This window comes from Hoplias malabaricus, chromosome 7 (assembly GCF_029633855.1).
Source record: "Hoplias malabaricus isolate fHopMal1 chromosome 7, fHopMal1.hap1, whole genome shotgun sequence".
Taxonomy (NCBI): Eukaryota; Metazoa; Chordata; class Actinopteri; order Characiformes; family Erythrinidae; genus Hoplias; species Hoplias malabaricus.
In genome coordinates, this window is record NC_089806.1 from 16,064,141 (window position 1) to 16,208,319 (window position 144,179).

A 144,179-nucleotide genomic window follows, 5' to 3' on the forward strand; every position below is an offset into this window, starting at 1 on the left:
AAGGCACAAAAGACTTGAGATCTGCGTATGTCTTGTCTGTCTACATTTTATGTCCAAAAATATCTAGACACCTAATTTGGGAATTTACAATGCAAACACAGTTCATAATATGGACACTGAAGAAGCATTATCAAAAGGATGGGCCACATATGAGCCTAAGGATATCTTGCCTAATGCCGAAGATTTGCTAGAGCCCCACAGCACTGGGCCATGAAGTGGCGGAGAGGTTTCCTGGAGTGATGAAGCATGCATCAACATCTTTGGGAAAAGATGAAGTGGCTTTTGTGATCCAGAGTTAATAATTCAACGTCCAGTACTTGGCCTTACTAATATTTTTGTTTTTGAAGTCAATCAAATCTGCACAGCACTGTTCCAAAATGTAGAGACGAATTCCACATTAAACCCATTAAAACAAAAAATATTGGATTAATATACTTTTGGATACTAAAGATCATAACTTACACAAATGCGTATAATATGTTTAAAGGAAAAATCCTGTTGTTGACACAAGTCCATGCTAAACTCTGGCCTTGATAACAGGATAATCCTCAGTGGGCCTTGATGGTGGTTGCTAGGTAACAGCAAGCTTAGGAGAGTGCTTGGGAAAGGTGAGCTGTTTGGGAGGTTTTTTTTTTTTACTGTAAGAGCTTCAGAAGCAGAGACAGTAGGCAGAGAGCAACACAACTGAACAGTGATGAGGAGAAGCCGAGCTGAAGAAAGAAAATCCTGGAGGAATGTGTTGTGACTCCATCAGCTGCTGTAGGGAGCTGCTCAGTGCTGGGAGGCTAAGGCTAACTGTTGCCGGAGCTGGATTACTGCCACTCTGCTCAGCTCGCTGCAGGCACTGACTGTTTTTCCCACTCTCAGCTGTCCTTGTGTGACCTGAGAGTCTGTGCCAAACTCTTAGCAGGGTTTACAGGAGGTAACAGGGTTAGAAGTCAGCAGCACATTTCAGCTACTTGTGAAAGGATGGCACAGTAAAAAACAAACAAATATACATAAATAAATAGGCAGATTACCCCCCCTCTCTCCCCCACCCCCTCCATCACCACCAGTAACAACCAGTTAACAAACTGTTACATTGTGGTGTGAAACTGTCACTATTAAGGTCACAGAGAACAGGGCATACAAATAGGGAGCTCTCTGAATAAACAAGTAGAGCACGACCAAACCCGTGACACATATGGATAATAGCAACCCATACCATTTTAAATATGCAGACAAAGCATATGAATAGAGAGAAATTTAAACTCACTTTCATAGCATTCATATGTATTTGGGCATGAACATGTGCAATTTTACGTGCTCATTTATTAGAACTAATGTAATTTTTCTATTACCATACTTTTTAAATACCATTGATACCTTCTCACACTGTTGCTACAACTCTACCACTGTATACTACACTCTTTCAAAAGTGGAGTCCACACACTGCAGCGGAAACCACAATTCATTCATTAGTTCATTTACTCATTCGTCTCCTGTTATTGCGTCATCCTGATCTGCGTTGTGCTGGGTCTAGATTCCATACTATTTATGGGGTGCTGGTCCATCACCATGCATCGTACACTCACAAACACGGGCAATTTCATATTCCACCTACCAACATGTCTTTTTGGATTGTAGGGCTAAACATGAGCACTTGAAGGAAACATATGCAGAGACAGGAAGAACACACAAACTCCTCACATTGACCAAAAGCTAGGATGAAACCAAGGACCCCAAGAGCTTTGAGCTGTGTGGCAGCAATGCTAGAGTCACTATGCCATCTAATATCAACTAAATATATAAAATATCAAATTTATGTGATGATTTTAACAGGTGCCAGGCCATCGCAGTAAAATCTGTATTTCTACATGGTGCCCACTAAAGAGAACCGGGGAGAAATCAAGTTAATTATAAAACATAGCAGTTTTAGAGAGGGGCTACCACACAAGAAGAACTGGAACCCACTGCTGCTCACTGAAGGATGTTGTTTAAAAATTCTGATCAAAGGTTTTTTCTTAAAATAAACCAGTGTACTGTTTTTTAAACAGAAAAAAAATCTTCCTTCACGGTCAAATTAGGACAAATAAGACAAATGCGATTAATTGTGATTAACTACAACAGGTTAATGCGGTTAATCATGACTAATCATTTTAATCACACAGCAGCCTTAATTTACATTTATTTGAACCCTTTAAACCTTAAGGGCTTCAATTCCTCACTCTCAGAACTATATACCTCATACAGTTCGGGCCGGTTTCCCAGATAGGGATTAAACCTAGTTCTGGACTTCCCAGGATTTGGAATAGATTAGTCCATGACTATGCTTAATCTGTCTGGAAAACAGGCTCTATATGTCCAAAAGTCCCCAGGCAGCCCATTAATTAGCAAATGCACATACTGTAAGGTGCTCCTGTCACTGTCACACATTTGATTGCACAGAAACAGTTTGTATCATCTCCACAGAAAAGCATTGCCCAAAGAACACATGCTTAAATTCTCCAGACACAGCACTGAACATTGTCTAAAGGGGTATAAAAACCCATTAGCCATGATATTAAAGACAGCTACTTGTTGCTTCCCCCATCCATTTTATCAGCTCCAGCTCTGACCAAGCAAGAACAATTACTGACTGTAGTACATCTGTTGCTCTGCATACATTGTTTGGCTTCATTACATTCTTCAATGGTCAGGACTCCAAAGGATCACCACAGAGCAGATGTGATTTGGGTGGTAAATTATTTTCAGCGCTGCAGTTACACTGACACATTGTTGGTGTGTTTGGCTGTGTTGTACTGGTACGAGTCGGTCAGACACAGCAGTGCTTCTGTGGTGTTTAAAACCCTCAGTGTTACTGTTAGACTGAGAATAGTCCACAAACCAAAATTATCCAGTCGACAGCCGAGTCCTGTGTTCACTGATGAAGGACTAGAGGATGACCAACACTGGGCACTGGGTAAAAAGGGGCTAGCAAAGTACGCATAGTAACAGTTGGAGTACAATTTGCAATTGCAGAACTGCAAAGTTCGCACTCATGAAATGGACAATGAAGAAGTAGGCTTAGAGGTGGCAGATCTGTGTTTGTGTTTGGCCTATTATAGGGGGAAAGGCACTGTCCTCCCTGCAGTAGATTGGTTATTCCTGGCATGGGCAAACTCCTAAACATTCATTTACAGCTGTAACATTTAAATTGTAAGCCACTTGACTAAAAGGTGTCTGCCAAATGCCGTAAATGTAAATATATAAAGGCCCCTAAGCCCTGGGCTGCGAAACTGTGAATAAACTGTGTTACATAAATGCAATACTTGCCAAAAAAGAGATAACCGAATTGTGTTGACAGAACACATTTTATTTATGCGAAAAAATGTTTGGATCATGAATCATGATGATGAAGCACAAGGTATAATAATGTAATGTATATCAATAGCTTCAAAGGGGGGGGGGGGTGGTAGAGCTTACAGAAATCCTGCTTGTGTATTATAGCTTAACTGTCTAGGCATCCATAACTTTACAGTCCATTTATCTTTAACATGTTTTAAACATGTTAAAATGTACACTACTCAAGACAGGTTCCAGCGATATTTGTCAATGTAAGCACATTTTCCTACCATTTGATGCACTGCTGTCCGTTGTTTTGGTCATAAATGGAAATCCAGTGCAAAGGGCAAGAACAGATTACACTGAGTTGTAAACTCAGGGTTGGTTTTTGAATGACTACATGTAAAGAAGTGTAACGCTGGTACGTTTTCCTCTTGTCAATTGTTTATTTTCACCAGGCAAAACATTTGTGTTTTCCATTCCCATTATTAACTGAATTTATATAAACTGTGTTTCAGAAAGATACTATTCTGTCATAATAAATAATAATTATGAGATACTAAATCACTATGGTGATAGTAAGTACTTATAAAGGTTATAATTCAAATTGTAGCCAATTTTTTTCACAGCAGGGCTTCTGGGAAAACTTATCTGCCCCTAACTACACTCATTAATTTTTTTTTTTCCCAAGGGTCACTAGTGCTCATTATTCAGTGGATCTAAGGCAGTTTTTTAAAAAGGGATTTGGCGGATTTGAAAGTGCAGTTCAGCTTGTGTAAGAGTAAGGTTTTGTATTGTATTTATTACTCTGTGTTCTGTACTATTCTGATGAGGTTGTAGATTTTTAACCTACTGCCTCTAGCCTTCCACGAATGTACTGGACAAAGGACTCTGAGAACGGACTAATCATGAGGAGAACTCCTGTGATACTCTCTTCTCATTGCATCACCAGCTCTTAAGAGAATTTTCCAAGTGTGATTTTTAAAACTCAACATGTCCAAATGAGAGAGACACAGTGAACAGAGACAAACAGAAAAGAAGGGACAGACAGGGAAAAAGAGGGTCAATGAAGAGAGGTGAGTGAGAGAGAGAAAAACAGAGCGAGAGAGAGAGAGAGAGAGAGAGAGAGAGAGAGAGAGAGAGATGTAGAGAACAAGGACATAGAAGGAAAGTAAGAAAGAAAGTGATAGAGTAGAAAGAATAGACTGAAAACGGTAATACATAAATAAAGACAAAGAAGTGAAGCAGGGGGAGGTGGGAAGATAGAGATGGAAGGACAGAGAGAGGGCAAATGAACAGCGAGAAAGAGAGACAGCGGGAGAAGCCCGTAATTCAGTGAGTGTGAGCGCCCCCTTGTGTGACGACCGGGCTCACTCCTCTCCTGAAGGAACAAGGCTGAAACGGTGAGAGGAATGAATCACTGCTCAGTGTTAAAGCGGCGCTCCGCGCGCTCTCGGCTCCGTGTTTCTCTACGATGACTGAATGAGCTCATTCCACTCAGAGAGCCGCTCTCGCGCTCTCACTCAGCAGGCGCGCGCTGACACCGGTCTACACCGGCATCGAACATCAGCTCGCGGAGGAGGCACGCGCTGAGGAGCCGGTGAGCAGCTTCCCGCGCTTTTACTCTATATGATTTTAAGAGGGTGATACATTAATGAAAACAGCTCTCTCTCTATTCCTTTTCTTTATTTCTCTCTCTCTCTCTCTCTCTCTCTCTCTGCGTGTCTCTCACTCTCTCTCAATTTCTCCTCCGTCTTCTTCCCTTTTCTCTTTCTCTCCCTCTATCTCTATTCCTTCTCTCTCTTTACACCCCCCCCCCCCCCCCCCACACACACACACACTCTAACAGGAGGTAATCCCCTTCATGTGAGGAGGCGGCGTTGTTCTCTCTCTCTCTCTCTCTCTCTCGCTCTCTCTCTCTTTCTCTCTCTCTCTCTCTCTCTCCCCACCTCATTCAAATCCTTTACTAGTTCCCTATATAAAGCGAGACTCCAAGAGCAGGAGGAAGAAGAGAAGAGGAGAGGAGCGAGGAGAGGAGGCTGCGCAGCCTTCAGAGAATTAAAAGCCCCCTGGAGATGGAGAGAGCGGGCGAGCGAGGCGCGTGCACGGAGAGCGTGTGTACGTCCTCGAGCGGCCGCAGGATGCCCACGGCTGCCGCCGCCACTGTGGCGGTACAGCAGGAGGTGGCGCGCGCGCATGCGGTGAAGGCGCGGCTGCGGAGCGCGGCGGTGTGCGTGCTGCTACTCCCGCGCTTCCTGCTCGCCGCGCTGCTGCTGTGGCTGCTCGACTTCCTGTGCATCAGACGCAAGGTGCTCGCGAGGATGCAGGAGCGCGCAAGCGGCGACGTGGACGCGGACGGTGACGGTGACGAGGACGCGGACGTGCGCGTGTCCGACTCCAACCGAATGTTCACGCTGGCGTCTTTGCGCGCCGTGTGGTACGGCCACAAACTCGACTTGTTGAAGACGGCGCGCTTGGGCGCCGCAGCCCCCAACAGCGAGGTGGTGCCGCTCGCCGAGCACAAGAGGGCGCGCATCCTGGACTACGCGCGCGGGCGCCGGCCGCTCATCCTCAACTTCGGCAGCTGCTCGTGACCCCCGTTCATGCGGCGCCTGGCCGCCTTCCGCCGCCTGGCCGACCAGTACGCGGACATCGCCGACTCGCTGCTGGTATACATCGAAGAGGCGCACCCGTCCGACGGCTGGGCGAGCTCGGACGCGCCTTTCCAGATCCCGCGCCACCGCTGCCTGGAGGACCGCCTGCGCGCGGCGCAGCTCATGGACGCCACCGCACCCGGCGGCGCCGTCGTGGTGGACACCATGGAAAACGCGGCCAACGCGGCCTACGGCGCCTACTTCGAGCGCCTCTACATCGTGCAGGACCACATGGTGGTGTATCAGGGCGGTCGCGGGCCCGAAGGTTACCGCATCTCCGAGCTCAGGAGCTGGCTCGAGCGCTACCGCAGCCAACTGCAGGACTCGCGCGGCGTTGTGGTGCACGTGTAGGAGAAGCGCGCGCAGAGCGGAACGGACGGAACCAATGTTCTACTACTTGTTCCTCCTTCCACTTGTTGTTGACGTCAGTGGCGTAACTATGAGCTCGTGGGTCAAAACAAAACAGCACGTCAACAATGTTCGGCCCCCACCAACACATTCATTTAAAAACATAACTGTTTTTTATTATTATTGCTTTTAATGGGTTTTTCTTAAACAGGTGGATATTCTCGAGGCAGGTCAGAGAGAGAGAGAGAGGAGATATAGAAGGTAGAGAGCAAGAGAGAAGGGACACAATGAAAGGGAGATAGTGATAAAGGAAGAGAAAGGAAAGGAAAATGTGCAGAGATTAAGGCTCTAGAGGGACATAAATGTAACTGGTAAAAAGTGAGGGAGAACGAGAAAAGACAGAAAAAGAGAACAAGAAAAGCTGAGAGGAGTGAGAGAGACCAGGTTGCTGCTCTCGATGCCAGCCACAGATCCCAGTGAAAATGATATCCATGGCTGATAGTTTAGAATAAGACAGACACTAAATTGGATCTTTCTGTGAGTCATGGGTGTACAATTATGTCAAGGGCCCAGTAATAGATGGGGCCTGGTTATATCATGGCTCCAAGTGTGTCTCCCTGCCCCCCCTCCCCCCTCCACACACACACACACACACACACACACACAGAGGCCCACTCCCGTAGTTATGCCACTGATTGTTATTGTTGTCATCAGCGCAAGATGGCCCTCATCCTCAGAGACTGGCGTCTTATCTGAGCTCAGACTCTAGAAAACACGAATGGTATCCACTCTAATGTTTTTGTTCATGTTGATTATCTCCAGGGTTATTTTTCTATGGTGTCTGTATTGTTTGTATGTATGTGAGGGCAGAGTCTGTGTGTGTGTGTGTGTGTTTGTGTGTGTGTGTGTGTGTGTGTGTGTTTGGCCATAAGGCTGTTTCCTTGTACTCTGATGTTGCTGTGAAGTTCGGTTTTTAAAAGGATTTGAGCCAGAAAACCGCTACTGATGTATTTTAACACTAGAGTACTTGCCAGACAGAAAAATGGCCTTTAAATACTAAATTGCCAAACATTGTTTCTTAAAATTGTGTATATTTTATTGAGCAAATATTTTTTAAATAAATAATAATAGAACACCCACAAAGGTTTTATATTATGACTGCTAATATTTTATTGTTGTGGTTATTATGATCATTATTATTTACCTTAATGCATGTGTGAAGGTGTTTATGCTTTTATATTACGTTAAAGGCTTAGCAGTGGGGACTTTTAAATCATTTAATTTTTTGTTTCCCCTGTGGTCTGCATTTAATATTTGTGTGGTTTCATGAAGAAAAACTGTTACAATTCATTGTTTAATTCACTCATAAAACCGTTTTGTAACCGCTTTGATAATGAAACAGGCTGAGGCTTTAAGAACTGTTAAAAAAGCAGGCCAGGCGGAACCTCCCTATAACTAACATAACTTCTGTATAAGTGGATGGGCTTAAAGTGCTGTAGGCTTAATAACTGGATATATTTTGTGACATCACAAAAATGAAGACATTAAAATGGGCTGTAGATTAGTTTCTATATTTGGATTTTGTAGACTGGGCACTGGACAGTACGCTGTTGACAATGTTTACATAGAAGGTCATACTCTTATTTCACTAGTTCTAGTCCATCTTGTGAGCACTTAGCAATGCTAAAGAGGCATTCATTCAGTTCATACAACAGTTTAGATTGTGCTAAAGTTATGAGAAATTTAGCACAGATTTCTACCATCTTTCTGCCAAAGTGATGTAAACAAGCATTAGTGTGCATTTTTAGGCTCCACAGGTTCAGGGGAAGTTTTAAAAGCCCTCAATTAACCAGTCTGCATTATGTGGATTTCTGTGGTAGTTGGGGTAAATTTTTTTGCTGAAAGATTGTATGAGAATCAGTGAATCACGATGCGCGTGTGCTCCATCCTCATGACTGTTACTGTCTGCCTCCCCCCTCCCTTTTTTTTTTTCGTGGCCTATGAAATTCAGACTCCAAACTTGCGTCATCATCAAGGTTTCTATGCTGATTACTTTTAAGGGATTTGTACAACCAGCATTACAAGAGTGAATCACTTCAGTTTATAAATACTGAGATACTGAGTTGCAGGCAGGGGGCTTGTGTGTGGAAAGTGCAGAGGACTGTCCCTTGTCTGAGAGCTGTGCTTTTCCAGGGCACTGTTTGGGCATTTGGAAAGGTTTGATGTGGGGTACGTTTCATTTTGCTTTACTTTAAATGCTGATTTGGTAGCTCAGGTCCTCCTAATCCTGCTCTTCAACTGTATAAACACGACAGCACAGCAGATCCCTCACTGCCTGGGATATTGTTGTGGTATTACTTTCAAATTGAATATGACTCGTCCAGTATCTGGGTAGATGTAAGTGTGAATTAATGTTCTGGACAAGGGCTATTCACATCAGTGGAGTGATTTTTAAGGGGTGACTTGTTATTATCAGGCCTTGGATAGAAAGTAGTGCCCTTTGAATGAGGAGCCAAGCATACACACACACACACACATGAACCCACACTCACATCCTCTCTCCCTCTCTCTCTATCTCCCCTGCTCTCTCTCTCTCTGAGCATTGAGCAGCAGGCAATGTGATTGGGTCCCACGTGGCAGCCGTCCACGCTGCTTGATTTAATGTATTCAGGCCTGGTTGAGTAGCCCTTTAATCTGTGCGCAGTGTTAGCAGTGTGTGTTCTCCTCAGCTTCTCCCAGAGAGCAGTGTGATCAGCCCGTCTGTTTCACCGTGAAGATGCTGCAGCGTTCGACCTTAAACACTCACCCGAACACACAGCTGAACACAGGGAGAAGCTGGTCACTCCCCTGTTAGCCCTGACACTGTCCACATCCTTAATACACCTCTTCCCAATTCACCAAACAGAACAGCGTGATTGATTTACCAAGCGCATGCAGTGACAGGACCATTCAGAGCAGCACATTTTCTTTAAAGATTCTGTGAATCTGATGGCAGGCTATTCGAGCTGCTCAAGCTCCCATGGCTCTCTGAGTTTTCTGGGAAGTCATCTCTGCGTTATTCAAGGATGCTGCAGTGAATCGCACAGACTCAAGAGGGCTTGTGAAATGCTGAAGTGAATTCCAATGATACAAATACACAGCCCCCCTCCGCTCAATATTAGACTTTTCAGAGTCAAGCTGGTCTGGCCTTCAAATGTACTGTCTACAGAAGCATGATGAAATAAAAGGGAAAAATATGAATACACCCACAAACTGATTCATGCCTTCATTGTGTGGATGTAGGTAATGATTAGGGTTTTCAAATGTTTAGCTTTGATTGACCACATTATTTTGTGTAATCAATCAGAGCCAGTCATATTTTTTCCTCAGTATGATTCCTTAAATTTTAACTCTAAAATTTGATCCCCAGTGATGCCATTTCCATCCGAGGATGGGAGTCCAAAAATGTAGAACTGTCCCGCTCTGTCTAAGTGGGCTGAATTGCCCTCCATCTCTCACATCATTCATCATGAGGCTAGCCATGGCAGGCACCTGTTAGCTGCAACAAAACCGAATTCATGACCTCACCAGCTTATGTTTTCCTCCTTGTTTGTTGAGCAGTGTCCATTGATGTTGGCAGAAAGTCCCTATACCATACAGTAAAACATGTCTACAGTCCGAGTGTGAGTGAATGTTGCAGTGTGATGGGTTACATGTTTTTAACTGGACAGCAACAATAAACAGAATACTCTCATATATTCTCATTGCTTTGAAACTTGCCATAATAAGCAAGTAAATAGAAATGTTATTAAAAAGAGCATCTACAGGAACTATGTAAGAGAATCTACTGTATGGAATATTGTGGAAAAGATTCAGGAAACCCAGAGAAATATCAGTCAGTGTTGGGCAAGGCCCAAAACCCCTGTTGAATGAGTACACAGCAATTTCTCCAGTATTAAATCTACATAAATAGTGTTAAATTAACACTGATGAATTTACAGTGTATGATCTTATTAATTAGAGTAATTAGACTCAATGTTACTTTTCAGTATAGCTCATGGGCTTGGGAATACTTCAGGAAACTATATTGACACATATGAAATTCCAGGTGAAAGACGTATCAATGTTATCAAAATTCTGATGACTTCTCTGGGCACAAGCAGCTCTCAGACGGTCTGAAAGAAGTGGAAACGCTTGCTGTCAGTTGGGTCCATATTTCTGTTTGTTTTCAAGAATATGTCAAAGACAAAAGGGACTGTACTGTTATCTCCATCCCTGCAACCAAATGGTACAAAATTCAGAATCTGTCCTGGAATGGGGGTCAGGTTCAAGAGAATTAACAAATCACATAATCTTTTAGGAAATGAATTTGAAAACAAAAATGACTGTATTCATCTATGAACACAAACAATATGTGTCAACTGATATAGGTGCATCAATGGCAATAAGGTGGCTTTATACATGTAAAGAGTAACAAGGTCTTTTAAGGTCTTTAACCCAGTTTATGTGTCTTAATCAGTCTACCATCAGCAGTGTCTTAACTCATGATCTTCCTTCAGTTCGGCAATAGGGAACAAAAGGCCCAGAGGGGTAGGAGACTTAAACATGGACTGAATTAGACACCAATAAGAATAAAGTGTTATTTCAGCACTGAGTAAGAGAAGATCAGGACTGATGTCTGTCCAAAACTATTGAGGCCATCCCATTCATAATACATATGAGAGACCCAAGATACATGGAGATATCAACCTGCAGCAATCAGGGAAATGCTTCTCTTAGTGCTTTACTTACTAGCGTTTGAAAGCAAATGTTATTTCTGAAGGCACACAAAATTTGATATTTATAGCAATAAAACAAATATTGTGTGCTTTTAGGTGTACTTGATTTGTAAATGTAATTAAGTAAATTTATAACTTGGCTTGGAAGATGATGTAACAGGATTTATTTCTTAGTTCTTTTGGGGCATTTCTGTTTATCATGAAACTTAAAACTTGTATTTTTACAGTTTTCAAAAAATGAAAAATGATATAAAAATAGATACAAGGTTTTGTGCTGATGGCAATGTAATATTTGCAATTACAATCTGGTACCTTCACAGACCTACTTATAATTTACTGTGTCAAGAGCAAGAGAATAATCTAAATTTAGTGTGCTCTCATTAAGTAATGGGAATATAAAGTCAGAAGGAATTTTCTGACATTGTAGTCAAAAGAAGATATGCCAAAACATGAACATCATGTAAGAGAACAGACTACTGTTTTTTATTTGTTTAAGGTCAGTTAGTGTTATAACACTTTGTTCCAGATCATTTTGGACTGTTTCTATTTACTGCGCTTAAAAAAAAGATGGGATGCTGCACAAAATATAAATAAAAGCAAAATTCAACGACATGCAATTAATATAAACCCCATATATGATTTTGCAAATAGAACAAATTGTTTTGAATGTTGAAATTGAGAATGTTTAGTGTTTTTTTAATTTGTAATTTCATGCCAGCAACACATTCCAAAAACAGGTTGCGACAGGGGCACATTTAGCACTGTGCTGCATCCCCTATTCTCATAACAACACTCTGTAAACTTGAGGAGACCTAGTTTTGAAAGTGAACTGCTTTCCCATTTTTGCTTGTTATAGAATTTCTCAGGGTCTCTTTTATGGTGTTTTTCTTTTCTAATGCGCCAAATGTTTTCAGTTTGTGACAGGTCTGGACTAGTTTACTACCCGGACTCTTTTACTAAGGAGTCATGCTGTTGTAATCCATGCAGAATGGGGATAGGCTTTGTGTTACTGAAATAAACAAGGCCTTCCACGAAAAAGACATTGTCTGGATGGCAGCATGCTGCTCTAAACCTGTAAATATTGTTCAGAATTAACCATATCTTCACAGATATGCAAATCATCCATGTCATGTGCACTAATGCACCCTCATACCATTACGGATACTGGGCTTTGGACCGTGTGCTTAGAACGTCCTCGTGGTCTCTCTCCTTGTTAGCCTAGAGGATGCGGACTGCATAATTTCCAGAAAGAATATATAATTTTCATTTGCTGGAACACCCGACACTTTTCCACTCTGCCTCAATTCATCCTAAATGAGCATGGGCCCACAGAAGGCAGTCGCATTTCTGCATCTTGTTTATGGTTTAACTTGCATTTGTGGATGCAGCAACAAACAGTGGGTTTTGGAAGTGTTTCTGAGCCCATGCAGTGATTTCTACTTGAAAATCTATCAATTTTTAATGCAATGTCACCTTCAGGCCTTAAGATCACAGCAAGCCAATATTGGTTTTGAGCTTTGTCCCTTGTATATAGCTATTTTTTCTGAATTTTTGACATATATTTTATGGTATTATGTACTGCCCAAGTGCTTTAATATTTTAAGTTGAGTAACATTACTGTTGCACTATTTGCAGTCTTTCATAGAGTGATGAACTCCTCCCCATCTTTACTTCTGAAAGACATAGACACTTATTACACTTAACACAATTTATGTTTTCGTAGCATTTGCATCACAAATTTACCAGTCTTTTGTTGAACTGTCTCAATTTTTTTGGGCCTTTGTCCCATTTTCAAATAAATACAGGTTTTAAATGATTTACAAATCATTGCATTCTGTTTTTATTTATAGTTTATTTGTAAATTGGGTTTTCAGATAATAAATTAATTAATAAAAATTGTTTAATATTATCTGTGGAAAAATCTTATTATGCTCACATTAAATAAAGAATGCTTTTGCCTTCTTGTGTAATGATATGTTAATTTCATAGATTATTTTAGCTTAAGTGAGTATATTTAATAAGCTGCATAATAACCTTTTTTCTGAAACAAACCCTGCCTAAATAAATAAATAAAACCCTCTTAAGTGCCATTAGTTACAGGTTACTACTTTTTTTAGGAGATTTTTACAATGTATAATAAAAACTGAAAAAGAATATGGGACAATAAATGTGCAAATCCATCACCTTCCCATCTTTGAGAGAGTCATTAATTGATTCATTCATTCATTTATCCCAGGGCACCATTAAGTCACACACTGACACCTATTAACACTTTTGCACAGCCAATTCACCTACTAATGGAGGAAACCAACACAGGCACAGGGAGAACACACCAAACTCCTCACAGACAGTAAACCAACAACTCACAACCCCCTGAACCCTGGCGTTTTGTGACAGCAACACTACCTGCCACCATGTCTCCCCTTTGAAAGACTATCAGGAACAAAAATTTCAGAATCTGAAAAAATTGATTTACAAAACACCATTTGCTTAACAAATATCATGCAAATTATTAATTCTCTTGCACTGCCTTTTTGAAGGTTTAATTTTTGCACAATCTTGCTTAATACAAGACTAAAGCTGCTAAACACTCTTAGGATGTTTTGACTGAGTATCTTTTTTATGGAAACAGATCTAGACTCAGACAGGACAGTCAAGCACAAGCAATCTGTGTCTAAGAAGCCACATTTTTGTAGCACATGCAAAATGAGAGTTGGCACTGTCAGGCTGAAATAAGCACCTCCTGGGGGAAAAAACATCTCCTCAATAGCAGGTAATGTCTGTCGATATACACCATTTCATCAGTGGCACATTCATACATATGCAAATCACCCATGCTGTGGCCAGTGATAAGTCCCCACACCCTGACAGATATTGTCTCTGGCATTTTTAGTTATAATTTTAGTTTATTTATGACAGTCTGAATGTTCCCTTTTGTCTTGTACTTTTGTCAACAAATCACATATTCTAGTTTTTATTGAAATTTATCCAGCAGTTGTTTCTGAAATTGAAAACGTATTGACTGGCTAAAGTTTGCATAATACTCAACTTTGCCAAATGTAACTGTGTTCACTGCCAATATTAATGCATTTATACATGATTTTCTCACATGCCTATGACTATTTTCACAGTACTGTACCATTTAAAAATACCAAATGACCCTTTTCAAATGTAGGGAATCCTCCTTTGAGAAGCATTAACCACATCTGACTAATGGAATATTCTCAAAATGTGCAAGCATGTGATCATGTGGCTTCTGTGGAGCACAGAGAATTAAGACGAGGTGAAGCTGGCAAATCTGGGACACTTCGGGACAAGAGCGCATCACAGCTCTTGCAGTGGGTGCACACGCACACAGACTCTCCTCTCTCTCTCTCTCTCACACACACACACACACTCACATCGGAAAAAACAAGCACGTCATCTGGCCCTGTTTGCTCCACTTAATTTGTTTAGCTCATTTTGACCAATCTGGAGTTATCTAAGGAGGGCATATTTTCTGTCATAAAGAATTTGCTCTAGTTTTATACAAACTGGGTGTTTAAAGTTTTCCAGGCTTTCTGACTCCTAAAGAGGAGGAGGAGCAGTAGATGTCACTTCGTAATTTTATGGTGTGAAATAAAATTCTTAGAAATCTGAATCTGGGTCACTAACTGTTTAAGAAATGTGGAACTTAGAGATTGCTTTTATAAAAGTTATAGTGCTGATTTCTACAGGTTCATGACATACAAGCATCGTACACTATTAAAAATAAAGGTGCTCCAAAAGGCTCTTTAAGTGATGCCATAGAAAAACACGTTTTGTTTCATAACATTATGACCACCTGCTTGTTTCAAGGGGCGACACAGTGGCGCAGCAGGTAGTGTCGCAGTCACATAGTTCCAGGGACCTGGAGGTTGTGGGTTCAAGTTCCGCGCCGGGTGACTGTGACTCCGGGTGTGTTCTCCCTGTGTGCGCATGGGTTTCCTCCGGATTCCTCAGACTGTCTAAAAACACATGTTGCTAGGTGGATTGGTGACTCAGAAGTGTCCGTAGATGTGAATTTGTGTGTGTGTCAACCTGTGAAGGACTGGTGCCCCAACCTGTGTGTGCTCTTGCCTTGCGCCCAATGATTCCATGTAGGCCTCAGACACACCATGACCCTGAATTGGACAAGCGGTTACAGACAATGAATGAATGTTTGTTTCTACTCACTGTCCATTCTCTCAGCTGCACTGAACACAGGAACATTTTGTCATTCTGCAATTACAAACTGTAGTTCTTGCTCTGCAAACGTTGTTTGCCCCCTGTTCTTCAACAGTCAGGAGACACACAAGACCAAAGGAGATAAGTTTGGGGAACATACATATTTGGGTAGAATCATTGAACAAATGGATCAGACACAGCATGCTGCTGAAGTTCTTAAACCTTCTTCTTACAACCATTTAGTGTCACTGCTGGACTGAGAAGAATCCACCTACCCAAAATATCCAGCAAATAGTGTCCTATTTTCAGTGTCCAGTGAGGTAGGTGAGGTAGGTGTTTCTAACAGAGTGAAGATTCATTCATTCATTCATTCATTATCTGTAACCACTTATCCAGTTCAGGGTCGCGGGGGTTCCAAAGCCTACCTGGAATCATTGGGCGCAAGGCGGGAATACACCCTGGAGGGGGCACAGAGTGAACAGTGAGTGGATTTTGTGTTTTAAATTCCAGTAGCACTTCTGTGTCTGATCCACTCATATCACTGCAACACACAATACGCCACCACTGTAGCACTGAGAATGGTCCACTGCCCAAATCATACCTGTTCTGTGGTGGGTCCTAACCCTTAAGGAACAGGGTGAAAGGGGCAAAAAACAAAGTATGTAGAACAAGAGATGGACTACAGTCAGTAACTATAGAATTACAAAAAGCTCCTGTCTGGTCAGTGGGGCAGAGAGAATGGGCAATGAGTGTAGAAACAAGGGGGTGGTCATAATGTTACCTCTGATCGTGTATATTAAATATAAGGATAAATGAGAATATTGTTCTCTTACTGTGGTGTGAAAAAGGCCTAAAATAAAAAAAAACATGATGATAAAGAAATAAACAATATAAACAAATGTTACTAAAGAGTTCATCTGATATGTCCATTTACTGTGCACACCATACACATAAATAAAGTGATAAAGCGATGACACACATATACACACAGTCAAATGGCAAAACCCTCTGCAGAATTGGAAATGGACTTAAAGAGTAGCAGAGTTCTGAGCAATGACATTTCATTTTAATCTGATGACCTTTTATCATAATATTCATATTATCTCCGTGCACAGTGAACAATCTCCTTCACAGAAACTCACATAGTTGATTACATGATATGAAGGGAACAAAGACGCTTTATATCTTAAGCTCACTTCTGGAATGGTTTACTTACCAACTTCCTAGTTCCTATACACTGAAGAACTGCAAGCTAAAATCTTATTATATTTTGCCACATTGATATTTGGTAATAGTTAGCAGTCAGGAACCACATCAGAATATGTTGTAAGTTTATAAATGCAGTGGTGAGAAATTACTATTATAGTTAGGCTTCCAGTCTGATTCATAAACATTAAAACATTGGTCATGTAATATGAGATACATTAGAGCTTAGCTAAAAACAATTAATACTTGGCTGTTATAATAAAATTTTTGGCTGTTACATTTTGTAATATGCAATATATATATATATAGGGTGAGCGGATCTGAGATGGTGAAAAAGAGCTTTGCCTGACGTAAACAAGGACTACTGACGTGTAGACTGACCAATTAAATGTTTACAGAAAAGGTTATTGACCAATAACTGTAGCTCTACAGCCAGACCGTCCAATCCGAAGATTTTAGGCTACTTCACCACGCCCCCTTCTCACTCAAGCGAACCAATCGGAGTAGGAGAGGGCGGGACTAGTTTGTGAACGAAAAGAAAAACAAAATCCCGGACGTTTGTAAAATTCCGCCCAGAAAGCTTTTTTTTCTTTTGACAGACATGGCCACAAAGACAATATTTCCAATGTTTTCACTGAATAACCTGATCGTATTTTGTAAATATAAAACAATTTAAAATGAAAACCTTTTAATAACACTGCTTAATCATTTGGGAACTAAGAATTCTAATTGTTAATGTTTTGCAAGTGGAATGTTCTGGCTTAATACAAGACATAAGCTACTCAATAATTTGTGGTTGCCGTTCCCTGATTCTCTTCTTTTTAACACGCCACAGGAAACAGATCTGGATTGCAGAAACGAGGTCTGTGTCTATGAAGCCATGTTGTTGTAGCCAGGGTCGCCACATGGGGGGTGGGGAGTGGTGGGGTGAGGGTCTTTAAATATATTTAAACATATTTATCCATTATTAAATAATTAAACTGTCACCATCTATTTAATCATTTATTTAAAGCATGAAAACATTTAACTTTAATTTTCTCCTTTGACAAATTTTAACATCCAAAGCATCGGATGATTCCCCCCTCTGATTGCATAAAATGGTTCGGTCCACCCTCTCATCGGGTGTGAACTGGGCAGGTGCGTGCAGTGCTCGCTGCTGCGAGTTGGAAGTAAAGCTTGTTACTGTTTAAAGAACATATGATTTTACCAAAAATAAAATGAAAGCAAGCAAAGACAGGAGAGAGAAAGTAAAGTTTTTAGGAAGAAATCGGTGGTTGTAGTGGAAATTAGCTTTGTTTAGCCCAGAGTCTAACGTTAGTTTTTTCATATCTTCACAATACCTCAGTGTCTACATTTCATTCTTCGTTTAGCCAACGTTTAATCAATGCAGGCAACGTTTTTAGCAGCTGTTCAGACTAAATGAGCTGGTCCCTGCTTCTGCCCTTTACCTGGACAAACTGAAGCCGCCATACTAAAGAGACTAATCTCCCTCTAAATACTTGTCAAATTCGCAAATGTTAATCCACAAATTAAACCTAGCGGTAACTTGTCCTCCGGGCAACATTTGTGGAACGAGGAAATGAACAAATATAGCTACGTCACGGAAAACAGGCGAGTGACTTGATCCACAAACGCAGGTTCAACTCTTTTATAAATTGAAACATTTATTTTTGCATAAAATAATGATATATCTATAAAAACCAAACGTGTTTTTAAACTAAACGGTATTTGTACAAATTGTAGACAGTGAGACACAGATTGGGATATATATTTGGGAAAAGTTAAACATATATGTGACCTGTGTTTAATTGATGGATTAACATTTACGCATTTGTCAAGTATTTTGAGATTAATCTCAATACCTTTCCTCCTCATCCCAATGTACTACTCCCAGCTGAAGGAGTTGAGCAGCACAGTGTTCAATCACGTGTCAGTTGTCATGATTGCAGGGGCTCAGTGGGAATTTCTTTTATTAATATTAAAATATCTTTATACTGTATTTACTTTTCCACATGCTGCTGCTACAAACAAAAGTGCAAATAATCATGCCTGCTGGTGTAGGTTGGTTTTTACTGGTTTAGCTGGTCATCAACAGGATGCCAGTGCTGTTTGTCCAGCATAACAGTCTCCAGAACATAAACATAGCATGCGCTGATTTTGCTAATGACAGGCCACTCTGGTCTGTGCTGTTATTGATTAAATATTGAAGTTCTATTTATTGTATAAAGTTTAAGTTAAAATTGTTTTTAGTTATTATTGATTACTGTTAAGTATACATTCAATAACTGTACCATTAAAATTACATTTAAACTGTAAAATGTGGTCTTTAATCAAATGCTATATTTTTACAATGCCGGTATATTTAGGTGGTGAGTCCCAGAGTGATATCTCTTCTATGGGGCCTTAATCCTTCCGGGCACCCCTGATTTTAGCACATTTAAACCTGTCATTGCCTTGCTGAAATAACCATAGACTTCACAGTATTAAGGGCAGCATTTGTCTGTCTAAAAGCACAGCGTTTGCCTCCTCATCAAAGGAAACCTTTCACATATTCAAGTCACTCATGCTGTGGTCCTTGATGCACTGCTTCAGACCATGAGAGATCACCATCTGGATGTTTTTTCATTAGTGTGGAAAACACAATATTCACTATTAAAGATAACAAGCAGAAATATTTCATTTGTGAATATACATAATAGAGAACTGAGAAGAAAAAAAAATCAGATTTGAAGCAGGTGATTTCCAGATGTGATTATAGTCATGACTTGGTATAAAAGCAGCATCCAGGAAAAGCCTAATCCTTTAGGAGCACAAATATGTTGAGGATCAGCACCTCACCCGATTCACCACAAACAGTTAATTCGTTCATTGTCTCTAATTGCTTATGCAGTTCAGGGTCACGGTGGGTCCCGAATCTACCCAGAATCACTGGGTGCAAGGAACACACACTGGAAGGAGTTCCAGTCCTTTAGGCCGACACACACACACACATTCGCTCATACCTATGGACACTTTTGAGGAGCCAGTCCACCTACTACAGTTGCTGGTCATCAAATTAGAATATCATGAAACATTTATTTATTTCAGTAATTTCATTCAAAAAGTGAAACTTGTATATTATACTCATTCATTACACACAGACTGATATATGTCAAGTGTTTGTTTCTTTTTTCTCAGATTAGAAAAATAGAATATTGTGAAAAGGTTAAATATTGAAGACATCTGGTGCCACACACATCAGTTAATTAACTTAAAACACCAGCAAATGCCTTTAAATGGTCTCTCAGTCTAGTTCTGTATGCTACACATTAATGGGGAAGACTGCTGACTTGACAGTAGTCCAAAAGATGACCATTGACACCTTAAACGAGCAGAGCAAGACACAAAAGTTCATTGCTAAAGAAGCTGGCTGTTCACAGAGCTCTGTGTCCAAGCACATTAATAGAGAGGCAAAGGGAAGGAAAAGGTGTGGTAGAAAAAAGTGTACAAGCAATAGGGATATATGTGAAACAAAACCCATTCAAAAGTGTGGGGGAGATTCACAAAGACTGGACTGCAGCTGGAGTCAATTCTTCAAGAACCACCGCACACAGACATATGCAAGACATGGGTTTCAGCTGTCGCATTCTTTGTGTCTAGCCACTCTTGAACAAGAGACAGTGTCAGAAGTGTCTCGCTTGGGCTAAAGACAAAAGGGAGTGTCCTGCTGACCAACTTTATGGAGATGCAGATTTGATTTTCCAACAGGACTTGGCACCTGCACACAATGCCAAAGCTACCAGTACCTGCTTTAAGGACCATGGTATCCCTGTTCTTAATTGTCCAGCAAACTTGCCTGACCTCAACCCCATAGAAAATCTATGGGATATTGTGAAGAGGAAGATGCAATTCGCTAGACCCAACAATGTAGAAGAACTGAAGGCCACTATCAGTGCAACCTGGGCTCTCATAACACCCGAGCAGTGCCACAGACTGATTGACTCCATGCCATGCTGCATTGCTGCAATAATTCAGGCAAAAGAAGACCCAACTAAGTATTGAGTGCTGTACATGCTCATACTTTTCATGTTCATAATTTTCAGTTGGCCAGCATTTTGCTCACCCTCTCAGTATGGCTGTGCCTCAGGAACTATCATTCATCTGTAATCAATATAAGCACATGTGTTCGCCATGACTCTGTTAAACCTTTTTGAAGCACTAAAATACCTGTTTACATCCAAAATCACCAGTTAAAGCGTAATAAACTCAAAAGCGAGGCTTATGTTATGTATATTCAGAAGCACGATTGACATCTCTATGCTCAAAGGCATCTAGGATGGATAATTACACAGAGGAAACGTGTAATGTGGTCAGAAGCATCATTAGTTGAAATTTTTCTTCTTCTGTTTGGAAATAAGTGACACCATGTTTTCCTGGCCAAGAATGAGGACCATCCAGACTATCACTAACAGCAAGTCCAAAAGCCAGGATCTGTCATGGTATTGTGAAAGGTAACTTGGAATGCTTCATCACTGGGTGTCTTCAGTACATAAATGTGTTTAAGTAGCAAATATGTTGCAAGCATCAACATTTAATTGATTATGAATTTGGAAAACAACTTTGTTCAAAACATCTTAATCCAAATCAAGCCCAGTAATTAAGACCTAAAAGGAAAACCTGCACAGTAAGAGAAGACGCAATGGTGCATGAGATGGTTAATTTGTTAATGCTATTAATGCGGTCCAAGCAACAGGCTTTTTTTCATTCAACATAATCCAGAATATATGAAACAAAATAGAATACTATAATACTCTTGTGTCTTGTGCTGTATCATGATAATGATTTTATCAAGAAAATACTTGGTCATTCGCATGTAAACAATTTAAACATAATTTAAATGTAAACAAAATTGAGGTCAGCAAAAATATTGATGAAATGTCCATATATTGTTTGATAAATCAACAGTATAATTATTCTGACAGGCCTACATATGTACACCATAGAGCTGACCAGGTAGGGGCTGTACAGATTTAATTGCAATATACTTGCTATGTAGCAATTAAAACACTCTTGTTTACTAGACATTACCTGAAGGGCAAGGAGCATTGCATATGCTAATGCTCAATTTTTTTTACAAACACTGTAATGTCCCCGCCCCAAACATAGAGCACATAATGTTATGAAAACAATCTCCGGAATATGATGCAGTAAAAAACACAAAGATGCTGTGTGTGTATGTAAATAAATAAATAAATGAATACACACACAAACAAAATGTAAATAGAAAAAAATGCAGTTATGTGTAAATCAGTTAAACCCTATATTTAATTCAAAATAAAACAAAGGGCAAAAAAACACTTCCCAAAACCACATTGCTAAATTCACAAATGCAGTTAAAACTCATAATTGCCAAGAATACACTATATAAAGAGGATCTGGAAATGCTGCTGCTTTTTCTGGGCTCAAGCTCATTTAAAATACACTGAGAAGGAGTGGAAAAGTGTCCTGTGACCTGACAAATCCAAACTTCAAATTCTTTTTTTTTTTTTTCTTAGAAATCGTGGATGCTGTGTCTGGAAGCTAAGGAGGAGAGGGACCATCCACCCACAGTCCAATTCCAGTATCCATGATTGTTTGAGGGGGCATTAGACCATATGACATGGGTGACCTGCACATCTGTGAAGGCATTGTTAATGTTTGAATGATGTATACAGCTTTGGAGCAACATGCTGCCATCTAAAATTTTTGTCTTTTTTGGGGAAGCCTTGTTTATTTCAGTAAAACATGGCCAATTCACATTCTGCAAGGATTACAACAACCTGACGCCTTAGTAAAAAAGTCAGGATGCTAAACTATCCCAGATCTGTTTAACCAATTAGAAACAATTGGTGCATTATGAAACAAAAACACGATAATGGAGACCTGGGCTGTTGAGCAGCTGAAATCCTATAATAAGCAACAATCCAAAAACTATTCACTTTCAAAACTCCAGCGACTGATCCCTCAGTTGTTTAAAGGTGAGGTGATGCAACACAGTGTTAAAAATAACCCTTTCTCAAATGATTTGGTGTTGCTAGCATCTAATTCAAATTGGGCAAATATTTTTCAAAAAACAACCAACTTTCTCAATTTCAGCATATAAAATATTGATTTTTGTACCAATTTATATTTAATATAAATTAATATCAAATTGATTTATTAATGAATATAAAATAATGTCAGAAAAAATCTTCATGCTAATGTCAGTTTTACACATTGTCTAAATTATTCCATTTGTATAGTTACTCAGTTATACTCTAACAATCAATCCCATTAGTTAGTCAAAATAGAAAACTTGAGCTTGTGCAGAGATAAAATTTGCAGTTATTCATGGCCTCAGATTTGGAGGTGCTCAGCTGTATGCAGACCATTGCCAACCGCTCAAGTGCACGCTTGAGCTCTCCATACAAACAAGCCAGAAGGACATCATCTGCAAACAGCAGAGATAGTACTTCCAGACCCCCCCCCCCCCCCCCCTATTGGAAGCCTCTCTGTACTAGGCTACAACTTGCCACCATGTCCATGAATATCAGCAACAGGAATGGCAGAGTCCAGTTTCAATGCTGAACAACTGCAGAGAATGCAAACACGGCTCACACCCTGAGAATACAAGGACCACATAGTTCACATCAGCAACACTGGGACCCCATACTCCCAGAGCAAACCTAACAGTATATCTCAGAAACATGGTGGTATGCTTTCTCCAGATCCAAAAAGCAGATGTAGAGTGGAGTGTCAAACCCCCATACCCCCTCAATTACATGTTAGAGATAAAGAACTGATCCCCCGTTCCACAGCCAGGACAAAATCCACATTGTTCCTCCAGAATCTAAGGTTTCACTACAGGACAGATTCTCCTTTCCAGTACCATGACCCTCGATAATTGGCACACATTCCCTGGTTCCCTTTTAAAAACATGTTTAAATCATTTTAAAACTTGCACCAGCACCACTGGCCCAGTCAGTTGTCCATCACTGGTCAGCTAGATTAAAGATAGACTGAAGCCATGGATTTGTTTTATTGAGAGTCACATTGCAGTGCACAAGATTAACAGAATGAATACACAGTACTGTGTGAGCCACCCAAGGTCAATCTCTTTGACACTTCCAGGAAGCCCTGTACAGTTGCTAGTCAAAAAATTTGAATATCATGAATAAGTTGATTTATTTCAATAATTCCATTCAAAAAGTGAAACTTTTATATTATACTCATTCATTACACACAGATTGATATATTTCAAGTGTTTCTTTCTTTTAATTTGATGATTATAACTGACAACTAATGAAAACCCCAAATCCAGTATCTCAGAAAATTAGAATATTGTGAAAAGGTACAATATTGAAGACACCTGGTGCCACACTCTAATCAGCTAATGAACTCAAAACACCTGCAAAGGCCTTTAAATGGAGGCTACACACTCATGAGGAAGACTGCTGACTTGACAGTTGTCCAAAAGACAACCATTGACACCTTACACAAGCAGGGCAAGACACAAAAGGTCATTGCTAAAGAGGCTGGCTGTGGTGATAAGTGGTGAATACACCACAACCCTAAACTAGCCCTGAGAGAAACTGGATAACATTATGCTTCCACAGAAAATACTGTTCTCTGCATGATATCCAAATTAAAAATTCATTCAAAATCATGAATGTGTAACCAGTCTGTAAAATAAAATATTTACAAGGTGCCTTGTTACCAGACTATAAGGAATTAATGAACGTGCCACTTAATCAGTTTACAGTTAGAAAGTGAATGCCTATAGTTAAAATGTAAGATGAAAGTAGTTTTTCCCAATAACATCAAATCATATGACTATTCATTTGGCTGCTAGATTTTGCTTCATGCTTATTTTTCCAAATGCTTCATGCTAAATGCTTCCATATTGACTTGACATATTAAAAATTTACTATGTGGCAACTGCACCTTTAATCTAGCAACACATTCATTTCTCTCAACAAGTGAGGCCTAACTATGAGATTTCAAACTCTCACAAATAAAGGAATAGTCCATGAATCAATCAAAGTTGCGCTTTGAATTCTCTCTAAGAAACAATGGCCAGTTGTACTCTGTCACCCAGGGAGCACATGGACCAACTAATTAAGGTTTCCATCCAAACCCTGCTTTAAAATATTACATGTCAGTAATGAGACCGGTCTTAAATGCATCAGACTAATTACAATGTGCACTAGCGTAAGCCCCTTGTTGAAATGATATGGTTGTTGAATTTCTATGTGAAAATATGGAAACACATTCACTACAGGGAACAAACATCTGCCCATTTTAAAGCACTTTCTGAGCGGGTTTCCTCTGTGTTCTGGTTTCCCCACACAGTCCAAAAACACATGTTGGTAGGGAAATGTATGTGGAATTGTGTCCTTAGGTGTGAGGGTGTAAGTGACTGGGTGAGTGTGTGATGTCCTGTGATGGACTGGGACCCCATACAGGGATGTATTCCTGCTTTGTGCTCAATGATTTTTACTAGGCTCTGGACCTACTGTGACCCTAAATAGAATAAAACAGTTTAAGAAAATGAATGAATAAAGAAAATAGCATAAATTATAATAAAACCTAGTGCACATTTTGCGATATTTAAAATCAACAAACATGAAAAAAATGGTTCTTTATCATGTGTTAACTGACAGACAAAATCAGCATCAGTGTGTGGAGCCTTATTGTTCTTGATTTTAGCTCTCCCATTCAGGGGACTGTTTTATCAATAAATTGGGGGAAAATATGTATTTAAACAAAATAACCCTTTTTTATCAGAGTGATATAAACTCCAAACATTTCATCATTCATTCTGCCTGTAATGTTCATGTGTACACAAGGTATTAGAGGACCCCTGATTTTCAGTTTTGGAAGAGAAAGAGAGAGACTGCCCGGCAGACATCTAATCCCTCCTGGACCACTCTGGTCTGACATCTGCATCCCATGTTGCCATGGGGACCATGTTGCTATGAGATCAATCTATTTGTGCCACCATGGATGGCACTGAGTGCCTTTGTGAAAAAACCAGTAGGTCTTTTTGCAGTGGTACTTGCTTTTGTTCAAACTCATAACAGATGTAGCCTAGTTTTTATTCCTTATGGTGCTTTATCAGACTTACATTAAAATATTAAAGTATTGTAAGACTTGATTATAAGACATGTTTGGATATACTTAACATTATATCATTTTACTGTTAGTACTTTCAGTCTATAGCCTTCAGTACATAGTAATTAAAATAGTCAGGTCATGGCCAACTGAAAGAAAAATCATGTGTAGCGTGAGAAAGCCCAGTAATGGCAATCTCAGTAGGACATGCTAAAGGTACAAGTAATGTTTTTCATAGTTTAATACCCATATGGGCAAGTCGTTGAGGGTAGAATGCAGCAAAAAAAAGGCATAACTTTCCCAATGTATACAACGAGTCTGAAACACAGATGACATGCACAGCTGCACACAGGCACGTGTCACCAAGATTTGAAGAGATCTGGCATTGGAACAATTTATAGCTGCCCATAATTAGTAAGAAGTCACCTCTCCAGAATACAAACGTCTTCATTAGCAAACTGCCCTTAGGGAGTTAGCAGAGGTATCATCGTGTCCACTGAAGAAAGCCAATAAGACTTCACAAGATTCTATTAGACTTATCTCAGCATGATTTGTAAAGACAGAGATTGTAATAAAGTTTCCTGGGATGATGGCTGATTGGCAAATACCTCTTGTTAAATTAGACAGAAAAGTAAATATTGTGTTCTGGTGATTACCCGTTTGATCCAGGGAAGAGAGTGATGGACAAAAGCCATGCTGCGTAATACTACTTGAAAACAATAGGTTAGTCTAATGACTTCTTGAACAGTTAAGTCGTCAATCCTCTTAGCTGGGAAGACTTCCAAACATCTTGAAGGAAGGAATCTTCAAGGCTGAAGAAATGTATTAAATAAAATATTTTCAAGAGGCACATATAAATGAAGAGTGGCATTTTTATACAGCTAATAAATAATGATCACAAGGAAAATGTAAATGGCAATACTGATGACATCAAACTGCTATATCATCATGGCTGGTTGCAACAATTGACAAAGGGCATAAAGGAAAGTAGCTATAACTGGATTTGGTGTGTAAGGATTGGTTGGGGCTAGCCCTGCCTGTTAAATACTGCTTGTTTCTTCTACAGTGTTTATAGGTCCTGAAATCCGCTTATCGGGGCACATTGAACCTTCACAAGATTCAGATTGAGCAGTCTGAGTAAGGAGGTGCAATCAACAGTGATAAAAATCTGTACTACACAGTTAAAAATGCCTCCTCCAGGAAGGTTTGCTACAATAACTATGTTAAAATTATATATACACTTTGCGTGATTAAAGTTTGTGATTTGATGTTCACAGGGGTGTGCGAACCAGCTGTGGTCAGTGGTAAAGAGTGCTGTATGGGAATCAATTGAATTGAATTGAATTGAAGTAGAATAAATGTGTTTCAAATGAATTGGCACCCTGCAATGTGGCAGGTGCAGGAAAGGTTACTGACCAAAGGCTCCACATCATTCTATCTTTCGTCATCAACTAAATACACCAGAGTTACCCAGTGATTATACTTTAAACATGGTTCCAAGAGATGTTAAATTATTAAAATAATTTCTAGTCACTTTTATGTACGGATAGTTTTGGTGTGGGAAAATGATGTACAGAAATTTAAGTTAATCTTTAGGGGTGGTGCGACATGTAGTGTTGCTGTCACACAGCTCTAGGGTCCTTGGGTTGTGTGTTCACTCTGTCCTCTCTGTGTCTAAGTGGGTTTCTTCTGGGTGCTCCGGGTTCCTCCAATGGTCCAAAAACACATTGGAGGATTGACTTCTCTAAAGTGTACCTAAAGTGTACATTGGTGCGAGTGTGTCGTCCTGCGAATGACTGGCGCCACCTTCAGGGTGTGTTCCTGCCTTGTGCCCAGTGATTCTGGATAGGCACCAGACCCACCTTGACCCTGAACTAGTTAAGCGGTTACAGACAATGAATGAATGAATTTCATCTTTATGGCCACTGACATCTAAAATTCATGTAGCTGAAAACAAGGGTCAACCTCTACTCTTATTTTTAAAATGTAATTAAATTAATTAATTTATTTATTTAGAGAGACATAATTCCTTTTGGATGGAGCAATCATGGAACAGTCACTATCTTTATATTTTGGTTAATTTGCTCAGATTATGCTACACTGTCAGAAAAAGTGTCACTGCGGTGGTACCCTGAAGTGTACATAATCTGCACCTTTAGTTAGGGAACATATGTGTACCTTATTCTATTATATCTGTAGATTTTAAAATCATCATTATTAATAATTTCATCTCCAGGACTTGTATAATGTTTTATAATATTACAGTTCTATAATGTAAGGTTACAAATACTCACCTCCACGTCTGGAGAAGAGAATGTAATGTACCTTTAAAGATACATTTACACTGTTTGTACCGTTAGTGACCAATAATGTACCTCTACCGTCCTTTTTTTCTGATAGTGTACGTAACTGTAGTAGACTACAGCAGTCTAGAAGTAGCTCAAACTGACTACCATGCAAGAAGTTTATAAAGGTTTGTGATCTACTGCCAGGCTTTGTCCACAGACAGAAATTATAAACATTGCAATGTCTTAAAAGTTCAACTTCTACTTCTGACGTGAGCAGCAACAATGATTTTTGAAGATTATTTATGAGGAGTATATTTTACAAAGCAGAGGCGAGTTATTGGCCTCTGCTCCAGCTACAGACAACCAATTTGGAAGTGACTAAATAAATGTGGGTGGCACAAGCAGAATTATAACCTCATGAGCACTGAAATGTCAATGTCTTGTCCTGGCTCTTAACAGTGACTTGTGTAAGCAGGATAAAGGCTGAGGTCTTCTGCTTCATGGAAAAACAATAGGAAGATGCCAAATTGTGGGTCTGGAGCCGGGTCAGGTATGACATTGGCATGAAAATGAGCTGGAAACAACTCTAAAGGAGTTGCAAATGCTTGGAAGCACTTCAGGCACTGTGAAAGCAAGTGTTCTGGCTTTGGGGGCTTGAGGAAGCCTGTAACTGACCTATGGCCAACAACTGAGGCTGAATGCATGCAGCAACTGTGTTTCCATTACAGCTGTTGGAAGACCCAGATGACTCTTTGTCATCTACAGTGGAATGGGGGTAGGTCAACATACATGAACAAGACCTTCTACATTTGTTATTGGTGAGCGCTTTCCACAGTTGGTTCACTGAAATTAAACTTACAGTAAAAATATCTCTGTGGATATAAATTATTATACTACACTCTTAAAAATGTTCATCACTTTTGGATTCCGTAAAAACCATGTTTGTTTAAGAGATGTATGCGTGTGAAGAACCTATTAAAGGTTTAAGGTTCATTATTTATTGAAACATATTAGCAAGAATAATTTAAATAATAACAAAAACTATAGGATTTCAAGCAGTGCCTGTTGATATTATTATTAGAAGCAGAAAAAGTAATTAAGAGCAGAAGAAGGATTTATTTTAATTCAATTAAAAATACCCTCAAATCCAAATACAATCAAATACCCTCATACTCTGTCTCAGCGATTAAGCAAGTTCCTCAGAATTCATTAGGCACCTGAAAGGAACTGTGTGCATACCATAACGTTTCTGTAAAATATCTCAGTGTGTGGCTAAACGCTGAAGGTGCTGTTGAGACTATAGTTTAGGGCCCCTTGCTGGCAATGAGCCGACTTGTTCTGGAGTACTGCCAAATATAGCACCCCTCCACTGTACCCCATTATTCCAAGTTGCTATAAGAAGGTAAAGAAGAAAATGCCTTTCTTTTTTTGAGCAGGGTTAACATTTAAACTAGTGTATTTTTCTCCCAAGACACAGTGTCAATGCACAGAATGAAAAGCAATTTAAGCCCAAAGCAAAAAAAAAAAAAAAACAGCAATAAATGTGGAGTCCACTGTAGACATGTGATTTCAATGAAACTTTAAGCCAACATAAGACTTTTATCAGAAATATTAAAAAAAAAATCATTCTGTAGGGCGACAGAAGTACAATTTTTCACATTGAGTAAATGTGAGATGTGTTTTGTACTCGCTGCTGCCGAATCATGTGGAAGAGGATTTCCTTGAAAAGCGTGTGTTGCGGCATTTGCCAGTGAGCTGTCAGTAATGCCATTCATGAACAAAATGAGCTTACCTCTGTGCCATGACCTGGATGTACCATGTGTCTTTGGTGACTCCATCTGCAACTGTTTCCCCTTTTTTCAGACATATATGCTTAGGATAATCCACTCCTCAGGAATCAGGATTCATCCAAAAGACAAAACAAAAAACAAAAAAACAAACCAAAGTGTTACACAATGCTGTGTGATTGGAATATAGCATCTGCTCTCAGTGTCATCATTCTGTGTGTGACTGAAACCGCTGAAAGAATCCGACACAACTGTGGCATACTATACAGCCAATAAGAAAGGAAAATGATTTCTGTCAAAAATTGTTCACAGGGTTAGAACTAAACATGCAAAGAGATTACATTGCTGTGAGATTTTGATGGCATTCAACCACAAGGGTATTAGAGAGGTCAAGTGATGATTTTGGAGGATTAGTTCTGGATCACATAAGCCACCCCAACTCCTCCCAAAGATATTTAATGGTGTTCTAACCAGAAAATGGTACATCCCTCAAGCCAAGTGTTGGCACTGAGCATGGTGACTTTAGGTTCATGTGCAGCCGCTCCAAAGAGTTCCATTGCATGTTTTTCTATATATTTTTCACAACATGCTAAACTTAGCAAATGAAAACCAAATTTGAACTCAGCTGTATTAGCTTGTCTGAGGAGGGAAGGATTGTTCTAACTATGTCCCTGGTGCATCTTTCAGTCTAATTGTACCTTCCATCATAAGCTTCGCCTTTACACTTCCTGAGCTTAAAAAAAAACTCTCTTTTTAAATGAGTATAATTGTAGCCTCCCAAACCAATTAGATCCTTTAGGTTTTCTTTGGCCATTAGGCGGCTGTTGCAGGCCGCTGCTGTTGACCTGCTGTTGTCGGGCAGAGTTGAGTGAACAGACTGTGTGTGTGTTGTGTCCTCAGGCCTCCTCCTCCTCCTCCTCCTCCCTGCCTCTCAGACAGACGCTCTGGTGATTGGATTAGGGAAGGAGACACTGCAAGAGCTTTAACGTTCTCCTCTCGCTTCACGTCACCTACGGCTCACCTTCCCTCACCTCAGGTGACCTCACGAGGCTGACTGCACCAGCCCTTCTGACCTGTTTGCCATACGTCCTCCTTCCCTTTGCCTTCTTTCTGCCCTCCCTCTTTCTTCCGCAGTTCTGTCACAGGAACACTCTTGAGAATAAAGGTGCCAAAATGGATTTTGTGGAGCTCTGACAGTTCTCCGATCTCTCCTCAGGGTCTGCCAGACGCTCCACATGTTTGCTCTGTCACTGTGTGTTGAGGAGTTGGAATGGAGCAAAAATGTGGACCATCCAGGCAGCATTAATGACCACTTTGAAAACCAATGTTTTTCCAAAGTAGCCCAAATCAAAAATCCACTGAGCTCACATCTCACTGAGGAGCAGCATGTTACAACTATGCCAACCTTGTACGGCTGTTTTATTCATAATTTGAAAATGGCAGGGGCCTTTTACTTTTGTGTGAAAACATCACGATTAACAAACTGATTAATAGAAACGCAGTTTTACTGAATCAAATAAATCAATGCCTTTTTTCTTTAACCACAGAGGAATTTGGTGGTAAAATAACTAAGTCATTTGTCTATTGTATATAACTAAATCAGATACTATTCTGGTGCTGCTAAACAGTTTTTGAACACAAAGCATTGAGCTACATAGGAACGGCCTTGAGGTTGTTTACTGAAATTCAGTTTTCCGCTGAGCATGTATACAGAACAGACTCAATGTCATGCATTAACTGCGTGAACAGACTAATATTTTGAAGAAAATGTTATTTAATTGTGTGTTTAATGTTTAATATCAATGTTGTTAGTGTTTTTTTTTAATTCTCAGAGCTGTAGCCATTGGCTACAGTGTATTATTATTATTCGGCATAACTGAATCCTAGAGTTATCCTGATTTGAGGGCCTTACATGATGAGACAGAAGTTCCAGTCTGGTGGCTGTTATGTTTTTGTGTCCTGAGGGTTCTCTGGTTAAGAATAACTTACACAGCCCTTCACTGTGTCTATTCTGAGCTTGGGCAGGATTCACATGAACACATCAGTACTTCTTTGCCCCTCTTTCTGTCTGTGTTGAATTCTTAACCTATCATTATCTCCTTATTCTTCTATGTGGTCCAAACTATGATACTAATTTGGATTTTTACCAGAACAGTGAACAGATGTACACTGTATACCAAAATGGTTTGTTGATAATTGCGCAGAAGCCCCCTTTGCTGGCATATACGTCTCTACGTTTTTGGGGGAGGCTTTACCTAAGAATATTGCTGTGAGATCTATTGCTTGATTGCATTCTGCCACATAAACAAAAATGCTGTCAGATATGGATCATACATTGGTTAAGTTTGGTTTGCGAACACCGGTCCATCACGGTGCATGGGACAAATGCGGAGGCAAAATTTCATTGCACTGTGACATTAACATGTTTGTTCTAGTGCTCCACGGCCCAATTCTGGGTGACGTTTTACACCTCTGAACCTTGTTATGGTGAATAGTGTGAGCACTGGGAACTTGAGACACAAGACAGTACAGCCAATCAAAACAGAGCTTATTTACAGCTACCAGTCTGGTTTGATACAGGTGATAAATTGGGCATGTACAAGAAAAACCTCCGTACACACTGGAGCAAGACTGTACTAAGAATTGTCTAGAGGGGTACAAAACCCTCAGCACTGTTTTGGAGCAGTGGAACTACATTCTCTTAAGTAATGGAGTGCCATCCATTACCTTTGCGATGACTTGCATTGAGATTTGTGGTTCAGAACCATTCATCCAGTGTCAGGATCAGACTTCACTAATGCTCTTTTGGCAGTCAAATCCTAATAGCACATGTAGTGCCTTCCCAAAACAGAGGCTGTTGTTTCATGAAAGTTATAACAAACTCCCTATCAGTCCCCTTTATTTAAGAATAAATGTGTATTTATTTGCTGCAGAAATGTCTAGCTGAGTGCCGCCGTTTCTAACTGAATCTTTTTTTTTGTAACATTTTGAGTCACTGATGATGAGAGGAGTGTGCCAGCAGCATGTTGGCTTGCACTTTAAGAAAAGTCACTGGCTTTGTTCTTTGTTTTCCTGCTCTGTGCTCCCTTTTCCTTTACCCTCCCTCCTCTGCCTTCACCTCAGAAGAACCGCGTCAGTGTCGGGCCCAAATAACCATATCTAGGAGCCTTATCACATAAGCAACAAACAGAAAGTAGGTCAGCACAATCTGAACTGGCTGTGTGGCACAGGGCTTGGTAGAAAGGAGCCAAGCACTGTTTTTTTTTTCACCTAGCAGCTGGTGGTGGCTATTACAGGGATAGGTCACATAGACCTGTGGGTGAGAAAGAGAGAGAGAGAGAGAGAGAGAGAGAGAGGGAGGGAGAGAGAGGGAGAGAGAGTGGAAAAAATGGAGAAAAAAAAGAACAAGGCAGCAGATATGATGGCTTAACCTAACCTGAACTGAACTAGCACTCTTCACTCAAACCCCTGGGGGCCACTGTGACTCAGGGGCCTTCTCCTTCTGCCATTTCCTTTTTTTTCCTACCTCTGCCCCCTGCTCTCCTCAATGTAGTATCATCCACCCACCCACCCACCCAAAGCCACCCCACTCATTTCTGTTTCATCCTGTTACAGATTGTGAGGAGCTGAGTCACAGAAAGTTGGGGGTATGAGACGAGAGAGAGAGAGAGAGAGAGAGAGAGAGAGAGAGAGAGAGAGAGAGAGAGAGAGAGAGAGAGTACGCATGATAGAATGGAGAATTGAGGAAAGAAAATAGTGAGAAAATGTCAAGAACAGACAAAGGAAGAGTAGAAGGAGAGTGCCAGAAAATGAGAGATAAAGAGGAAGAGAGGTAAAGAGAAAAAATAAAGGAGACAGAGGGAGAAAGATGAAAAGGGGAGAGAGAGAGAGAGAGAGAGAGAGAGAGAGAGAGAGAGAGAGAGAGAGGACCACACAGCTGATATGTGTTGGTGGAATTTGCTTCAATACGATTGGACACATTCATAATGAGGTTGATGCTTAAAAGTTCTGATGCTTGTTACCATGGCAATAAGAGCTGACACCATCCCGTCGTGATGTTTTTAGGATACGGAGGCCCTGGGTTCTGGGGATGAAATTTTTTTAACTGCAGTGACACAGAAAGGGGGTGGATGGAGCAGCGGAGGCTATGGAATGAATGATGTGATAAAAAAAAAAAAAGAATCACAGAAGAAGCAGCAGCAGAAGCAAGGCGTTTTGGCTGTCAGTGCATGTATTCAATGAACTCATGGACCCAGCTGAAGACTGAGTCAGAAAAGGAAACTAGAGGGGATTGGTTAGAGAGAGAGCAGGGGGAGGTTGAAAGAGTGCAGTCTAAAAGCGATGCTGACAAACACACAACCTTCCTCACTCTCTCTTTCTCAGTGACATCCGGTTTTCGTCAAAGGGACCCTGCATCTTCATCCACATAATAGGGCAATGATGGCCTTTGTTGAGGGCAACATACTTAAAATGAGTGAGGGGAGGCGACTGATCTGTTTACATAAAGAAGCTTTATTTGCCCTGCCCTAAAAAAAAACCAAGCATACTTCTCTTGTTTGCCTGGAATGCCCTTCTTCATAGCCATAGATTATTGCCCACACATGTGGACTAACCACCTCAGAAATAGTGTGAACACTGTCTCCATTGTGGTTATCTATGCTGGAGAGACTCGTGCAGGATTTGTCCTGCATTGACCCTGATTAGTGGCTGGATGCTTGCTCTGAGGAGGCGGGAGACTGAGGTGCTTCAGAAAAGCAGCAGACAGAGCAACAGACAAACAAACAACGAAAAAAAATTTCATTCTAATGAGTGACGCAGAAGTTGAGCTTTCCTGGATTCAGAGGCATTAAAGATTGATCGCGAGCAGTGGAATACAAGTGAAGTGAACTCAGTGAACTCACAGCAGAGGCCTTGAGTGGGCTGCTCATGTGTTCGAAGAGCTTATTATAAATGTGCACTGACATTATTACGAAGCAGTGTGAACTTGCGTTGTGAGATCAGCTCAAATGTTTCTTTCCTTTTTTCACTAAGTGATTGCATGCCGTGTTCTCATCTCAGACAAGTGTATCCCCCACAGTCCACACCTCAATCTAACGGCTTTAATGTAGATCTGAGTGAAGCGGATATGGGTGGGGTTTGATACTGTTCTGATTTGGTAGTGATTGGTGTTACATAGTTAGTATCATTGTTTCATTCATCAGTTAAATTTTATTTATATATCGCTTTTTGCAACTGATTTGTCACAAAGAAGCTTTACAGAATTGCTATCAGAACAGATAATGTGGAACAGAAGCCCCATGCAAGCAACCTCTTATCCAGATCAGGGTCGTGGTGGGTCCGGAGCCTACCCGGAATCGCTGGGTGCAAGGCAGGAACACACCCTGGAGGGGGCGCCAGTCCTACACAGGGTGACACACACACTCACACATTCACTCACACTTATGGACACTTTTGAGTCACCAGTCCATCTACCAACTTGTGGTTTTTTGGACCGTGTGGGGAATCCGGAGCACCCGGAGGAAACCCAGATGGACACAGGGAGAACACACCAAACTCCTCACAGACAGTCACCCGGAGCGGGACTTGAACCCACGACCTCCAGGTCCCTGGAGCTGTGATAGTGACACTACTGACATGACCTCACTGTGCTGCCCTCCATAATATCAGTATCCTGCAAATAACTGTCTAGTGTTTAATTTACATATTGGGCAGGAATATCAAACTGTACTAATAAGAGACCTTGGGAAGATTCCTGATGTCTCAATTTATAATTACAGCCTGCAATTAAAGAAAAAAAACTGAATTGTCTCATTGATGCCATTGATAGCCAGTTAGTATCTATTCATTTTTCACATTGCCAAACCTAAATTAACATATGGATTATTAAAGTCACACAGCTCCAGGGACCTGGAGGTTGTGGGTTTGAGTCCCTCTCCGGGTAACGGTCCAAAAACACACGTTGGTAGGGTGTATTCCTGCCTTGCGCCCAATGATTCCAGGTAGGCTCTGGACCCACCGCGACCCTGAACTGGATAAGCGCTTACAGATAATGAATGAATGAATAATACTAATGCTGTTTAATTTTAAAATGTATTCTTCTTCCTTAAACTGGGAATAATGAGGTTCTTCAGATTTTTAATTCCACATTGAAGCTATAATTTTAACGGAAAACAATTCTACTTAGTGTTCTTTAAAACCTACAGACCTCATATAGACACTGAATATAAATGTAGTACTGTCATAATTTAAAAAACTGAAATTGTTCATCTTTTCTAACATCCACAGTCTAGCTGCCCACAGTCGAGGCATTCACACAGTGAGTGTTCCCTTCACAGTTATGTAGCTGTAATGTCTTTATTTAAATATATTTCAATTATTTTATTTTTTATTTGATTTTATTACATGGTTTACAGGATCATAATAAATCACTCAAGGAAATCTAACAATTTAAAATGAAAAATAAGTATAAAAAAATGTAAGTGCTGTTTAACATCTCTACATGCCAAGATTATATTGTGCAAACCAATAAACTACTGAGTGTCTTTACATTTTGTAAGTGAAGCACACAAACACTGGCAGGAACTTTTCCAAAACAGATTTCTGCTATGTTCTAGTGAGTGTATAAAAACGTTAATGGCCACTGGATGGCAGCATAGGGCAAACATGGGACGTATTCTTGATCTAATCAAATACACATGCTAATTTATTAATTCATTCATTGTCTGTAACTGCTTATCCAGTTCAGGGTTGCGGTGGGTCCAGAACCTATCCAGAATCGCTGGGCGCAATGTAGGAACACACCCTGGAGGGATTGCCAGTCCACCGTAGGGAGACACACACTCACACATTCAAACACTTTTGAGTGGCCAATCCAGCTCCCAGTGTGTGTTTGGACCGTGGGACAAAGCCATCCTCAAATAAGATTTTTATAATGATCTACATATTTTCAGTCAGGCCTCACCCAATAATGTACTGTTAGACCTCTGTTCAGAATTCCACTTACCACTTAGGTTCTTACATAGAGCAGAGGCTTGCAATAATGGGAGTGACAACAGCTCTTAGAACATGCTGAAAAATTGATGGATAAAGGCAAAGTGCTCATAGGTGCTTGACATTTTTAAAAAGTACATTTGCCAGCCATAGTGACAGCCAATGCAGAGTACAATAAAGTAAATGCTGGGTAAACATTAGATCACTTATAGAAAACCAACACTAGATAATAGCATAAAAATGATTATAAACTGTATAAACACAGATGATTTTTGAATCTGTACATATTTATTTAGCTACTCATTTGCATTGTATTCACAAAATCTATTCTGAGATTTTAATTATTTTTATTCTAAATGAAATGAAATGTTTATATATCAATGTTTCTTCATCATGTAAACTGATACATTCAGTGATTCTTCTTCTAATCGAAGTTATACTTTATAAACACATGAAAATAATGATTAACAAAATATTTTAACTAATTTTGTGGCAGAAATTGCTAGTGCGTCTTTAAATTCCACATATTCTCTGAGGGAAACACATATATGAACATTTTAATTCATACAAGCTGTTCATTTGCTGAATATCAATGAAAAAAAAAATGTAAACCCTAAAATTTGGCCTTGTAAAAAAATGCAATATTTATTTTTCTTAAAGAGAACTTTTTTCATTCAAAAAATACAATTTGACCAGATGTGCTTGGAATGTTATGATTCAGTGAAGAGACAGACTAAACAGACATAGTCCATTTTCATTCAGTTTGAACAATTTGTAAAAATGTAATAAAAACAAAAATCTGGTTTTATAATTCTATTGAAACTATATTTAACAGACAAGAGCACAAAGAATATATTTCCAGTTATTACACTAAAGTCAATTTATTCTGTAAATATATACGAATATAGAATCTGACACTGAAATATGGACTCATCAGAATACAACACATTTTTTCGCTACTTTCAGGTCATCTGAGATGAGCATGGGCCCAGAAAACTTGGCAGCATTTCTGCATAGAATAGAGCTTCAAGCTGCATTTCTTGATGCAGTGGTGGTCTGTGTTAAGTGACAACAATTTTCCAAAGTTCTCAAGAGCCTCATTTGGCTATATTTCTTACTGTAGCATGAAAGTTTCTCATGCAGTGCTGTCTGTGGGCTCAAATTCATGCAGTTTCAGCAGTTTTTGCAGTCTTGCCCTACATGGACAGGGATTTCTCCTGATTCCCTGATGTTTTTCACAATATTATACACGGTAGACTGTTAAAGAGAATTAACATGTCATAGTCTCGTTTTTACTGCATTTTACAAAAACAAACAAACAAAACAAGTGAGTTTGTACATTATCAATAAACTTTCTTAGTTGTTTGTTTGGTTTGCACTTGTTATTTTTATTTCTAGGAAACACCTCATCTGAAACATATCAGGTGGAGGTTTGTTGAAATGTCTTATCACGTGTGAATTTGAAAGGTAGTTGTTTTAAAAATATCATCCACTTAGAAGTTCTTAGGAAACAAAAGTGGTTCAGCTCAGGCATCATGGAAAGATGTAAGTGCATAAATGTATGCAGTTCTATTTATAAATTTTTAATAATCTATACTTGACTGAATAGTTAATGTTGGTTTACCACTCTGTGGTGCAAAGCACAGGAGTATTACTTGGGAAAAATAATGATTCAAGTGTGAGCAGCAAAAAAAAAAAAATGAATTTACAAAATTGCAACCGAAAACATGTAGTATCATGTATCTCAGAGCTGCAGCAGAAAATGTTAATAATAGAGTAGCATAAAACTTAAGACTAATTGGATCGGTTACATTTGTTTCAAGTTTATTGTTTCAATTTCAAAGACAACCAAGAAAGTCATCATTTGGTGTTGTTAGTTACTGTTAGCTCAGATACCGTCAGCACAGATACAGTTAGAAGTGTAAAGATGAATCACAAAAATGAATAAGGAATTAAATGTCATTGAGTAAAAATGATTCATCACTATTACACTTGAGTAGAAGTAAAGAAATTATACTCCTACAGTGTTGGGAGAATTATTCTTAAACATTTTCCACTACAGAATACAAAGTCCATAAAATTTTATTTCTAACATATTTCTTTAGATATCTTAAGGTGTGTAACGTATTCTGAAACTTTGTAATACTTCAATATTTTCTTACATTTTAAAACAGTGTGAATGTGGTAACCAACCAAACTATGTTCAGAAGAATATTCTTGTGTTTTCCTACTGTAGCAACTAGCTAAATGTTTTAGTTTTCCTGAATGTACGCAACATTTTCCGTAAAAGAGTAAAGACTATAAGATTATGTAAAGACAAATGATCAATTCATTGATTTGTCTAGAAAGAAAAAAAAATATTCCCTTGATTATTTCCTGAAGGTCAGAATGAGGAAAATAAATGTTGATTGGATGTTCCTGACACATAGCAGCACTCCCCCTACACCCACCACCTGTTCTACCCAGAATTGTTCCCCCTGTTCATCTCCTGGAGCCTGGAGGGTTAAAAGAAAACAAATATGGTATAAAACTAACAGTGTTAGCCATGACCAAAAATTAATCTGTTACCCTTCTGGCTCACATCACTAGTAGAAAAAAAAAGAGGAAATATTTTTTCAACTGTTTTTAAATATATAACAAACATGTCGTGGAATTTAGTCTCCGTTGTGTAATTTCCACAGCTGTTGAGAGTGAAACATATTAGACAAACATGAAATATTCTGGTTTTGTATAAAATCTTCTGTTACTGCTACAAACATTATCAGCACTTTGTGAATTCTGTGTTCCAAAAGAACTAAGACTACTATTTTCCTTTACACTTTACTTCAAATTGAGGCATGTTTATTTCACATATGTGGAAAAGGCTAAGAAATTCTTCAACATTTAAAATGGAGTGGGGGTGAGTTTAGAACTCTGGCTAAAATCGTTTGTTTTCTGAATGAGACATCTTGCTTGTCACTAAAAATGACATGAAATGACTAAACCACTGCTTTTACGGACCCCGTGTCTAGTAACTGCACTAAACGGTGTGTGTTTACCAGAGCTTACTTTCTGACTTTAGCCAAAACACACACACACACACACACAGACACACATACATATTCTCCTCACTGTCACAGAACACATGTAGACCAGGTTGGTGGCACGTGAAAAACATCATAGTACAGTAACTTCCTTCAAGACTTCTGTGGAAGAGGAGCCTTTGGATGCTGAAAAAGTAGTGGAGGTTGCACGTCACAAACTTGCTCTCACTCATGGACATTTACCTTAAGGATGTTTAGTCCTGCCACTCTTGCCTTGTGGTGGTATAGTTATGATCATTCCCATTACTAGGTCCACAGTAAATGCACTTTTTACTGCAGATAGAATGGGACGCGCTGGAGCATCATGAAGTGAATAGATTTAATGGCATATAATTTCCAGATCAAGCAAAGTAAAACGGTCACCTTGTAATTTACATTTTTAAAACAAATACTGGAAAAAGTCATGCTAATTAGTCTGTAGTTACAATGTAGTGCTTACAGATCTGTTGACTTGTTGGACTTGTCTAACTGAATGAACACATGACCCCAACAAGAGAGTAGTTATTTAAAGCAATTTTAAAGATTACTGAATTTCAAATAGGAAATCCAACATGGATTGTTTTTATTTGTAAATCCATGTCTCAAAATATATTTTTCCCTCAACATTGTGCACTCTCAGAAAAATAAATAATACTGTAGAGGTACATAATTGGTCACTAAATATAGAAAGATTGTAAATGTCCCTTTAAAGGCACACTGTGGTCTGTGTATAAAATAGTACACTGGTGTGAATAAGTATGAAATATGCTGTGATGTGCCCAAATAAACTGAACATCTGAGGTATGCTTCATGAAGACAGGTTCCCTTTTTAAACACCACGTTATCCTAGCAGAACACTGTCTAGAGCCTCACATTGCCTCCAGTGGCTTGATTTCTTCCCATAGTACATCCTGGTGCATCCAGTGACACTGATGTTGTGGTGGTGTCTTAGCGTGTGTTGTGCTGAGACGATCAGGATCAGGCACAGCAGGGCTGCCCGAGTTTTTAAACCCCTCAGTTTCAACAGACAAGCTACTGTCTGACTTTATATCTACTAGGTGGACTAACGAGGTCGGTGTGTCTAATAGAGCAGACAGTGTTTCAAATCTCCGGTGTCACTGTTGTATCTGATCAACTTGTATCCACATAAAGCACATACCACGGCCATGTCAGTGTCAATGCAGCACTGAGAATGAGCCACCACTCAAATCCCTGTTGTGGACCTGTTGTGGAAATTAAGTATGCAGAGCAATAGATGGATTACAGTCTGTAATTGTAGAACTATAAAGTGTTCCTGTTTGGTCAGTGAAGCTAAAAGAAAAGACAGTGAGTGTATAAACAAGATGGTGGACATGTTATTGTTGATGGCTGACACTTTTTTCATTCGTTAGGGTTTTTTTTTTTTAGTGCAGAACTGTTAAATCAGTCTCAAAGCAGATGCCCCATGTGTTCACCCCAATATCACTCAAAATTCAATAGTTTTTGTAATGTATGTCAACACTGTTGAAGTTCCAAAGTATATCACGCACACCATTAACTCCTCAGTGAATACACCTATTGAAAAATGGTGCCAAAATAACTTGCTTTACTGAGGACTGTTTCAGTGATGTCATGGGAAACTGCATCTAAACATAGAGGCTAAATCTTGGCCAGTTGTTCTTAAGATATTCTTTATATTTATTTATAGTCACTGTTATACATATATCTAAAAACAAACAAACAAACAAAAAAAAAAACAGTAACTACAGAAGTTAAAAACCTTCTTAACATTTAATGGGAGTAAAATCATCTTCTACAATTACAGACTGGAGTCCATCTGTTGCTCTGTATACTTTTTTTTTTTTGCCATTTTCACCCTCATATTTAATGGTCAGGACCCTGACAGAGGTGTGCATCGTTCTCAGCGCTGCATTGCCACTGACATGCTGGTTTGAGTGGATCAGACACAACAATGTTGCTGAAGTTTGTAAAGCCCTCGGTGTCAATTCTGGTCTGAAAATAGTCCACCAACTAAAATACTCCAGCTGACAAAAGTCCAGTGTCCACTGATGGACAAGAGGACGACCAACACAAATTGTGCAGCAACAAATGAGCTGTCTCTGACTACATCTACAAGGTGGACCAATGAGGTAGGTGTGTCTAACAGAGTGGACAGTGAGAGGACAGCATTTAAAAGCTCCAGCAGAACTACTGTGTCTAATCCATTAGTGTAAGAACACATTCGTATGATCCATCACCCTAGTCTTACCTGCTCTGTTGTAATCCTGACCATTGAAAACAGGGTGAAAGTGGGAAAATAAATTATGCAAAACAACAAATGGACTATAGTTGGTGATAATAAAATTACAACGAATGGCAAAAAAAATCCATTAGTAGTAAAATACCCGTTAGAAAATGAGGCTTCCACAGGTTGATGTTTAGCCACCTCTTTCCTATGCAACAACATTGAGATATGAGCTTTAAAAACCTACCTTTCTCAAGTAATGTCGCATTACACCACCTACTGTTTCCGAGCATCAAGACATCTGGCATTGGCTATAAGAATACAATGTCTGCTTAAAGGTCTGAGAGCTGCACTCAAGGATAAGCCATTGTATTTCCTCTCTGAATGAAAATATAAAACTCACAAGTTGTCTTTATTTACTATATATAGATATACACCAAGTGAGAAATGGTTAAAAGCGCACACACAAATGCTAACATATGACAGATCTCATCACAAAAGACAGAGTGCTGAAATAAAAAGTTCAGAATTACAAATTGATTAAAAAACAAAACAAACAAACAAAAATAAACTGATGAGCCATCTGCAGTTGCTAATAACCTTTTTAACTGTACATGAGACTTTGTACAAAGATCTACCATTTATTAATAGATAGAACATAAAAGTACATAATATGTACAATATTACATGGAGCCATTTATTAGGGGGAAGGGCCATACACTAAAGGACACTTGCAGTATTTGCTTTATTCAAAGTAAAAATAAAATAAAGCCTCCATAATGCAGTAGAACCATCACCAATCTAGCTGCAGTGTGCAGGGGAAGGGATCAAATTTACTTTAGTAGTGCATTCACACACTATGTCTTGCAAAGCACTAGTGTAAGCAAGGAAGCCAATTAAGTGTGCTACCCTTTAAACAACAGCCAAAGGAAGGAACAAATTGTTGGTGATTTTTAATCTTTTTCAGATTAATAAAGAAAATGTGATCATGGTAGTCGTATTTACAATTTGCACATTCAAATTGAATATTAACAGGCTAATGCAGGCAAAAAAAAATTGCAAGCATTTTGAGCACTTCACAGAGACCACCAAAATGTCATGAGCTTCTCAGCCCGTCATGTAACAGAGAATGGAAGTTCAAACAATGGTTCTGATTGAAGACTACCAAAGGCCAAACACAAACAAGGAAATAAAAACTACAGCAGACCAAACTCTTCTGTTTTAGAACACGAGATGGATCACACAGGGTAAGCTAAACCTGATGTGCTCTGAGTTTTATTTTCTTTTGGTTTTCTTCAAGTTTTATCAGGAAGTGCTTTTTCTGTTGTTTCAGGGTTACCCCTACCATCAACAGTCACATTTTGACCCTTTCAGTCACTGTAACGGACCAGCCAAGCCTCACCATATATTTCATGGTCATACTTTGCAAAGATCTGCCCCAACTACTCTGGGTGCAAAGGAAAATTGATCCTAAATCAAATACTTTTGGCACTGAGATGAAAGAGTTGCGTTCATCATGGCGAAACAGTATTATTCTAGTCTTCCACTATCAAAAAAAGGCACTCTATGCAAATAAAGGCTTTATTTTCCATTTGGATGCAAACTGGTCTTTCAAAAATCCATAAAGCATAAGTCTAGGGAATTTTAATGCTTACAAACTGAACAACTCAAAGTGCATACAACTGACTCCAAGGAACATCCACAGGAATATGGTCTGAATGTAGGTTACATACTCATGCTTGTAACGAGACTTTGAAATGCCTTGGTAATCCAAAGATAAAAATAATATTAATTTTAAAAAATCTAAATGTATTGCAAAATCAATTCCAAGTTTAATCCTTAGCACTCTTCAGGTTCCATAGAGTTACTCCATCAAAACTGAGCACAATATATAGTGATGAAACAAAAGGAGAAGCAACAAACCATTTGCCATTGTTTGAACAACCACACTCACTCTAGGTGAACTTATTGCCAGCTGTGTTGTGCAGCATCTAAAATCTTAAAAAAAATAAAAAATAAAAACAAATATTAATAATAATAATAATAATAATAATTGGCACAGAACCTAATTCCTACAGAGGAATCCTCTCTTCTAAGAGATTTCACCATAGACAGAAGCCTCCAAAAAAACAGGCAAGGTCATATGAAAAGAAATTTTATGCCATAAAGTTTCTGTTGCCAGTGACAACTTGCCTAACAGTCCACACTGCTGGACAAGGTAACACTCAAAACAAACATCACACATAAAATTGACATAAACCACCAGTCTGAGGCACAAAGCTGGAGGCAATAGCAGCTGTGTCCTAGCACTGAGGAAACCCAAGGTTAGAGATGTACACATCACAAATACTGCTCTCCTGTCTTAGAACAAGTAGAGTCTTTCCCTCAATTAAACAAAATGGTCAGCAGTTTTACTGCAAGTGCTCCTGTGTCACAAACAACCTGTTCATGTATTTCACCCTAGCACCTGCATTTTAATAATGATCAACTATAACTAATGGTGGGGGCAGTGCAGGCACATGACTAGGGGGGCAGAACAGCATGAAAGAGGAGAGAGAGAAAAAAATAATAAGTACACCTGAGAAGAAGAAGGAGAGAGAGAGAGAGAGAGAGAGAGAGAGAGAGAGAGAGAGAGAGAGAGAGAGAGAGAAAGAAATTACCAGCATAGGTGTCTGGGTGAGAGAGAGAGAGAAAAAGATGACCAGCATAGGTGTCTGGGTGAGAGAAAGTCACTCTGGCTGTTTGTGGGAGCAGAGCTGGGTGTTTTGTAGGCCACACCAGGCTGTTCTGTGCTGCTGCTGTTGTTGCTGCCATCAGTGCTATGCTGAGATGCTTTGCACTGGGTGTGCTGTGACCATACACAGGAGGCTGGGTTGAGTCTTGTTTTCTCTGATCCTTTAGTGGCCATCGTGGGTAGTTATCATCTCCTCAGCACGCCGGTGCGTTTCTAGGGCCTTTACAGTAGATATGTCCTGAGGCAGCTCTGATTTACGCCGCATTAAGGGGCGCTCTTTCCTCTGGTCCCTCTGAATCTGTTGCCCAAAGATAATAATTTTGGTTAATCTGCCATTGTATATTTTAACAATGGCTTTAATGAAATATGCAGGTGAAAAGCCTACAAACAATAATCACAGGATACTTTACAATTACTACAAAACATTTCAGCAATTACCCATCCAAAGTACCAGTTTACACTTTAAAATGTTGGCCTTAAATATTCATTTTTATAATCATCTACATATGACAATAGAAAATTAGTCATTAAAACATTTTTAAACTGTTAAATTGATTTAAAAAGCATAGCTTTCAAAAAGTGCAATGGAAGGAAAAAGGTCTCTAAAAATATTAAAACAATGCTTCACTCTTCTCAAATAATTTTTAGGTCACTGAGTATTTACCTGAGTAGCTTCTTCTTCTACAGTCTTTCTAAGCATCATGACATCATCCATTACAATGCCATCAGCTTCAATCTCCATTGGGCTGCTCAAGCTGCTGGAGTCAATATACATGAGGAACTATAACACACAAACACAACAAGTTAGTAAATCAACGTCTGAACACAATCCTGGTTTTGTAATAAAACATGACATACACAAAGCATTTTCAAATCAGTTTATATGGGTAGTTTAAACCTAATCCAAATCCACAAAATCAGCTCTTTTAACTTTGGATTTGGCTATACAAACAGTGCATGATTCACATACACTTATCAGCCATAACATGACCGACTCTGTGTACACTCACTGCCCATTCTTTCAGCTCCAAGGACCATATGGGAGTGTTTTTTTTCTTACTTCAATTACAGACTCTAGCCCATCTTTTGCTGAGCCTGCACTGTTTCATCCTGTATTTCAAAATGGTCAGGACCTCCACTGGCCCACCAAAGAGCTGGTATGATCTGGGAGGTGGATCTTTCTCAGTGCTGATGTGGCATTGGTATGATAGTTTGTGGTGTTCTGGTGTGTTGTGACAACAATCTAACACCCAAATCATACCGGTCCTGACAGCAACAAATGGTCTACAGTCTGTAGTTGCAGAACTAAAGTGCTCAGTGGAGCTAAAAAGATGACTGGTGAGTGTAGAATCAAGGGTGGTGATTATGTTATGGCTGATTTATTTATGTGTGTGTGTGTGTGTGTGTATATATAAAATATAGATAAGTTTTAAAGCTTTTTATTGGTAAAACAATTAAAATCAACAATTAAAAACTGAAACATTCCTCCCTACATATAATTTCATAGTAACTACTATGTAGCATTACAAATGACAACTGTCATTTTATTTAACAAAAATGACCTAAAAATTGAGTAGTTAAAAATTGAGAAAAATGTATTGGTCACTCCCTATGAGTTCCCTTAAAGAAAAAAAAGTCTACAAAATCATGTGGGATAATGTTGTATCCAGAAGTACTTGTGAGTTTTGGTTTCGACAATATAAACATAGTGAATTTGATGTGAAAGTGAGTGTATACTTAATATTCAAATAATATACTGGTGTTTAAATACATGTCACCAGTTTTTTTTTTGTCTTGAAGAAAAACACAAACGAAAAACAATTATGACATTTTATCTTTACCTGATGCATTGTATATTTAAATATATGGCTAGTGCAAACAGTTTCTTCAGAATCATATTTAACATCTAAAATGGCCCAGTAAGTGTTGCCCCTAGCTGTTGATAAATGTCTTTGTGAAGTACATTTCAATATCTTCTGAAGGTAATGACCAGAAGAGAGCAGTCCTTAGACACACTTTTCTGTGATCAATTGTGTAAAGATGTGTTTGATGCTGCATAGCAAGTAACATTTTCCTCTTCCACTTTTACAGACTCACCTCGCTCTCAAACATACAGCATTATCATTACTGAAATTAACATTAGACAACAAACGCTGCACACTCTGCTGTACCTTTTACATCACAATCTGGAGGACCTTTTATTTTCTTTTTAAAAACATGAATAAGGGCAATCCAATATTTTGGACATCTGACATTTCAGGAGATTTTGGAAGATAACTGGATGTCTATTAGTCCTTTTAGACAAAATGAACTGCAGTTCATGAACTATTTAATGTCCAGGACTCGTAGAACCTTGGTGATATCCAGTGAACAGGCCTGCTTCACCAGTTTTGATGATAACCAAGGGGCATAAGCAGTGGACAGTAGGATTGCTCAGTTCCAGCATTGGTACAACAGTGACAGAGCTATAGATAAATGGAGTCACCGTTTATCCACTGTGAAATATCATCTCTTAAATCTCATATGTCTCTTAAAAGTTGAGAATTTCAGAGTATGGTTTCAGAGTAGTCCTGCTTACCCTGTGAACAGTGGGGAGAAAATGTATCCAATGTTCCTAGAGTTGCGCTGACCACAGCCCAGAAAACACAGACATTTTCCTGTTTTTATATCCTTCTCTTTTTAAATCAGAAATCGGATAATGGGCAAGTTCCTGTTTTCCATTCTAAAATTTAAAACTGGAAAGGTTCAGAGACTCATATGGTGGGCTTTTGCTCATCACATTGTGGACAATATAATGACCCCATACAGCTCCACCATGTGATTTGCTTTATTTGAGGCACTGTGTTCTTGGGGCTACAATTCAGGGCAAACTGTGAACAAATATTTCTGCTTCTGGGACCTATTTATGATGGTGGAACATGCTGAAACGTTCCAAATTAGGTTTACAACCAGGAACTTTACCAGTTCCACATAGGAAGAAAAGGCTGCATCTCTCTAACCCAGAGTCCAAAACGTAAATGGAATGTGGATAAATCTTATTTGGGGCAGCACGGTGGTGCAGCAAGTAGTGTTGCAGTCACACAGACTGACTGTGTGGAGTTTGGTGTGTTCTCCCCGTGTGGGTTTCCTCCGGGTGCTCTGGTTTCCTGCCATGGTCAAAAAACACGTTTGTAGGATTGGGTGATTGGTGACTCAAAAGTGTCCATAAGTGCGAATGTGGGAGTAAATGTGTGTGTGTGTCGCCCTGTGAAGGACTGATGCCCCCTCCAGGGTGTGTTCCTGCCTTGCGCCCAATGATTCCGGGTAGGGTCCGGACCCTGAACTTGATAAGCGGTTACAAACAATGAATAAATGAATAAATTCCTTTAAAAAAAAAAAGGTCTGCCAGATCTGTAAAGCAAACCCTGAATATTTTATGATCATTTTTACTTTCACTTGACCCAAACAAGATTGAACACATACTGAGGATGATGTGGAAGACTTCATATACCAAATAAATTTTTTGGACCAATAATCTAATAATAGCCCACTTTTAGAGTCATTGTATAGTTTCTAGACAAAGCCATGTTCTAGTACTTTGTTGAATCTGAAAAATTAAAGATGATTTTGAAGGCTTTACCATTTCTTTTTGTAACTTTCCTCACCAATTACAATAATAAAAGAAAACAAATTATTTCACTAAATGAAATACATGTTGAAATTGTCTGTCTACAAATAGTGCTAAGCACATCTATCTTGAAATATAAAAATCACACCAACCTGTGGGTTTGACTTGGCAAGATTCTCTATCTTTATCCATGCTTCCTCGCGCTCTTTCCATTTTAGTTTCTCTCTGAAAACATGAAACAATAAGACAAACGTTTGAATTTCAAAACAAGATTTGAGTTCAAAAGCGGGAAAAAACTTACTTATTCTTCTCTGCTCTGAACTGCTGAGTGCAGTCGTCAAAGAGTTTCTGATTCATCTCCATGAAGAGCTTTAAAGCATTGTAAATCAGACCATGGATTGTCCTGAAGGAAAAGATAACAGAGAAAAACTTAAAATGATGACTTAAATTTAGTCATTCGTAAAATGTGACTTAAAAATTCAATTACAAATGTAATTACATAGACATCTCATACTGTGTGTTTTTTTTTTTTTAATCTGTATAGTGTATGCTTTAAAACAAAACTTTCCTCCTCTCAAGTCTTCTTTGTAACAACTGAAAAACCCAACAAAAGTTTTTCTGGTAAAGAAACTCTGGCCTATTCAAGAGGATCTGACTCACTTGTTCCAGTGGGTTTTGGAGTTCCGGTAAAGAGAGGGGAACATGATGGGCAGGATCCTGGCTGCATTGTCACTGATCAGGCTCATGATATACTCATTGTTCCAGTAGTACAAGGCCCTTTCTGCAACCTGTGGTAATACAGTAAAACCAAAAACATGGCTACTGGATAAAACTGTAATGACAACATATCAATCAAAATGTAAAAAATTATCCAACTTAAATAAATGATATAATATAATAATGATAACAACAACAATAATAATCATACTACTGGAACTACTTTACCCCATATACCTGAGACTTGTAATTCATTTATTCAGCTAGGTCAACATTGGTGTGTTGACAATGCCAGACGTAATCACCAGCTAAAACGTCCATTATCAATAACAGTGACAAGCCATTTTCAACTTCAGATTATAAATTGTTGGCATCCTGTAGTATATTCAACTGTATTTTTAAAAATGTTTTGTGTCTTTTTTAATAACCTTTCTAAACAACAAAATGAGGGCAGATATTCAATAAAAATGCAGAAAGTGAAACTATGTAAATCAGTGTAGGCTAACCTGAAAATGTGGACTGGAGACACATTTGGCTAACTGCCTGAAGAGTGGCTCCATTACTTTGACAAACTCAGAAGGTTCTATGACATCCAGGATTTCCTCCAGCTCATTGAGAAACATCACCTCCTTTGGACTGTGGGTCTTTGGCCAGTACTTCAAAAGAGCCATGACCACCTGTAGAGGGGGGAAGAGAGTTCAGGTAATTTGATTTAAAATTAAATAGAAATAGTGTAAGCGTATTAAATGATGTGTTTTAACATGGCACCTACTACATAGCTATAAATGGTTTGGGTTTACAGAAAATAAGTGACTGAAAAACAAACAGAATATGCAAACTTATACATGTCTACCTATATATAGCATATGAGAGTAGCTCTATTACCATGGCCACTTTCTGTTTACATCTATGCTTTAATGTTTATTAAATAAAGTGACAAACATTTAGTGAGTAAATTTGTGAACAACCAGGCACAATATACCGGCTCAGTGAGGGTGCTGTCCTTCTCTAAAAACTGGACCACACAATATGCCAGCTACACAGCACAATAAAAAGAGAAATAAAAAGACACTGTTAGTTACAGGGCAATTCTATGTTCAAAACATGCACAACATTTTAACTACATTTAAAATACTATAACTTCCTTACTTTGATCATTGTATCTAAAATCTATGACCATAAGATTGAGTATGAACAGTGGCTATCATTGCATTTTTTGTGAAATGTTACCAGTGCTATATAATACAACCAGTTAAATTTATTTCTCCAATTTATTAAAGTTATTTAGCCAGCTTCAAGCTTAGAGTATGTATTTAAAACTTCCATACTGGAGTTAGTAAACATTTGAAAGTGACATGTAAGACAAATAATAAATTAGCATTTTTAGTCACATTAAGCCTTCTTGCAATGTACGTTTTCAAATCTGCTCAGAATTTCAAAAATATGCCCCGGTGCTCTCCCACACAGTGTGGGTTGTGGGGATGTTTTGTTCATTTTATGTTTATTTCTCTATAATTCCATTAGGTTTACAGCTCAACTGGAACAGACTCTTAAAGACAAATAAAAATGCAGATGACACAATTCACCTGGGGGTGGTAAACACTGAGAGACTTGACTTTATGCAATGGCAGCAAAACTTTCAATAGGAAAATCTTGTGCTCTTCCTTCAGTGGTAAGGCAAACCCGTTGATTATGCTGAAAAAGATATTACAAATAAGTAATTTTAATGCTGTTGTATGGACTACCTAAACAGATCACCAAAATCTACATTTTTTTTTTTTTTGGTTAATACTTACCTTCCTAATATTTCCAGTAACTCTGCTATTCCATTATGATGCTCAGTTTCATAAATGAACCTGAAAATATACAATCCATTTTAGATACTGTTCCATCTGTCAATGTTGACCAGATAGTGTTTTATTCTGTATCATTGTCTGAAGCTTCTTACCTATAGAATATGTTATTAATCTGTTTCCTGATATACGCTCTAAGGCCTAGAAATTTGCCATAAATTCGATGTAAAGTTGTCTTCAGAAAGTCTCTTTCCCGAGGGTCTTCACTGTCAAAGAGTTCTAAAAGCTGAAAACAACCACAGTTAATACTGAGATTTATTTTTAGAAGTCATGAACACACAGTAAAATACAAATTCACTGCAAAAACATACCTGCATGACAAATCTCTGGTCAATGTACTTTTTGGCTATGTTGGGTTGGAAGTCTGGGGACTCTAAAAACCGCAGAAAGAATTCATAGACGAGCTGGAAAAGGAAAGAGACAAGTGAGTAGCATGGATGGGAGTTAATTTCAGTGAAAGCGAGTATGCTTTAGGATTGGGCAATATAACAGTAATACGATATAACGCAGAATAAAGAAAAAAAAAATATGGACGGTATCTCAAATTTGGTTGGTATTTTAAACACAGAAGACTCTCCCCTCAATATTTTGCTATGCTTGTAACTAGAGGCTTCCACTAGATGGCAAAGCAGAGAATGATGCGGGTAATTGCATATTTGGCTCTGACAAAAGCCTTCTTCAAAACCTTCCGCCATTGTGATGCTGTTGATAGCCTGTATTGCCCCCACCATTTATGCGTGTACTGCAACTTTGGCAATGACAAGTTTATTTTCTGTGGAAGTGTACAACCTTTGCACCAGATGGTGCAGCCATGATGTGTACATGAGCATGAGGTTTATATCAAATATGACTCTACCCTTAGCTGGCCAGCTATGTTCCTTAACAATGTAGAGCAGAAGAACAGTGACTTATTTGGCTTATTTTGATATTACGCTCACACAGCCCGACAGTGTACCCACTTCCACCCTGCCCCACAGTAAGAACGTATATCGTGTTAAAAGTTTGGTTAAAAGAGATGGTATGACTGTAAAAAAAATATTTGCTTACTGCCCATTCCTAGTATGCATATATGTATACCTGCAGGTGTGGCCAAGCAGCCTCTAACGTAGGCTCATCTTCCTCTGGGTCAAATTCTGCTCCTGTTGGGTTGGATGAGGGTGGCAATGTCCTAAACATGTTGACTGCAAACTGCAGAAGAAAAATAGAGGGCATCATATGGGGTAATTTCAGGCTTCAGAGATATTAATAAAAGAATGTCCTGCAAGTGTGCAGTTGATGATTTAAGAACAGTCGACTGGCATACCGCCACTGACTTATGATTATACTTATGAATATTTTTTGTGCGTACAGGGGATGTGAAATTTACAGCACTAGTAGATCGGCTTCAAGTCCATATTTGTTTTAAACAGTACTAGATGCTAGTTAATTTAATATCACACAAAATCACAGGAACCATAACGTCTTCCCTAAACAAACCAAACAACAATTTTACAAATACAGTACTTTTGCCGTTTAATCCTTATAAACAACAGGGCATACAGATAAAATTGATTATCCTAAAAGTTTGTGCTGATTTGTTTTGGGTTTTATGACAAGGACACTTTGAAAAGAAACTCTCAAATTTATTTACTTTTGCAAACATTACTTAAGTTAACTCCATGAGAAAGACTACCTTTAAAAAATATCTTAGTAGCCTAAAAATATCTTAGAAACATTTAAACAATTAATTAAGGTCACTTATTTCATACAGTAAGGGATTAATACATTTCTGTTTCCTTTTGTATGATTTTTTTATTGTCCACTTTAGATACATTTTTACATATTTAACTTAAACATGAACCTACTTCACAAATTATGGGTGGACTGTGCAGTTATATTTTCAGTTATTGCTAAATATGTTGTATTTCTCAAGAACACCTAAAAAATTTTTGTGTGTATATTTTAGCACTCCACACTTAATTAATACCAAATTATATACAGCAATTTGTTATTGTCAAAATGGGCATCTAAAAGGAAAGCTATTCGACCACCCTGTATATGAAGAAGAAAAACTCAAAACAGGAAGTAATGTGGACGCCCAGTGCTGGGAACGGATTTTATGGACTGCACTTGGTTTAGAAAGCCTCTTTAACACTTGACCATATGTACTGAAAACTCACTGTAAACAGCCTTGTGTGTGGCAGGAAAAAAAAAGCTCAAGCATGAAAATATACTTTATTGCCATTTTCTCAGTCAAGACAGTGTTCTACATAAATCAGCATGTGGCTATATGCTGTCTCATTACTACATCTGTTATTAAGTGAAACATTTCACAGAATATTCAAGTGGAGATAATATGAATATTTTGTATGTGTTGTGTTTGACTAACGCAGTTAACTTTCTGCAGTATTTTTAAGCCTTTGAGGATGTCCATTAGGTTTGTCAAATGAGCACAGTGTGATTTTAAATTACACAGTCTGGTTTTACACACATTACAATGCCTGATTTATTGGATAAATGTTAGACTTTGCCAGAACTGAATTAAGAAAATTAGCTGTGAAATAGCTATTAGTGCTGGGAAATGTTGATGAAGTTTATTGTTGGAATATTTTTCCTTATACCAAAACAATTTTTTGTGACTTTATTACCAGTATAAATGATGTATCTGACAAAACTAAAGAGATTTGTAGAGTGCCAATTAGCCAAATACCCACTTGATATATACTTACAACTACCAGTGTCCACAACATATTCATATTTTTTGTGGCTTAACTATTAGGCAAATATGTAGAAAAAAAAAGAGATTTTTTTTGTGAAGAAGTCTAACTAATGTGCTAGTAACCTCTCCTCAGTATAGTATACACATGCCTGATTTATGGAGCATACATTTGCATTACCATTTTTTTAAATGCCATATAATAGAAACTGCAGTTTTCTCCAGTCAAATTCACAAAGAATAAAACAGGAACATAATGAGTGGTTCAAACAAGTTCTGTGTTGTTTACAAACTGTACAATACTGCTTGGCCCAACACTGGTTTGTTTATGGCTTCTTGTTAAACAACAAACATTTCTAAGACTATAAATTGGCAATATTTCAATCAGAACTAACAATATTACTTTGAATTATCTTTCTGGAAGTGTGGAAATTCAATTTGCACATATATTTTATGTAATTATTTTTTGGTAAATAATTAGTTCACCTAATTGAAAAAGGTTTTCTAATAAACTGAACAAATGCTTTAGTGCTGTATTTTAGTTTCAATGCACACTCATGCTGAAAATTTCTATCACCACAGCTAAGACTGGAGAAGCATGCAGAGATAAACATTGGAAGTGCCTGATATATGGTTTTTCCATTGGAAGAGCCCAAATATTAACTGAGCAGAGAACCACGCTGAAATGTACAAAACTTTAAAATAAATAAATCAACCAACCAACCAACATTATCATTACAATCAACTAACAAAATAAATGAGTTCTGACAATGAAGTGTGATTGCTGCATATTTTTTGACAACTGGACAAATAAAAAAAGTCACTGAATTTTACCGAACAGCCTATCTTCGTTATTAAACAAAGCCCATTACTTCAGTTCCTAATAAATGGCCTTTATTACTGTCCAATGGACAATGGCAAACAGTATACACACAATGAAAATAAACACAAGATTGTGCTCTTCAGAGTTCAGATTCATCCCCGTACTTTGATGATAAAAGCAGAGAACTTCAAAGTGTCTATGTTCTTAAGGGGGTGGGATGAGGGAACTCTAGGGTAAGGGTACATTATCATGCTGATTTTGCATGGCTTTGCATTTTGTTTTTATTCTCCTGCACTGATCAAATACGAGTGGAATCAGAAGAATGAGTCAATTTGCACTTGGATCAGCAGTGTGCTCCTGCTTACCATGAAGCATAGTCTTTGATAAATATCAAAGGGATGCTATTCAGCAGTGAAATGCTAACATTGGCACCTGAGAGCTTTGGCCAGGCCTACTAAAGCAGTCCTGTTAAACAAAAAGTCATTGGCCAATCAATCAATAAATAAAACCCTACAAAGAAAAACGCAATAGAAGTAATGTGGTCCAACAGATTCCAGCTTTTAATATAATCATAATAGGAATATTACTATTAACTTCTTAAAAGTTTCTGTGTGGATGCTTTACAAAAGTTAATATGGCCCACAGAATGCAAAAATCTGCAAAAAGGTAAATAACAGTGAAAAACAAAAGTAATTTTATATATATATATATATATATATATATATATATATATATATATATATATATATATATTACTCACCATGTGCACAACCTCTGGGTAGATAGGCTCAGTGATGACGTTCCTGTTGTGTGTGATATATTCCACCATCTCGCTCAGTGCCGCCCGCTTCACCTCCTTCCATTTCAGGTCACTCAGCGGATCGGATACAAAGTCAAAAAGCACACAGCACTGGCGCAACTTCTGCACAAACAGTTTTTCCTGCTCTGCTGGGGGCACATCTATAGCAAAAAGAAAAGCATACACAAGACATTTTTTCTCCCCACAAGACAATGTATTGTAGACATGTATTACTCTATATCAAAAAATTAGTCAGACAATAGCTTTTTATTTTAGCTTGATGGCCTCTGAAAAAACACAAAACAAAATGCATAATTTGTGGAAACAATTGTTTGCTATAATTACTATGTCAATAACCTTCCTCAGTGAGCCTTTATAAATGTACACTATGATAATTTAACGCACAGGAAAAGCATGACGCTTGTGGTCTACATTTTGTAAACTCACTTTACTAACAGTAAGACAAACTGAAACACTAGTTTATGTCATACTGCAATTTTTCCACTTAACATTAACCTCCAAAGGTCACGTAGATCTCACTGGTTAATGGGTCTGGCAGTACACTTCTGAAATGAACATGGGAGTGGCTGTAAGCATTCTGTGCTGTGGTTTAAGTGGCAAAATACAATAGAAGTTTCAGCAAAGGTGTCTTAATAAGCACTGGCTTTTGTTTTCACCTCAGCATTGAAGCCCAGGAACTCAAACCTGCAACTTAAGTACTAGGGCTAGATTTCCTGATATCTATCAATTTCGATTGAGTCCTGCTGTCAGTCTCACACACACACACACCTGTAACTTTAGAAACGTTAGCCTTTTGAAGAGAGACACGGAGCCAACATTTAATTTGACATAAAATTAACAAGCTACTAAAAACAAACTGGCTTTAAAATTCTTTACATATTCTATAGACCAGAAGCTTTTGTTCACCAACCCAAAAATGTTACTGTGGAAAACAAATCTAGTCATTCTCCCTCACTTTCATAATGCCTTTTAAGATTAAGCCATTAAGATTAAGATTGGGTTACCAATTACTGCTAATAAAGAAACTTGGTTAATACAAACATTATTTGACCAAATAAAAAAAAAAGAAAGAGTTTCATATTGTTAGTGGTGCAAGTTTTGAAGTCATTGTACAACATTTGTATTGCTGGCATAACAGAAAACGAATAAAAAGACACCTACTGTATACCTTCCCAAATATTGTGTGTGTATATACAATTTGTGCTTTAAAATGCATCTATGTTGCAATATGTGCTATCACCTTGTAATCCAATACTAAATATAAACTGATTTCCACAATATTCAAAAAGCCTGGTTCAAGAAGACCTTAATGAACACTCCTATTTAGGGGTACAATAAATAATTAATCAGCTTTATATTAAATAATAATGTTAACAAATAATATGCTACATCAAAATAAGGCACACCTGGCCCTTTTGCAAAATTATGATACAGCACTTTGGTGTAGACTCAGCATACAAATACAGCACACGAGTGAACTAGCCTGACTCATTTTAGCTTATAAACCTGTAATAGTGAATGGCCAAAATAAAAACAATTAAATTAATATCTGACAATTCCAACACCTACTGTTCTGTGTGCCTGATTTATCCCTGCGCAATTCAAACTATTACAAGACTTAACTCTCAAAATAATAGAACGATTTAGATTTATTTACAAACACATTTTTAAACACATGTTAAAAAAAGGCATTTTAATAAGTGGTTACTTTTGTGCAGGCCAGGGTCACCCACTGCCAATGATGTATTAAAATGATAAAGAGAAAAGGAAGAGCAAAAAATGTTGCCCTTATTACAAACCAGGGAGATAAGCTCCATACTGAACTTTTTGGTTATTATATTTGTCTTAAGCATTTTAAAACAAAGTATAAGGAAGACAAAACAAATCAAATAAAACATCTAAAGGGCCATCCACAGAGAACTGCACTATCAAAAATGCTATAAGGATATTTTTCTGGCTCTGAGAAAATCATGAAAAGAGATGCAATATTTTTCCTTTATGGAAAACAAGAAACAGAGTTCACAGAAAAAAAATTGTATGGCTTAAACAAGTCCTACAGCTTCAGAGGGATAGTCTCTCAATATACATACATACATACATTTCCCTAAGCTGTGATCTCACTTCCTTTGACATCGGCAGTCTCAGTGGGGGATGGGTGGGGGAAGGCAGAAGACAGTAAAACAGCTCCTACCCCCACCACCACCTCCTTTCTCACTTTCAACTATGCTCCAACTGAGGCTACCCCCATTTGTTTATTTGCCACTGACTCTTTTTTTTTCCGCCCCAGACCCTTCTAAAAACAGTACAAGGGGACAGCAAAAACTATTTACTTAAAAGGAAGATGTAATGAAATACATAAGAAAAATAATGTAAAATAATAATAATAAAAATAATAACAATCCTACTTAACACAAGCAGCATAGCAACATTCTTGTCCCTACCCCTCTCCCTCCACGGACAATGAAACAGAACAGCTCACCTCTAAAGTGCATGAGGGCCACAGGCTGAAAAGGGCCGTTTGAACCTGGTGTGTCCAGAACCATCTTGCTCTCTTCCTTAGAGCATGTTAACATCTATCTGTCCAGGAAGGAGGAACGGAGTAGCTTGCTTGGCTAAGGCGAGAACCTAGCCTCCATTTCAGCACCAGCACTCTCAGCAGAAAATGAAGCTCCAGTGCCGCTGGAGGGAATCAGCTAGCTAGTGATGTCATGCACCGAGAGGGCACTGGCAATTGGCTGAGAAGGACCACATGACTTGGCCAAGGGACTACAAACTGAGGAGGCTTGTGATTGGATGTTGATTTCAAAATAGGGCGGGACATTAGCAAAAACTGGAGCAAGAAATGCACTCAGCAGGTGTGTGGATTTTAAGGGGAGATCACCCAACTTTCTGCTAACCTTTTACACAGTTATTCACACACTGTGACCCTAAATTGGATAAGCGGTTACAGATAATGGATGGATGGATGGATGCAAAACCAGCAGCGCTTGCCATTAAATCATCCTCATATGCAGTATTACACAAAGGTACACACAGACTTCTATGAAAGATGGCAGTAAGTGGCTCATTCATGTTTCATGCTGCAGTTCAGATTAAACTCAGTTACCAGTCGCTGCCATAAGAAATTAATTGATAAGGCATTTTCACATGTGTTGTCTGTTCTTCAGACAGATTTACCACAGACACTCTTACTGCTGACTGTGGAGGGGAGGAAAAAAAAAAAGAAGACAGCCCATTATCTGCTGTGGCACTGTGACATAATTTCTCATATTCATGATAAACAAGCGACCACACTAAAGCATTGAAATGCTGACAGGAAACCACATATCATCAGCTTGCTCTCAGCAGCAGGGGTGCAGCTGCCATGTTTCGCCTCATCTGAGCTGAAGCACAGATGATGCAGTGCAAGAGGAAGACACCCACTCCCTATCACTGAGTGATAATTTAGGCTACATCACAGCCTGAATTTTTTATTTCTGATAAATCTATTTTCACTATAAGCCCAAGAGACTGAAAAGATCTATCTTCAAAGTGGACAATTGTTTCAGATAGTTATTCTTGAAGTAGCATGCATGTCAACACCAAAACAAATTATTTTAAAGCAATATAGTTGCCTCTATAAAAGCAATGTAGTGTCCTTAGGACTTGTCTGCCAAACAGCAGAAGAAATATACTAGAGTTTTACTCATTGAAAAAACCCAATCCCTAGCCACTATCAATAAATGCTGGCATAGGTACAATAACAAAGGGATTGGTGCTTTAAAGTGTTCAACAAGTTGGCACCGCAGGCTGTTCTACTCTGTCTGAAGTCAACACTGTGGGAAGCAAACTAAAAACAGCACTGAGAAAGAGGCATTGATCTGCATCAAAGCATATGACCCGAACATGTTTTAGAGAGAGGACACTGCAATTCAGGGTCATATTATAGGACTCATGTCTGCAGGGCCCCCTCATAAAAGGCTTATCTGTGCTGTGGTTCATTTAAAAGAGCTCCTGTTGTTCTTATACCTCGCTACAGTCATGAACTGCTCCTGTGACAAGGTTTGACTTTATTTCCAGCCACACACTTTGTTGTTAGTTGCTGCTGATAGTGAATTACTTCCAATATTTTACCAATCCCAAACAATAAGGCAAACAACACAGGGAAAAATAAACAACTGACATTTTACTGAATATCGTTTTTGTCTTCTTAAACTTAACACAAATTCACTACAATTGTGAGGCAACTGCATAGCAATAAAAATAATAACATGAACATGACAAAAATTGTACTTTGTTCAAAAACAAAACCACTAAATATTTTTAGGTGTTGACACTATAGACATTTTCTATCGGGACTACGCTTATTTTCACCACTAGAGGGAAGTAGTATTAAAAAATAGAAATGTGTGGTTAAGCAGGTCTGAAATACTGGTAAATATCTCAAACTATTTAAAAACAATGCCAATGTTTTTTCTTTTGTCTATATTCAAAGTAGAGATGTGGCCAGGAATAAATTACTTTTTCCAAATGTGTATTATTTCACTGGTTACATGGATATTCCTACATGTGTCTCTGGGCAATGCAAACATTTAAGACAAAACAAAAATCAAAATTGCAGTGAAAGCTGGATGTAAAGTTATCATCTGTCTATGTGCATGTTGCTAGAGTTTGTTTTTGTATAAAATATATATGCCTTCAACATTTATTTTTTTTAATTTGTCGCATTTGTATATACAGTCATGGCCGAAAGTGTTGTTATCCCTGAAAGGATTATGGATCGCAATATAAGGCCCAGTGTCAGAAAGCTGGGTTTGCTGGGTCTTCCAGCAAGACAATGACCACAAACATACTTTAAAAAGCACCCAGAAATGGATGGCAATAAATTTGTTTGCTCATTTTTGGTGTTTTGCATGAAATTATATCTGTTTTTTTGTGTTGTTACAATACACACAAAGAAAAAATAGAGGTACAACAAAAAGTTATTGCAATCATTTTCTGAAAGAAATACTTCAACAGTTTTGGACATGACACTAATGTGTGCTGATTTTTCCACAATTTTGACTTTTCACTGTACAGCAGTTTGTTATGAAGGACACACAGGCTGATTGACCCCCCCCCCAGCTTTATCCTGGACATAATTGTGATTTTGTTATTGATAGCTGTGCATTCACTAGCTTGCTAACCTTTAAATAATAGGCTAAGCAAACTCCAAACATATTATTCCATTGCTGCCAACCACACCAGTTATCTACTCTTTTCACGAGTCAGTGTGCAGCACTACGTGTTCTCCAGTATTCAATCAAATACCATACGTATGCTAACTTTTTATTACTTGTTGGCTTGCTATCACTTCTAACAGATGAGTCTACATTTACAGTACAATTAATGGCTATAATTTATTTCCAATGCCATAGAAAATCAGTACCAACATTTTTTCATGATTTGAGTGTCAACATGGAACCAAAGTCAGTGTCCTATCAAAATGTCCAACTGCAAACAAAAAGAAAGATTACAGTCAAATTATTTGTACTGCTTACAGTCAAATAATATCCATGAAAGTTGATATTTTTATGTGCTATTCTATTACTGGATTTTTATTTTATGACTTAATTTATTTTAGTCTTCTCTTTAAATCTCCAGCTTTTCAAGAACCTAAGCAACACTGATGTATGGCCTGCAGGCCAAATAGGTCACATGCGGACAACCACATTAGTTGTTCAAGATCAGATAACACATACACAGTCTCAGTTTGGAACAGTTTGTCCACAGAGCTAGAGTCATGCTCACATCAATATCCTAGGGACTTTACAGGTAAGAAAAATATACTGTAATGGTGCTTTTCCACTGCATGGAACCGACTCAGCTCAGATCTTTTGCTTTTCCACTGGCCAAATCTGGTATCTCGTCCTTGGAACCAGGTACTTTTAGTCCTTGCTCACACCTGGTTCCAACCGACCCAAGTAGGTACTAAACTGTGACATGTAAACTGTGACATGAGTGCTGATTGGCCAGAGTTTCCTGTTAATCACAACAAAATGCTGAACTTCAGTACAAACTCACTGCTTGTAAAATATCTGAAGTAACAAGAGCTTTCACAGTTTTTCCTTTTTATCCGACTCTCAGCAGCAGCTCGGAACATTACCCTGAGGTGTTTTGAAGTGTTCAAACGCTCCTTCGGTCGTTAGCCGAAGAAAATCTCCAACGAAAGCCAAAGGTGCAATAAGGAAAACTGATCTATAAGAACTGGTGATCAGTCCAAAAATAAAAGCAACACACGATCACATGTGTAAACAGCATTTACCTTTACCATTGCTGTGGTTTTCTAAGCTTGTGGTTCTGATTAGAGACAAGGCAAAGTGATGTCACTACCTCAATTACGCAGGGGAGATCTTGGAAAAGCACGTAGCTAAAAGTGAGCCAATCCCATCCAATCCCAAGCAGTGGAAAAGCACCATAAGTCTACACCGCGATAACAAAGCTCAGAAATAAAAAATTATACTGCAGAACTGTCCTTCAACGAAGCTGCAGAAATAGCATCTCTAAGATCTGATGAAACAATTCTCTAAAAATGGACAATTCTCAAATAAGAGTTCCATCTTCAGCTGTGAGTTATATTATCAATCTATAGAGTCTTAATTGGAGGCAAGTGAAGTAAGTGGATTGGATTTACCTCTTTGCCTTATAGACTTGTACATGTAAAATGCAAAACAATATGTTGGGTTTTACCTTTAAAAGCAGGCAGTTTTTGGAGCTCCCTGTTATTGCTGAGGCTAAAGCGAGAGGAACTTTGCCTTTTTTCCTTTTTGACAGGGGCTTGGGATCCAGACTGCTTCCCCTTCAGCAGCTGTGTGGTGGGTGGCACACTATTGCTGCCTTTCCTGTTTGATCCCTGAAGGGAAAGAGGATGAGCAGGGAGAAGAAAAAAAACACACTTCACCTGTCAGTATCACACAAGGTGAAACCTCATGACGTCAATACACACTCATACTCAGTTTAATTTAAGCTCCACACAGACAAAAATAAATGTTCAGTCTGGCCCTGCACAGAACAACAAAAATCTGTATAACCATGGACAAAAATGATCAGGTTCACAAACAGTGATTCAGTCTTGCAAGGTACAGACTGAAAAGTTTAAATTCTCTTTATTAAAATGGCTACAATGCACAACATTAGCTAATCTTAGCAGTCTGCTCGTTTATCTGAATCATATGTGCTGAGACATAAAATTTAGAAAAAAAGATTAGCTTAGTGAGCAAAACAAATACAGACTTAAACTGCAAAGTGCATTTAAATTTAACACATATGTCCACATTCAGAAAGCAAACCTTGTATATTCACTGTATCTAAAGTGTGTAAATGTTTATGTTTATAATTACTCCAGGAACTGCAACTTACTGAACTCTCATCCCTTGAACAGTGTTTCGATTATTAAAGCAGACATTTTTTTTTTATTCTGGTCAGTGACACTGCTGTGGCTTGTCCTGTTTCTCACGTGAGTTAATATGAGTGTGTAAAACATGCGTGGAACAACAAAATTTAAAGTCATTATCCCTACACTCCCACTCCTGCAGTCTGATCAGGTTTCTTTTCAGTCTAGTTAGTGACAAACAACAAAATAGCTAGTTGAGCCCTTGAAACAAAGAACTATACGTGTGAATTCATTTTTTGTAAACACTTATCTATCATGAAATGACAGCGTTTGATGCCCTCTATTTAAAATTAACCAGTCACAAAAGAACTTCTTCTGTTCATTTGGCTCTATTTTGCAACTGAAATACATGCTTAACATGAAAAACTATTTCATACAATGGCTAGGACTGGACAAACAAGCATTGTTATTAAAAACATGAAATGGCTTATATATAATTGATGTTAACTGTGCAAAATATATGGGCAAATATGTATTATACTAGATTTACAAAATGCTTGCATTAATGATCCACCATTCCAGAATGATTCAGTTAAGTATCTCAAAAATACAACATTTTATTTTCTATTTGTAGGGGTAAGTCATATGGGTTAACATCTATGCTTATCAAGTTACACAACTTGATGCTAATGGACAATATAACGTGTGTGTACATAAAGTCTCATAGCAACATCTCCTGTGGATTCAAACAGCATGAACTCATTAAATGTTCAGCGAAATCTGCTCACCGCAGAATTAACATCATTTAGATGTCTTCCATAACACCATATTTAAAGTTAAATAGTCCATAATTTATAAGGTATGTCCAAAAAAATAACAAATTCATCTAGTATAAGGTGCACCAACTCTAGACATATATTTTTCAATGTAAAGACAAGTTGGAAAATCTTCACAGAAATATGCTAAATAAAACTAGACACACTGGAGCAGGAGAACATGAGATTAACATCACCATGCCCAATGCCAAGTGTCAGTTCAAAGTGTATAAAGCCCTTCCAACACAGGGCTGGGGAGCAGTGAAAGTGTGTTCACTGTAATAACGGAGCACTACTGAGTACTTCTGGGATGAACAGGAGTGGCTGATGTGATCCAGAACTTGTCATCAATATCAGTCCCTGACCTTACTAACATTCTCATGACAGGGTGCCAAGAAATACAGCTACATTCCAATAGGTAGTTTAAAGCCTCAACAGAAGTATAAAAGCTTTTAATGCAGCAAAGTTGTACAAATTCAGCTGAAATGTTGATGAGTAAGTGTAGATAAAGCTTCTACTTTAGACTGTTGCTAGGCTTAGTGTTACCTGGTTTGCAAATTTCATGTTAAACATATTAAAGCAATTCCAAATCTCTTGGTAGATATAAGTAAGACGTGTGATTTTCTAAAATGTAGTTAAAATATACATATTTTCAGTCTCTAAGATGTAAAAGGCAAAAAAATACAGTTCAAGACTATGAACTTGCAGTCAGATTCAAGTGAGCACCGAGTTAAGCCCTGGCTCCTCATACGAAAGAAGGACATGAAAACCTATAGACAAACCATAGTTTGACGTCACTATTGTTTAACTAACGTATATAAGTATTTCAGTAACCGCGACCGGAAATTGGATTAAGCGGAAAGGATGATGATGATGATGATGATAAAATATTTCAACGGTATCTATTATATTTCTTAAAGTTTAATTGTAGCTAGGTAACGTTAAGATGCATTATTTTAATTTACCTCATGATCCGAATTTTCTTGTCCTGCAGTTTTACCAACTTTCCCAGACTTTGACGACTCCTAAGAAAGAAAACAAAGCAGTAACTGTGTTTATCTAGCCATTCGTGGATACAATACACAACCACACATTTGTAGAATGACTGAAAGACAGAAAAGGGACAACTGAGAGCAGTAAATGAGTAAATGCAGGCCAGCTATCGCTAACTTGGTCAAAAATACAGTTACAATCACATTTCTACTGGCTAGTACAACGTTAGCTGTGCAAGTAACAGCCCTGTCTGATAGTGTGAAATATCACTTTACGTGAAGCAGTTAAACTCTTAAACTGCAAGCTTAAGCATGACAAATCCTAAGAAAATATTAAAAGCGTCTAATGTCAGCTGTAGGCTAAAACTGCAGAGAACTGTAGCGTTAGCTAGCGTTAACAGACAACCCACCCACAATCACAGGCTTAAAATATCGGGGGAAATATGCGGGTTTTCACAGAATATCTTTCTCAGTGCGAGACCAGGTATTAAGTAAAATCACATAATGCACCAGAGCTATCGTAAGTGCGGTTATCCAGGTAAACAATGGGCAAACACTTATTGTCAACCGGTGTTGCAACGTTAAGACTAGCGTTAGCATTCCGCCCTATGGAGCCGGGCTGAGGAGCCGACTGTAAGCTGAACTAGTGTTCACGTCAGAGTTTAAAGCTTTTCTTTGACTAGAGGCACTTTCCTTTTTAATACGTGCACTGTGGCTGGATGGCCGACATTCACATCAAGCGAAACAATCAGGGAAAGGAGAACGTACCTTGTCTTTCTTCGTTTTGTTCGGCATCGCGCTCATGTGTCCGACCGTGCCCTAAACACTCAGCTTCGACGGCGGCGCTCAGTCACTCGCCTCCCCGCTCATCTCTGATAGGCTGCTCGCAGACACGATACACTTTCTCACACTACACTTCACCCTCCTGCTTGCCAGGACAGGTCCGCACTTCACTATACACGGAAAGCAACCGGCTGCATTCAAATATCTTATTACAGGCTAACAGCGTTGTGACGTGAATTATGTTTGTGTAAAACAGTCTAGTAGCTAAGGAATATATGATTCAACTACCGCGTTAAAATTAATTAATTTTAATTATAAATTTTGTGTTTATTCATCTATGGCTTGGTGTATGAGGCAAGCGTACTGTACTTACATTCACTATTTATTCTGGGGATATTTAACGAGAAAACGTGTCTAAAAAACACAAATGTCTGCATGTCAGCTATCACTATCTAACGAATCGACTCTCCAATTCCACAAATTTGGGAGTGGGGAGTCGAATCCCGAGCATCATAGTTGATTCCACATTGACGGTCAAGCAAATGTTAGATATGATTCCTTTAATGTACAATGGAATTGATCAAATCACTCATTTATTGTTCGAACCGATACTAAGTATTTCCTCTTATAGCCATGCAAACACACTAAAAGTGTTCTTATGACAGTCAAAAATGTATTATTATTGAATTCTACTGTAAATATATAGTACACGTAGACATTATAGATTTGTCAAGGACTTCATAGTGAATAATAAACTGACAAAAATGGATATTAACTCAAAATGTCCTGCCACTAGAGCATTGTGTGCGTTTTTTTACCTTTACAAAATATATCCTCCCACTGATTCAATCATTCATCCCTGAGACTGGAACGGTGTACAAATATGTAACAGAAACACACGGCTTATATATATTTACATTTTACTTTTTTTTAAATTACATTTTACATTACATTTTATTTTTGCTATTTTTCAGCTGGATTATTGTACGGAGAGGGGGCACAATGTAAAAATAGTTCCCGAAGGACAGCTAAAATAATCTAATGTTCCTTAATGTTGCCTGCTTTGCCAAGCTCAAATATGCAAAACAGATCAACTGAAATCTCATGTCCTGAAAATCTAAGGTGAACATTTTGAACAAGAAGCATCTTTGTCAACAGCCATCGTCACGTATTTCAACACAAAATACTTTTTACTGAAACGGACGCCTTCAGAACAGAGCGACTTTCACCAACAGAAATTAGGATCTGGTGCCACCTGCTGGTCAATCGTCCTTCATTTTCTAATTAAGTTGTATAATTTTTTTTATTAAAATGGCTGCTCTATCCTGTTAGGCAGAATGTATGTACAGTGCAATTAATGATTTAAGTAAATGACTCGTTTTTCATTCATCAAATGTCATAAAAGCATTGCAGTATATTTCTATGTATGCTTTTGTTTCAGCATTTGTTCATGTGAACATGAATGGCTTGGAACTAGTCAAACGTAATGAATTTCCTTAGGTAAATGGAATTATAAAAAAAGTATCCAACTAATGACTCAACCACAAATAATTTGATATGGCAAAGTTTATTTTAGGATCTTGACATTTACTTACAGAATCAGATTCAATATGACTGGTATTTATTACATAAAAAATTAATAAAGAAAGTGTGCAGAACAGGAATAAATTAAAATACATAACTCCGTACAAAACAGAAAAATAAAGGAAAAATGGCAAAGAAATCTGGTGCTCTAAAACCAACACCACATCTCTGGGAATGGATTGAACAGCCATAAAGACCGAGCTTAAAGAACATCAACAGGATCAGGATCATTAACACAGAGTGGGCTCAATTTGCACCCAGGCACCAAGCCAGGTGTGGGTGCACAGTGCATTGACCACTAAGGCCCGTCCACACGGATCCAGATATTTTTTTAAAACCAGATTTTCCTCTCTCTCCGTTTTTGAAAATGTCATCATCCAGATGAATAAGAAAGCATTTGTATTATAATGCCAGTCTCGTAGGGAGACATAGTACCCCTTTAAGACACACAAATGTCACATAGCATGAGAAAAAGGTTAAATCCCAAAACACTTCACATTTCTTAGGAAGTGCCCTATTCAAGTCAAAGTGACTGAATTTGGATCTTAACAGTGCATTATATTTGTAATACAACATAATTTATATATGTGGGATATCGGAAACCTAGTGCTATCTGCATGTAAACGTTGTAGTTTGAGTTTCAGCCAGAGGCAAATACCCTGTGTAACGTCAGCCTTTCTGAAATTCCATTTCCCTCATCTGAGAACATATCCACCTCCGTTTTAATTGACCTAAAAGGCCATTTCCATGTGGCTGGGAGGCAAAAACGCAGACAAAAAAAAAAAAAATAAATAAACTAAACTAAATATCCATATCCATGTGGACGGGGTCTGAGACTTTTCTGAGATTTCTCTCCATCTTTATGCATGTTGCAGACAGCCATTTCTGGCCTTTTCATTATATTTTCCCTCAGTGTCAAGTAATTCAGTAAACATAAGTCATGTCTGTATACCTGTTACTTTGGACACAGTGTTGCCATTAAATACATGCATCATTCCAAACATGGAAAATTCATGCGATTGTTTTGTTACCCTCAATTACCCTACCTGCAGCAACCCAGGTGTAAGTCAAGCCCACCCATTAATCCCTGTACATTTGAACTGAACTGACACTAACAGGTAAACTTGTTATTTTAGTCAACCTCCTCCATGCGAGATGTGTCGTCATCCCCTTCCAATGGGGGCATATCTTCAATGGGAGCAGAAGATGGCTCCTCAGTAGACAGGTCATCTTCATCAATACCTGAAATGAAAATTATTAGATGAGTACAGAAATATTGATATGGTAAGCATCATCAAAATAGCCCCCACCTCACCAACTAAATAAAATGAACTATGCCCTTACCCAGACCAAGCTTGATCATCCTGTAGATGCGGTTAGAGTGAGTCTGAGGATCATCAAGTGTGAACCCAGAAGAAAGCAGCGCAGTCTCGAACAGCAAGATGACAAGATCCTTCACAGATTTGTCATTTTTGTCAGCCTCTGCTTTCTGCCTAAGTGTTTCAATGATAGGATGATCAGGGTTAATCTCTAGGTGCTTCTTGGCAGCCATGTAGCCCATGGTGGAGTTGTCCCTCAGAGCCTGGGCCTTCATAATCCTTTCCATGTTGGCTGTCCAGCCATATGTGCTGGTGACAATACAGCAGGGGGAGGAAACTAGACGGTTTGAGACAGTAACCTAAAGAGCAAAATCAAAACATTAATTTAATGCCAACCCAGATGTCGTTAATATTTATAGAATACAAGGTTTCAGAATTTCTGCTTACCTTCTCAACCTTCTTCTCAAGAATGTCTTTCATGATTTTGCATAAGTTCTCAAATTGTGCCTTCTTCTCCTCCTGCTTCTTCTTTTCCTCCTCATCTTCAGGGAGCTCCAGACCTTCCTTGGTCACAGACACCAAATTTTTGCCTTCAAACTCCTTCAACTGCTGAACACAGTACTCATCGATGGGTTCGATCATGTAGATCACCTCAAGACCAGCTTTGCGCAAGCGTTCCACAAAGGCAGAGTTTGCCACCTGATCTTTGGTCTCACCTGCAGCAAAATTGTACCAATGTTAAAAATATCAAAATTCAAGCATGTGCACTAAACACTATGTTAAGAACCCTAAAAGAACAAAGCTCTGCAAAATCCTTACCTGTAATGTAGTAGATGTGCTTCTGAGTGTCTTTCATGCGAGTGACATAATCTTTAAGTGATACCATCTCATCCCCAGAGGCAGAGGTGTAGTAACGCAGCAGCTCAGACAATTTTTTTCTGTTCTGAGAGTCTTCATGAATTCCAAGCTATGGAGGGAAGAAAGAGTCTTCATAACTATTTTCAGAAATTCAAACACGCAACATATTCTCCTTTTAAATATCCACAGTGTACTTTAATGACAAGTTAATCAGCTTAGTATGTGTTTACTGGAGCAACATGAAGGACAAACAGGTGGCAAGCAGATGACATGTGTTTAGAGGGGATAATACAAAGTCCCAAATGATCAAAGAAATCCATGCTTTCAGGTCTGCTATACCTAATACAAGTCTTTAATTAAATGCAAACTTGGAGTTTACTGATGCAATGTATAACAATGTACTATAAACAACGTAATTTAAAATGCATTTTAATACTAACTTTAAATTTGGGAATTAATTTTAAGTTATAACATTAAAAAGACGTTTGCAGAGTGAAATTACAGCAAAGCATAATTCTAACTTCTCCACAGTTAATATGAAAATCATAACCCACCTTGATATTCTTGGAGAACTGCTCGTAGAACTTCTTGTAGTTGTCTTTGTCCTCAGCCAGTTCAGTGAACAGCTCAAGGCACTTCTTAACCAGGTTCTTTCTGATGACTTTGAGAATCTTACTCTGTTGTAGCATCTCTCTGGAGATGTTCAGGGGCAGATCCTCAGAGTCCACCACACCCCTAATGAAGTCTGAAAGAACAAGTATAAGATTAAGTGACATTCCTAAGCAATGGATGTACACAACACTATTTGTCACAGGCTTATAAAGTTTGTAATTATAATATCACTGGTACACTTACTAAGGTACTCTGGAATAAGTTCATCACAGTTGTCCATGATAAAGACTCTGCGCACATACAGCTTAATGTTGTTCTTCTTTTTCTTGTTCTCAAAGAGATCAAAAGGAGCTCTGCGGGGTACAAAGAGCAGTGCCCGGAACTCCAGCTGTCCTTCCACTGAAAAGTGCTGTAAAACAGTCAAATAATTTGTTATTTGCATGTAATTAACATAGAAACATACAGGTTTAATTTCTTATTTTAAATGAAAACCTTTGTTGTCTCACCTTGACTGCAAGGTGGTCCTCCCAATCGTTTGTAAGACTCTTGTAGAACTCGCCATATTCCTCATTGGTGATGTCATCTGGGTTGCGGGTCCACAGAGGCTTGGTTTTATTGAGCTCTTCCTGGTCAATGTACTTCTCCTTGATTTTCTTCTTCTTCTTTTTCTTGTCTGAGTCCTTGTCATGATCTTCATCATCAGAGCCAACATCCTCAATCTCTGGCTTGTCTTCGTCTTTCTCTCCTTCTTCCTCTTTTTCCTTTTCTTTTTCTTCTTCAGCCTCATCATCACTCACCTCCTTGTCACGCTCCTTCTCCACCTTTTCAAGAAAATTTGTAAGTGTAAGTTACATGTAAAATAAATGAGCTATTTAAACATTAGATACATTTTAACACTGAATACACATTCATTATGTAGATAACAGGAATGTTATTCCAGGTCAGTGTTATCTATAAAGATGATTTATTGAATCTAATGTGCAGAAGTTACTTACATATAAAGTGATGGGATAGCCAATAAACTGAGAGTGCTTCTTCACAATCTCCTTAATTCGTCGCTCCTCAATGTATTCTGTTTGATCCTCCTTCAAATGGAGAACTACTTTTGTGCCACGCTTAATTGGTTCAGCTAAAAAAAAATATTTAATTAATAATAAATAAAAATAGTTAATTGAGCTGACGTTGAACACTAATTTGCCTTAATTTTTATTTAAATCCATGTGTTAAATACTTACAGTTGTCCACCTTCACTGTGAAGGAACCTCCAGCAGATGACTCCCAAGCATACTGCTCATCATCATTGTGTTTGGTGATCACTGTGACTTTCTCTGCTACCAGGTAAGCGGAATAGAAACCCACTCCAAACTGCCCAATCATGGAGATGTCAGCTCCAGCCTGCAGAGCCTCCATGAAGGCCTTGGTTCCAGACTTGGCAATGGTGCCCAGGTTGTTGATGAGATCAGCCTTGGTCATGCCAATACCAGTGTCAATAATGGTCAGGGTGCGATCCGCCTTGTTGGGAATGATTTCAATTTTTAGATCTTTTCCAGAATCCAACTTGCTTGGGTCAGTCAGACTTTCATATCGGATTTTGTCCAAAGCCTGTGCATAAAGGAGGGAAAAAATTGTTAGCTTTCTACAAAATTCAAATTTAACAATCAATTATGTTGTACAGTTTAATTAATTACAAAATATTGTAACACTTAATAGCAGTTATTACTTACATCTGAGGAATTCGAGATCAGCTCCCTGAGAAAGATCTCTTTATTGGAGTAGAATGTGTTGATGATCAGAGACATCAGTTGGGCAATTTCTGCCTGGAAGGCAAAGGTCTCTGCCTCCTCCTCCATCGGTTGGTCATGTGCTTCGGGCATCTGCGTGAGACAAGGTCAGTGTGAGGACAAACACCTCAAGTTCAACTTGGCTTAATATAATTAAGTATTAAAGTGTCATCCATTTAAACCTAAGAAAGGCAGACTGTTTTACCATACTGTGTTACTGCTTCATCTGACACTTAAATGCTAACATTTTAATGGCAAAAGAACCAAAGCACTAATTATAACGATTTCTATTCATCGATTATTACTTCTTTATGTTTCATTTTAAAGAAGGTAGAGGCATTTTCACGTGGTTTAGGTTAGCATGACTCCCTCTTAGAATATGCTTCAAGTTGTATTACATAATATTTTACATAATATTTTAAACTCATTTGTACTCCTAAATGTGTAACATACAAAAAATAAAGTGGCAAATTATGAACCAAGTTATTAAACACTGACACGACTTCCTTGTGTATTAATTTTTCTGGAAAAGTCTATGGCCTAATATCAAATGGCTCCTTACTACGTAAAGAGTGCACTGCGAGTTATGAATTTTTGCCACTTCCACTCCAACACTGCATCAAGTGAACTATATACAACTCTGAGTCCCAGGATGCTCTTTACTAAGACATAACAGGCAGTGCTGGGATGCAAGAGCCAACGACGGTTTCATGACCTACGTAGGGTGTAGGGAGCCATTTGAGATTCGGCCTTTAACCACATGGTTTTGCACTCTGCTTCCTAAATGGCGCCCCCTGCAGGTCGAAGAAATTAACAGCAACCTTCTAGAAACTACCAGGCTCAGCACTGAACATAGGTAACAATTCAGAGTGAATACTAGCAGCCATCATGACGTTCATATTCTCAGCCGTATCTTTACACAACATTAACGTTGTATTGTAAGACACTGCATATCCAAAATGATACACTTTAGAGCTCACTGTAAGTTCAATGTATCCTTTCAGAACAACAATCAAAGCTCTTTATCTTTCAGTGACACGCACGTTCAACACGACCGTTAACGGACAAAATAACGTTGGCTGCTTTATGACAACATTCCGCAGCACTGTCATTCTCCACTTTTTCGAGTTAGAGCTTCAGAATTTGCAGTTCCACCTTAAATGCCGCAGTTGTTATTGCTCCAATTTAAGGTGGGACGGATAATTAGAATAAGAAGTGGCGAATAAAGTCTCAAGCCCCACGATAAATAATTAAGATTCAATGAATTACTTATCACAAAACTGAGCAGAACGTGCTTATGAAGTTAACACAAATCAAGCCAACGTTGTGTAACAGCCAGACTCCATCCAACTAAAGCCCAAAAGAGCGAGATTAAAGGAGACACAAGCTCAGGGGATAACCAAGACTCTGAATTAAAGCTGATAACGTTAGTCCCATGAGTACACGAGCGCTTACTGTTTTCTTGTGTAAAACTGTGTAAAATAATTTTAGTTCGGGTTCACCGGTCATTCATAAGACCAGCTTCATCAACTTGACTAGAGTCAAATGAATGGACAAAAGACATTAAAGCGGACAGGACATTTCGGCTCATTTATTGACGTTCCAAAGTGGCATCCATCCCTTACCTTCACAGATCCTCGGGGGTCTTAGGAATGTTCTGTAACGCGTAAAGTGTTCTGAAGGAAATGTTCCTCTCGGTTTGTACGTACGCATATATCTCTCTCACTCCGGTTTGAACGTGCGGCTGCTCGGAGCGCTCCTCTTTTAAAGCCCTCCTCCGAGCGTTCGAGAACTCTGGTGTTCCAGAACCCTCTCGAATCTTCCCTCAGCGCTTTGTTGCTGGAGAGAGGCGGGTCTTTATCTGTCAATCACGGGGCTGAGGAGGGCGGGAGTGATTCATACATCCTTGCAGTACGTTCTAGATCACAAAAGATGTGATCTAGAACGTACTGCAAGGCAAAAGACATGACAGAAGAGCTAGCTTCAAACTCATAAGATATCTATTCTCTGCAACTTTCCCCATGTTCTATCCCCATTTGTTTTGTTTCACTTAGACCCATAACAATGCTCCGAAAATGTTTTGGCAATCAAATTTCACTTTCTTCTAATAAACTTTCTGGGTGATTCTTTCTCCTGTAGCCAAGTTACCATTTTGGAGATAAAAAGTCTTTGCATGACAGACTAAAGAAAAATGCTCAGCCTACGTGTGGGCCCTGTTCTTTGAGTGGAAAATAGAACAAGTAAAGTTGTTTACAACTCGAACGGTTTCTTACATAATGTTTTATTAGAAATATTTATGTTCCTTTCTTTTCTTTAAAAAAGGTTTACAATTAAAAAAACATCAGAAAATTCAATCTTCTGATGACTAACACCAACAAGCTCAACATATTAAAATAAGAAAATTCAGTTTTAAAAGAGAATAAATATATCTAGAACATGATTATCCTCTACAGCGTACAGCATTTGCAATCTACAGTGTATTTCAAAAAATTAATGTTAAATACATTATAAGTTTTGCTCCAACATCTTAGTCAACTTCTTCCATTCTTGATGTGTCATCATCTCCCTCTAGAACTGGCATGTCTTCCTCACTAGGCTGAAGAATATCCTCCACAGCTGAGTCATCATCATCAATACCTGGAAAAAAGGACAGGATGTAGGTATTACAAACACTGTATTTGTTGTCTAAAACGTTTTGATAAGTTCAAAATCATTGTGTATTCAAATGTATTGAATGCAACTCACCAAGACCAAGTTTAATCATTCTGTAGATGCGGTTAGCATGTGTCTGTGGGTCCTCGAGGGTGAATCCAGAAGACAACAGGGAAGTCTCGAAGAGTAGAATCACAAGGTCTTTCACAGCTTTATCATTCTTGTCAGCCTCTGCCTTCTCTCTTAGTGTCTCAATAATGGGATGCAGGGGGTTGATCTCCAGGTGTTTCTTGGCTGTCATGTAACCCATGGTGGAGTTGTCCCTCAGGGCCTGAGACTTCATAATTCTCTCCATGTTAGCTGTCCAGCCATATGTGCTTGTGACTATGCAGCAAGGGGAGGCAACCAGACGGTTGGACACCGTAACCTTTATGGAGAAAACATTGCAAAAGTTTTAATGTCAAGTTGAACAAGGTCTAAAGTAGTAAATCACTTAATCACACTGTGTTCTGTGTTTTTACCTTTTCTATTTTTTTGTCCAGAATGTCCTTCATGATCTTGCAAAGGTTTTCATACTTTGCTTTAAGTTCTTCCTGCTTCTTCTTTTCATCTTCATCTTCAGGAAGCTCCAGACCCTCCTTGGTAACTGACACCAGGTTTTTGCCATCATATTCCTTAAGCTGTTGTACACAGTACTCATCAATTGGCTCGATCATGTAGATCACCTCCAGACCAGCTTTGCGAAGGCGTTCTACAAAGGCAGAGTTGGCCACCTGTTCCTTTGTCTCACCTTTTGAAAAAGAGAAACGGATGGTTTAATTAACTGAAATTAAAAAATGAGAAAATAAGGAAAAATATTCGAGATTTTGTTAGTCTACAAACCTGTAATATAGTAAATGTGCTTCTGGTTGTCCTTCATGCGGGACACATAGTCTTTGAGAGACACCATCTCATCTGCAGTGTTGGAGGTGTAGTAGCGCAGAAGCTCAGAAAGCTTCTTGCGATTCTGAGAATCCTCATGGATACCAAGCTAGATTAGAAAAGCAAAGGTGTAATAATAAATTATGTTTTGTTTTTTTGGTTTAAAATGAATTAAAATTGTTGTATTTAATTTGATTATGATTAATGCAATATATACCTTGATGTTTTTGGAGAACTGCTCATAGAACTTCTTGTAGTTGTCCTTGTCTTCAGAAATTTCAGTGAACAGCTCAAGGCACTTCTTAACCAGGTTCTTTCTGATGACTTTGAGAATCTTGCTCTGTTGCAGCATCTCTCTGGAGATGTTCAGAGGCAGATCCTCAGAGTCCACCACACCCTTCATAAAGTCTAATCAGAGAAAAGAACAAAGTAATTAATCAGACAGTGTCACTATAATGAAATACTTTTTTTTATCTGAATAATTGGTACTAGTGACATATTATCACACTTACTCAGATATTCTGGCATTAGTTCATCACAGTTGTCCATGATAAAAACTCTGCGCACATACAGCTTAATGTTGTTTCTCCTCTTCTTGTTCTCAAAGAGATCAAAAGCTGCTCTTCTTGGGACAAAAAGCAAAGCACGGAATTCAAGCTGGCCTTCCACTGAGAAATGCTGTATGAGATAAATATGCATATTGTTAAAAGGAATGTAAGTCATAGGAATGGTCATTGTCTATGAATAGAATAATTACATATCTTTAAAAATGAACAGAAATTATTTTTTTTATTTATTAACCTTGACTGCAAGGTGGTCTTCCCAATCATTAGTAAGGCTTTTGTAGAACTCGCCGTATTCCTCGTTGGTGATGTCATCAGGGTTACGGGTCCAAATAGGCTTGGTCTTGTTCAGCTCCTGAGCATCAATGTACTTTTCCTTGATTTTCTTCTTCCTCTTGTTCTTTCCATCCTTGCTGTCCTCATCCTCGTCAGATCCGACATCCTCAATTTTGGGCTTGTCTTTGTCATCACCAGCTGCTGCCTCCTCCTCTTTCTCTCCTTCTTCAAGATCAACTTCCTTTTCTCTCTGTTTTTCCACCTGTTTAGTGATTGTATAAAAACATTAGGCGTAAAAGGCTTTTAATTTGATCTAGGCAAATATGCTTGAAGGAAATATGGGAACATCAAAACACTTACAAATAGAGTGATGGGATAGCCAATAAACTGAGAGTGCTTCTTAACAACATCCTTGATGCGCTTCTCTTCAGTATATTCAGTCTGATCTTCCTTCAGATGAAGAATCACCTTTGTACCACGACCAAGAGGCTCAACTGCAAATGCAAAACAGCAAAAGTGAATTTCATTTAATCATTTAAAACTGTAGAGTTGTGAAACCCATGTGAAATATTTATTGTAAATTCCTACCATTGTCAGGTTTCACTGTGAACGATCCCCCAGCTGCAGACTCCCAAACATACTGCTCATCATCATTGTGTTTGGTGATCACTGTGACTTTCTCTGCTACCAGGTACGCGGAATAGAAACCCACTCCAAACTGCCCAATCATGGAGATGTCAGCTCCAGCCTGCAGAGCCTCCATGAAGGCCTTGGTTCCAGACTTGGCAATGGTGCCCAGGTTGTTGATGAGATCAGCCTTGGTCATGCCAATACCTGTGTCAATAATGGTCAGGGTACGGTTCTTCTGGTCAGGAATGATTTCAATCTTCAGATCTTTGCAGGACTCTAGTTTGCTTGGATCTGTCAAGCTCTCATATCTGATCTTGTCCAAAGCCTGTGTAAAATGGGCAAAGCACAGTGTAATTTAAGTAAAACAACCATATATCATAACAATGGTTATAAACACCTTGTGCTTTGGTTTTAGATTAACTCACATCTGAAGAGTTAGAGATAAGCTCTCTGAGGAAGATCTCTTTGTTTGAATAGAAAGTGTTGATGATCAGAGACATCAGCTGAGCAATTTCAGCCTGAAATGCAAAGGTCTCCACCTCCTCCTCCATCATGGGCTGGTCAGATTTTTCTGGCATCTGTAAGATGAACAAACAGAAATAGATTAACCTTAACTAGGAAAGCAACTATCACTTTATTGGTAGTAATTACTTTGTAACTGTGTGATTGGTCTTTAAAAGTATAAGTTATCCGATCTTGATGCAAGTATTTCACAAATAACATAACTTACTCCTTTCTATATCTACTTATTATATTATAATAATAGGGGTATTTTCTACAATATTAGCCACCACTATAAAATATTTTGAGAGTGTTGCTTTTAAGATAAAACAAATACACATTTTTATAACAGAGCAACAGTTTCCAAATATTTGCGTTTTTCTTATTGTAAAGAAATTACAGTGGCAAAGCATAGACTAGTGAGACATGCAAAAGACAGCTGCCACCAAATTTGGCAGCTGTTGGACTTGTTGCACCTGTCAGTCTTTGATTGGAGTTGGAATGTCAAAAGGTCCTCAAGCATGTATAAATAATGATAAATTATGACTTGTTAAATGGTTCTTAGTAAATGTTTGAACTCTGTCTAACATAATCTTCCATTGTTTTAATCTTCCACTGTGCACGAACATTTCATCAAGTTTGGCTGCAGCTGCCATGCTGGCCTGATTTGTGCCATGTGCTCTTCATGACCTTTTCTCATAAAACTACTTTTATCTCTTACAGGCCACTGTATATTAAATATATTTTGCAATGCACTGAAAATTATGAATTTTGGTTCAGAAAACTAATGCCATGATAATAATACAATATGTAATGTTCAGAATAAGAAATAGAATATAAATATCAAATATCAAAATTTGAAAAAAGAATATAAAAGTATGTCACTGATTAAACATTTTTAAACTCTCCTGACAGCATGTGGTTAAATAATGACAGATAATGCCTCTTACCTTTGTCTTCTCAAAAGAAACGATATATATGAGTCTTCTGAGGTGTGGAGGTTCACTTCACTTGGTATGAGTCTTCTCGTCTCTTGTGAGTTGAGCTGTGCTTCGTTTAAGTTCTATCTGCTGAGGAGTGGGCCTGCTTCAGTCTTTTTATACATGGTGGATAGGTCTCTCGAAACTCCCATTCAGAAACTTCCAGAAGGAATACCCACTAGAGTAGATCAGGGCAGGGTGTACATTGGGGTGGGGGTTTCGGAGGTGGTCTGTGTACGCACACCAGATGTCCTTTTAGGGTTAAAGGAGTGACATGGGGTGTCTGTCAATCACAGCCAGAACCTTCCAGATGATCAGTGGCACATGGGCTTGTCAGCGTCACAGCTAGGGGCAGGGACATTCATCTGTACGCCACAGCAGTAGCACCTTAATGGCTACAGGACTGTCATCTCTGCAGATTTTCACTGGGAAGCAAATTCACAGTGTTGATAGTCACAGCAAATACAAATGTTAGACACAGACATCATTAAACAGCTGACACAATCAACCAAACAGGATCACTTGCATTTTTCCAATTTTGTTTGAGAGTAAATTACATATTAAAAAGAGGTTTAGTTAGAATCTTTCATTTTTTTTGGGAACACCGCTAACATATTTTTTAATTATGTTAAATTAGATCTTGCATTTTTGCTTATTATTAAGTTTTGTTTGTTCCCCAAATGCATAATCATTTTTTTACAAGTGAACATTTACATGAGAAAGAGCATTAGTAGGAACTTTTACCAAATTCCTACAGCTAGTAACTTTGAACTATAGCCCTATTACCACACATTTCATGTATGCAAAAATAATTTTATATGGCTGTTGAAAAAACATACAATCTATAAACATGGGTATGACTGTTTTTAACTGTGCCTGCATGTTGTGAGGAAATCAGACTGTTTATTTATATTTATTTAAGAATATATTTCATCATCTATCTATTTTTTGAATACTTTCACTCCCCCTATGATATTTTGATTTGTTTTTCCCACTGACATTATAAGGGGTGGCACGTGGTCCGTAGGTGTGAGTGTGTGTGTTGCCCTGTGAAGGACTGGTGCCCCTTCCAGGGTGTATTCCTGCCTTACACCAAATGATTCCCACCGCAACCCTGAATTGGATAAGCGGTTACAGATAATGAATGAATGACATTATAAAGCGACCTTAGGTTTGTGAAGGCATTATATAAGTGTAACACTGTTATTATCATCATCAGTGGCCTATACATTCACTAGTCACTTTATTAGGTAAATTTATTATTTATTTATTAGGTTCACTTATTGTCATTTTTATCTGCTCCACTGATCATAGCGGTGTACTCTGTAAATCTGTAGTTCACCTGTATCTTTTGTCATCCCAATTTCACTGTTCTTTAATGATTATGACCATTATGGGACCACCACAAAGCAGGCATTATTTGGGTGGGGTATCATACTTGTGTAAAAATGGCACAAGTTGTGGTGGTGTTAGCCTGTGTTGCGCTGGTACAACTGGATCAGACATAGCAGTGCTTCTGGATTTTGTAAACCCCTCAGTGTAATTTATTTGTTATTTTCATTTATTTGAAAATACCTTAAATTATTAAAATAACACGTAGGGGGATTTTTGAACATTGGTAAAAGTTCTGTGAGCGTTAAGTGAATATACTTATATTTATAACAGTTTGTTTTTCTGGTAACTGTCTCTTACTGTGGCATTTTAACTCTTATGATAAAGACACATTTCTAGTGGATTAAGATTCTTAATGTGAATTAAAAAAACGGATACTACATTAGTATTAAGACATCTGGGACTGTGATGGAACTGAGGCCTGAAAACGTCCTTAGCCTCGAAGGAAATCATCTGCTTGATTCTTATGGACATTTTCCACAATATGTTATGGTTTCTGATTCTGCTCCCAAGACTAGAACAATCGATGGATTTCCAGAGCTTCTTTCCACAGGACGGGGGCGCGCTCCTCCTGCTCTGCCGTGTTACGCGACCGCACGTTGTCTCCTTGGTGTTCACTTTCTAGAAGCTCTAGCCTACTACATATTTGAAGAACTGCAAAACATTTACTGGAGGTTACCTGAAGCAAATGTACACTTCTTGCATAATTGAATGGCAAAGGTAATGGTTCTCAGGCATCAACGTTACTCTTCCTGTTCCTTCTAGTACAGGACTGGAATGATCTCTTCGAGATGATAATACTATTTTGTATTCAGAATTGCGGTTGCCGATTCGTGACCATTGTGGCTATAGATCTCCGCGAACAAGAGGAATGCGGCATAGCGTGCAGATTTTCTATCATATGTTGTAAACACCGAATAATAAACGTCCAGAGACAAAGCTCACACACGAGAGAGTGAGTGGAAAGAGAAAATAACGACGTTACAGCAGCTCATGTGTAGGCTGAGGGAAAGTATGTTTTACAGAGATTAATCCGGTCAGCATACGCGCTAAGGTAGTCTAGTATTATGGCTTCTCGTATTTTAGAATCAAGAGTCGACTCAAAGCGTTGGATTTGATCCCATTGAGTCGTTTTACCAACATATTAAAGCTGCGGTTATAGAATGGGGTAAATATTGCCTACAATTTTGCTCACAGAATTAGCTACATAAAAGAGTCAATTTTATATACAGTCTCTATCAAAGTTAATAGAGATAGCTGACCAATAATAACGTTTCTGGATAATTTAAATATGACTTGTATTTATTTCTGATTATATTCAATTATTAAATTTAACATGTCATCCCATAGCTTCATTACCATGTTCAACCCCACTATCCCATATGAAATGTCCTCTGAAAATGAATAAAGAACAGCATACTAAAATATTTTGAATCGACTCAAATTAGAGTCAAATAACGCGTTGTGTCCGAATCTGTGCCCTGTTCCCTATATAGTGCACTGCTTTGGGGTTCCGCCATTTTGTAGTAGTGTCCGAAAACATAGTGGACAATATTCAGTGCACTTAAACAATCCCACAATGCACTGCAAAGAGTAACTCACAGATATCAGATTACCCATAATCCACTGCGTTGTTTCGTAAAAACCCACATGATGTAGTGTCCGAAATCATTCACTACCCTCCTGAATTCAGTTCCCTATAATGGTGAACTATATAGTGAATAATATAGGGAATAGTGAATAGGGAGCCATTTCAGACCCAGGGCAGTAGTCTCACAATTTAAATATCCTACTTGTCCATGAATAACACAATAAATGTTTTCATACATCAGATCGAAATATCACTTATATCAAAACATCTGCATCATGCCAATAGTTTTAAATGAACAGCTGCTATGATATGGTTCTAATACTGACTTAAACTACAAACTACAATAATCGAAACAACACACACACACACACACACACACACATACATATATATATATATATATATATATATATATATATATATATATATATATATATATATATGTGTGTGTGTGTGTATATATATATATGTGTGTGTGTGTGTGTGTGTGTGCTGTGTTATATATATGTAAACACAGTACTATGCAAAAGTTTTAGGCGCCAGAGGAGATTTAAAAGGCTATCAGAACAGTGTGTTTATTTGCTAAAAAAGAAACAAACAACAAACAACGCCCAATATTAGAATAAAATTCTAATCGTGGAAGTCCATATTATTTGAGGTCATCATCCAATACCTAGTTTTACCGGTTAATAAATAATGATTTTAAATAATATGTGCTGTTGATTTAACACATTCATGCAAGAATCTCAAATTCAAGGAGAATCTGAACAAAATATTGGTTTTCAAACTCACTCCCACCTACTACTTTTTATAGAATTTTTCTTGTTTGTTTGTTTTATTTGTTTCAGAACATGACACGACTTGAAGCTGCTCTTTTCCTCTTAGTGAGGTTTGGACATAGGTATTATTCCTAATCCACTGTTATCTGTCAGTTTCAGCTTCTGAGAAACAGAAAAATCAATGCTATTAGTGTTAATTCCACAGAGATCTACATGAGGATCCATTTGGCTTTTTATAGGACTGGCAATATTATTATCTCTTTGTGTAGATAACAGGCAATATACACATGGTAATTACACATGCATTTGAAATGTGTAAATTTAATTGACCTAAGGCATTCTTTTAATGTTTGCTATACCATCCAGTTAAGAGAAAGATGTGAGAGTTCAGAACAGACCTAATTCAAAATATGGAAATATTTTGTGATGTTGTTCATTTTACAAGGATGTAAATGGCTATGCAAAGTTGTAGTGAACCATCCAAATTCAAATTTTAGATTTTAACAGTGAGGGAACATCCCAAAATAAATCACTGATAAAACAGTACATAAACAGGCAACACGTTGTAATTATAGAACTACAAAATGCTCCAGTGTGGTCAGTGGAGCTGAGACAGTGGGTGTAGAAACTAAACGGTGGCCATAATGTTATGATTCTTCTGTGTAGACCTAAAATTAAATAATAAAAAACACTGCATGGCAAGTGGCACAACTGGTAGTGTCGCCTTCACCCAGCTGCAGGATCCTGGGGTTGTGTGTTAAATTCCCACCTTGGGTCATTGTCTGTGAAGAATTCAGCACATTTTCTCAACATCTGTGTGAGTTTCCTTCCACAGTCCAAAAAAAGAGTTCACAGGTGTGAGTGTGCAATGCTTTGTGACAGACTGGTACCCCATCCAGTGAGAGAGTTGCCCAGTGATTCCAGGTGGGCATGGGATTAACAAGTTGAAGCGGTTAAAGAAAATGAATGAATAAGAAAAAACACAAACGCATAACCTATTATAATAACAAAGAAAAAACACAATACAGTGTCTGTATTGGCAGTCATCTACATCCACCCAAAACAAACGGCATTCTAGCTGTTGAGACCATACTTGCATTTATTCAAGTCATTGACACACACAGTACGACCTGAGAAGCTGCTTGCTTGTAAGCAAGAGGCCAAGTATCCCATATACTCTCTAGTGTTCCGGCCTTCAGTAACATACTGGAGCCAAGACTACAAATTATATTTTGCTTTACAGGTTGGGAGGACAGCTGTATTTATATTGTCTTAGCCTAATGGGCCAACGTTTGTGTTTGTGTTTTCTGCACTTATTTTTTGCATATCTTAATACATTTTCTGTCAAAATTCAAATCATTGGAACTTTTACAATTGAGGAAAAACTATAACAGCTGATGCCTTAAAGCAAAATTCATCAGCAAAATTCAGGTATTTATATCTGAAAAGGTTTGCTATGTCACACTGCAGTTGCCCTGCAAGTTCATAATGATATGCATACACAGAAAAAAAATGACACAATATATTTGTGATAAAATGTCACTCTGCTGATGTTACAACTTTTTAAAACGTCAAAGCATGTAGATAAATTGCAGGCAACGTTGTTGTTGCACAGCTTGGAAACTGAACTACTTTGGCCTAAAGCTTGAACTGATGCCATCTGGAGCTTTTGAAACCTTGTGAAGAATACATAAATCAATACAACCTCTGCTACAGTGCTGAGACTTGAGTAAAGCACATCCAAAAAAGTGCACATTTTAAGCACTAATTCTCTCAACTGAGAAACAAATCAGCATCAGTGACATACCTCCTTGTAGCTTAGACCGATTCATCTACTAAATGGCATGTAATTGGATGGGTTTTACCTTTTCACACTTGGGTAGAACTATGAAGCTGCAAGGAGCTCTGGTAAGGCTAAAAGATCCCTCATAAAAGTGGGACAAGATGTCTCAGAAGACCTAATTTAATTGGGGGAGGGGGAAAAAGATGAGATTTTAATGCCCTATGGACTCCAATGCACAAGTATATCCTATAATGTATGAAATAAAATGGTGTGCATGACGTTATGCCATAATGTAATCTTCAATAATATATCTGGTAAAGGTAAACTACATCATGCGTTTGTTCAGTTCTCAACATTATTACCCAGAATGTGCTCTTGCTATGATCGTATTCATGCATGCTATAATTTCAACATTTTTGCAGCTTTTTTTAATAAAGTGAGAAATAGCTAGTTCATTAAGTTCACAAGTTATTTTCTGATTTTTATTTGTTTTTAAGAACTTTAAAATTGTTATTCTGCAGTCATAATGTTTAAAGGACCATCATCAAACCCAAACCCCACATACTTTTTTATTTGGAATATTTCAACAAAACAGGCAATATAAAGACATAGTCCGTTAAGAATCTGTAAAGGCTTTCATTAGAGGATGCAAAAAACAAACAAACAAAAAAACAACCAATCAAACAAACAAACAAAAGAGAATAAGGTCACTGTAATCGAAGATAGCTCTTGCAGAGTTCATGGTCCCTGATATCCCCCCAGCCTCCATTTTTAACGTGAGGGGCCACCCCACCAGCCCCTGATGCAGGCAGTCTCTTTGTGATGAGCAGTGTTTTTGGGAACAGCTGGTTGGTGCTGCTCTGAAGAATGTTTTCTATCTTTGTCTTCTGACTGCTGGGCATACAGGCTGACTTCTTATGGTGCATGCCACAATCACCTGCATGGAAGATGCGTGGTGCTTCACACACCATGACCTTCCAGAACGTGGGCAGACAAGCCACAGTGAGGTGCTGTAGGGACCAGTCCCAGTTGTAATCGTCATAAGTGCAGAACACATCCGTGCATTTGAGGAGCTTCTCGTATGTCTCCCTATTCATGGCCATGCCCATGTTGTGCTCTGTGGATTTCCAAGCCTTCACCTCTACTCTGTTGGCTTTGCTGGAATAGCCAATGTGCCCATAGCTCCCTAGTGAAAAAATATCACAGTCAGCACACTGCTCCCTCTTCAGAGATGTCATTTGCTTAAGGATATGGTAGAAATCTGGGGCCATGTAGTGGTCCTCTTCAATAAGCAACACTAGTCCTTTGTGATTTTTCAAAACCCGTACTCTGTCCCACACAAAATGCAACTTCCACCACCAGTGGTGTTTGGTTTGCGAAAACTTGGCCTCCCGGTAGTGGCCAAATGAGTCTGGGTACTCTGCATTTATGCAGCCAAGTTTTAAGGCATCTTTCTTGGAAATGTCTCTGGGGCAGTCTTTGGGGTCATTCCCAGGGAACTCGTAAGGGTAGAGTTGGATGCTGAAGGGAAAGAATATTTGGAGGACAAGGCAGAAGTCAATGGATGAGACAACTTGGTTGATCTCTGGCGACCAGTAATCATGGCTGAATATTAGTAGGACATTCTCAATGCCTTTTGCTTTTCTTAAGCTATCTACAAGCAGCCTCAGGTAGTCTGGCCGGTTGTGAACCTGAACCACTACAACTAGGTCATCTTTCTGCCGCACCGAGCCAAACTTCTCTTCATTTCTCAAGGTCTGGTCAAAGTTGAGCTGGAACACAATGCTCCGGTAAACCAGTGTGGTATTATCTGTCTCAGGCTTGAGGGCCACTTGTTTTTCTGGTGGCGTTTCGTTTATTGGTTTCCGAGTTACTGGTACAGTGACCTGTACCTGGCTGCTAATGCTGCTCCTCTTAACAGTTTCAGCTTCCTTGGGAAAAACAGCACTTCCTTTTTTCTGTTTTCCACTGCTCCAAAAACCAAATCCACAGATTATAACCACCAGAGTCAGTATTACAACTTTTCTTTTGTAGATTCGGAATCTCATGATAAGCCTTCACCCAGTGGGACAGTAAGACAAATAACAGTACAATAGTAGATTTCTTATCAAAAGTTATGTGTTCCAGAATTGCTTTGAAACTTGTAGTAGAAATTTAAACTTTTATACCAGGTCTTCAATAGCCAATTGTAAACATTGAGGGCATGTTGTTTAGAGGCAGGAGAGTTGCATCTTAAGATCTGTAGAAAAGAACAGAAGTGCAGATTTTAATTTCCAATATTTCTGAATTCCTCACCTGCATTAAATGTAATATAATGCAGATATTTTAGCACAGTAGCCAAAAATCACCCTAATTAGCTCTTTCTAATTACAATTCACATCACATCTAGTCATCTGCACAGTGCCAACATACATTTTAAAAATAATTATCAGTGGCTACTGATATAACATCATAATTTTGATTCCCTAAATATTCAAATACAAAACAATTTTTTCATGACAAGAGAAAAGCTGTTAGACGGTGCACATTCTGCATATTCATGGCTCACAAAAAGCATGTTTCACTTGATTAGCCCATATTCAGCATCAAACACAGTAAATGGATGTTATATTTTAAAGTTGAAGCATATGCAATGCTTCCTTCAAGAAAAAGTAAATGTCCTGATTACAACTGTATATAAAGAATAGTGTAATAGGATAACAACTATTTGTAACTATTACAGAAAAAAAATATCCACCACAATACTTTGAGACATTATTTCAATTTGTTTGGGAGGGGAGTGGTTTTGTTGGCATAGCTGAAACCAATTTTGTTTTGACTGTACATCAGACTGATAATACTTTATTTTACAGTATTTACAGTTTTATAAGTATATTGTGAGATAAATTAATTCCTCAAAGTTTAAAAGGCTGTCATTTTTCCAAGTCCTAAAAGACAAAACTTTACTGACCCCAAAGGAAATGGGAGCATCACAGTAGTATTATATACAATTGCACATTTCATGTTGTATTTTCATTATCAACATAGAGTGGTGGAGAGGTAACAAGAGCATTGTTTACAATATCAATCAATAGAGAGCAAATTATACTATGCATGCTGGTAAATCATTAAGTGATAGCTATAGCCAAAATAGTATACAATGTCATATTTATATTATTAGGTGAACATCAAATTAACAAGAGGGGTGACATTTATCAGAAATTTCCAGAGATACAGCATTAAATAATATATAACTATTTAATAATAAGGTAACAGATGTGGACTAAATGAAACAACTTCAAGTTAATAATTGTTAACACTGAGACGGAAAACTGTGATACTACACATGTCATAAAACATTAGGTAATACTTGTAGAACTGTACAATACTGTAGAATTCAAAAGTTTATGTTAAACGGTCAGTCGAGATAATGTTGGGGGTTTGGGAGGGCCTGTGCAAAATCTGTTTTTTAAAAATGTCTATCGACATTTACACACATAGCATACAAAGGAAAAATTTATAGAAATTGCTACTGCATTAAACGATGGCATAAAGTGGTTAGGTAATGTTTTAGACTAAATATAGCCTAACAGATTCAGGTTCGTGTTGAATTGTCGTCCTCTTGATAAGGGCGAGAAGACAGAATCTATATGTTACATTAAAAAGGAGGTTTAAAAAGCCCTTCGTATCTGTAATATGTAAATACACTGATAACAATATAGGCTATTGCATTAGGGCATGACAGGAAAGGGCTTGAAAATGCTTTTATTTTCGTGTAATCGGCATCACTTTGACATGCGCCTTAGATAGTTCTTATTAAATCAACAGGATTGTTTTGTTCGTTAGAACTGAAGCCAGTTTATGTATTAATCGTACAGAAGGCTAAGATCACAGAGAAATGGGGAGAAACAGCCGAGTTGAGTCCAGCTGCTCAAACTAAGACATCGCGAGGCGAGGCTAGCTGCAGACACTGCTAATCAGCTAAACCGTTATATTACTGCAGGGTACACACCATTATAAAACGGACCCTGACAATATGACACCACAAACCTAAGCGTCAGTTTCTCGCTATGTTTTAATCCCGTGGTTTTGGGGGTAAATCTTGTAAACGCTGTTTATTTTGTCATTAGTCGAGGAGCGCTGACGATAGCTTAGCCACTAGCTGCCAGCTCCAGATGTAGCTTATACACAAGAAGTACGACGCTTCGGCTAACGTTAGTTAGAGGGAAAAATACCGAGCCAAGACTCGGGCAGTTTGATTAAACGGGCCACGACGAGCCGAAGAGTAATCGTTCAGGGACAACACGAGTTACGTTTACAGAATATTAACATTAATGTCAACAAGATCGTTACTCACAGCTGTAGAGGTTGAGCACTGCGGCTCTCAGAGCCAAAGTCGTTACAGCAGGTCTGTGAAACTATTATCAGTCCATTTCTGTTCCTCCAGCTGTCGAGAAAGAAAGGAGGAAAAGGCGCCTAGCTGGAGCACACACACACACACACACACACACACACATTCATTCACTCACTCACTCACTCACACACACACTCATTCACACACATACAAAAGCTTTACCACTGAAAAACTAGACCCGCTGACGACCTATTTCTTTCCCATCATGCCTTACACGTCTGGGGGTTTATAGTGTTATGACAGGGCTGATGTCACTGCCAAAGTCTGTAACAGTATATATTTGTGAGACAATATTTTATGCCACACCTTCTGCTTTGTGGAGGAAACAGAAAAAAAAATTGTAAATATATGTAGTGCAAACGTAGACAAATGCAATGTTAGGAGTCTTGCCCAAAGACTCGATAGCATCCCATACCTGTATGGGAAAAGGCTTGACATCAGGCCAGCACCTTGTGAGCGAAGTTTATGTGAAGGCTGTAAGGTTAATAAATTCACTAGGATGTTGCAGTGCCAAATAATTAAGAGATTTAAATGTCAAGAGGGATAATTTATAGTCAGTGCATGTATCTAGTGTAGGGATGGGAGAAACAGGGTAATATGATAATATTTTCTTGCTCTGGTGAGCTCTTTAGCTGCTGCACTCTCAACTAGTTAAAGCTTATTTAATGTTTTTCATGCACTCCCTATAAGAAGAGCATTGCAGTAGTCTGGCCTTAAGGCTGTGAATTCATGGACAAGCTTCTCTGCATCGTTTAGAGAAAGTATGTGTCAAAGTTTGGCAATATTACATAGGTGGAAGAAGAGGGTTTTGATAGTGCTGGATATATGGATGTCAAATATAAAAAATTGGATCCAACCCAACACCTAAGCTTTCAATATTCATATTTGGTAATACTGAGAAATCATCTAGATTATTTGGAGCATTAGCAAGCATAATTTTCTTAATACTGGGACATGATATCTATCTGATTTTAGCAGGAGAACATTGTGTGTCATCCAGATTTAATTCTCGTAGACAATTTGTAAATTTATTTAGACAGACATCATAATTTGGCTTTGATGATATGTAGAGCTGGGTCTTGTCAACATAGGTGTTAGATTGAATATCATGCTTACAGATCACACTAGCCAGCAGGAGCATATAAAGCGTAAACAGTAACCGTCCAAGCACTGACACCTGTGGAACACCATATTTGACTAAATGATGATAGGGAGATTTGTTATTCAAATAAACATATAGGTAGTGTAATGTCAGACAGCTGGTGTTGTACACATTATGAATTATCAGGTGCTTTTTCCCCAGGATATTTATGCAAGCAAACAACAGTAGCCAAAATTTTAGCAATTTCTTATTAAACATAATTGGTTCAGATATGGTCTTATATTTGTGTGCCCTACATCAACAGCAACAGTCAGAGACAGTAATGCTGATGCATGTGGGTTGGGGGTATGTCTGGAATGGTACTGGCATTATCTGTGAGATTGTTTTAGTCATTTTCTGTGTTGTTTTAGTGTAAAAGTTAGGCCCAGTAAATTAACTGTATATGTGTAATATTTCAGAAACAGATATTCACTGACATCAATAAAAAACAGATTTCGTTAATATTTTTTTCTTTTGAGCAGTTTCAGAAGACACATCTTGTATGTTTGTTTGATTATTTACATTTGTAGCAAGAGATAGATCATAGCATTCAACAAATAGGTTGAAGTCCAAAATAGCCTTTATCTCAGACCCTGCCAAAAGAGGGCCAGTGCTGATAGGAAAGAAAACAAAATTGATAATAATTAAAAACAGCAGTGAGCACAATTCCAAACGTTAACTATTCAGTGTTTATACCAGTGTTTCACACATAGAAAGAAGTTAAAGGGTTAAGTACAAAGTGCAATAGAATTGTTTAGAAAAAGATGTGTCTTCCATCAGTATTTTAAGACCATGAGAGCATCTGTTGTATATACATTGATGTCCAGTGGAGTTTATTCCACACACTGAGAGCCACACTTGTCATCAATGCATCTAGAAGGATGGTGGGTCAAGTTGGGGTTGAGACAAAGATCAGCTTTTGTCCATTTCCAGAAAGTAGGCAGGGGCTAGTCCATTCTTGGCTTTGTAGGCAGCATCAAAGTTTTAAAAATGTGGCAGCTACAGGGAGCCAATGAAGGGAGTGCAGCATCAGAGTTACGTGAGTGAACCATGAGTGAGCCTGACTGTTCAGCAGAGACAAGCAAAATTCACAGAAAACAATAGGATTAAGGACAATAATAACCCAACAATAAACAAATAACTAACCAACTAACTAACTAACTAACTAAATGTATATCCTAATTACAAGGGCCCTAGAGCCCCTTGCCAGACCTAAACTGTCACCACACTGGGACCAGCTCTGCAGAGGCAGAAATATGATGAATTAATGACCCTTTAACACATAAATAAATGTCCATCAGCCAATAAATTGACACCTCATTTAGCCATGAAACAACAGGATATTCTACATTAACTGAGAATTAATCATTACATTTATTTACATTAAATCATGATAATTCTTTCCTTGGCCTTGAGCATGATGACCCCTGCATCATGATGAGCATAATAATGCTATTGACAGTAGCCTCCTTTCATCCTATTCTTCAGTCATCACAGACTCAACAGGACCATAGCTTTGCAGGTATATTTGTGGTGGATCATTCTCAGCACTGATCCAGCACTGTGACAGTTGTGTGTGGCATGTGTCTTGTGGAATGTCATCACTTAATTCATACACTCTGGTGGTCCTGTGGAGGTCCTGACCTTTGAAGACCAGGGTGAAGGGGGCTAATAAATTATGAAAAACAACAGATTGTTGGTAATTGGAGCTGAAACGTAGACAGTGAGTGTAGATCACTGAGATAATGTAGTTTTCTAGCTTATCCGTGTATATCCTTTGTCGCTAACTGATGAATGTGAGCGAATAATCTGCCTTGACCGACAGAGGGCGACGGTCGCAGCACCGAGAGCAAAACCACTGACTGAAGCGCAGAAGAAGAGTGGTTTATTCGCGCATGCGTGGGGAAGGCTCTTCCTTTTCGCCATCCCGAGTGAGAAAGAGAAGATGGGCCACCAGCAGCTCTACTGGAGTCACCCGAGAAAGTTCGGCCAGGGATCGCGATCCTGGTCAGTAGCGACACCATACAGTACCTCTGTACCACTGCTCTTCGGGGCTGAGAGCGTTCCGCGGCGTGATTGTACTTCACTCTGTTTAGCGGCGCGAATCTTCTAGACCGCATGGATGTAGTACCTGACTAACATGGCGGACTCGGCTAGGGCTCAGCAGCTTTACACCCAGCGGCTCAACGCCGAATCACAAGAGAAGTGGTTGATATAACGAGGGGCTTTGTGCTTGTACGTTAGGCTTAGAGTTACTGGCAAATTTGTCAATTGTTCGTTTTTCTATTTAAATGGTGCCTGTTTAACTTATACACAGTTTAAGGTGGAAAAGAAAATTCGAACGAGAGGCCAACATCAGTTAAGGCGTTTTCAGTTGTTTCATTTGGGATGCGTGTTTAAGACTTAATCGAAAATTTAAATTAATATTCCAGAACAAAGACAAATGGCTTCAGGTTTGTTACCCGGGAAGCTGGCTAAAACAAAGTGTTGTACTTTAGCTGTTTGGCGACTGGGTTTAAACATAGCTAAATATGAACGTCTAGGAAACGAACAAAAAACTTTTAAAATACCCCTTTACTAAGTTTCAGCATTTCACTGCTACATATTTTAGGTTTACTTGGCTTTAACCAGTGAAAGACTTGGACAATGTAAACAACTCAAACTGTACAATGCCATACATTAAATCTCAATTAACTTTAAGTATTACCGGTAATTTAGGTCCGTGCCAAATAATGGCCGTTGGTTGGTAACGTTAAGACAGTTCTGGAAGCGTATGCCTCCCCCCTATCTTTGTTTACACGGATACTACATACAACAGTAATGTAATCCTTCTCTTTCCACAGCCGCGTGTGTTCAAACAGACATGGTCTGATCCGCAAATACGGACTCAACATGTGCCGTCAGTGCTTCAGACAATACGCAAAAGACATCGGCTTTGTGAAGGCAAGTATTTCCTCTGTGGGGTGTTTGGAGGCTTGGTTTATAACTAATGTGGGGTTTTCTGAAACATCGATTCTTTTACAATTAAGTAATTAGCATACCTTTTCGAGCTTATTCAGTATGTGAACAGCACAGTGCATGAACTTCAGTACAGCTGAAAATGAAAAATGAAACAACCTGGGTGTATTGGATTTCGATTCAAAAAACAGGGCACCGAGGGAGTCATGAATATAACATCAAGGAATAAGGGCTAACAAGCTAAATAGGCTTAACAAAAAATTGAGTGCTATTAAACTGAAAAGCTGTCTCAGTATGGATGGTTAGACTTTGGGTTTTATTCTTAAAAGGAATTGGGTGTCAAATTTGAGAGGATTTGCATTTTTCCTCAGCTTGTTAGTTGAGATCCTGTTTTTGTTTGGTGTTTAAAAATTGCCTGGGGTTTTGTGTTTTCTAATCTTGTTTTATATTAATTTATTCCAGCTGGATTAAGAGGGTGGATTGCTGAGCTTCAGCCGTGTGGGAACAACATCCTCCCAGGCAGTCGAAGAAGTTACTTTGCAATGACAAATAAACGCTTTTTTTCTGGTTAAAGTGGTTGTGTTTTTGCCTGGTGACTTGTAGGTTCTCAAGTTTGTTTGAATGTGTAATTGCTATCATAAATTAATTTGGTCATATGCTGTCTGGTGACTTAAGGTTTAGTTGTTTTCTAAGTTTAAATTGCTTCCTGGGGTATTTGGGTTTACCTAGTTTTAATGGTTCATAAATTAGCATTTATTACATTTGTGTTTTCATAAATGTATCCTTTTAAACATTGGTTTGACTTGTTTTGGGGTCTTCTGCTTTTTGAGCTAGTCTGTCAATTTGCAGCATGAGCTGCTTTAAAAAAAAAACAAAAAAAAAACTGGACTGTATGAACTGGGGTAGGACAGACCGCTCTTGCAACTGGCAAATTGGACTTAAGCTTTCCCTTCACAAATCAGTTTCCCAATGTTGAACTTAAAGGTAGATGCATATAATCCATGGCTCTAATTTCAATATACATATAAAACTGATTTGAAAAACTTTTCCTGCAAGTGCATTTTTAAAATGCAGAGCCCGTTTTATGCCGCAAAATACATCAGTAATTAGAATGAAATATAGTCAACAGTTTTAGCCTGATCAGGAAAATGAGTACTGTCTCGCTGGCCGAATCTCAAATGGCTGCATCGATCATAAAGTAATGGTTTCAATTACTGTTTCAACAGCTACATCCTGCCATTAATACTTTCTGTCTATTCCTAAAGCATATGTTTAGGTCTATATTAGATATGATTATGATAGTGCAGTTTTAAAATTAATTTATTTTATGCTACTGGATAATGCATAAGAATTTGAGCTGATGTGATTTAAGTCCATTCAATCTAAGCATTAGTTTCAGAATAGTTTGTCCTGCAGCAGTGTGTACTGCCTCTTTGGCTGGATAGGTCATGAAATAAATGCTTCCACATCCGAATAATACTATCCAGATGGCACTAGCGCCCACTGCATATAGTGCACCAGTTACCGGTAGTAGAGTGGGGGGGATTTTTTTATTTTTTAAAATTAATTTGTGTGCTACATGGGTAGCAAGGAGCAGTTGTTTTTCATGGTTATTGTGCAATAACCATAAACCACAGCTTTGATTTTAATGAGATTTTACACATCAGCGTGATGGTTTGTCTTTAATAGGAACAAATTCCACACATTATAAAGAATAATTGTAAAGGTTAAAAGGGATTTTTTTCCCCCCTAAAGTATTTCTATTCATGTAGATGAAACAACTACTGCCCCAGAAATAAAAAAGGTTTTAAGAGGTTAAGAGACAAGGAAAGCTAGAAATACAGGTGCATCTCAATAAATTAGAATATTATAGTTAATTTGTTTCAGTGTATCAATTCAAAAAGTGAAACTCAAATTCATTGCAAACAGTGATCGATTTGAAGTGTATTTTAATACACTAAAGTCATCTCAGAATTAGAATATAATACGAGCAATTAAAAAAAAAAGATTTTAAATACAGAAATGTTGGCCTACTGAAAATATGTACAGTATATGCTCTCAATACTTGGCTGGGACTCCTTTTGCATGAGTTACTGCATCAATGCAGCGTGGCATGAAGGCATTCAGCCTGTGGCGTTGCTGAGGTGTTATGGAAGCCCAGATTGCTTTGATTGTGGCCTTCACCTCGTGTGCATTGTTGGGTCTGTTGTCTCATCCTTCTCTTAACGATACCCCATAGATTCTCAGGTGAGTTTGCTGGCCAATCAAGCACAGTGATGCTTTGGTTATTAAACCAAGTATTGATACATTTGCCAGTGTGGACAGGTGCCATGTCCTGCTCAAAAATGAAATCTGCATCACCATAAAGTCTCAACAGAGTTAAGTAGGAGGTGCTGAAAATATTTTCTCTCAGACAGCTGCGCAGACTCTGGACTTGATATAACAGTGGACAACACACTAGACTCCAGCAGCTTGGATTGTGTGCCTCTCCACTCTTCCTCCAGACTCTTGATTTCCAAATTAAATGCAACAATATACTTTCATCTGAAAACAAGACTTTGGACGCTGAGCAACAGTCCAGTGCGTTTTCTCCTTGGCCCAGGTAAGAAGGTTCTGCCGTCTCTGGGTCATGAGTGGATTGTCACAAGGAATGCGACAGTTGTGGCCCATGTCCTGGATACGCCTGTGTGTTGAAGCACTGACTCCAGCAGCAGTCCACTCCTTGTGAATCTTCCCCAAATTTTTGAATGGCCTTTTCTTGACAACCCTTTCAAGGCTGAGGTTATCCCTGTTGCCTGTGCACCTTTTTCTATCACACTTTTCCTTCCACTCAACTCATTAATATGCTAGGACACAGCAGGAGGGTGTCCATGACTGTTCTCTGGACATCTGTCAAGTCAGCAGTCTTCCCCATTATTGCGTAGCCCACTGAACCAGACTAAGGGACTATTTTAAAGGCTTAGGCAGGTGTTTTGTGTTGATTATTCTAATTTTCTGAGATAATGACTTTTGGCTTTTCATTGGCTATAAGCCATTATTATCAACATTAAAAGAAATAAACGCTATGTTTGTAATGAATTTATATAATCAGTTTCACTTTTTGAATTGAATGATAATCTAATTTACTGAGGTGAACCTGTACATCCTGAAAAGGGGGAGGTGATATTTGTGAATCAGTCAAGGACATCCATGATATGACATTACTGTATGAGTGTTTACAGAGACTATTAGATCAACAATACCTTTGATTCAATGTTTAAAGGAGCAATAAGTTATTGTACCTGCATAAAATAAAGTACATTTTAACAGAATTTAAGTACAATTCTTGTGAGATCAAATGGCTTTCTAGTCTGCTTTATTCTTAATGACAGAGCAGGGGCCAATAAAACAATAGCGCTGATATCATATAAACATTCAAAGAAGACCGTTAAAGCCTTTCGAATTAAACAATGGTTTTGTTTCCTAGTGGGAATTGGCCTAAGGTTTACTGTTGAAAAAAACTGCCTGATAGCCTACTTTATATTTTCTTCTGCAAACCACAAACTATTACTAATATTAATTACTACTGGGTTACAAAAAAGAGTGGAAAACATTAAGGTTTTATGGGTTTTTTCCCTCTCCTTCTTCATCAGCAGGAAGAAAAGGTAATTTACTCTCAGTTGCACCTCCCCTCTCTCAGACGAACACAATGCTAATAATATGCTTTATTACATAACACAATGTTGATGTGTTGGAGTAACAGCCTCCTCTGGGGAGCTTTAAAGTAAATGTGTAAGGATTTCCACACGCTAAATACACCAAAGGTGTGAGGATTTCAGAGCGTTTAGTGACAAGAACATTAGTGAGGTCGGGTACAGGTTTCGGGGGATTAGTCTGGGAATATAAACACCAGTCCTGAGTTTTTGGCACAGCTTAATTTCTATTTCCACAGTAGGTTCACCTTAAATTTGCTGAATGCAGAGTTTTAATTTAATTTAATTTTTATTTTTTTTGTTACTTCCACTGTAACATAAAAGGCCATCAGATACATTGAGCAGTCTACATGCAGATGTGACCCTACAGTTAAACACTAGATGGCACAAGTGTCCAACATTTGAAACGTTGGCCTGTTGTTTATAAAACGCTTCAGAATGTATGTTTTTTTTGTGTTAGATTATCTATTTTACCCTGACAGAAAACACACACTTGAAGTGGTAATATGATACAAAAGCATAGCTGATAACTGAGCTCATGAATGATGACTGTGAAGGAGGATGTGGGAGAGTATTAGTGATGTGGCATGTGTGCTACAATAAGAAGGTGAAGGTGGAGGTTCCTTATTAAAAGCTATTCTCACAGTAGGAAGGCAGACATAATCAGCTGGCTCCATTACTTTGTGATTAGCTTTGACCTTCCTTTCACAGCTCTCAGTACAGCTCCTCACCTAGGGAATACCCCCCACTCATCCAGATATGTGAAATTTAGCATTTGTCACAAGTGAATGAATGTGTTCAGTGTAAATGGTGATGGGTTCCATTGAAATATAACACATAAGCCCTACTTAAGGGTTCTAGAAGTCGTAATCTTTGTGACCAAGAACGAGTGTAAAATTGTTATAAAAATATTTTATTCATGTGATTTCTGCATTTATATTTTATAAGGTGTAACTCACATGAAATTAAGGACTAAATTACTTATGTGTAGTCCCTGGATGAGCCACTAAACCCAGAATGTTCCTCAGTATGGGGGTACCCATGTTTAGAATAGGTTTAGTATAGAACCCTTGTTACATCTACACCTCCAGGTGTCAGTATGTGTATGTATCAGTAGGTGGCAGTTATATAATGTGAGGAAGATTCATTGGAAAAAAACGGCCGATTGCTTCTTAAGTTTGTGTACTGCTTTGTCAGAGGCAATATACGTCAACATTTAGAATTGTATATATAATATACATTTTTATAATTGTATATACTACAATAACTCTCAGTAAAATAAGTTCATTCTTATTGTGTAAAATATTGTCCAAACTGAACTAACAGTCTAGACTGCAGTAATGTTGACTTTTCACATGGTGTTTGAAAGTTTGTAGGAAGTCCTTTTGATTAGTGTTTACTACTGCTTTAAAGTGCATGCACATATTCAGTTCAGCTTTAATAGCTGTAAAAGAAAATCATGAAAAGTTGCTGCCGCATTTGAGCCTAAGGTCACCATGCCCAGTGCCAAGTTTTGGGTAAGAATCTATAAAACTCCCAGGTACTGGACTGTGAAGCCATAGCTTTACTTTCTGTGTGATGCAGCACTATTCAGTGCATTTTGTGAGAAGTGTGGTTTATGATCCAAATTTCTCATGCAGCGTTAGTATCTGACCTCAACAATGTTCTACAAAGGTATTAGCAGGTGTTTAAAATTTTTGGCCATAATAGCCTTTAATGAACTAACAAAATTATAGAGAAAATTATACAAAAATAAAAACGAAGTTTGGTATTCATTAAAAAAAAAAAAAAAATTATATATATATATATATATATATATATATATATATATATATAAGAACTATATGAAAATTCAGCAGCAATAAAAATAGATCACATAAAACATTTTGAATATAGGAACATAGTCACAAATATAAAGACTTAACAAAATTTTAAAGGTCCAAAATAAGACATAAGACTGAGAGAGAGATCAGCAAGTGATGGGTGAGATACTTGGGCATAACATACATTTAACACCTTAGTGAAATAATGTAAATTAGCTGTGTTTACCGTTGTGGGTACTCTGGTGCATAATGAAGCTTTTATAATGGAGACTGGGATTTGTTCACAAACATAACTAAGCTCAAAGTCACTGGTAAACTTCAGTCAACATAGATGGTGTCTATGGGAGTCTCTCACACACATACTAATGACATCTGCAACAGTCACGCTCATTCAGGCCTAAGGCTCTGAATGTTCACAGATAATCGACTCAATGTCATCTTTCACTCAGTTCCAGTACTAGAGACTACACTGAAGCTTTCCATAGAATTGTTTATAGAATGATATAAGCACGAGCGGTCACTTCAACACAACATATATGTAAACCAAGATGAACTGTTTGAATAAGGTGCTGGGTCATTATGAACCAATGTAACATCTTCAGTGCACTTTGATTAGAGAAGACATTAGGACATTCCTGAAGGAATGGAACAACCTTCTTTCAAAAGATCCCTCAGTTAATGATTTATTGATGGTTTTTGAGAATACTGTCTAACACGTGGATCCAGCACCTTCCACATGTGTTCAGCTGTGATGAGAACTATTGATAGAATTGATCATAGAATATGATTTATGTCCTTTTCATAGTCAACCATCCCTTCGTGTTGCACTGTATTCTTGTTATGAAGTCACATCTGCACCTGTAGGATTAAACATTACTGACCACTGATTTCCTACAGATGGAGACACTGTTGAATTAAAATACAAAAAAGTGTGTTGAAGTCTGAAATAAAAAGCAGAAATAAATAAAAACCTTTAGAAATATATAGCTATCATTTCTATGATGTGATTTTTCCCAAAACCTAAAAGTAAAACAGGTAAATTGTCATTAGGAAAAGTATGGATGGAGGCACTGTCATCCTAGAAGAGATCACTTCCATCAGGATAGAAGGGTTTCTTTTCAAGATCAAGGTTTTCAGTCAGAAGAAAATTGTATTGATTTGCAGTTGACCCCCTTCCCCTACAATATAACAGAGCCACCTGACTGCAGATCCTCTCGTCACAGAGGTCAAGCATTCAGACCTGTACTGTGCTCTTAGTTTATGCTGCGGATGAATTCACCCACTTATTGAGAATATGCCTGACCATATATCTCATTTCCATGTATGTGTAGATCAATGCCTATGGTTTGTGCACTGAATTCTGAAATGAATATTTGTCTTTGCAGCGTTGCTATGAAATCCATCTCTGTGTAGATGAGAGTGAACTGTTCTTGCTGATAGAGATGGATCACATCTACCATTCACATTCTCGGTTAACTGAGGAATGTCTCTCTTCTGTTTTTCTATGCGTATGACAGTATTGCACAAGTCATTTTTCAGTTTATGGATCATCTGTTTACAGATGTCTTTTCCATAGAATGTCTTCCGCATCTGGAATTATTGCCACTGATTCCTACTGAAATTCTTGTCAGCTTTTTCTACCAATGGTACAAGAACAAATTCTCTTTCAAAGCCATATATATTCCTTTTATCAAGGTCATACAGGTTTATACAGCTTTTTATACACCTGCCACTGAGCATAGTTGGATTACATCCTTGTATCATGCAGTACACCTGACTAAAAACACAGGATTTGTTTTTTCTCCACTCATTTATACAGGGTTTACTTCATAGGAACAACTGTGTATATGATTTATAGTTAATTTGTTGACCTAAGGCTTCAGAGCAAATCGTACAAGTTGAAAGAGACATATTTTATATGTAGAATGGAAAGATAATAAGAGGCACGCTGGATGCTAAACACTTAAACTCTTAGCTTCTTTACCCTTAAGGTTTAACCACTTTAACAATTTATTTAGAAGCAGTACATAATATTGAAATGTAAAGAATAAAGGAAAAGAAGTGACGTGTGCATACTAAATACATTAAAAGGTAAGATAGCCCACAACTATGCTGTATTCAACTTTTCCAACATCAAAGCTGTATGGGAATGAGCTATTCAAATATTTTTTAAAAGACAGCTGGGGGATCTATTGTACGGATAAAAGGAAGAAAAGAACGAAGCACAGTAACAATAAGAAGGCAACAAACTGAATTAGAAAGGACTGTGGATATGGCTTGGCTCCAGAGAGACTTGGAGCAGTCCAAATAAAGGGTGTGCATGGAGAGATCACAGGAAAATGAAAGAAGAATATTAATCAGAGCTGAAATCGCCTGAAGCTATAAAGAATGTTTGGTGCTTTTAGCTTGAAATCTGCAAGGAGCAGCTCAGAAAAGGTCAAGTGTCCATAAAAGTCCATTTATATATCAATATCTCCTAAAAAGGCCATATACTTCAAATGACAAAAGAACTAAACGAAACTGTACTACTGCTGGACACTGTGGTGTTACTTGTTAAAAGCTGGGTAATGACCAGATTTTTTATAACAGAACAATCATTGTGAAAGGGAGCTTCAAGAACAGATGATGCAGTGAGTAGGTGTTCGATTGCAACTCAGATCTATACATACTTTTTTTTTTTTTCCTTTTTTGTTTGTAAAAGTCATGTAATGAGCCCTCAATATGTTATTAATGCTGCTGCTATTTTCAGAGGTGGAATGTGACATTGTACTTTATATTACAGTACCTAAACACATTTTTCTGGCTACTGTACTTTTTTGAGTACAATAAATCATACTTGAGAGTTAATTTATAGTAGTTTTACTTCACTATTTCATCTTATAAACCAATGGGAAGGAAGATTTAGTTCTGTGCTCATCAACAAAAATATAACAGACCTGATGTGTTCAGAGATCAAGAGTATTTCGTTTTTATGAAAATATAAATCTGTAGTTTTGTTGTTAGTACTTTATATTAAGTGCTGACTAACTGACATTATGTAAAGCAGTTATTAATATGAACTATACATATGTAGCACCATAACAAACTTATTTTAAAAAGATATATTTTAGAAGAGTAATTTTTAAAATAATCCATTAAAGTCTAAAAGCTTGTCACCATTGCGTTATCCTTGCCCCACCTTTGATGGACTAAAACACTATTAGAACTGTCATTCAGCAAATCCAACTGTCATAGTTTTGAACCATATTTCCTAAAATGGGATAAAAGTCATTACAAACACGTAGCACATTTGTTTAATGAATAAACATATCCTGATAAAAACTAGTAGGAACTATTTCCCCCATATTTTCGATACAAAATGCATACCCTTAAATTGTCTGTATGCTTTTGGGTGGTTTTCACACTGGGTGCTTTCTGTTTGAAGACTTTAACGTTTGAAATTCATGTTTAACATTTGACATCAAAGCATTTACAAATAATTTTTTTGACTTATATAGTCGGGCACTGGCAACCTTATGGAATTACTTATTTAATCTTGTGTTATTTACAAATATTAAAAATAATTACTTACATACTTATAAATACTTGTACATTTGTACATTATCGCTGCTGTATGAGTACTCATACTTAAGGTAGAATTTGCATTACTCTTTCCACCCCTTGATATTACTAATATTTTATGCCATAATGTTCAGAAAAATAGAACTTTTAGAAAGTTATAGGGTGAAGTACATAACTCTGGTTCATAATACTTCAAGGAAGGACATGGTGCAGGGTTTGCCCCAGGCAAAGCCTTGAGAAAGCTTTAATTCAGTAAAAAAAATGCACATTTGGACAATGAACAGCAAGTTGCTCTAAATTAGAGCGTCTGCTAAATATAAGAAAGAAAAAGTAATACTTTGCTCATCAGCACTGAAAAGCAGCAGTGACAGGGTTAATATCTTTACTACGCTAATATTTCTGAACACTAATGTTGCCAGTGCCAGACTCTGATAAATATGTATGACTTTTCAGAATGTTAAAGGGAGGTTTCATACCAATTTCAGTATGATTTTTGCATGCAATATTAAATAGCCATATTTAGAAGAAAACATAAGATATATATATTAGACTTCAATAATACATCTGAAAATTTCTAAGAATGCATTAAATATTTTGAGACATATGACAATTATTCTGCATTTTTTTTCTTTCAAAATAGGCAACATGGGCAACCTGAGGTTCTGGGGTTCTTGTCCTGTTCCAGGTGACTGTCTGTGAGGAGTTGGTGTGTTCTCCCCGTGTCCGTGTGGGTTTCCTCCCATGGTCCAAAACACACGTTGCAGGTGGATTGGCAACTCAAATGTTCATAGGTGTGAGTACCGCCTTGTGAATGACTGGCACACCCTCCAGGGTGTGTTCCCACCTTGTGCCCTGTGATTCTGGGTAAGCTCCAGACCCACCGTGACCCTGAACTAGATAAGTGGTTACAGACAATGAATGAATAAATGAATGAATGAATAGGCCACATTTCAGCAGTAAAGCTGTAATAAAATACAAGAATAAATTTATATATTTAGGACATTTTAACCATGAGAATCATTATGAAATATATTGCTCTTGGCATACTGACTGCAGCCGTGAAATACTGACTTTATTTTCAAAATCAGGTCTAGCATTGTTTCAATTTCATTTTTAGCATTGTCCCTAAAATGCCATAGCAAAACATTAAACCTGACAGATACTGTCAGATATCATATTACATCATCAGCCTGCAGCTCTCAGAGCAGTGTCTGTGAGGATAATATTAATTATTATGTGATATGGGTGTGCACACTTTGTAAGCAAGAGACAGCAGTGTTTCCTGTGGTCCACCAGCATGAGCAAACGAAACCTCAAAGACCAAGAAATATGAACAAATGTCCTCAAAAAGCATCCTGGAGTGTCCTGGACAGCACCAGATCTCACACTCATTATCAACGACAGATAAAAGGCACAGTAGAATAGACGACATTGTATGACCTCACCATTTCAAAAGTTTATATCCCATCTGTTTATATTGTTATACTACATTAATATATTTTCAAATATGATATCATAATCAGTGTGGATTATTATAATCTATGCCAGACAACATCAAATTAAGGAGGTAGGCTGATGTAGTGTTGACTCATACTGGTGCAGCGTAGTTTGCTTACCCATACTAGTATTCAAACCATAGTCTTTTGTGTAGAAAGAGGGTTGATTCCTTCTATGATACACCAACTGCTAACAGGAGCAAAATACTCTACTTCAAGAAGAACAACACCACACACTCAATCACAGATGAAAAAAAAAATTCTCCCTTCATCTTAGGAAAAATGATGAAACCCAGAGTGTGAGGCAGTAGCACAGTGCCCTATAGACACTGATAAATAGCCTGTTGCAATTAATTGATGGAAAAGCATGTTCCTTATTGAACAATATTACTGCTTTTCGGATTCGAGGACAAGCACAACAAAATCCGTAGCTACATCAATCCCAAATGCACTGGCATCTTAAAACCAGCTACAACAACCTAAACCTGACTTCTTACTGTTGTACATGCACAGAAACTCAGGAGCTTTTAGGCATTTAGAGAAGTCCAAAAATGCACATTTCTACTGTAATCACCAAATACTCTGTTGTATTTCAACACATTCAAATATTGTACTACCTTTTAAATGCATTGTTGAATTGCATTTGCAATTGAACTGTATTGATTAGGCCTTCAGGAGCTGGACAGAAGGTCTTACATATCTGATTAAATATCAGCATAATTAGACAATTAGTGGGATCACAGATTCGTGTCAGAGACATTGCTGTCATTCTGTTATCCAGAATAATCCAGAATGATCAGGGAGTTAATATATCATCGTATATCGTTTGTGCTAATATATAATATGCATATCTTTAAAAACTTAGGCTAAAACCACTCTAAAGCATTATCTCAGACATCAGGCAAAGTATTCATTACCATTTAATGCCTGGTTCCTCTCACCAATGGTCAACAATTCAGACAATAACATTCTCTAAGGCAAAGCTTTTAACTTCAAACCATTGAATGACTTTATAATGCAATTAATAAATTATGAAGAAATTGCCCTTTAAGAGATTTAGAAAGGTTTCATATCTTGTTCCTTGCTTCGTACACAGGTTTTTGAATGGATGTCTTTCCACAAATTCTACTTTAATCATAGTGATATGAATAACTGTCAAATGATCACAGGCAGTAATTTAGTAATTGGTATGGTCTTTTGCTTTTAGACTCTGCCCTTTATCACTGATAATAATAAACAGTGCTTTTAGCACATGAATGTTTGAACTACCTGGCCATCTTTCACTGTTTGGTAAATGTGGCCATGCTGTTTAGAGAAATATACAATAATGTGTCATTTCTATGAACTGCACAAGAGTCAGTGTGTTAGATGCATTCAGAATAAATGTTTGCAGAACTACAGTTGCAAATGTAAATTAGTGACTTTCTCATTTACCGAGCATGGAAACAAACCCTTTCTCAATGTTCTCTACAATCGCTTGTCTCACAGAATCTTACTTTTTTTCTGATTTATGCACATTGTGGCTTATCATTAAGGAGAGGATACAAGTTGCAGATAAAGGACAGGGCAAACAGTTTGTTTGGCATAATCAGCCATTTTTTCTGTTGACTCCCATTCACTCAGCTGCATTTCTGATCTCCCTGCACATACCTTTTTACACCTTTCATCGAGAGGATCTCTGACTTCCTCAGGAAAAGGGTCTCTGACTGTGCCTTGCCTTGGCAGTCAGTGAGTGCAGTCAGTTGCAGGTAGAGGAAGAGCTGAGCAGAAAGCCCTTAATATGAAGAGTTTACCTGCAGCATGCCACACGAGCCAGGCATGGCATATTTCTGTGAATAAGCACAAACTGTAACCCTAACACCACTTGTGGAAAATTTAGTAAATAGTTAATTTAGTCATTTTGATACTTGTAGCTAGCCACTACACAACATTGCACGTCATTGCAACAAGCATGGTTAAAATATTAAAGGGCCAGTGCAGTTTGACACCTGCCTGCCTCAGTGTCTTATTTGAGGGTGTGACACAATATTTACAATCAATTTACTTAAAATTAAATGTTTTCAATTTATCATTGACAAACTGTACACCTGTCAAGACTGCTATTGGAGGAACTGGCTGGTATGAAGGGTTGACTCAAAAATTGATGTATATAAACAGAATAGGAAACGAATGCTGGGAACCAGGCTTAGGATTGGACCATACCCCTTTATGGTGCTGATTTTGAGTGTCAGACAACACACACACACATCTCACATCTCACCACCTCTCACCTGCCATCTATTTCTAAGATTAAAAAATAAACGCATTTCAAATGCTGTTCCCTTATGGTTGGCATGGTAACATTTCACATGGTTTATACCTGCTCAAGACTCTTTCCTCTGAAAGCAAACACAGACACACTATTTTCCTGTAGGCTCCCCCACAGGGCTTGACCTTTGTCCACATCTTTGTGTTTTTTACTAACTCCAGACATGTGAACTTGCTTCCTGCAGGTTAACAAGAAATCTGGAAAAAGACTTTCCTTCAGGATCTCACATATTATCGTTCCAACAAGCCATAGCCATCCTCTTTTTATTCTCGGTGTTGGTTGATGTATAAAAATACATTTGGAAATAAAAAAGAAAAAAGATGCAACAATTTTTATTTTGGGTATTACAAAATTCTTATTTTGGTTTTCTTTAAATTATTTTCTTTAGTATAGTTTATCTGGCTTTGGTGGACACTTAAATATGCATACAAATTAAAGGAATACTCCAACATCGTCTAACCTAATCTCTACAAGTCTGTAGCATTTAGGTGTTAGAGTGTTTATATGTATATCTTTTTGTTTCTTTTTTTTTTTAAATCAAAATGACCATGAAGTGTATGTTATTGCTGAGAAGATTTATATAGGTGGATATGTTATTGATCCCGAAAGAAATTTAGCAGCCAGTAGCAACATAAACAACACAGTAGACTTTACATTAGAGAGGATATTACTGTATACAGAACATGGCAAGGCAGATCAAGCTTTAAGAGCATAGAAAAATTTAATATAAGTTAAAATATGGATGCAAGGACAAAAAGCTATGTGTGTGCAAGATGGAGTCTAGCCTTATATATATATCCATAAAATCCACTGTGCATTCAGATCTGAAAAAATCTCAGGTTTGTGTCGGTCCAGACTGAGAAAACAACTCATCACTATGGGTGTGAAAGGATATTTAATTGTCAAAAAGCTATTACCGAGGGAATAAAATAGATGACAATGTTTAAATAAAAAAAGAAGCTGATGATACTTTTAGAGGTATGGACGTCACAATACTTCATTCATTCGTTTATTACCTGTAACCATTTATCCAGTTCAGGGTCGCGGTGGGACCGGAGTCTATCCAGAATCATTGGGAGCAAGGCATGAACACACCCTAGAGGGAGCGCCAGTCCTCCACAGGGCAACACACACTCACCTATGGACACTTTTGAGTTGCCCATCCACCCACCGACGTGTGTTTTTGGACTGTGGCAGGAAACCCAGACAGACACGTGGAGAACACACCAAACCTCTCACAGACAGTCACCCGGAGCAGGACCGGAACCCACAGCCTCCAGGTCCCTGGAGCTGTGTGACTACAACACTAACTGCTGCGCCACCGTGCCACCCTCACAATACAGTATTCACAATACTGAATGTGTTAGTTTAATAATGAACACATAAAAGGTCTCCTTGGATTACGAGAAGCAGAAAATGGAATGAAATGAACGTTAGGAACAGGAACTGAACATGAAGGAAGGGTGGTCTCTGAATTTCACTCAGGACTGTACATGGTGAGTCCAATTTTGCAGCACACCCATTCATTTCTTTGATATGCTATATGACCACTTTCCCATTGGGAAAAACGTGCCATTGATCCAGCATGGCAGCTTTTAAGATGGCAGCCATGTTCTGGACAAAGCCTAAAAGATAGGCCCCCTCACCCATTACTTGTTAGGGTGAGTTTTGACTCACCCTCTATTTGTTACTGCATCCTATGGTCTGTGACTGAATGGCAGATAAATGCTAGAACATTCCTTCAGTTGGATTTGTGTGGGAAGGAATGCCTATGGAAAGTATTTAGCTCTGTCTGAAAATGATTTGAGGAGTATCAGAGCAGTCTGTATTCATGCAGTACCTCCCGGGTCCTCAGGAAGTGCTGCAAGCTCACTGGAGGCTCACTGGAAGCTGACTGAATATTCAAAGGGATGCTAAAATAGTGTGGGTGGGTGGTGCTGAAGATGTGTTGGGAGGGGGGAGGATTGAGCTCAAGGGACCTGACTGCTTCTATCCCCTGAAGAGAGCCTCTGAACCCTACTGTTAAAAAAGACATGCAAATGGCCTAAGTTAAGAGTCAGCCCAGATAAGACTATCAGCAGAGGCAGAGCTAATTAAATATTCCATGCCATTTGAAGTGTTCAGCACGGCTAGTGAGCAGGGGAACCGAGAGGAAGCCTCACCATAGGGAGGAAGCCAACGTGAAGGCCACTGTAAACACAAGCTGTGTGTGTAAGAGAGAGAGAGAGAGCGAGAGAGAGAGAGTGAGTGTGTGTGTGTGTGTGTAGAAGAGAGATAGTGGGCATGTGTGAATGTTTGTTTGCATGTGAGCATGCGTCCGCATACTTTAGCAGCCATGGGAAGGGAGAGAGTAGCACCCACAGCAGTGAAATGTGTGGAGAATGAAACAGAGCGGACTCACTATGGGCTCCCTGTGGTTTAACAGCTCTCTGTGGAACAAAATGCAGTGGTATGCAAATATGTATAAATATTCCAAAGCAGATCAGAATGAGCAAGCCACAACTCAGCTTCCACCTTAGCGCTACAACAGATGGTCAGCGTGTGAATAAACACTTTGAATTGCATATTGATTACACAACACACATAAATACACACCAGTGCCCTGTCACTCCATTCCAGTCTCAACACATTTTTTTTCTATCATCTCAGACTTGTCTTGGATTTGCTTTTATTTGCACTTGGACTCAGCCGTTGGTCTCGCCAGATTTGGTCTCTGGCCACAGCTGAAGCTAACTGCCATATTTTTTTTTTTGGTTTCTTCAAATTGTCACCAGCATGCACAAACGTACACTGCAGCAACTCAAATCAGATTTGATTGTGTTTGATTTAGCCAAGTAGCAGTTTCACTGCTTGGACAGATTAAGTGTCCTAATCAAGTGAACAGAATGGAATATTTGAGTGCAATTTTTGTATAGGATTGGCATACACATATCCTGTAACTCACTCATTCACTCATGTTTAGCAGGCTAAGAATACTTAGACAACTATTCCATATCTGATTATATTTAGAAACTGACTGTTGTACAAATGTTAAATCTGTTCGTGCCACTTTTCTGTTCAACCACAGATGCTATTTTAAGTTTACTTTTTTTTACAAATTGCACAGAGCAAATTATAAGCAAACAAATAGACTCAGTTCCAGGGATTCAGCTTCTGCTAGAAAAACTGTTTGCGCTCCTGAGTGGCATCTCAAGCAATATGTCTAATTACTTCCATGTGTAGAGGACTTTGATTACCTTCAGATCCCAAATCTTCTAAGACCAATATGCACCACTAGAGGGAGGTATTCAGCCTCAAGACTCATTTACCTTAAAGGGGACATATTATTAAAAATATTATGGTTTTAGTGCATTAGCACATTAATTGGGAATATGGAACCTGCCAACACACACTCTGTGAAATTAGTCCACCTAGTCAATTATCTGTGGACTTCAGTGGGAAAATGTGGGGCAAAATGAACCATTCAGAATCTCTCCAATCAGAGCACAGGACAGGTGTTCATGAGAGAGCAGAAAGATGAGGTTAAACACAGCAAAACCAACATAATAAGAGCTGAGCAATGGGAGTATTGATTAAATATCTAGAAAATGAGAATGGGGACAAAAGAGGAAATTGCTAAAAACCAGAGCTTCTGCTCCTTGCTCCTCAGTCCTGGGCTCTGGTGCTGAACTCATTTGGGGCTCATTCTCATTTAAAGTAGGTGCTGAAACTGGCCACTCAGGACAGGGCTTTTCAGACAGGGGGGGAGGGTGGTGAGTATGGTGCTGTGTTCTTTCATCTTTAGGTAATTAGCAGACATATTTGGGCCTAATGTCGGCCAATTTTGGTACTTACGGGTCAGATATGGGCCACGTTTGGGCCAAACACTATCTAGGTTTGACCACGGCATGTCAATATCTTAGGATCCCAGAGAACTGAATTAACTTGTACAAACTGAGTAGAATATGTTCCCTTTAATGAGATAAAAACAAAAGTCAAAATGGCTCCAATGCAATCTGTACCAGATATGTGTCTGAAACAGTAGGTATACTCAATGCACTGTGGCCCATGCAGTGTTGGGGACTAACGGAATACATTTTACTCTGTTACATATTTAGAATAGAAAATATAAGAAACGGGGCGGCACGGTGGCGCAGCAGGTAGTGTCGCAGTCACACAGCTCCAGGGGCCTGGAGGTTGTGGGTTTGATTCCTCTGGGTGACTGTCTGTGAGGAGTTGGTGTGTTCTCCCCGTGTCCACGTGGGTTTCCTCCGGGTGCTCCGGTTTCCTCCCACAGTCCAAAAACACACGTTGCAGGTGGATTGGCGACTCAAAAGTGTGTGTGTGTCTGTGTGTGTTGCCCTGTGAAGGACTGGCGCCCCCTCCAGGGTGTATTCCTGCCTTGTCCCCGATGATTCCAGGTAGGCCCTCCGCGATTGGATAAGCAGTTACAGATAATGAATGAAATATATAATAAACTGTATTCTCTTGCGCTTACAATGAAAAAAACACAGCATTCAGAATACAGTTAGTTTAGCCAAAATAATGACATTAAAGTATTTATCTATTGAAAACAATGATTAAACATCTGCAGTGGGTTTTCATCACAGTCAGTCATTAATGCTCAGCTGCGTGGAGCTGCTGCTGCTCTGTTGTGCTGTGTTTAATCTTACTTGCGGCTCTGAATAATGGAGGATTAGAATGAGCGAATATCTGCGACACCTCCTGGCAGAAAAGAGAATTACAGCTTTGAAATGTAGGCAAAATACCTGCCGATGGCAACAAGAGTGAAAACATGAATAATCTCAAGAATTTAGGGATTCTAAGTTCTAAAGGACAATTCTGGGAAAAGTCATGAAATGAAGGTGTTCTGAAACATGATCCATTTTAAAGGTTTTGTTTTTTATTTATTATTTTGTGCTATGTGCATCCAGGCTTGGCGCTTCTAGTGAGATATCACAGCCTCTTGCTCCAGCTTCCAGTCTTTCACTGTCTTCCACTTCTAGCACATAGTCTAGGTCATAGTCTGAGTCATTGTTTTATTTACAAGCCACTTTTCTTCATATATTAAAAACAGCATTAAAAATAGGCAAAAAAGGGAAAAGCTGCTCCAAAGCATATTCTTCATTGTAGGGTACTGTGTTTTTCCTTTTTTCTTTTCCCCAGACAATCCCTTTAATATTTTTGTATTTACATACTCTTATAATCTATTAGAGTATATGTTTACATACTCTTATAGATATGTAACTGATATCTCAGTTATGTACCTGTAACTGAATTGTATTTGAGACATGCTTCCAAGGCAGCAATAATATTGCAGGGATATTGATAAGTCACCAATCCACCTACCAACATGTGTTTTTGGACCGTGGGAGGAAACCGGAGCACCCGGAGGAAACCCACACAGACACGGGGACAGTCACCTAGAGTAGGACTTGAACCCACAACCTCAAGGTCCCTGTAGCTGACACTACCTGCTGTGCCACTGTGCTGCCCTCTGCTTACGTTAAATTATTTCAAAGATTTTAAATAGCATTTCCAAGACCAATTTGTCTCAAAAGCAAAATGTTAACATTAACTGAGGTGTACTTTTCTGTATTCTTTTCTGCAGAATAATGTGATCATGTGCTAGCATACGAGAGGAACAACACATTTATAAACCTTGGGTGAAGCTGGCTAAAGTGAACAAGCAACTTTTCTTCCATAAGCAAGTTTAACAAGTAGTGTTATGAAATCTTTGTCCTTGGCAAAATTCTCCATCTTTCCAGAAATGGAAGGAAGTGAGATTGGACAGAATGTCTCATCAGCTCAGTGATTTTCAGTACAGAGGACTGGCTTGTGTGAGCTCATGGATCAAACTGCCATTGACTCAATGTCACATCAGTGCAAACCTGGACGACTGGATAAACAAGTATGGAGCACACTGTTCATCCAGTATAGTACATTAAAATGGACATTATATGGACCTTATTTAAACTCAGTTCTTTGTTCATCATCTGCGACTGGTTGATCTTGTTCAGGGTCGCAGTGTGTTCAGTCTACACAGAATCACTGGGTGCAAGGGAGAGGTCACACCCTAGTTAGAGTGCCAGCCATCACTGGACATAATTTACTCACCCAGTCACTCACATACTTACAACGTGTTTCTGGATTGTGGGAGGAAATCAGAGCACCTGGAGGAAACCCACACAGGCACAGAGGGAACACACCGACTTCCTCACAGACAGTAACCCAACTACAAGATCTGAACCCATCACCTCAGGACAATGGAGCTGTGTGGCGACGCTACATTTGCACCATACAAAAGAATAGTACATTTTAAAATAAATTTAATCTCATATTTTGGACTATTACTTACCTTCGTACTGTATTTCATGAACAACTGAATCAAATATCAAACTGAATCTTTAAAATTGGAGAGAATTAAAGCATTTAACAGAAGATCTTTCCTTGATCATTTATAAATTGCCTTGTTGTCTAATGTTTCCTTAAGCTAATAGGAACAGGGAGCCAGAGTCCAAAGATCCACTTAAGTAAGGACACTGCCAGAAACAAGAGTCACTGCTGACATCTAGATCCAAAGATTGACTGCAAGACATGTTACTTAGTGCAATTACCAAATGTTTTACCAATAGCAAGAGAAGTGTTCATAAATAATGCCTTTTGAAGAGATGGATCTTCAGTCAGCATTTAAAACAGCGAGAACCTCTGCTTTTTAAGAGAGCCAGACAGTTTGTGTGTGCCAGGACTGAGAGAGTCTTACTGCTTTTCTTCTAAGGGTCTTGAGAGATGGAGAGTCAAGTCAAGCTGCACTCGAGGATCTGTAGGCAGGCGTCCAGGTTTTGAATCTGATTTGGGCAGATAAAAACGCCGGGGAAGGGTGCAGAACAGAGGGATGACATAAGTGTATTTAGGAAGATTGAGGACAAGCCGTGCTGCTCTGTTCAGGGTCAGTTGTAAAGGCCTTGTGGCATGTAGTGTACAGGCTGCAAGAAGTGACTCACTGTAGTCCAGTTTTGAGATAACCAGATATATCTGAACAACAACTTGGGCATCCTACCTTGAAAGAGTTGTATTTTTTAGGTGTTGTAGAAGAAATGATGTGATGAGCCCAAACAACAGATGAGCACCTATATCCAGGGCACATAAATATAGGGATGGAGTGACCAGAAAGGTCTTGAGGGGGGTGGCTGGATTATGATGAGAGTAAATAGCTCCAGTTTGAAGTGGTGATGAAGGTGAAATGCCAGTTATTAGTATATTGTTATGATCAAGGCAGGAGTCTAGGAATCATCTAGAAATGGCATCTAGTTACAAACAAACAAGCCATGAGAAGACACTAGAGGTGGGTTTAAAGGGAAAAAGAGGGCCAAGCCCCGAGGCATGTGGGACACCAGTGGAGTCTGCATACACTGATTTGGTTTCATTTCAAATAAGATGTTTTCATTCTCTATAAAGCTCTGGTGTGTTAAAGCGAAAGCTCTGGTTATTGGAGTTCATTTACAAGCTGGTTGTCTTCCTACAAGGTGCCAGTTAAACATGTTCTGTCCATGTTGTATAAAAAACTGGCATACAATAATAAACGAGCAGTTTATGGCTGCCCCCCACCCCCTTCCCCTTCAGGTGTCATTGTATATATTGCACTCTTACATACATTTACCTAATACAGGGCACAACGTCCCAAAAAAATCACTCATGTAGGCAACCCATGAGAAGAAATGGATCTGTCAGCTACATAGGTTCAGCTGCACCAAGATCCAGCTCAAGAATGGCATATTCTGCCCAAAAAGGTATGAGATGGAAGCATATGACAAGAAAGCAAAACACATTTGTTTCAAGTGGGTGAAATGAAATGACCGGAACCCCACTCCTGGCCTTTTGTCTCTGTCAGGCTGAATCAAGTTCAGATGGAATGGCTTGATTTGAACTGGACTGCTTTATTCAGCCTGTCTTTCTTCATTGTTCAACGGCTTAGCAGTGCTGGGAAGCTAGGAAAACAGAAGATATTGCCTTATACACATTTAACATCCCTGCTTCTAATCTGAAAAAAAAGAGATTTTTTTTAAACTGAAACTTTAACGGAAATGCAGTGGGCATTTGCAGTTTAGCTTTTGCAGACAAGGGTCTTTTGTACTCGGTGAACAAGTAGCACAATTAGAATTTTTAGACCATGTTATCAGGGCATAGAGTCTTTTCTTTAAACCTTGCTTTTGTATATAGAATAGATTCTTCATCTAGAAGCAGTACTCATGGCAGACATAGAACTCGCTGAATGTATCCCCAAGAAACGAGAGTTGATTAGCTCACTGAGTGCCACTCAAGTCTCCAACACAAAGAGCTAATCACAGCCTTGAACCTTGATGAACTACGTCCCTGAGGACCATTATCATTATCATTTCCATGTACTGTAGTTCTGCTAACTGCTAACAATATTCTCCACCTTCCAAAGAATGAACCTGGTTTCTGTGTAACCTTACGTGCGTGGTATAGTATATAGTTCATGCACACTCAGCTCTGCACAATATTGAATATTCACATACTCCTTTACTTATTCTCGAAAGAGTGAAGACGCAATTGGCTGCAAGTCATAATTCCTTAACCTTGGTTCAATAAACGGAGAGGGTGGAAGCTCTGTGCACACTCATTTCTAATGCAGATTTGCTGCCACAGAGGACTCTCAAAGCTGTGTACACATACACACATGACCTGCTCACATACACATACACACACGCAAAAGCAGACCTTGGCTATGAATATACATTCAGGGTTTATCATTTATTTGCATATTATTTTGGAATATTTCACTTATGGCTTTGTCAGAATCTAAAATCCACAAGGCTCTTAACCTTCTAAACTTTAAAGACACGCTGTTTTAAAGAGACAGAAAAGGGCAGTCCTTTTCTTTATCTTTGAGTCATACGTTTGGTTTTTTCAAGTGAATGGTTATACTTGAAGCATCCTTCACATGCACTGCAGTCGGATGTAAACGTAAATTTTGCTGGATTAGAATTGAATTGGCATGGGAAACATTCACTTGGCTCACAAATGGAGAAAACGACTAACAAAGTGTCTCTGTAAACCAGAGGAGCTTCAATACACCTATAGATTCTACACGTCTCTATAGGAATAACTGTGATATATTTCTTTTGATGATCAGGGTTCAGTTGTGTTGAGACCTGCTGAATGTGATGCCCATGGGATATCATTTTCAGAATTTTCATACACATCAACCATTTTTGACCAACCCCCCCCACCACCACCACATACTAATGTAGGGCTTTCAGGCCTTTACAATCCTCATGGTTTTCACCATATATCTCCCCCACATCAGTGTAGACCAGTGTCTGTGGCTTCTGCACCACTGATCTCTCAAACATACCTTTGTCTTTGTAATGAGGTGTTTATTCACTATCTACTATCATTTTTCTTTCTGTGTAAGTGTGGATAGACTATTCTTGTTGACACAGTCTGATCACGTCCTGCACCAACATTTTCAGTTGTTTTTCCTCTTACATATCACACTAATGCATGAGCATTATGGTAATTGAATGTGTGCTTATGACCACGATTTCCAAATCCATTTTTTTTTGCCTCTAGTGAGGGATGTTATGTATATCATATTCCACTGAAATGATGTGTATTTTCAAAACTAGTAAAAAATAAATCAATTTATGAACTAGACCGCATTCCTAAAGACAAATTAATTAATTAATAAATTAATTCATTTATAAATCACAAAGATTTAATTCTGAATTATTATTCACATATTATTCAGTGACTACTATATTTTTATTAAATGATTCAAAATATATGAGATATTAAACACTTGTACTGACATTTTATTGAGAGGTCTCTAAGCACAGCAGCTGGAATACTGCGATATCTCAGTTACTTTGAATTATTTTATAAGTTTGCTGTGGCTAATTGTCTTGTAACCAATATGCAAATGCTAATGTACATTTTAATGGTACCTTCACTTTTCCAGTGATCTAAACTGAAAGGTTTGTTACGCTGCAGTGCCCTTCATTGGACTGGCACCCTGTCTAGATTATGTTCCTGTCTTCTGATGAGTGATACTGGTAGACTCTAGACCTACTGCGACCCAGCTCAGGATGAAACAGTTACAGATGTAAAAAATAATAATTAAAAAAATTAAAAATAATTTAATGTTGTTACATACATATCCATTCTAAGAATTTAAGGATGATTTTTTTTCCTTGTCATGTACACTTTTTTCCCCCTGCGGTGATGATATATTGTACTTCTTCATGCTTAATTTGGAAAGGTTCTTGCAGTGCTTTGAGTTAATTTAGAACCTATTTCAAGAATTTGATTAATTCTCTGGACTCTTTTGTACATAATTGATCAAATTTGCCACCGAGAGTTAGAAAGAAGGAAGCACATCTCCAGTAATCTTTTGGAACATGTAAACATAACGAGTGTCTTCGTATTCATGCTCACGTTACAGCATGTCACAGAGAGAAACGGCTTGTTACTTCAATCAGGATCAAAGATGAGGAATTCATGAAAAGGAACAAGCATGAAATTCCATGCAATTTAACCCTCTATTTGTACAATCTCAGAAAAACTGTCACTGAGGTGGTTCACTCAATCTTCTGTACCTTAAGATAGGGAATATAAATATACCTTATTCTATTCTATTCTATTCTATTTTAATTGGAGATTTTTAAGTTGCATTTATGTTTAATGTATATTGTTTCAGTTCCAGGTTTCAGCTCTGGACACTAAAAACAGTGGTGTACCTTTTGAAGGCAAATTTATGCTTTCTATACCTTCAGTGAAAAATAATGTACCTAGAAGGTACACTTTTTTTCTGACAATGTAGATGGTGATCCATGTTTTTCAAACGATGTTTGTAGGGTATCAATTACCAATCCTGCAAAGAGTATAGAATATTGTTGTCAGGCTTGTAGGGTGCGGACTGACGGAGGCGGACACACTCGCTACAACACAGATAATTTATGAATGAAATAACAAAACAAACACAAACGAACTTGAGGGTAAACACGAAATAACACGACTAGAAAAATAGCAAGCAAAACGATACAAAACAAATGACCGATGACAGGAAGTGACAACAACGGAACTTAAATACATGAACAAACGAGACACACCTGACACAGATAACGAGGGTGACGAACAAGGAGGCGGAATGAAGGCAGAGACAAAGGCGGAGACATGGACAATAACAGACAGACAGAACCACATGGCGGGGGAAAACAAACAAGATAGGGCCAGGATGTGACAATTGTGCCAACCTGATCAATAATATCAAACTGATTTCTTATACGTTCTTGGAAAACAATAAAAATATAGCAGATGCTTAGCTATGGGAAGGCTACAGAGCGATCACAAATCAATTTAGGAAGCATCTTTAAAAATAATAAAATAAAGTCCAACCTCTTATTTCTTTATCAGAGCTTCAGTCACCGCTTAGCAACTGTTGCTATCCACAGTTAACTCTGTCAAAAGTCATTTCTTTGCACTAATGTTACCAGAGTGTGCTATTCCCAGTACCAACCACAAATATGCTTGATATAAAACCACTACATTTTGGTGACATCAGCAATGTGCAGCCTTTGAGGCCAAGAGATTGTGTACATTCTTGGTTTAAACATATTCATTTCTGACAGTGGCTAGATTCAAATTACAAGAATAATGCAGCTCACTGCCCCCTGCCCAGAAATGCAGTCGATGACATCTCAAAAATACCATCTCTACAGGGAGTAGTGATGTGAAGATCAATACTGAAATATCAATAGCTAAGATACCAGACCTTTATGCTCTAAAACCGATTCTCAAATCAAAATATGGATACTTTAGATACTTCAGTCATTTGAGGTAATGTATATCATTAAAAGGAATACAGTGGAAAGTAACTATACTATTGAGATCTTGTCTAAATGATACTCAGTTGGTGGGAACTACTCTTTCTTCCACCTGGGTAAGTGCGTAATGCATAAGTGCACCCTGCTCAGTCAGTCACTCAGTCTGAAGACAGACACAATGGCAGAGTGTAAATGGAGTCATGTGTGGAGTTATTTCAGCTCTGTCTCTCTTCAGTCTCTGGCGGAGTCCGTCGGTGCTGCAGACAGGCACTATCCAGGTACAGAGGGAGAAAATGCTTCAACAAATAGCTGCATGAGTCCAGCTTGGAGTAATAATGTGTATGAGATAATCTCACATAGCTTTATTCAGGTAAGGGTTCCTAAAGAATTGATCATTTAATGTGAATTACCTCAATATACTTCAGAGTTTAAAATGAATAAATAAGTTACTCATATGTCTTGTATTCTTTATGAAGCTATGATTTGAAATACACTACTTTTTTTAGATTTACCAGACACATTAGATGTATTTCCTCAAAGTATCGGTATCGTATCGTTATTGCTGATACCAGCCGGAATTTTACTCAGTATCAGATCGGTGGTATCGAACATCACTAATATGGAGATTTTACATGCAGGCAATTTGTTCTGGAGATCTGCATTTTGTTGGTTAGACAAGTCTCTCTGGCCAATCAGCACTCTGCAATGTATGCACATCACGTCTAGGCCCTACTCCGCTCACTTGAAACAAGCCATGAGCTGGAATGCAGTGGAAAATTGCCCAGAGTGCACTGTTTTGAAGTGGGTCCTAGTAGTAGCCACTTGCTTGAAACTCCTTGAGAAAATCTGACATGTTTAAGCAGGAAAGTAACTGGGGAAAATGGCAGAATACATTGTAAGCATAGTAAGAATCACTGCCTTTTTTCGGAGCTCAGCTTTCACAGTTTTAGATTAAGTTCTGTAATGAGAGACAGCACAGGGTACACTGTCAGAGGTGAATGTGATGCCTGTGGAGTAAAAAAGTACAGCATCAAGTGTGTGCTATATTTAGCAGTGAAGTATTATTCTGCACATCAACGGTTCTATCAAACAAATAGGAGCATGATGGCATGGGGTGTGGGATTGGGCTGGGGGGTTGGGTTGGGGGGTGTGCAATTATCTTGAATGTCCTTAAGAAATTCCCAAAATCAATGATGCTCTGATGAATGGAGAAAGAATATTCAGTTATTAGAACTTCTAACAGGCCGCTGCATTACTCAGTTAATTAAATGGCATTGGCTGTTAAATTCTATCAGGCAGAGCTAATTATCGAGCATGGGCAATAGTTTTGATGAGGACGAAATCTAAACCATCCTTATTTCCGACTCAGAAGCTGCAGTGAGCAGCCGAGTGGGAGAGAGCCCTGAGCGAGACACAGGGCAAGAAGCACTGGAGCTAGCTGCTAGCTGAGGTGGGGTGAACACTCACAGAGTATACAGACACACACACACACACACACACACACACACACACACACACACACACACAGCACAGCACAGTGTGGAGATAACGCTTTCACATCAGTGTGGATGACATGTGGATTCCATAGGAGCTTATCAGCTCCTGTCAGGGTGCATCAACATCTGTCATGTCTGAAACCAAGGAGCCTCACCTCGTCATCTGCTCCTGCCCTCCAGCTATCGCTCAGCCAAGTGCAAAGTGCCCAAACAAACAGGTGCAACCACATGAAAAAAGGAAAATGGAGAAGAACTCTATCATGAATTCTTTACACTTGGTCTGAATAGTGCTGTAATTTTTGCTTCCGTGTCACAGGGGGCAGAGGTGGTCTTGTTACAAAAATACTTGAGAACAGTTTTCAGTTTTGGGTGCTGGTTTGTAAGCAAAGGTGCACCTCCCCTAAAAGTCAAATTGTCCTGGCTCATTATTGTCTGAACAGTTGCTACATCAAGCAAAATGTGTGAGCAAACAGAACAATGTGTCTTCATCATTTTGACTAGGCTGGAGTAGTGGTGTTTACTGGACACAAGATTGGGTTCTGTTTACTGCGGCTGCAGAGTTTAGCTCGTATTGTAACTGGTATTGTGATGTTCTTGTGGATAAGCATGGGCCAGAGAGTTTTTCAGTGGGTTTCACTGGTTGTGTGTGTGTGTGTGTGTGTGTGTGTGTGTGTGTGTGTTTGTAATTATGAAATAACACTATAAATGATAAATTATAGACTGGCAATGATGATGAAAACAAAACCAAAACCTTATCATTGGTTAACAGAAACATTTAACTTTTGTAGCTCATATAATGTAATATCTATGTACTTGACACATCCTGATGTTTAACTGCAGGACTTTTCACCTCTGTTCACTCACATTAAATTCATGAACTAAAAAACGCTTCTTGTTTATGAGAGCACTAATTCTCCCTTCACTGAGCTTCTCTTAAACTTGATTTATCTCACCCACATTTAAAAGCAACATAGACAATTCTGGTGATCTACTATTCACGCGGCAAAATTTCCTGTTTGTTTTCATTCAAAAGCTCCACTTTTTTTAAGGTGGAATGGTATGTTTGAGTAGGAAGCTGACTGTATCTTGTTTGTGGTTGAAGTTTAATTTTTGTTTGTAAGTTTTTATTCACTGTTTGATTTTCTACCGAAACTCATTTGTAACTCAAGTTGTTTTATTTTGTAGCACTTTCGGCCTGTGTTTACTTTCATGCAAAGCTAGTGTTTGGAGTCAGTTCCACCAAGTTAAGTAATACATCTGAAACAGCAAAAATAACTCAATATTATCCACCTATGGAGCAAGAAAAGAAAAACATCCTCAACCGTTTTCATGCTATTCAATGTTCAAGGGTCTCGCCACAGTCTAAACAGCCTTTCCTATTACTGAGCCAGGGCTAGTACAAACATCAGATCTTTTTCCAGCATGCAAACAGACTTTTAAATGGTGAAGAAAGGTTTAAAGGATCATGTTTAGCTGCTTGAAGCCAGAGGTAGATACATATTCCACCAGTATTGGAATTTATTTATTTATTTATTTATTTATTTATTCTTAGCGGGAAATGCTTCAGAGTACCAAAGTATGCACTTGGTTAAAGTAGTCCTCAAAATTAAAGGGTGCCTACTGGCAGATTCAGATTTAAGTGCCATGTGCCATGTGTGTGTGCTGGTCTCGGAGGACGTAATTTTTCTTGTTCCTACTGGGATGAAATGATGCCAGGGTCCCTATTCCACATCATTATAAGTCCAGTGGTGGAATGGTCTCCCTCTATAGTCTAGCACTTGATGTTCTTCCTCTGTCTAACACTTGATGTTCTTATCAGTGACCTGTATTTCAAAAAGATGCAATGGCAGGCTCCATACATATGAAGAATCAGGTGCTCTTTGAACTTCATGGTTACAGAGTCCTGTCTCTATGGGGAAGTGACAAAGAAAACTAAAATAATAAACCACAGGGGCTGGGTCTCAATTCACTCACTAGTTCTGTTGAAAGTGAATCAGTACTTATTGAACTTATGAATTTAGGAGCATTAGGACATGGGTGTCTCAATTATATGCCACATCAAACGGGAACTTTTATGTGTGGGAGTCATGATGCTTAGGAAGCTTAGTCGACGTTCACCTTTTTTACTTACGGAAAACTTTAGGAATTAAAATTTCAGAGCAGCTCCGGTTTCCTCCCACAGTCCAAAAACACACGTTGCAGGTGGATTGGCGACTCGAAAGTGTCCGTAGATGTGAGTGTGTGAGTGAATGTGTGTGTGTCTGTGTTGCCCTGTGAAGGACTGGCGTCCCCTCCAGGGTGTATTCCCGCCTTGCGCCCGATGATTCCAGGTAGGCTCTGGACCCCCCGCGACCCTAAATTGGATAAGCGGTTACAGATAATGGATGGATGGATGGAATTTCAGAGCAACAATTGCACTAGTCTAGATTCCCTGTTGATGTTGATTCCCTGGGCAGTATCCCTAACGACTGAACTAGGGAGTTGTCACTGGGGGGCAAACCAGGAACACATCCTCTACAGGGTGCCAGTCTATCACAGAGCATCACATACTCACCCAATCACTGACACACTCACGCCTGTGGACACTCTTTAAGCAATATTGGGCTTTTTTTTTTTCGGTGAAGTTGATCACAAATATTTGTTGTTGGTACATGTACCTTTCTTTACTTACTTGGCTTTCCAAATCTAATATAACATCATTACTGTTGCTATTACTGTGTAAGCCAGTAATGCCTCTGCCAAAGTTAGAGATGTACTAGACTTTTTTCACCTAAATATAAATTACTAGGGTTTTTATTTTTATTTCTTGGTGTTAGATGGTATTACCCTAAAAGAGATTTCTGGTTTATGTGTGGTCGGTTGGACCAGGTCCTGGAGGGTGAGGTGGTATTTGAAGTGAGGAAACTCTATACAAAATGGAGATGAAACGGTATGGAAAGGTATATACAAAATGTACAGAGACGAGGGTCTGTCTCGGAAAGAGCAGCCGCAAAGCTGGGACCTCTCAGTACGCTTCTATCACTCTGACACACTCCATCAATGGCAGCTAGCGGAGTGTCCCATTGATAAGTCCCCCCTTCTTCCCATATGGCCTCATGGGGCATTTAAACCATAAGCTCCACCCCTGGGTAGTTGTGAATGACATGAATAGTCATAACATTAAAAGAGCTTCTGTGCACCAATATAAATGTAAATTGATATGTCTCTATAATGACTCAACCGGTTATTGTACATCTTCTGCTGCTAATAACTAATGATTTTTATCTCCTAAATTATACTGAAGAGAGCTCGGCTGTCCTATCCCCACTCGGTGGATCCTCCCGCCAGGGAAAAGACCAGCTGCCTTAGCTGATGACATCCTTTTAGGCTCCCCCCAAAAAGGAACAAAAGGTAAGTCCATTAAGTGTCTTTAAAATAGAGTCTTTGAGGCTCAAACTGGTGATGGGGTCACCCCTCTCTCTCTACCACATCACACTTGGGTTAACACACAACTAGATATCTTGTTTTGAAACTTAGAGTAATACCAGAACATAAATATACCACAGGTTGTACACTGAAAACCATATGCAGTGCTTATATTGATGATAATGTTAATGCAGGGCTTGTTAAATTTACAAACCAAATGAATCAAGAACTTTTTACCAAGTAGACGCAATGCTACAACACATAGAAATGTTAAGATGGAGGCGAGAAAAGGAAGAATGCAAATGTAAGTGAAGTTTCATCAGTAGTCACAGTTAAAGTTATTAGTGTGTTAATAATTTTTCTAGTCAGTAATTGAGGAATAATTTCCTGATGTAGCCCCTGTTGTTTTATTTATGGAAATGATTGTGTGCAGTGATTAAAACAAAGTGTAATCAGGAACAATGATGGATAGAAAATATCATTTGCAAACTGAAAAAAAAATGCAATTCTGTTTAAGAAATATTTATGTTTATGTTAATATTTTATTATTTGAGGTATTTATCATTGTCTTCAATTGTGACAATGATTTATTTGAAACCCAGTGCTTTATTAATGAAAAACATGATTTAATTGCTTGTATAACCTGTGTTGTCTTGTATTAATGATGCTTATAATAACTTCTTATCACATTATTGATAAATGCAAAACACATGTGTGCTCCGAAAAATAATTTAAAACAATGTACAAAATTTAAACAGTTCAAATGACCTTTTCCAACTTTTCAGTAGTTTCTAGCCTAATATTTCTCTGGGTTATGATTAAGAGAACTTTTTAATACCAGGTTTTTAAAAGAACAACTTTAAAGACTCCTGTTTGATTCCAGAGTTCCTGAGATGAAGAACCATGACATGGTTCTACCTGAAGCTTATTCATTTAAAAGCGCAGTATGTTAAATGTGTGATTAGTGACAGAGGAAGTGAAGCACAAGGCTGATCTTCAAAGCGGCAGAGAGGCTGAATCATGAGCATGAATCACCTGAGCCTGCATTGCTGAGGGAATCAGAGATGCTTCATCCTCAGAGAAATTTACAGTACATTACTAAGTAGATTAAGGCTATGTTGACAGTGGAAGTCAGAGATAATGTTGGGCTTTGGCAGAGAATTGGCTCCCACCTTTATTTATTGTTTGTCCTCAAAACCCACATTTGTAGCTACAAGAAACCTGCAGAGTGGCCTTTATCACTTCAGTGTAATGCTCTGTATGAGCCTGGATGCCTGCTCCTCATACCAGCTAACTAATTAATTGCCTTGTATGTTAGTGTGTGTTCAAGCATGCACGGGTGATAAGAGGCAGCACGCGAGCTTAAGCATGTCTGTGCTCTGCAGGCAAACCTACAAATAGACGCCCTAACATTCCTCCGGCTTTTTTTTTTTCGAATTCATAAATGTCACGGATGATCACTGCTACAACATTGATGACATGTTATGGGAATTTAAAAGTAATGCGCACTGCAGGAATACATGCCTGCTGCAAGATATGAGTAGCAGATATCTGAGGAAACTGGAAAAAAATAAATAAACTAAAAAGGTTTTCTAAGTGGTTTTACATTCTAAAAAGTAATTCTGGTGGCCTTTAGCCAATACTTTAATTTATGCACTGCTGGAAGAGTTTTTATAATCATGTGGTGTTTTGGTAACATAAATAATATATTGTGTTTCAACACAATTTCCTGACTAACCCAAACTCAATATATTCCATTAAATACTAAAAAGCAAAAATTACTTTATGGCAACTCAGTTATTTGTATTGGACAATGCCATTTTCTCATTCATTTGCTTTCTCCCGCCCACTCAGACAAGATGAATTTTAGGCTGTTTCAGTTTGCTGCAGGCACACCTTATTGTGGAGAAGGCACAAAAAAGCTACCAGGGTGAGGATTATAACCATTTTCATGACCCAAATAGGTAGTTTATTTTATTGGTGTGTTTAGGTTTGCCCGTTTTTCTGTTGTGTTGATGGTCTGTGTTTGGTGGATATAAGCAGAATTAGCCGGCTAGCTTTCCTTAACTCTGTAAGAGACAGTGTTACAACTGCCAAGAACACTTTTATGACCCTCGGGTGCTTTTGTAATTTAATTATTTACTTGCTTTGAGACTTAAGGCACAACAAGTTAAACAGAGGGAGAGGGAAACGGAGGAGAGAAAAGTTAAGTTTCTATTACTGTTTTTATGAATGTTCTCATGTTCTTGCATCATTGTTTAAATTGTCTCACACTCAATTGACTGAAATGGAGCCTTATAACTGTGACATTTATACAGTATACATAATACATATTTTTGACTGTTTTGGTATGTGAAAGATGTGAGATGTGATCACGGTATGAAGTGAAAGTAATCATACTGTTGAATATCTGTTGATGATCACATTTATTAAGTTCATGTTATATAAAAATTCCCTTTACTATGTCTGTCAAAGTAACTCACTGTACTCAAAACACTTTGCTGTAATTTTACCAGAAGTTGACACAACTCAAAAATACTATTGCAAAACATTGCATAGATTTTTTTGTTGACCCAAAGTTTTATTTTTTAGAGTGTACTTATACTTATACAGTTTTGCTTGGATTAAAATGCATACCAGTATCGTTGCTCTATTTGTGCAGTTAAATAGTGTAGGTGGTAAACCCCCTGACATCCATACTGTAGAAGAGTTTGCTTCCCGCTTTGGTTAGAGTCCTTGGGTAAGTTTCCTAAGTGTAGAAATATACTGTGTAGAGATATACTTGCTGCTAGGCCATGCGTTGTTGTAGACAACCATCTGTGCTATGAACATAATTGTATGTGCTACATATGTTATGGGAGGCCTCCACATGGTCACACCGCCTGTCTTTAAAAATATTCAGCCACTTTGACTCTGCTGAGTACCTGCACTTCCCCTGCTGATTTTGTGTTTACTGCATACCAAACTGATGCAGGATACATGAGCCATCCATCATGCATACACAAACTGGTAGTTAAGAGCAAGTATGTCTCTAGCCTAACAATGCATTAACCTCAATTTGCAAAATGATTTAACATGTAGTTCATCTGTAACTGAGAATCTGTCAAATGGCAGTAATGTAAATATAAGTAATGGAGAACAACTGTGAATGTTGCCTCACAAACACTAGCACAAATTAGCTGCTGATTCTATCACTCACCATCTTTTTGGGAGTTGATGACTGAGAGTTTAAACTGAGATGCCTTATTTTTAAAAATAACACACACACATCTGAAATATTATCTATTAGTGCACAAAGTTTAGTAAGAACTGTAAGGCTTTGTATTACACACATTTTACCCCAATCCAAGCCATGTCAAATCATTGGAATTTTTCAAAAAAATTAAGTTTTAATAAAAATTTCCTCTGGGGACCACCATTGCCATTTTTTAAAGAAGTGGTAAAAATAAAAAGCAGTCTCCTCTTTTCTGTGCATATCAACATAAAACAAGCTCCTGCTCTCTCCTAATTCCATTATCGGTTTTAAATTGACTATTTTGTTCAGATGTTACTTATTCATTGTATGAAAAAAAAAAAAACTAAATGTGAATCCAACTTCAAACAGATATATGACAGATTTTGTTAAATACTTATTGCAATTTTAGGTTTCTCCTGCACCTCCTGCAATTCCTTCACGCCAAAATTTGAATCTTTGCTCCAAAATATCAGACACAAGCTCAGTTAAGCCTGAGAACTGTGGTTTCAAGTGTCCAGGGCATGTTACCACTATTATTGCTGCCAAATATATATCTCAAATTCTGTTGTGACATTTGTTTCCTAGTTGGGCAAACCAGGATTAAAATAATATAAAGAAATATATCATTACTGTGGTCTAACCAAGGGAACCAAACTACAAATATAAACACAACGTAAAGCCTTTTTGCTCTTACAAAACCCATTTACAAGAGATTTTAGAGTGTGAACACATTAAACCTGGCAATATTCATTCAAGTGTATTTCTGGAGAGAAAAGAACCCAAATATTGCTCCAAACATCTGTGGTGCTTTTATTATTAAATGCTTGAAACATCTTGATAACATTAAATCAAAATTATAACAGACCATTTGACTTGTTAAATTTGTGTCCTTGCTCTTTTTACAAAACAAACAATTTTGATCATTTAAAAGACGAAATATTTAATTTGTCTGGAATCTTTAATTGAAGTGCTGTCACTTTTGACTACATCTGACCTTCCACTGTGCCACTTTGTTCAGGGGCAGGCAACATGAAATCAACAAATAACATCACAGCAAACTGTTATGCTGCCTTCCACAACCCCCACCAATCATAGAGAGAAAACATCAGTCAGACAGCCTTCTCTTCATGAGAACTGCTCTCTCTCTCCCTCTCTCTCTCTCTCTCTCTCTCTCTCTCTCTCTCTCTCTCTCTCTCTCTCTCACACACACACACACACACACACACACACACAGACACACATTGATTTATTAATTCTCGTTTGAGTTTTGAACTGGTTGCAAAATAATTATATATTAGTTAATTCCACTCTTCATATAAATAAGTGACATCAGAAGCTGGATAGTTTTCACATTGTCTTCTGCCATTCTACAAGGTTGAGATTCAGTGACATGCACATGCACACCAGCCACCTGTTCTCAGAATACACACTTATTATGTTTAGTTTGCTTGATTTACTTTCACATGGACTTAACTGAATGACAACTTGAAATCTACTCACGCTGTGAAAGAGTAAGAAAAGCTACTGAATGCTAATCTGTGCTTTGGCATTACATTAATAAAGTAAAAGCCCAGTGCTGAAGAGGCCTTAATGTTACATACACAAGCCAAATTATCATTTGGACACAGCCCTTTTTACTTTGTTCCTAAAGATTGTATTCCAAAGCTGTTTTTGTAATGCTTGTTTTTGCTATTTTCTAGGTTTTGAAATACAAATAGACATTTTACATGTCTGTAATGACAAGGCTTTGAAATGATAAAATAGGACACAGCCAATCACAGTAAGCGTAAAGTAGAGACAGGATGAATAATTTATCATTTGTATTTCCAGTTTAAGTTTTCCAAGGATTAATGAGTAGTAATGTAATTAATAATGGAGTATAGATTAGTAATTAGTAATTATCATGGATTACTGCCCCCCAAAATGGACATACTCCATGTAGCATGGACCTGAAGAAATATGTTACATAATTCTATTCACAAAACCAATGCTAGATGACATTTACTGAGGATTTTAAATGAGCACACACACAAACATACACTTTGGCTTATAAATTTATCATGTAGCTGCCAGGAAAGGTTATATATGTAGCATGAATTTCTTATATAGTACTGGTTTGAATATATGCAGTGTGCTGCACACCAGAGGATTTAAAATATAAATCAAAATGACCTTTATTTTTGTGAGATGTTTAATCATGGGCTGTTTTTTCAGTAGTGCATTACTGACATAGCTTTACACATCACTGACACACAACAGTAGAACCCAGTAGAAACAATGCAGTGAAGCTAAAGAAGCATGAGCACCCACTAGGTTTCCCTCATACTGTCTCTTAAGAGAGCATGGTGAATGATTCACTGAGGGTAATTGTTCACATTATACATGTATGGAAATATTGGAATTCATTTGCTTCTGCACTAATGAAACATGAATTATTCACTGGGACTGGACCTGGAGGTGTCTTAGAAAATCACGCGAGGCTACAACATGTAATTTATGATTTATGAAGAGCAGGACATGGGGCGTCCTTTTGCGATGTCATAATTATTAGCTCAGTATTTTGATGATGCAGGATTGGACCATGGCTAATTCTACCAAGGTCAGGATACTATTATCCATTCCTGACCGGACTTGTGATGTGAGAAAATATTCATGATTCCACACACAGAAAAGTTAATTATGGTCTTTTACATCAGGAAACTTTTTGTATTTTTATTTTATTTTCTATAAAAACTGACTGCTGAACCATATGTCAGTAGACTGAATTCAGTGAAGTCAGTCCTCTGACTTCAGCCCTTCGTTCTTTTATTGTGTAGTTCAAACAGCCACAAAGTAAAAGTTATTAATTTTTAAGTGCCAGGAAAAAAATGAACATGTACACAAAAAAATGTACACAGGAAATTACTCAACTAAATATATTTTATAATATTTTTAGCGTTCAGTATGTTGACTCTTTGCCTTTATTACAGAATCTGTTCTTTTCAGGGCCCTTTTTGAGTTTTTAAGGAACTCTACAGCAAATACCTCAAAAGTTCAGACTTGTACAGATAGCTTTTTAATATTTAAGTTCTGTTACTCCACCATTGTTACTCCATTACATCACACATTGCACGTATTACACCTGTGAGTGGTCATTTGCCATTGTAACCAATTGTTGCTGGTTGCACTCCCTTCCTGTTTATTGCAATGTCTTGCTGTATCAGACAAAACATTGTACCATTGTATTCCATTTTGTTGATCACAATTTATTTTCATTTAATTTAAGGACATGTGTTTCCTTCTGCTGTAAAACTACCATGATGGCAATATAAGACTTTGCTCAGACATGGATAGTATGCTGCATGCCATGTCTTTCCCCAGTACTGTTCCAACGGCGTTGTTGGCTGTGCACTCAGTGGAAAGTGTTAAGTCCTAGTCTGTGCTTTATGATCACGTACATGGCTGATGTCCTGTCGTGTGTGCAGTGAAAATTTTGCAGTTAATTCCCATGAGAGTGCAGTTGTGTCCTTCTGGTCACAAACCTCACACAAACATCTCAGCTGCGCCTCAATCCTGAATCCCAGAGCTAGAGCAGGGCCACAGGAAATGCTCCCAGGGGTAATAAAAGACAACTCTCTGGGGTATAAGGTGCTGTGTCTAAGCCACTGGAAGATGCACTGGATGAGAAATGTTTAATTTGTGCTCTTCTTTTTTTTTTTACTGCATATGTGCGTGCCTGTGAGACTGCTCTCAGTCTGCAGAGCTTGCTAATGAAGTGGATTAAAAGGTGGCGAGGGGAGAGGGATACAGACATTGTTTACACTCTTTGATAAGAGAAGCTTGACATGAACGATGACTGGAATTCCTGATTAGGAGAAAAGACAAAGCCTTCAGCAGAATTCTTTTTGTCATGGATGCGATGACCACACCCTTTAATAAATGAATTTAGCCACTTTAAGGTGCAGCTATTGAATGTATTAAATTGTGCATCCACACTTTGTATATTCCCTATACAAAAGCACTAACTAAGAAAATAGGGTGCTCTGGAGCAGCTACACATAACATGATAACTGTCTAATGTGATAACTCCCAGTGCCAAGTGTCAACTAAACAGATATACACACTTGCATCACTCGTCTGTGGAGTATTTTCTGTATTGTCAGCATTGTCAGTTTTTTTGAAATTATCATCATCCAATGCCTCTGTGTTTCTTGAACTAGTCATCAGTACAGAACTTCACAAATTTTCTCATAACTGAATGCAATCAGATGCTCACAGAATTGTTCCAATATCTAATACTTTTTATAAAGGGTTTACTCAGATGAAAAATGTTCCCTAGTCAGTCAGAAGTTATTGTACAGTGTGACTACTAGGGTCAAACAATGTTTATAACTCAATATTTCAAACTTTTCAAACATTTCTCTGCGGAAAAAAAGGAATGCAGTACGGCCTGTACCAAAATGCTCCTTCAAGGGACACTAACTCTCAGCATATTTAGTCTAGAGATGTTCATTTAATACATTATTATCTTCCCTTTAAATGTAATACAAAAGGCAAGTAGCATCTGTAGCACTAATATAATGAAGTTTCAGTCCATTCACTTCCAGTGATAGGCTAAGATGTCCATTCAACTGTAGAACATAATGCATTACACTATATTTTTGATATGTAATGCAAGGACAATTCTGTAAGACTCTCATATACATCCATTCATTCATTATCTGTAAGCACTTATCCAGTTCAGGTTCACATCCAGAGCCTACCCAGAATCACTGGGCGCAAGGTGGAAACACAATGGAGGGGGCACCAGCCCTACTCACACTTATGGACACTTTTGAGTCGCCAATCCACCTACCAACATGTGATTTTGGACCGTGAGAGGAAACTGGAGGACCCGGAGGAAACCACGCAGACACGGGGAGAACACACCAAACTCCTCACAGACAGTCACCCGGAGCGGGACTCGAACCCACAACCTCTAGGTCCCTGGAGCTGTGTAACTGCGACTACCTGGTGTGCCACCATGCCGCCTAGAAAGCACAAATTGATATCTTTTTTAGATTTCAGTAATAGAGAATCACTCCATGGAGTGTGGGTCCAAAATATGCATAATTTTTATGAGAAGACGTCACATGTGAAGGACAGAAATCAAATTATTCATTCATTGTCTGTAACCACTGATCCAGTTCAGAGTCATGGTGGATTCGGAGTCTACCCGGAATCACTGGGCGCAAAGCAGGAACACACCCTGGAGGGAGCGCCAGTCCTTCATACACACACATTCACTCACACACCAGTACTGTAACGCAGTGGCAAGGAACACACACTCACACCTATGGACACTTTTGGGTCGCCAATTTGGACAGTGGCAGGCAACCCACGCAGACACGGGGAGAACACACCAAACTCCTCACAGACAGTCACTCGGAGGGGGACTTGAACCCTCAACCTCCAGGTCCCTAGAGCTGTGTGACTGTGACACTACCTGCTGCACCACCGTGTTACCCAGAGATCAAATTATAGTTTGATAATTCTCAGAGACAATCTCAGAGAATCTAATGTGTTACACTGAGGAATGTGCAGCATGGAAAGTAATGCATTACAGTTTCCAATTACTGCTGATTTTAAATGCGTGAAATTCTGTGAGATGATAATACATGGTGTGCAACACATGGATGTTAGCATAACATCCATTGTGAATTCTCTGGAGTGATGGAGCACTATTCTGTACATTTGGAATTAGTTTTTTTTGTGTATTGTCAATCCTGCAGTAATCATTCCACATCAGTACCTGACATAACTCCGGTGGCTGAAGACAATCAATGGCTCACAGAATATATTTCCTAGAAGAGTAGAAGCTATTACTGGTACAAGTAGGCACAGACTAGCAATAATGCCTTTAACAGAGGAGAAATGTTGGCTTGGCCTCATTGTGTATGTAAGGAATAATGTAGAAAATGTATTGTTGTCCATGTCCATGTTTATATCTCCTGTGACTCTCTATAGGAACCTGTGTTTAACCTACATGTCACAGTGGCTCAGAGAAACGATGGTAAGAGCGTTCATGCTGGATTACCCACAGTTCCCCTCACATCAGCCTGAATCTGAGCACTGCGGCAAAGCGGAGATGTGCTCCATGCTCTTCAGCTGAGTAATTAATTCACGGTGAGCACTGCAGTGGACAGCCTGCTTTAATCTGCCCGAGATGTCATTCTGTTTGTATAAGTAACAATGCTAAGTCTTCATTTGCCACTCTCTCCAGCCCCCTCATAAATAAACTAATTAACTCGGGCTTGGCACGGTGGCTGGAGGAAGAGAAGTAAATTGTCTCTATGCCTTCTCAAAGCTTCCTTCACCACATAACACAGCACCTTACACGAATACCAATGACCTGCCTGCCTGTCTTGCAGCATCACTGCTGCGAGAACAACATAAACAATCAGGTCACAAACGGAGAGGGCCGCAGACTCCAGATGCAGCATCAAAAACAGCCCTAACATTTGAATAACAATAAAGAATGTCCTGCTTAGAACTGTCACTGTTTGTTTCTGTTAGGAACAGGTATTCAGAACAGCACTCCTGTCAGTAGATCACATTTTTGAAAACAGAACAGGGTTTACTAACCGCTAGCTGTTTGTGATAAAGCCACTAACTGTGAATTTACCATTCTTTGTAAGTGGGCCTGTCACCTGTGAATCACAGTTAGGGTGAGTCAGGTAAATATGGCTCAGAGTAAATAAGGTGGAGCCACATCAAGTGCAGCTGGATGGAAATACATTATTTTCAAGATCAAGGACTTTGTCATCCCATTCGTATACAAGACCACTGACAGAAAGAACACAAGACACAAGCTTTAGTGGAACACACAATAAAAGTGAGTAGCATAAGCAATAACCTGTGGTCTCTGGGGTATATCTCTGAAATGTTCCTCGTCCATTATCAAATTAAAGACGTTTAGCAAGAAGACGATAAATCCAATAGGATAAATGATCATATTTTCCATTCTGGATGCATAATGCATCATATATATTTCAGTGTTCCATTGTATTATAATATTCACCAAGTAATATACAGGTACAAGATGGAATCAACAACAATATAAACAACAGTGTAGGAAACACAAGATACAAGACTCACACAATAGCAATGATCAAGATATAAGCATACAGTACAGTGCAGTCACAGTAACACTGCTGGTTCCTATCATTACTCCCACAGAGAAAGTTGGATACTCCTATTCAGATCAAATTTTAAAAATTTTTCATGCTGTATCAGGAAATACAGCATCAAGCATTTGGAGAATTTGGAATCAATTTTTTGATTTTGTCAAGGTTAGATCAAAGCTTCTGGAAGATGGTTCCAGGATGCTCCAGGATGAAAATCAAATTGGGCGTATGTTTTATTATTTAAAGTAACAGGTATTTCAGGTCTAAACCATTTGTGCCAAAGAGGCTTTAAAACAATGGGGCTTACATTTTATGCACTTCTCATTCAAAAAATATAAGAGTTAAAAAAAGAGCCATTTGCTGGCTAAACTATATATACAAAGCCTCTGGTATGTCCAACTTTTTTCTGTTGCATAAACTTCAAAAAGTCAAAATCATGAAAAAGGAATGCAATATCAAAAAACTTATTCAAAAAAAAAAAAAAAAGGCAAACTCTCAAAGTTGTCAACTATTAATAACATTTTTGAAGACTAAGATCTGTGAGTGCAAATATTTTTGTGTTTGATTTTGGATAAAGTAATCAGTTGCAGATTTTAAAAAAGTAATATTTATTATTACAATACACTTACTTTCATTTGTGTTTCAATTCTGAGTCAACAAATTCAGCCATGAAATTCCAGTGTATTTGAACCTGCAAGATTCAATGTTTTAAATCCAGGGCCCAAATAATAAGCAGCAGAGTATGTTGGGAGGATTTCCTCACAGACTGCTTTTAGATACGAAGCATATCATGGAACTAGCTAGTAGTAACTCACTAACACACTCATTCACTTATTCAGTTTAAATCCAGTCTCTTTTATTCACTCAATGCTATTTTATTCATCTTTTTCTTGTGCTATTTAATCTTAAAAAGTCAAAAAATATTTCCAGAGTAGATTTCTGCTTCCGTTTAAAAGGCATTTTCCTAGTGTATCAAATTGTATCATGTGATATGTACACACAGTGAACCCAGCAAAACTGGGTTCCGGGATCAGTAATGCATTTGTATTCACATTCTATATTAATTTTTAAGCCATTAAACCCACTGTTGAGCCTTTTGGTATTAAGAGTTATCAATATGCTGATGATTATCAATAACAGACATGAAACCAATACGTAAAATGTGTCATTGTTTTGTATTTTAGAAGTTTAACACTCAGTGTATTACAATAAGCTCAGTTTAATATAATCTAGTACATTGAAAGCAGAATTCCTACTATTCTTTTTGAATACATAATAACTAAGATACATTATCAAAGATTCCAGAGCCATTCAACGTATCTGACTATGAAAGATGATTAATTATAACAAGGTAATGTAGTAAGGTTTTTTATAACACAGAAAAGGCCACCGCTTGATAATCTTACGTATGTGAAGGGCATGAGGATACTGGTCCTGATGTATCTCTACAAATGCTTTTCTCACTGAATGTACAATTTAATCCACACAAGGTTCTTTTTTCCTAAGCTTCCATTCGGTCCACCACAGATTATACATCACTGTCGCCTGAAGGGTTATTTGACAAGAAATTGAAGCCTTCCTGCTTCTTCCCTTTTTTAAAGTCACAGACTTCTTTTGGGAGATATATATGAAGTAAAGTATTCAGGTCTAATAAAGTCATTCCTGTGTTATTGGCAACTTTCCTTGTTTCTTCCAGTTCCATTTCATATGAGAAACCATGAGGCAAAAAAAGCATGTGTCAGCAGTATACTGTTGATGATAAAAAAGCCACAGCCATGCAAGCAGGACTTGAAATAGCTTTGAGAGGAGAGAATATTTATTCACTTTAATGATGAGGCCCTCTATTGACTTTTTGAGAAATCTAATATTCAGCCTGCAGGGCTGTGAGAATCTTCCCCTCACAATGCAATTTCAGAATGATCTCTTGGATGATAAACATTTATAACCTTCCACACAGTCTCTGCTCCCCACAAACAAAGACAAAGTTCCTTCACATCATCTCTTCTGTTGGGCTCTGCTCTAACGACAAGGGTGGTCTACATAAGACCCCACCTAAATTGGTAGGACAGGTCCATATTCCTTTTTATATTAAGCACAGCTAGTTGGAACTGCTATTACAGTTACCAAAACAACATTTTTCTTCCAGTGTGGGAATATCATTAAAATAAATTAAATGAAAAAAAAAAAAAAAAAAAAACATACATGGCATTTTCTTGTGTTTTTATCTCTGAGGCCTACTTACACTGCAATTTTTTTACAAAGAAATTTATAACTTCTTTTCCCTGACTATTTCCAAGAATAAAAAAAAAGTGTTGGTACTGTGCCTTTAACACTGATATATTGTCACTGCAGGGTACATTTTGGAACATTGGAAGCTGCCATATATGCTGGGTGATGAATGGATCAGTATTAATGGTCCATAATTACTTATTAAACATTTTACTAAATTGTCTTGTATGGTACGTTTTTGCTCCTTTAAAGTTGCAGTTTTGGACATACAAGGTTTTGTTCCATCAGTAAAAATATATAAATAACCTCTTTTGTGATGCCCTGCTCTGCATCATATTCACAAAGCAGTGCAGGCTGAAACACTCCTTATAACGTCAACCTGAGTGTGCAGAGCTAATCTGCAGTAGGCTGGGTAGATGGATATATGCAAATGCATTAGTTTTCTTGCCTCTACAAAAGCAGTGAATTGAAAATGGACCACTTTTGCAGCTTAGTTTCCATATATGGAGCATATGGACTGGGAACTGAATGGTACATTTAACTCTGACAATTTTTTCACACTACATCAGGTTCATTTTTTAAGGAAAGTGAGGAAAATTGGTTTTTCCGTGATTTGGGCCCCTTTAAATTTCTGTGTGAGGGTTAGGTTAGCTGAACCTAATATAGGGGGAAGCTTCACATAATACTCCAGGCCTTCTTCCCTGACATGAATAAATGACTGCTGCAGATGGGAAGAGTTCATATTCTAAGCTGGTGGGTATTCTTTGGAATAGCCCCTGTGTGAAGGTCTGAAGGGTTATCTATAGCCTTACATCAAAAGATGGCAAGTGAGGAGTGAAAAATAGGTCAGAGAACAGACAGACACAGTGCAAAGAGTTCAGAGCACCTGAAAGATGATGATATTTGAGGTAAGATGGTAAAATAGCTACAGGCAAAATTTAAATTTCTCATTTAAATTACTTTCTAGATTTTTATGAGCTGTGTTTTATGTAGTCGTAATTCCACTTACAGTACATTGGGATTTATGTATGTAATAATTGTCCTGAGCCAATAGTGTGCATCGTTTATTTTGGGTAAATTTTAATGTGCTTTGTCACAAATAAATAAAATGTGAAATGTAAACTACACTCTTATTTATGGGCTCTCAATGGTTCTTTAAGCTGAAGAGTTTCTTTTCTAACCACTAGAAAAACACCTGATTATATGAGGATAGTGTATATAGAATAACATGCACCAATTAACCATCATTTTTCATTACACAGGTGTGGGTCGTAGCTTTAAAATTATAAACAGTAGTCTATCTGATGCTCTGCATACGTTTTTAGCCCCCTTTCACATTGTTCTTTGGAAGTCAGGACCTCCTGAGAACAACCACCATGTATGAGTTGGAAGGTGGATCATTCTTTGGGATGGTAGATTGGTGGCTAGCATGTTCACCTCTCAGATCTGGGATCTTTTGTTTAGGTCCCAAAGTTCTTCTCGGAACATCTTCTCAGTGTCATCCGAGAATGGGATGCTCTCTCTGGGTGGGTAGGATGGCCCTCTTTCCAACCTTTCAATCAAGGTCATTCTGGATAATGTGGGCATCTGTTAGTTAGAGAACAAAAGAGAACTGGTCAGTTAGTAGTGTTAGCATTAGGTTGAAAAGAAGCTGTGGCTAGCTTAATTCTATCCCAATCCACACACTCTGCCTTAACCCCAAGCTTTTTATTAATTTTTTTTTTTTTTTTCTAAAACATGAATTAGTAGAAATGCTGCAGAGTTTGAAAGATGACCAAGGCTAATAACTTGACTAAAAGGCAGTTACTGAATAGTAAGGAAATACACATAATGCACACTGTCCCTCTTTCCAATCCCTGCTGCCCTTCAGAAACGGTGCCTACTGGTGCCCAGAGTCATTTTGGCGACTTTATTTCAGTTAAATTGGCTGAATTAGTGGAGGTACGGATGCTGCCTGGGGAAGTGTTTATTTTGGCACTGAGAGGCTTAGGGCTAGAGCACTGTTTACTGACAATCCTGTGATAAAGAGGCAAACCCTTTCATGCGGTCACATTGACAGTGTCACTGCAGGAGACCCAAATGAATTCATTTTTCTCACTTATTTGCTGCTTACTCTTTTCATTCTTTTCTTTCATGTGCTTCTTCTCTTAGGTCTCATGAAAGGACAAAAGTGGACAACATTAACTCTGTTTATTGCTGATTTATTATTATTTTGAACATGCACCTAGCCTGTCTCTGTCTTTTATGAAAGCAGTGAGCATTTTACTGCAGGTTTGTGTTTGTAAGGCTACATGACATCTACATAAGCCTTCCATGTCAACTGACATAAACCTACAGAAAAATCTGTAAAGGCTTATTTCCACAAGTGTCAGTCATAAAAGCTGCTTTAGTCAAATTCACCCTAGAAACAAATGACAACTGCTGCTTGCTGAAATAAGCCTTTATACATGATTCAATAGGTTTATGTCAGCGGTCATGAAAGGCTTAGGTGTCATGGAGCCTTATGATATACACCTAGAGTAAAGTGTTTAAATCTTTAATACAACATCCAAGATTTATTTAATAGGCATTTGTGTGTTTGCCACTGGCATCAGAGGAATGAATCGATTGCAGCTGAATCGAATGTAAACATACACAAATTAGAATAACTAGCCCGACAGGGAGTGTGTTTAAGGCATAAGTGGATCAGTGATAAAGGATTACACAGCTTACTTCAAAAACAAATACCATCTTGCTGCAAATGACTGATCTATACACAGTACAGAAAGAATAATACTACTACTAATGTCCAAACCTTTGAATTCTTATGAGTGATTCTCACTGCTTTAAATTATGCCCAAACTGCTCATAGAATGAATGTTCCTGAGCAGCCGTACATGAACCTAGAGTCACCATGTTGAAGAGGTATAAAGCCCACCAGCAGTATGCTGTATAGAACTGGCACTTTGTTATCTAGACTGATGGCTCTCTAATCAATGCATTTGAAAATTAAAAGAGTGATATTTGGGATCCATATAATCCACCACCTATTCGCACTAAAATGTAATGTGATCAGATTGTTGCTGCAGTGAAAGCGGAACAAACTCTATATTAACAGCCTTAATTTCAGAGTTCATATAGACTAGGTCACGAAGCTGCAAAAGATGTTTGGAAGCCTTCTGTTATTATGAATGCACCTGCAGGTCTTTATAAATGAATGCATCTATTGAATTTTGAGTCATAAATGATGGCTGTGCTTTGTGCTCTGTGCTAATCAGCAGGCTATTCCCCCATCTGTGTCCCATTTTTTGGATTGTTTTTTTATGCTGTGGCAGAAAATCGCACTAATGAAAACTCTCCCTGGGGAGAGTCTATGCTTGACCCTCTCTAATGTGACCCGGGACAACTCTCCCTCTCTATCTCTTTTTCCCTGCTCTCACTCTCTCTCACTTTTATGATGTAGGTGTGAAAAAAAAGCCCAATTTAGTCATATATAGCAATATTTTAATTAAAACTGGCTTGGACTGAAGGTGGGAAGAGTGGAATAAATAGGCATATGTATTATTGGCTCATCATGAAAATGCTAACACATTATTTATTTATTTATTTTTTACATGTTTACCATAATATTTATACTATAGTTGTCTCCACAATGAAATTTAGTGTTTTACTCCCTAAAGCATTTATTATAATTATTATCTTTATTATTAGCTTTACAACTGCATTAAAGCTCTTATGCATAAACCCACAGATTATTTATTTTAATAACCAAAACATTAATGTTCAGAAAACACTATATGCTCAATAATCTTTATATTTGATTTCTTAAAGGGGACACATTATACCCCTTTATTATACCCCGAAGTTAACAAAGCCCTGCGGTCTTCTGGAAATATATGTCATGCTTTATTCAAAATATCAACACAGCACTTTTTTACACTGTCTAAACAGCCCTCTTCAGAATGACCGGGTTCAGCCCAGGTTGAGAACAGGAATCCAAGTGAACCAAATACAAGGTGCCCAGCAGTGGGGCACAAGGAGCAGAATTTCTTTTTCTTTTTTTTTTTCTTTAGTCATTTTCACTTTGTTGTCTTTCTTCTACATTCTCATATTTATTCAGCACACTTTTCTTACTCTCCTCGATTTGGCTCTGCTCAGCACTTTTCCATTCGGCAAATCTGGAACTTGGAACCGGGTACTTATTTAGCCCCTACTCACTCCGAGTTCCAAGCGAGCTGAGTAGGGACTAAATGTGACGTGTAAACTTTACAGAGTTGCTGACTGGCCAGAGAGACTTGTCTACACAGCAAAAAGCAGACTTCCAGCATAAACTAACCATTTGAAAAATGTCAAACTACTGTAGAGATCACATTTGTTTCCGGCTCACAAAGGCAGTTCGTGAAATTATGCTGTGTTTTTTTTTTTTATGAAGATGTTCAATCTCTTTTTGGATTGGTGGCCAACAGTGAATGAAAACTGATCTGTGTGAACTGATGCAAGAAGCTGTGTTCAGTCCCGAAAACTAACAACAGTATGCAAATACATGATGAGTAAAAAGCACTAAAGGCTACAGCTGCTGATGTTGTGGTTTCCAAAGTCCTCATTTCCCATTAGAGATGGTGTTTTGCAACGTTACATTTCAGGGAGGAGGCAGGGTTATAGTGGAAACCAAGCAAGTACCAAGAGAGTAGAGCCATATAGAGTCAAATACCATCAAGTACCATACAGTTGAAAAGCTATCTGTCTTTCTGTGAGATCTTATTAACACATCATAATGTTTTCAAACCTCAATTCTTGCTTAAAAGTATGTTGTTCTATACTAGGATATCATTATTATCTTGTCAATTAATTACTTATTAATATGCAGACATTCAAATAATTACCAATATCTAACATTTGAATCCATCTCAATGCTAATTCTACTAAGAATTGTAAAATGAACTGTTTCAAACATTGTCATTATCTTGCCATGGCCCATACACAAGTGCTATGTTTTAGATTAGAATATAAACTGTAACCTGCACTAGTGTAATCCCAGCTGAGGCCAGCTTTGTGTGCCTCCGCTGTGGCACTAACTAATCCGCATATGCTTGTCAAAGCAGCACAATGTAATAATGTGCCATTGCCTTGAAAGCTGTGACATTAATTCTTAATTTATCCATTGAATGGGAAGGTATTAAAATGTGCAAGAGCCTCCTGCCCCTCTCTGTTCTCTAATGAAAAAGCATGCGCAAAGAAATGCTATTGAAACAGAGTCGCAAGAAAATCACATCTATTTGCATAGACAAGCCTTTAACAAGGGCGCAGTGAGGAATCCTTGGTCTCAGCTAAGCTGACGGGATGTGTGGGACTTGTACTGGCTGAGGTGTGTGTGATTAACCTTGCACCTGCTGCCAACATGAAATAGTCTGTGTGCATGTCAGAGAGCCATGTCTTTAACTGAACACTCTCAGCCAGGTTGTAAAGCCTATCAGATTCAACTGTACAGAAAAGCAATGGTTGTAAAAAGTTTTAGAGCATGTCCTCACAAAGTTGTGTATTTTTTTGTGTATTGTATTAAATTGTATATATATTGTCTATTTCTTTGTTTTCATCATAAATGGTAAAGCTCTGTCCCCTCCTTTTGACCAAAACCGTCACCTTCATGACGTAGGGACAGGGTTTCGGTTTTTTTTTTTGCATTGTAAGTCTCGGAAAGACATACATCTGTGAAGGGCCAGCTGTATTTCACATACATTGTATGAATGTACATCAAATGTTTGCATTCATACTGAGACCAGGCTGTGTAATGACCCTTTCATTATAAATGTTCTATTTTCACAGTATTATATTTGTCATCCTGCAAATGCCCTCCCAGTGTACAAAAGACCACAAACAAAACCTAAATGCTTGAGAGGGTCCAAAACATGTTTCATTGTGCTACTGTATACCAATGAATGCACCAGGAAACTTAATATTAGTAGTATTGATCAAGACCCCCTTTTCTTTTCAACCAAAGGAAAAATCAATCTGGTGGAAAATCATGGAAAATAGACCAAAGTTTGCTGAAAAATATTAGATAATTCTATAGGTTTCTCAAAGAAGCAACGAGAAAGAATTATTCAGACGTTGGTAGTTCTGTATCCTTGGCCAGACCAAACAAGGAAATTAGTCATTGTTACATTTTAATTCTGGTTTAGTTCGAGTTTACTGACACATTTACATTCAAACCAAAATAAGTAAAAAAGTGACATATGACACATATATGATTTGTATAAAATGAGTCAAAACAACACCAGAAATTCTTTCACTGCCCAAACCAAAGAGCGTCCGCTACAGAGAGAAGTAATTAGGATGTCTGCACTGTTTGTTCCTCATGGCGTGATTTTTTTTTTTTTTTATTCCTTTGGTTTGAGTTACATTCATACTTACATACATACTTACAAATGAACCACACCACAGTTCGTTTAGAAATGGATCTAGACCCATGCTTGTTTGGCACACATCAGAGTTCGCAAGGAAGTGTTCACACTTGAACCGCACTAACAGAGAAACCTCCAGGGTTTGTTTTAACTGAAACATACCTGAAAAGTCTGAACACACCTAAAGAGATCATTGGTCCAGAGAAAAGTAAAATCACAGAGTAACATGTGTAAAGGGAGAAATGACCCCAAGACCTAATGCAAATGTAATGCTGTCTTAACAGTGTTTTTTGAAGCTTTTACCATTTACCAAAACAGATTTATTGTTTGCCAGAGCACTCACTTTGCACAGGGCAATGTCACCTACCTTTCTAAATGCCTTACACTGATCTGTGTTATTTCTCTCCTGTGATTGATGAGTATTATAATTACTGTCGATTGAAGGCAGCTGTTGTTTGGAACATGGCCTACTGTAAATTGTTGTGATTTGCATAATGCAAATGTTAATATCATGTAGTGGATTTTGTTTCCCAAACGGTTATGTTGTTTTTCTGTTTAGAGGCACTTCACTTTTTGTAAGTATGCTATATGTAAAGTGTGCATACCTGATCAGACAACACTTCTCCAGCAACGAAGGGCATTAACAGGATTTTATTACCCCTTTCTTAACAGCTTCTCCTCTTTTGGAAAATTTTATGCTAAATATTGGACATTTGCTGTGAGAATCAGTGGCAACCATGTAATTTCAAGTACTCGTGTTGGATGTTACGATCTGGCTCATAAACTCTCCTCAAACTTTTCCCAAAGTTTGGTTTTATATAACTCAAGAGAACACAGTTCCACTGGTCTACAACTAAATGCTAAGGGGCGTTATAGTCCTCTAACCTAGACATGGCTGTGGACAGGTTCAGGTGGAGAGCATCACATTGTACTGGTAATACTTGTCTATGGAGACTGCACAAACTTACAAGCCTGTCAGCAAGCTTATATATGGGTGCATCTTAAAGTTACTGACTCCATTTTAAAAGGATCCGGGTAATTTCTAAATTAATACAGTATTAATACTACAGAGGCACATTCAGCAAAGTTTACCATATGATATGCTACAAGGAGTGTAGCAGGATAGTGAGAATATGTATATGCGAGCTGTTGGCACTTGGGGGGTGTCTGACAGAATGGGGAGCTGATTAAAGACAGCATCCCAGACAGACTGGTCAGGTTTATTCAAGGCACTCCTCTAAAAGTAAAAAGCCATTCATTTTCAGAAGCTAATGGGGTACTTTTCACCTCTGCAGAGCAGAACTCAGCCATCTGCTTCAGGGAGCCAGTTCACTCTACACCTCTCCAGAGCTAGAGATGCACAAATGGCAACCGGAGTACAGAGCTGAACAGCTGAGTACAAAGCCAAGCATACACACACACATTCACAGGTGGGGTGGGGCCTTAAATATGACCCATATGTATTATGTAACTACATATATGTAATTTAAATGCCACATTTTATATCATATGTGACATTAAACTTGCATGCAAAAATAGTGGAAGATGTCAATGCTATTAAACATATGTGTCCAATGGGTGCCCCTTAAAAAAGGTAAATTCACTAAACATGAGGAGTATTTACCAAGCTTTTGACATACAGAGTAGGTCAGTATTAAAAATATTCTATACACAACACTAACATTAATCTCATTGAGCCTAAAGGAATGTTTTTGCGCTGTCAGTGTTTTTGTAAGTTGAAGCTTCCCAAGTGTGTGCATGCACACACAAGCCTTTATTTTTTATTTTTTTCGCAAACACTGATTTAAACCAACAAACAAATTATACTTCCAGTCTTTCCACCACCAATCCACTTCGTAGTTAGGGGACATATTTGTGCTCAGTAATGCTTTCTTACTGTCCCTCGGTTTATGATAATGGAGAAAACAATTTCTTATAAACACTCCAAACACTAGTGTGCTATATTCTCCAATCCTTCACTCAGGCCTGTGAGTGAAACCCTCTCCACCCTCTTTTCTCTGCAGCTGGGGCTGGTGTTTGGACGGATACTGCTGACAGGCATGTGAAGCCTTCATATTAGCTTTGAGCCATTTTTCTGTCAAAACTTAAAAACTAATCCCTAGTGGAAAACTCAGAGGGATTCAAGTATATCCAAAACTAGTGATAACTGTGGCTAAGCAAGGTTTAGATCATTCCGAGGAGTGCATGTTTATGTGAGAGCAGCCACGTCTGAGGTTTAAACAAGGGAGGTTTCACAAACACAACTGATTGCTGGGTCCTATATAATCGGTTGGTGCTAATATACACAACCTGGTGTCACATTGTTGTCACATTGTTGTGCTCTATTTTTCAGAATATTTTTCATTTTATGATATTTTTGGGTCATTCCTGTGGTGGTTTCAATCAAACTACATGTCCAAATGTCTTGTTAATTTTAGATTCCCACACTGTGGACCTAGACATTCATTATAATGAATACTCACAGCTGGTATAACCTTTACTAAAGAGCATGAAATAAATGTGACATTCTGTGGCAGATGCATGCGACAATAGGATCACCAAGCTCAATGCCAAGTGTCAGCAGGAGTGAAACCCCACAGCACCAGGCTTTAATAGCAGTAAAATGATTTGGGATTTGGAAAAGGGATGGAGCACCATTCTATACTCTGTTGGATTATCTGAAAGGTGTTTGTGATCTAGAACTAATCACCCAACCTCTGTACCTAATATCATGAACATTTTGTTTGGCTACTTGTGTGTTCTTGATTTTTTCAATTTCTCTTAATTTCTATTTGTGTGGGGTTTGGGATTTCAATCAAGGTATGTTGGTTATGTAAATAAGTTTGAAAAACTATTGTACTATATTTCACTGCAATCATTTTTAGTGTTGATTTCATACACACTCTCATCTCTTATACTGGAGATTTTAAAATAATATTTAATGAAAATGTGTGCACTTTTCACATTGCTAAGACAAAGTAGGGTAAAATGTACAGGACAGAATTGGACTGGTTGCAGTGAACATTTTGCAGTGAAGAAGATTAATTTACTACTCCTAGGTTCATTAGTCATGTCATATTTTTGATAAAAAGACATGGAATTAAAGCAAGAACACTTATGTAGGATATGAAATTTAAAATAATTAAAAATATAATGTGGGCAGCACGGTAGCGCAGCAGGTAGTGTCGCAGTCACACAGCTCCAGGGACCTGGGTTCTATTCCCGCTCCGGGTGACTATCTGTGAGGAGTTTGGTGTGTTCTCCCCGTTTCCGCGTGGGTTTCCTCCGGGTGCTCCGGTTTCCTCCCACAGTCCAAAAACACACGTTGGTAGGTGGATTGGCGACTCAAAAAAGTGTCCGTAGGTGTGAGTGAATGTATGAGTGTCTGTGTTGCCCTGTGAAGGACTGGCGCCCCCTCCAGGGTGTATTCCCACCTTGCGCCCAATGATTCCAAGTAGGCTCTGGATCCACCGCGACCCTGAATTGGATAAGCGGTTACAGATAATGAATGAATGAATGAAAATATAATGTTTGAATTGATCAGTGTCTTAAAACAAGTCCTAAAATTAAATGTGAACTTGAAACACCTTAGGACATACGATTAGGACATAATATCACTTCATTTCAACTTTCCCTTCATTGACAAGAAGTGATTTTTTCACAATCCCTTTAAAAGGCAAAGATCTGCCATTTAAGACATAAAGAAATTCTGTGTGAAAGCCCTCTTTCTTCATTTCATACTGGCACTGCCTACAGCGGAAG

General features: G+C 38.3%; 6 protein-coding genes across 7 annotated transcripts; 2 read left to right on the forward strand and 4 right to left on the reverse strand.

Moving 5' to 3' along the window:
• The first annotated feature begins 4,674 nt into the window (after positions 1-4,674).
• dio3b (iodothyronine deiodinase 3b) lies at positions 4,675-7,401 on the forward strand. The gene is made up of 2 exons (XM_066676966.1): positions 4,675-4,903; positions 5,153-7,401. Exon 2 carries the CDS (start codon positions 5,379-5,381, stop codon positions 6,306-6,308), a length of 930 nt encoding a protein of 309 aa, XP_066533063.1. The 5' UTR covers positions 4,675-4,903; positions 5,153-5,378; the 3' UTR covers positions 6,309-7,401.
• A 34,013-nt stretch (positions 7,402-41,414) lies between these two features.
• On the reverse strand, positions 41,415-65,318 carry ppp2r5cb (protein phosphatase 2, regulatory subunit B', gamma b). 2 transcript variants are annotated; one of them, XM_066676372.1, is made up of 16 exons: positions 65,091-65,318; positions 64,296-64,355; positions 61,873-62,035; positions 55,105-55,304; positions 51,904-52,014; positions 51,138-51,230; positions 50,922-51,052; positions 50,770-50,829; positions 50,560-50,668; positions 49,956-50,009; positions 49,480-49,650; positions 48,917-49,044; positions 48,558-48,659; positions 48,409-48,481; positions 45,314-45,430; positions 41,415-44,947 (listed from the first exon to the last, which is right to left on the reverse strand). In XM_066676372.1, the coding sequence occupies exons 1-16, from the start codon at positions 65,124-65,126 to the stop codon at positions 44,813-44,815; spliced, it is 1,743 nt and encodes a 580-aa protein (XP_066532469.1). In that variant the 5' UTR covers positions 65,127-65,318; the 3' UTR covers positions 41,415-44,812. The 2 variants fall into 2 exon arrangements, with proteins under 2 accessions (XP_066532469.1, XP_066532470.1); XM_066676373.1 differs by lacking the exons at positions 61,873-62,035; positions 64,296-64,355; positions 65,091-65,318 and adding an exon at positions 57,644-57,909.
• A 1,348-nt stretch (positions 65,319-66,666) lies between these two features.
• hsp90aa1.2 (heat shock protein 90, alpha (cytosolic), class A member 1, tandem duplicate 2) lies at positions 66,667-73,072 on the reverse strand. Its single transcript, XM_066676086.1, has 11 exons — positions 72,885-73,072; positions 71,203-71,352; positions 70,714-71,080; positions 70,474-70,607; positions 69,985-70,299; positions 69,722-69,887; positions 69,421-69,611; positions 68,828-68,975; positions 68,456-68,724; positions 68,034-68,367; positions 66,667-67,931 (listed from the first exon to the last, which is right to left on the reverse strand). Exons 2-11 carry the CDS (start codon positions 71,350-71,352, stop codon positions 67,822-67,824), a joined length of 2,184 nt encoding a protein of 727 aa, XP_066532183.1. The 5' UTR covers positions 72,885-73,072; the 3' UTR covers positions 66,667-67,821.
• A 597-nt stretch (positions 73,073-73,669) lies between these two features.
• LOC136701518 (heat shock protein HSP 90-alpha 1) lies at positions 73,670-78,121 on the reverse strand. Its single transcript, XM_066676087.1, has 11 exons — positions 77,753-78,121; positions 76,727-76,879; positions 76,260-76,626; positions 76,032-76,165; positions 75,634-75,933; positions 75,345-75,510; positions 75,050-75,240; positions 74,794-74,941; positions 74,433-74,701; positions 74,005-74,338; positions 73,670-73,896 (listed from the first exon to the last, which is right to left on the reverse strand). Exons 2-11 carry the CDS (start codon positions 76,877-76,879, stop codon positions 73,787-73,789), a joined length of 2,172 nt encoding a protein of 723 aa, XP_066532184.1. The 5' UTR covers positions 77,753-78,121; the 3' UTR covers positions 73,670-73,786.
• Positions 78,122-82,739: 4,618 nt separating this feature from the next.
• mgat2 (alpha-1,6-mannosyl-glycoprotein 2-beta-N-acetylglucosaminyltransferase) lies at positions 82,740-87,945 on the reverse strand. Its single transcript, XM_066676869.1, has 2 exons — positions 87,664-87,945; positions 82,740-85,566 (listed from the first exon to the last, which is right to left on the reverse strand). The coding sequence occupies exon 2, from the start codon at positions 85,373-85,375 to the stop codon at positions 84,035-84,037; it is 1,341 nt and encodes a 446-aa protein (XP_066532966.1). The 5' UTR covers positions 85,376-85,566; positions 87,664-87,945; the 3' UTR covers positions 82,740-84,034.
• A 2,762-nt stretch (positions 87,946-90,707) lies between these two features.
• rps29 (ribosomal protein S29) lies at positions 90,708-92,392 on the forward strand. Its single transcript, XM_066676871.1, has 3 exons — positions 90,708-90,868; positions 91,705-91,804; positions 92,282-92,392. Exons 1-3 carry the CDS (start codon positions 90,807-90,809, stop codon positions 92,288-92,290), a joined length of 171 nt encoding a protein of 56 aa, XP_066532968.1. The 5' UTR covers positions 90,708-90,806; the 3' UTR covers positions 92,291-92,392.
• The last annotated feature ends 51,787 nt before the right edge of the window (positions 92,393-144,179 follow it).

Bases quoted from the DNA above. Each gene is read 5' to 3' on its own strand.
- LOC136701518 (XM_066676087.1), bottom strand. From the start codon at position 76,879: ATGCCAGAAAAATCTGACCAGCCCATGATGGAGGAGGAGGTGGAGACC. The intron at 75,934-76,031 runs GTAAGTGTTTTG...ATCACTAAACAG, and splicing joins GCTATCCCATCACTCTATTT to GTGGAAAAACAGAGAGAAAA. The intron at 74,339-74,432 runs GTAAAAACACAG...TTCTCCATAAAG, and splicing joins TGGACAAAAAAATAGAAAAG to GTTACGGTGTCCAACCGTCT.
- ppp2r5cb (XM_066676372.1), bottom strand. From the start codon at position 65,126: ATGAGCGCGATGCCGAACAAAACGAAGAAAGACAAG. The intron at 55,305-61,872 runs GTAAAACCCAAC...TTTTTGCTATAG, and splicing joins AAAACTGCCTGCTTTTAAAG to ATGTGCCCCCAGCAGAGCAG. The intron at 50,669-50,769 runs GTAAGTATTAAC...TATCTTTTTCAG, and splicing joins TTACTGGAAATATTAGGAAG to CATAATCAACGGGTTTGCCT.
- mgat2 (XM_066676869.1), bottom strand. From the start codon at position 85,375: ATGAGATTCCGAATCTACAAAAGAAAAGTTGTAATACTGACTCTGGTG.
- hsp90aa1.2 (XM_066676086.1), bottom strand. From the start codon at position 71,352: ATGCCCGAAGCACATGACCAACCGATGGAGGAGGAGGCAGAGACCTTT. The intron at 71,081-71,202 runs GTAAGTAATAAC...CTTTATGCACAG, and splicing joins TGATCTCGAATTCCTCAGAT to GCTTTGGACAAAATCCGATA. The intron at 69,888-69,984 runs GTGAGACAACAA...ACTGTTTTACAG, and splicing joins AGGACCACCTTGCAGTCAAG to CACTTTTCAGTGGAAGGACA.
- rps29 (XM_066676871.1), top strand. From the start codon at position 90,807: ATGGGCCACCAGCAGCTCTACTGGAGTCACCCGAGAAAGTTCGGCCAG. The intron at 90,869-91,704 runs GTCAGTAGCGAC...CTCTTTCCACAG, and splicing joins GGCCAGGGATCGCGATCCTG to CCGCGTGTGTTCAAACAGAC.